Genomic DNA, 116,926 nt, shown 5'->3' on the forward strand with positions numbered 1-116,926 from the left:
ATTTACTAATGATTCCTTTGGGAAAAATAGAGACCTGCATCTGGTACGTGGGAATAGCAGCGACAACAGAATTAACCAAGCAAAGTCTACCAGCCCGATTGAGTAAACTTCCTTTCCAGCTTGCTAGCCTACTCCGAATCTTATCCAGGACACCATTGAAAGCTGAACGAGTCACCCTAGAATGGCTAAGGGTAACTCCAAGATACTTGCCCAAGTCCTGGACAAATCTGATAGAGGATACCCCAGTGAAAACCTCTTTCCTTATTGCAGAGACATTCTTGGAGCAAAGCACTTTAGACTTCTCCACATTAATCTTCATCCCAGATGTTTTGCAAAAAGTCTCTAAAACCAACATCACATTTTGCACTTGTCTCTTTGTAGCTTTACAGAATAGAAGCAAGTCATCCGCAAACATTAAGTGGGATATTCTTGATCCTCCTCTAGAAATAGCAACCGGTTCCCACAAGCCCAAATCAACCTGATGACTAATAAAGCATGTCAATCGCTCCATACACAACACAAAAAGATAGGGTGACATAGGGTCTCCTTGTCTAAGACCTCGGCTAGGAGCAAAGCCATTCAGACGACTCCCATTCCAAAGAATAGATAAGGAAGAAGCAGTGACACAATTCATAATCAAATTAAGTGTAGGAATAGGAAAACCAAAGCTTTTAAGGGTATGAGCTAAAAACCTCCAGTCAACTCTGTCATAAGCTTTCTCCAGATCAATCTTAAATGCCAGTGTGCCTTTCTTTGATTTAGTCTTCTTCATAAAGTGAAGGACTTCTTGGGCAATAATGATGTTGTCAGGAGTTCCTCGTCCCGGAATAAATCCTCCTTGAAGCGGGCCAACAATCTCCGCAAGATGAGGACGAAGCCTATTAACAATGACCTTCGTGATGATCTTGTAAACTACATTGCAGAGACTAATCGGCCTGAAATCTTTCATAGATACCGGTGATTCAACCTTTGGAATGAGAACTAGTAAAGTCTCCAACATTCTCGGATCAAGAGGAACACCGGAGAATGCCTGCTTAACCATCTTCCAAACATCAAGATCAATGATCTCCCAATATTCTTTGAAGAAGAAAGCTTGAAACCCATCAGGACCCGGAGCTTTAAAAGAGTTCATGTGAAAAATCGCTGCTTTGACTTCCTCCATAGTAACTGGTGCCGTAAGGTTATTGCAAGCTTCCTCATTTAGAGAAGGAAGAGGCACATCACCAAGGCAACCCTTCCTCAAGATGGTTTTGGGTTTATTGATCCACTGGTGCTCAAAATAAGAGATATCATGCATTGGAATTGGCGGGTTGACTTTCGTTTGATTATGAGAGATACAAACACGGTGACAGATACTATGGCAAAGATGGTGATGAAGTTACAACTTTCGCATGTGGAGCTTCTTTCACCTTGGGAGGAGTTTAAGAGTAGTCTTAAACGGGACTGTCCCTCTATTTAGGCAGTTCCTTGTTTTGTTTGTTTTGTTTTTCTTTGTTTAATTTATTTCAGTCACAAAAAAAAAAACACTCACTTTCTTCACTACATACATAACTTTTACATATATATATTATATAATATATTAGAGGTGCGGATAGAGTAGGGTAGGGTATACCCTGAATCCGCATCCTACCCTATCCGCATATCATCGCTTTTCTTTTATTTTCTTCATTTCTTTTTTGCATTCTATTCCTTTTCTTTTCGTTTATTTTATGATTTCTTTTATTGCAATTTCTTTTATCGCTTCATTTCTTCATTTAATTTATGTTTATTCTTCTATCTAAATATTAAAAAAAAAGTCTTGTATCTCTCACATCTTTTTTTTTATATTCTTGTCTTTTTTATTTGTATTTTATTATTATCTTGTTGTTATTGTTAATTTTATATTTTAAAAAAAATAAAAAAATATATAGTGCAAAAATAAAAGAATAAAAAACACAATAAAAAAGTATCTTTTTTTGTATTTGTCTTTTTCATATACTATTTTTTTAGCTACAAGATTCGACGACAACATTTTTTGGAAGAGAAAAAAAATGATACATACTTTAAAATTCAAATGTTTGTGATATGAAGAGTTCAAATATTATTTAGATGTTATTAGTTTATATTGTTAGAATGTTCAATTTAATTTGATGTATTTTAATTTTGTTTATTTAGTTACTAGATTGGATTTTGTGTTTGTAGGCTTAGGATTTTCTTTGTTTTAATCTAACAAGAGGTTATAAATATTTGATAAACTATTGCTGTCATGGTATTCAGTTATAAGAGGTGCCAAAGCACTTTTTTTGGTTTCGTGATAAAACTATTGTGTGGACAAATGAAATTGAGTGAGTCCCTCTTTTGTTGCAAGAAAAATTGGGTAGAAGGTTGAGAAGTCTCTTCGATTTAATTTCCAAATTATGATGTAGACAAGTTAGGTTGAGAAATCGCTCTCTTGTTGTATCAAGAAATTGGATAGATAAAGGAATATAAACTTGACCAGAGAGAGCAGAAAGAAGAGAGGAAAATAAAAACTGATATGATTGTTTTGAATGATTATTGAAAATGTATATAATTGTTTCTTTACACTGAGATTCCAAATATATATCCTACACTTGTATACAAGACTTTTCATAACAGATTCTTGATAACTAATTTTTTTACATGTGACACTCTAATATCCCCCCACAAACTCAGGGAGGCTTAGTGGACAACCTGAGTTTGCTTCGAAACTTCTCAAATAAGTAATTGGAGAGAGGTTTAGTGAAGATATCTGCTATTTGCTCACTGGAAGGGATGTGAGTGACTGCTACTTGACCCTTGATGACTCTGTCTCTAACAAAGTAAAGATTGAGTTCAAAGTGCTTAGTGCGATCATGGAGGATTGGATTATACGCCAACAGCACAGCGGACATGTTATCACAGAACACAGTAGGTGATGTACGACACGATTGCTGAATTTCGATTAGGAGATTCTGAATCCAGATCAACTCTGCAAACACAGCTGCTAGTGCGCGGAATTTCGCCTCTGTAGAGCTGCGGCTGACAGTAGGTTGTTTGCTGCACTTCCAAGAGATAAGATTCGAACCATAATAAACACAGTAACCAGAAATAAATTTGCGATCATCCATATCCGTAGCCCAATCAGAATCTTCAAAAGCAGTTAATCTTAAGTCAGTTGAAGGATAAAATTCTAAGCATGTGTGAAGCGTACCTGCCAGGTAACGAAGTACTCGCTTGACTGCATTCCAATGTTCTAGCATGGGATTAGCCATAAACTGGCTGAGCTTGTTTACTGAAAAGGCAATGTCAGGGCGAGTCACAGTGACATATTGTAGACCCCCAGTATAGATCGAAAGAGAGTGGGGTCTTCAAAGGGAGTACCAGTGTTTGCTGTTAATTTAGAATTGCTAATCATAGGGGTGCTCATGGGCTTGGAATCTTGCATCCCTGATTTAGATAGAAGCTCAAGAATATACTTAGATTGGTTTAAGGTGATCATGTTACCAGGAAAATGAAGGGCCTCAATTCCTAGAAAAAAAATTGATATCACCAGATCTTTAAGAAGAAACGTAGAATGTAATTGTTGTAGTACTTTCATTATTTCAGAATTATCATTTCCTGTTACTAACATATCATCTACATAAATTAAAACATAAATAATAGATTTGTTAGAAAATTTAGTGAAGAGAGAGGGATCAGACTTTGTGCACTGAAAACCAAAGTTTCTTAATGCAGCAGTAATGGTCATATACCATGCACGAGGTGCTTGGCGTAGTCCATAGATTGCTTTATTAAGTTTACATACTAAATGAGGATTTGAGTGGGAAAAACCTAGGGATTGACTCATATAAACAGTTTCATATAGCATGCCATTAAGGAATGCATTATGAAAGTCATATTGTTTGAGTGTCCAACCTTTAGAAAGGGCTAAGGTTAGAATCAAACGAATAGTCACAGGTTTAACCACGGGTGAGAATACCTGAGCAAAATCCACTCCAACAGTTTGGTTAAAGCCTCTTGCCACTAATCTGGCTTTATGGCGAATAATATCACCCTTTGAATTTCGTTTGACAGCAAATATCCATTTGCAAGAGATGATTTTCTCATTTGGTGGGGCTTCCACTAATGTCCAAGTTTGATGATGGACCAAAGCTCGATATTCTGTCAACATGGCTTCTTTCCAATGTGGAGATTGAAGAGCTACTTTCACACTCTTTGGAAGTATATGTGATGCAGGCAATGTCTGAGCTTGAAGTGTTTTTGGTTTAAGGTGTCCAGTTTTGGATCTGGTAAGCATATTGTGTGTATTTGTTGGGTTTGGATGAGAAATAGAGGAAGGGGGTAGGGGTGCATGGACATCTGATGCTGTTTCATTTGTAGAATTGTTATTGTTGGAAGGCGAAGGTTGTATGTTAGCTGCTGAAGACAGTGGTTGAGATGAAGGGTGATTAGGAGGTAGAGAAGGGATGAGCTGAGCAGGTGTGAGAGTAGTAGGGGGTAATGTAGAAATTTGTGGCAACGATTCTGAGATTTGTGGAGTGGGAGAGTTTTGTGTTGATTTAGAGAAGAGGGAAGTGTAAGGGAATTGTGTTTCATCAAAGACAACATCCCGAGACACAAAGATGCGGCCATTTTGGTTCATGCATTTGTAACCTTTTTGAGTTGTGCTGTAACCAAGGAAGATGCAGGGCTGTGATCTGGGTTCAAGCTTGTTGTGGTTGTAAGGCCTAAGATAAGGAAAGCAAAGGCACCCAAAAACACGAAAGAAGGCATAGTCAGGTTCTTGATGGTACAAAATTTCATAAGGAGAGTTGTTACCTGTAACCTGGGAAGGCATTCGATTTATTAAGTATACAGATGTAGAAAAGGCTTCATCCCAAAAATGGAGAGGGAGAGAAGCTGTTGCTAGGAGAGCAAGTCCAGTCCCCACAACATGGCAATGCTTTCTTTCAGCAATCCCATTCTGTTGTTGAGTATGTGGGCAGGTAGTTCTATGAACAATCCCTTCATGAGCTAAATATTCTTGAAAGGCTCGTGACATATACTTAGTACCATTGTCAATTTGGAAAGCCTTAATGGTATAACCCAATTGATTTTCCATCCAAGATTTATATTGCTTAAACACTGAAAAAACTTGTGACTTATTTGTGAGAAGAAAAATACTAGTATGGCGAGAAAAGACATCAATAAATGATACATAATACCGAAAACCATGCAAAGAAGTGATGGAAGCTGGTCCCCATACATCCGACACAATTAGAGATAGAGGAGTATAATAAGCATGCATAGATGGAGTATATGGAAGTTTATGCGATTTGGCCATGCAACAAGAGGAGCATACAGAATCTGAAGTAGAAATTTTATTCACTGGTAAATTGTACTTATTTACAATTCTTTGTACAATAGGGATGGTGGGATGTCCAAAACGTTTATGGTAAACATCCAATGAAACACACTTTGCAAACAAGACTGAAGGTGATTTATAAGAGGATTGTACAGCTCTAGGTATGAAAACTTTCTCAAATTTATACATTTCTCTCTCACCCTTGCCTTGATCCAGGTGATCTTCAAGTTCTTGCCCGCAGATTGAAAGGGTTGCAAGATGTCTCCAGGTCAAGAAGTTGGTTTCACTCAATTTCTCTGCTAGTGGAATGTTAAATGGTTTATCCTTGGAATTTGATGAAGTAGAAGCTGCTGGTGTTGATTTAGCAGCATCATCATCATTGGTTTGAATATTTTCAAGTTGAGCCATGGATCTTGTGTGCTCTTGATACCATAAAGGAATATAAACTTGACCAGAGAGAGCAGAAAGAAGAGAGGAAAATGAAAACTGATATGATTGTTTTGAATGATTATTGAAAATGTATATAATTGTTTCTTTACACTGAGATTCCAAATATATATCCTACACTTGTATACAAGACTTTTCATAACAGATTCTTGATAACTAATTTTTTTACATGTGACACTCTAATAATAGAAAATAGAGTGATTTTTTTAATTTAATTTCAAGGGCAATTTACATAAATAAATTGTTTGTCCTTCAAATTTATGCAATTGTATTCTTTCAAACATGAAGATGTAAATACATTGTTTTATATATCTATAGAAACTGCTACTGGCAATAGCGGTTTACGAAAAAACATAATCCGCTATAGCCAGCCGCGGATTACATGCAAATGGGGAAACACAGAAACCGCTAGAGGCTGTCGCAGTTTCTGTTTATTGATACTTGGCCATAAACCGCTATTGGCAGTAGCGATTTATGTGTGTGGGGAAGTGTGCATAAACCGCTGGAGGTAGTAGCGATTTAGTTGAACAAGATATTTGCTATTTCTGTACTATTTCGGTGTCAACTTATATGTGATGATTTTTTCATATCTTGTCTTCGTGTACATGGGCACGCGGAGTAGTCTCAGCAAGATCGAATTTTGATAATAAAACATCATATAAGATTATTATCAAAATTCGATCTTGCTAAGACTACTCCGCATGCCCATGTATATGAAGACAAGATATGAAAAAATCATCACATATAAGTTGACACCGAATTAGTACAGAAACAGTAAATATCTTGTTCAACGTAAACTGCTACTACCTCCAGCGGTTTATGCACACTTTCTCACACACATAAATCGCTGGCCAAGCATCAATAAACAGAAACCGCGACAGCCTTTAGCAGTTTCTGTGTTTCGCCATTTGCATGTAATCTGCGACTGGCTATAGCGGATTATGTGTTTTCGTAAACCGCTACTGCCAGTAGCGGTTTCTATAGATATATGAAATAATGTATTTGCGTCTTCATGTTTGAAAGAATGCAATTGTGTAAATTTGAAGGGCAAACAATTTATTTATGTAAATTGCCCAAATTCCAACCTATCTTTTTTTTTCTATTTACAATTTATCTTTTCTATTCAATTTCAATTCTTGTCTTATTTATCTTTCTTTTTTTTCTTATCACTCTCAGAAAAAAATGGTATGAACTTTTTGTATTGACAGATAATAAAAAAAATACATGGTTAAGAAAAATAAAAATTAAAATGAAAATAATGTTAACCATTAGAAAATCAATTTGAGTTAGAATATTAGTGCAATGGAAGTTGAAATTAAAATTTTAAAGTATAGAGCAATGTTTTTTAATATTTTAGAAGATTAGCGTAATGGAAGTATCGAGTGGTCCGCCAGTACGGGTATACACAGTCCTCCCTTCTGTCAGCACAGGGCATCCCTCTTGACTAGCATTGTTACAGTCTTCAGGGAGTACAGTGCCATGATTGGAGCACGATACTTGAAGAGTGGATTCAGTAGTGGGGGAGCGGTCGCAACAGTCGGTTGCGAGATAGGAATTTGCAATCGATCGCCGACTTTAGCCCGTCTGCCAAATACCGTTGGTACATCGATTCATTCGGGATGTACTTGAGGTTGTCGGAGTTCATTCCTCAGCAGCCACCCCAGCAGCCACCAACCCCAGCAGCCACCCCGACAGCCATATGCAGTGTTTCAGTCATTTCCTTATTATCGCCTGTCACTACCTCAGCCACCACATCCCAACCATCATAGCCAGGACAGCCACCAATGCCACCACAGCCATCACAGTCAGCACAGCCAGCACAGCCATCACAGCCAGCACAGCCACCACAGTCATCCACTAGAGCCACCACAGCCCCATCACAAACATGTCCATCAGAGATTTGAGTTTGCAGACTTTCGCGCACTTACACCATAAGTTGAGCTGTATATGGATGATGCGATCATCCGTAGTTTCCTTGCTGGTGCTGCTCCTATTGAGGATGTCTTCGATGCATCGCCACCGCAGGAATCGCCGCACTCACACCGGGCATCAGTGGACGGATCCGCTCGTCGCAGCTATTGTACTCCCACACCCGATAGTCGAGCAAATGGTTGCATCGATCCGCATCTTGAGATTGATTTGGGTCGTATGGATGTGCCACCACAACCCTCGAGAGCTATTGACTTAAATGTGCCGACACCGCAGGAGGTTGTCGACGAGTATATCCCTGGTCCTTCAGCTCCGCCAGCTGCAAGTGGGTCAGGTCCAGTAGAGGGACATGGAGTTGGTCACCAGTACAACCTACGAACAGATGTCTGTCCACCGAACAGGTTTACTCCGTCAACTGTTGACAAGATTGTGAACAAGACAATGGGATTTTTCAAGAAGAAGCCGTGACTTGATTAGTTGTATTAGTTGTATGCATCTTCAGTTGAGTCAAATTTAGTCTATATAATCTTTGTATTAGTTGTAAGCGTCTTCAATTGAGTCAAACTTAGTCTATCTAATCTTTGTATTTGTTGTATGCGTCTTCAGTTGAGTCGAACTTAATATTATCTACTCAGTATTATCATTCGAAGATTCAATATTTGAAATTTCTATTAGTTGTAATTAACTTAATTGGTACATTAACTTAGAAATACATTGGCTTGGAAATGCGTAAACTTAGAAATACATTAACTTTGAAATACATTCACCTTATGAACCACCACTACCACCAACCCCACTCGGTCCAGCACGTTGAGGACATCTACTATGACTATGACCCTGCCTCCCGCAAAGACGGCATACCTGTGGCCCACGCATTTTCCGTGAATCCATTTCATTCAAATAACGAGTTGATTTGGGATGACCTTTTAATGTTCGTCTCAGGGCAGGATTTGCGATCATCGTTGGTCCCTGGTAATCAGTCCACGTCGCCGTGTCGCCCACGGGGACAAACTCAATTTTATAGATCTTGCAAATTTGCGATATCTTGTACACATTACTGACATACACCTGCCAATCGAGGCGCTGGTTAGCACAACACGCAATCACATGGCGACATGGAAGTCGCTCCACCTGAAAATGCCCACAGTCGCATTTTCGTCGTGCAAGATTAACTACTAACACTCGTCCACTTGACATTTCACGCACCTCAAATACCTCGTTTCTTCGATCAAATCGGTGCACGATTTTGTTTCCTACACGCTGCATATTTGCCTCTATCCGCTAAGTGGCAAACTCAGAATAAGTAAATCCAGCACGCTTGCGCTGGTAAGTCTCGGAACTCTTCTACGTAAACAGCTCGTTTAACCGATAATATGTTGCTCGGACGAGCGCCAAGACAGGCAGATTTCTGGCACCCTTCAACACAGAATTAATGCACTCCACAAGATTTGTCGTCATGTGACCCCATCGATGTCCCTCGTCAAATGCCAACACCCGTTGAGGTAGCTCGATATTGTCGCACCAACAGGCATATGCCTCGCCTCGTTCTTGAAACCTCTTGTAATTGACATTGTACTCCTCCACCGTCTTTGAATACCCAATGTTGACTACAAACTTTTGCAAATATCGGACCTTGAATTCTCTTAAGAAGTTGCTACCAATGTGCCAAATACAAAACATGCACTATGCTCTCAGAGGTTTCCAATCTCCTCCATTACGATTTACTGCTGCCCGGATTGACTCATGATGATCCGAGATTATACCCACACCATCTCTTCTTACAACATGCCTTCGTAAATTACTAAGAAAAAAGTGTCACGCATCAGCGGTCTCACCCTCTACAATGGCAAAGGCAATGGGCACGATGTTTTAATTCTCGTCTTGTGCAACTGCAACCAAAAGGTAACCTTTATATTTTCCATATAGGTGGATCCCGTCAACTTGAACCAGCGGCTTGCAATATTTGAAGTCTCTAGTGCATGGATTAAAACTCCAGAATAGCCGATGAAGTATTCTAACACCCGCCACCTCTTCACTCCCATTATACACGGGTCGTGTTTCTATTTGGACTTGTGAACCAGGCATCTTTTGAACCATTACCGAGAACCACAATGGCAGAGCTTCGTAAGATTCTTCTCATCCACCGAAAACTTTTGCTATCGACTTCTGCTTTGCCAACCAACCCTTTTGGTAACTAATAGTGTAGTTGAATCTTGTCTGGACTTCCAAAATTATAAATTTCACAAAGCCCGTACTGTAGTTTCGCAAATGTTATAGTACACAGAACCACAAACAAATATGTACTCTCACAAGCAAAGCTCACGCCCTCATATATATTACGTAAAATCTCACCGTTGTGGTAAACCACTATATTTGCAGTGCCATCAATGACACAACAGAGAAAAATACCTCGCAGAGGACTCGCCTCCTCTCTTTTAACGCAGTAAAATGGTAATGAGCTCCGACTTTTGTAGGTAGAGGACTCACCTCGCAGGTTCCGTGTTGCAAAGTGATCTAATCCACGTCTGCCACGTGTCAATCATGCAGGGTGCGTGTTGCACCGATCTGCTCCACGTGTCCATCTCGCATGCTGCTTGCTGAGTCAGCACGCTACCTGCGTGTTGTACTGCACTCTCTGTAACACCCACCCATATGTATATACGCTAAAATGCTCCATTTCCAGGCATTATTCAATTATTTTTTTCATATTGAAATTATTTAGCCAAAATATCACATCTTTACATTTATCTTAAAAATTAAAAGTTAAAACTTAAAAGTAAATGGTATTAGTATTTGTTCTTGCGGTGACAACGTGATTATTGATTTATTAAATTTTCTATTTCTTAATAAATGCATGTCAGAATCAAAAGGTCGCAAGACATATAAAAAAAGAATGACAACAATGATGAATATTTGTAAGTGGAACAGTTATTTAATTCTCTCACGATCAGTAGTTATTTAACTCTTTTGTGGGTAAATGGCTTTTTTAATAAAACAAAATTATATTATTACTATTTTGTCCATAAATTTAGTTCATAAAATGAATTATTCGAAGACAAATGATATCTATAAAATTTGGACACCAAACTCTGGCATTCGCTTTAATATTGGTATATAAAAGTTAAAAGTTAAAACTTAAAAGTAAATGGTATTAGTATTTTTGAACAAAATTAAAATAAAAAGATAAAAAAACTACTGAAAAGGATAATATTAAGTTTGAGTTATGCTACGTGTACACTAAAATTAGCCACCAAAGTCAGCCACCAGTATAAAATACATGTTAGAATATAAATACACATTGAAAATAAATTAAACTACACATGTATTTATACACAAATACATTGGTGGTTGATTTTAGTGGCTGATTTTAGTATACAAATAGCATTTTTGATTAAATTTTATGTTCTTTTGTACTAGAATATTACAATTTATTAGATTATTATATCATCTTTGTACTATAGAATAAAAAGTAAAATTCTATATCTTCTTGTTGTTACTTATTTTACTTTATTTTTATTACAGTTTATTATATTATTATATTATTTTTGTACCATATAACAAAAAGTAGAATTTTATATCTTCTTGTTATTACTTATTTTACTTTATTTTGGCTATCTAAATTAGCCTGTATAATATTGTGAAGGTTGAAACGGTTAAAAAACATATAATAGAAAATTTAGATATTTATTGTGTTATCAGGTTATTTAAAAAAACTAATTAATAGATGTTATTATCCTACCACGTCTTTAATGTTATATGTCAATCTAATATTCAGTACAAAAAATAATATTAACCAACATAGAACTGATTAAAATTTTAAAATATAATTAGCAAAATATCCATGAAAATTTTTTCACTTTATTATTGATAGGTACAGATTTTGTTGCATCTTTTATATGCCAATCAAATAATCAATATATACCATATGCCAAATAAATAATATTAAATTAATTATTTTTTTTACAATATAAATTATTTATTTTAATTTAATTATAAACAAATTTGCATGTAGTTAAATGTCAAAAGTCAAAACTCTACCTGTTAATAGTTTAGAAAATAAACATATCAATATTTTAACAAATCATTAGTAGTTGCAAATTTTTTTTGCGTCTTTTTTTATGTCAATCAAATAAGAATTTAATTTTGATATCCTATTAGTATAAAATAATTTTACACATTCATCTAATTACACAACGTCATTAAAATTAAACTCATCAAATAATCAGGGCTATATATCAAACAAATAATATTGTGGAATACAAAATTACTAAATTTTTTGTTGTATAATTTATTTAATTTAATTTAAAAATAAATATTTATGTACTCAAATTTTAATTATAATACTTTACATAATCAATTATTTAAAAAATTAAAAAAATAATATCATTAAATACAAAACAGTTTTAAAAAAAATGAAATTTTAAAAGGTAAATATTAATGTACTCAAATTAAAAAAAAATATTCTACATAATTAATAATTTAAAAAAATTTAAAAATAATTTTATCTTGTACAAAACCATTTAAAAAAATAATTTTATCTTGGCAATGGAATTAGCCTAGAAATTGTATAGCTCTCTTGTCGAATCATCTCCCGATAATTTGCACGCCTTCTAGCTAGGTGATGTTGCATTTGTTCTTACGGTGATAACGTGATTATTGATTTATTAAATTCTCTATTTCTTAACAAATGCATGTCATAATCAAAAAGTAGCAAGACGCATAAAAGAAGAATGACAACGTGGAGCAGTTATTTAATTCTCTCACAGAATCAGTAGTTATTTAACTCTTTTTGGATAAATGACTTTTTTTTAATAAAAAAACAAAATTATATTATTACTATTTTGTTCATAAATTTAGTTCATAAAATGAATTATTCGAGGATAAATGATGTTTATAAAATTTGGACACCAAATTTTAGTATTCGCTTTAGATATTAGTTTAGATACAGTAAAATAACTATTTAAAAATTTTAAAACACACAAGTGAGTAAACAAAAGAGTTAACGTGTCACTTAACATTTTAATTAAGTATGTTGTTAATAGAACTAGATAGAAGGGATAACGTGAATAAACTTTTAAAATTTAAAAGTTCAATATGAGTCAGTTGAAAATCAAAAAGACAATTTAAGACTGATTTTATAATTCAAAAATTATTTTAAATATTAACTCAAAAAAAAAAAAAAGTAAGCAATAACTCAAACGAGGCACTAAGGCAGCTTGAAAACTATAAATTGATTCATATTTAATATTACATGTTAGTACATGTTACTGAATATCACTGTTCCCTTAAGCAACTTCACTAACTAATTAAAAAGCCCAACCATACAAGAAAATTATATGCATCATTATGCAATGACAACTACCAAATTTACGAATAAAAGACACTCAGCTTTCTTTTTCAACTCATAAAAAAAAAAAGACACTAAGCTAGCTACACTAGACCTCCTTGCCATTCAAATTTTGAAGTTACAGCATAGCTGTTTACAATTTTTGTTTAATTTGTTCAAATTCTAATATAATTCCATGTTATGTTGCATGTGTATTTTTCTGTCGTTGTTAAGAGTTCCAGAGGGATAAGCCTCTTCGTACCATATATATATATATATGCCCCCAAGAAAGTTTAATAGGGACTATGAACAATATGCATCAATTCCATTTAGCTACATATCCTCCTGTCTTCACTGAAATTCCACCTGTGAGAATAAAATAAATGAGATTCAACTACTTATTATCTAAATTGCTGAATCCAATAAGAAATTGTTTTCTTGGCCTTTTTAATATAATAGATAAAAAATTTGTGTAATGTATATGCGTACGTATCAATAAAAATGTAAAATAATGTGCTGTAAGAAATTATGTGAACTAAAGATGTTATAAACCAACATCTGTCTCAACTGCTAATAGGGACTTGATTGCAAGGAATCAATGCATTTATGATTTAATAGAAACAATATTTCCTAACAACCAAACAAAAAGACAAATTAAAAACGCCTGTCTCACATATTAAGATTGAAGCAGATTAGTAGAAACAAAAAATATATAATATAATATAAAATAAAATAAAAGAGACAGAACAGTAGAATTAAATTTAATAATAAAATAAAAAAAATTATACATACTTTTTATGTTCTACTCAGGAAACTTTTAAATTTTAGTAGGAGTACTTGTTCCACAAGTATATAAATGCATCCGAGCATAATACGTATCTATTAAAATAAGAGAGAATACACATTACTAATAAAATTTATTATTTTTGGCTAACATTTTATGTTTTAAATATTAAATTCTAAATTCTAAATACTAAATTATTATTTCTAATAATATAAAAATAAAATATTAAATAAAATATTGGCTAATATTAATAAAAAAATATTAAATTTTTAATATTTCTCTTCTTTTAAAATAAAGTAAGGTACAAATGGATTCAAATATATCGTTGTCCAGCGTCTAAGATGTTTGGCTTTCACCCAAGGGACTCTCGGGTTCCACTCCGTCAAAAAGGAAATAGTTTTGCTCCCCAGTAATGATGTATGCATAATTTTTACGTATATTTTTCACCTTAATGGTACAGATATTATTTCTTTGTAAGAGTAAACAATAACAATTGGTCTTGTTTACGATAATGACTAGTTATATACACCATTAACTTTATCACCGTTTCCTTATAGGTTATATAAATCAAACATACAGTGTTAGATTTTAACAACCACCATGAAAACAATTTTTCATACGTAAATAAAATAATCAGCGTACCATGTAGGATGATCTTAATGAATTTTAGTCCTTGAAAATGGCCATTGCAATATACAACAGGGGTTGTAAGCAATCAGGGGTGAACTTCCTCGCGAAGAGGTAAGATTCAGAGAAATTTGATTCCCTCAATCGACTAATCAGTTCAACGGAAACCTCCTGGGGCTTATAAGTATAAGGGTGTCCACCTTTAGTCCCTGTCCAATTGACATGTGTCAACGTATAATTGGTGCAGCCCTCAGGATCCATCATTGACAACAACGTAGGAAAATAGTGTTCCTCTGGATAACACTCGTCCTTCTTGTAGCAAGGACTTCTAAATTTTCTCCACAACGCGCGGTCCCTCACGACCAGAAGCGCGTGGGGGCGCGTGAGCGTGAAGAACTGCGATCCAACTCGGAAGTCTTCGTACTTCACCTCCGGAAGCATCGCGAACCTGCCCCTCGCGATGTATCGGTTCCAGAGTCTCGGCGCATGGGTGAGGATTTCGATGAAGCTCCGGTGAGTCTGAGTTGGTCGGGTCAACCCGGGCGAGTCGAACGTGGTGGAGAAAAAGAGGGAGCGGTAGACGTAAGGGAAGGAGTGGAGAGGGATGCAGTGCTGCGAGAGGAGTGCGAAGTACGCGTTGTCAGGGTCATCGAGGAGCGCGTGGGCGAGGAGACGGCGCGTGGCGGATATTAAGGTTGGCGAGGCGCGTGCAGTTTTCTTGGAAGGGATGAAACGGTTCTTGAAAACTCCCTCGACGGGGCGCGTGAGGTTCACGGAAGGGTCTTTGTGGATGTAGATGTTATATAGGTTGGTGGGTTGGTCATGGAAAAAGAGGTTCCATATAGGGGCAAAGTGGAGGTCGGTGTTGGTGAGGAAGAGGAATGCGATCTTGGGCTTTGGTTTGGTTTGATAGGAGAATTGGAAGATTCTAGAAGGTTTGTGTTGGGGTGGCGCGTGGTGGTGGAACGTGGAAGCGAGCGTGAAGAGGGAGAGGTCGTCAAGTTCGTCTTGTGGGGAGAATGGGAGATGGAGGTGGCTTTGGGTTAAGACTGTGGGCCCAAGAATGACGATCACAGGAAGGGAGAGTAGGATAGAAAATGCAAGAACCAATGCTGTGTGTGGCAACATTTGAATCTCAAAATATGATCATAGAAATAAGTTTGCTGGGTTTGTGTAACAATGGAAAAGATTGGTTTTTTTGGTGGTTTATGATTATGGCATGTTTATGTTTGGATTGGAGGGAGGTACTTGAGACGATGGAGGAAGGGATATAGGGAGGATATGACATTTTGATGTCAATGGAATATTGGTCATAGAAGTTTTGGAGCCAAAATTAGTATGTTTGTGTGTTTTTAGTAACTTGAACCAAATTTAAGTAGGCTTTGGTGTGTGTTTGATAAATTTTTTCCCCCTTTCTTTTTCTTGGCCGTTTGATGTTATACAACTGAAGTTGGTTACTTGTTCCTCTTTTTCTATGGCAAATATAATACCTTTTTGGCTTTTTCCTTGTTAACCATAGAGGAGTTAGAGGTGCATCGGTTGATTTTCCTTAACATTAGTTGGGGATTTTAGTTGAGATACCACTTCGTTAGTTAAAAAAATATTGGTTTCTTAACAAAATTGAATTAATTATTACTCATTGTTGAATTATCTAATTAATGTTCTTATGAAAGCCTTCGTCTATATTATGTGAACGGGAGATTAATTCTCTTGGCCAATTTTATGTGCGGACAATAAGGAAAGGAAGTTATAAAAACACGCATGTAAGCTACTAAGGTTCATACCTAAGAGCCAACCACATGAGCACGTGGCAATTGGCAAATAATGATACAAATTCTCATCATTGAAGAAAAATATGAGATAATTTTGTTTTCTCTTGTATCTTTTGAGTCAAGTGCTATGATACATAGAATATTCATACCGATACGATATACGATATGAATATGCATAAATTTTAAATTTTTATAAGATATATATATATATATATATATATATATATATATATATAGAAAAAGTATAGGTAGATAATGAAAATATTAAATAATATGAATATAGATATATTGATGTTTATTTTATTAGGTGTACAGATGGTTATTTTAATATTAATATTTTAAAGGTTAATTTAGAAGTGTAGTGTATTTTTTATTTAATTAGTGGTTGTTTATGTTGTTCAAAATGGTTATTGTTTACCCAGCACTTCCCATATATATAATATAAAATATTTTTTTATATTACGATAATATTTTAATATTTTATTGATATTAAAATATAAATTAATTTTTAATAATTTTTAATATTTTTTAATTATATAAAATAATTAAAATATTTTTTATTTTAATAAATAATGTACATTATTTTTAAACTCATTTAAAAAATATATATTAAAAATAAAATTCATCACCTAATAATATTTAAGTGTGTCTAAACATATTTAAAAAATATTTTTTTTTATTTTTTATTAAAACATGATTAGATACCGAAAATACTCATGTCCGACGAGTATTGTGTCCAAATAAGTATCCATACTTAATAGGTTAAGCACTAAAAATTCTGTGTTCCTATATGAAATATGACAAATTTTGAAAAATTTCTTTTAATAAGTTATTAGGGCTGGCAATGGATAGAGTAGGGTTTAGACTTTAGACTCTACCCTAATCCTATTCGCGGGTTAAAAACTTTCTTAAAATTCTACCCTATCCTATCAGTAGGTTGAGAATCTCTCAACCCTAATCTTACCCGCGCTCTAAAGTTCTACACCTTACCCTACCCGCAAAAAAAAAAAAAATCAAATAAATATAAAATTTAACCATTTCAAATTTCATACATATTAATAAAATAGAAAATAAAAAACTAAGTTCAAATTAAAATTAAAAAAAATAAAATCTTAAAGAAATCCAACATGAAATTATAAATAATATGATCATCAACCAGTTTAGTGATTATTTCAAGTTTTTATAAGAAGAAGATTGTGAGTACAAGACTCACTTTCTTCACTACATACATAACTTTTACATATATATTATATAATATATTAATGGTACAGGTAGGGTAGAGTAGGGTATACCCTAAACTCGTATCCTACCATACCCGCAGACAAATTTGCACTATACTCTATCCTATCTGCAGCGGGTAGGGTAGACAATCCTATCCGAACGGATTGGTTTAGATTGAGTAGCCACAGATAAAGTACATATTGTTAGTCCTATTTGAGATCTTTCATCTTTATCGCTAATTAGAGATGTCAATTTTTTTTTGGGTCAGTGGATTGGACAACCCCCAATCCTAGGTACCCCAATGGATTGGACAACTCCCAATTCTAGGTACACAACACATCCACATACTTCTCACATATTTATCACATTTTTCCCCTCAAATGCATCCTCTAGAGTTTGAACTCTAGACCTTAATGATAGGGAGGGGGTAAAACGCCACCTGAGCTAAGGCTCTTCGGCTAGAGATGTCAATTTAAACTCTAATTCTAGGGTTGGCCCTAAGCCATTTAATCTACTTAATATACTAAAATTAGGTTTTTCCCCAACTAATGAAGGTGAGGTGTCGATCTCTCGTGACTTCGTTTTCCCTCCAAAATGAACTTTCCTATTCTCTATTCTAAATTATTTTATAAAAATTATCTTTATTATAATTATATTATAATTAATATTTAATAAATAATACATAATTATACTAATTTAGAAACATATCTTTATTATAATTATATCAAATCAATATTTAATGCATTATTAAACTACTTATTAATTATCAATTAAAAAAATTTTAATCATTTTAATAATAATAATAGTAATAATAATAATAATTATCCGTGATATCATTTATTGAAAAAAATATAACATAAAAAATATCATTTATTTAAAATATCATTTATTGTATATAATGCATAAAAAAATATATTTCACTTTTATTATTGATTAGAAGACAACTTATTTATATTTTGATTAATTTCATTTATTATTATTATTATTATTATTATTATTATTATTATTATTATTATTATTATATTTAATTTACAGAAAGATAAATTAATAACCATATTATTATTTATCAATATATTAATATTGATAATCATTACATAAAAATTATTTAATATTTAGTATTTTTATATTATTTATTTTTTATATATTTTGATATATTTATAAATATTTTTTATTATTTTTATATGCTATATGTTTACCTCCACTATTTAAAATTTCTAGATCCATCACTACTTTTGAGCGTGTTTCTTAATTTATTTTTTATAATTCATTGAATACAATTTATTACAGTAAATTAATTATATCAACTAATTGATTTGATTAAATATTTAAATATCACACGATTTATTATAATTCATATCAATCAAATAATTATAATTTATTATATCAATTATTTTAATTTATTAATTTATAAGGTACATAATAACATAGGTGATTTTGTTACTTATGATGATTAAATACAATAAATACATATTAATTTAGTTAAAAAAATCATTGTCTCATATGTTTTTCTATTTATTTTTTTAATTTATTAAATCCAATCAATTATAATAAATTAATTATATCAACTAATTAATTTAATCAATTATTTTTTAATTTATTTTTTGAATTCAATAAATCAAATAAAAGCAATTATACTAATTATTTGTATCAACTAACTGATTTGATTAATTCTTAAAAATATTTTTATTTAATTTATTTTATTTATTTAAATACATGAATTATAACTGATTAGTTATTTAATTTTATTACGATAAATATCAAATTCTATTCCGAATATAAAAATATAAAATTTTATTCCTTCTATTTTTATTTTACCACTATAAAAGACCATATATGTTAGAAGAAAATATCATTCATTTACCAATTACTCTTTCATTAGGTAGCTTTTACAACAATTCTTTTTCTTCTTATGAGGCGTCATCGCAAGAAGTCAACTATCGTGGACACAAACCACCACACACTCTTCAACTCTCGTGCTCATCATTCAGAGCAATATATGATATGTTATCCATGAAGCATTTATAGACCATGGTGTTATCATGTATGCATAAATAAAAAAAATTCCGTAATTAAGCTTAAGTCATTTACCTGTTTGTGTGGTATATTATAGTGTGAAATTACATTCAATTTGTGTTGTGTAATGATATTATGGTTTAATTTAAGCTTTTGTTTTAGAACTGTATTATGATTTTATCTCATCATTTTCTCTTAGATATCAAGTTGATGTATTTTTATTTATTATTATTGAAACGGATGTGATATAAAATTTGTAAAAAAAAATAAAACTCTCACACTTAATTTATTTTATTGTAGTCTTTTATCTCTTCTATTTTTTTTTTATTTTCTTCTTATTCATTTTATTTTTTTAAATATCATATAATTTATTATAATTTATACCAATTAATTAATTATAATTCATTATATCAATTAGTTTAATTCATTAATTTATAATATGCATGATAAAATAGATTATTTATTACTTATACGTTTATTCTTCTAAAATCTAAATCTGAATAACTATATTTTTAGTTTTAGTTATGAACAAAATATTATTAATAATAAATGATAATTAACCACTTATACTTTTAATCAAAGTGTTTGGATGACTTTTATATTTATTAATATTAATTGTTGATTCTTTTTCGTAAATAAATTGTATTATAATTTTATGTTAGTTCATAATTGATTAATGATTAATATTCATGAAGCTATGTTATTCTAAATTTTGTATTTTATAAATATTTTATTTAAATATATTTTAAACATAAAAATATATTATTTTTAATAATATCATACTTTTACTTTTTTTAATTATTCTAAATGAATATTTTATCAAATACTAATTAAAGCCATCATTGCATTTGCTTTTACTAATTTATTATTATTTTTTATACCAAAGATAGGAGACTCGAACCCGTAACCTCTTAATTGAGTATGGGGAGACTATGCCATTTGAACTATTACTCATTGGCTTACTAATTTATTATCTAACTATTATATAAAATTAAAATCGTATTAATGAATTTAATATTAAAGTTAATTTGGCTTTTTATTTAGAGTATTTTTCGATTTTTTTAGTCTAATCAACCAAAATTATTCAATTATAAATAGTCACTTCTATCTTATTTTATATTATTAACTAATTAAAATTACTAAAATTTAATAATACAATTCTATTTTATATTTTTATATTTAGTTCAATCCATCTAAGCTATATAATAATCATTTTAATTTTTATATTTTATAATGTAATACTACATACATTAATAGTAAAATAACATAGTAAATTTTCATGTTTTAATATTAAATATAAAATTAATACGTACAAAAATTTTTAAACTTTTAAATCAATACGAATTATTGTAAATAATACTTATTTATGACATAAACAAAGAAATACAGAATCTTAAGTTTAGCATATAAAAATTTAGGAACATGTTATATGTACAAATATAATTGCATAGTATTATTTTTTTTAGTGGTGTAGACCAAGAACTCTAATTTTATTTCACAGGTCAAATTTAAAAAAGTCGTAATTTTAAAGGTAGTCAGAAAAAAACAACAAAATTAATAAAAAAATAGTTAACTTATATTATTCTATTAATTTATTTAATATATTAAATTATTTTTATTTATATTAAGATTAATTTTAAAATAAAAAGTATAATTAATTATAATTTGCATCTTAAATTATGTTGAGTACATGATATTCTATTGTGCTGCTAAAAGTAAAAATGAGATAACAAATATAATTTTATCTCTTAATTCAATATATTTATTTATATTTTATAATTTTTTTTACGATTAATTTTGTACGATGTTGATATATTAAATAAAAATACCTGTAACCTGTTATAATAACAAAAAATAAAATAAAATTTCAATCAATAATTTTATATTCTTTACTTTTTTTAATTTTATTTTAGATTTTAATTTATTACTAAAAGGTAGTGAAATTCTATTGATACTGAAATAAAATTGCAAAAAGGTCCATATGGTAGAATAAGTAAGATAATGTGATACCCACATTACAACATCCAAATGAAACAACTTAAGATCTAAAATGTTTATCTTTCTCTTTCTCGCTGTCTATTATATTATCGTTTCTATTATATAAAAATCAATTTTTTACATTTAATGATAGAGTCAACGTAGCATGTTTCTGAGAGTGTTTCTTAATTTATTTTGTTTAACTCATTAAATACAATTTATTAGGGTAAAAAACGTGATTAAGCCATGGGAGAAGAAATTTTACGGAAATCAGCCAAACTGAATTCGTAGACGCCATTCAACCAGTAGCAAATTTTTATATAATTCGAATCTATACGATTCGAATTACAATTCCATACAGTTCGAGGTGATTAAATTCGAATTATAGGCATGCAGGATCTACAAGTAGTTCGAAACAACTTGTTTCGAATTAGGAAAGAAGAATTCGAATTAAGTAAATTCGAATTACTAAGAAAGGACAAGCTATACATAATTCGAAACATAATGCTTCGAATTACTAAGGAATGGTAATTCGAATTGAATTGATTCGAATTATACATATATAGTGCGAATGTAGTTGATTCGAATTACTGTGAACTGGAGCTCTATATATATGCTGTGAACTCATGTTGCTCTCATCAAAGAGGTGAGATGGCTAGTGAGGATAGTTTTCTAGTGCTTGTACATCACAGAGGATCGATTAAGAGAAAAACTCGGTCTGGCATGAAGTTTACTGATAAGGATCCTCTATGTATTATTGTGAGGCCAACGACCAACTACGATGCTCTCGTTAGCTCTGTGCTGGAGAAGCTTGGTCTGGAAGGAGTGAAAAGGGTTAAAAAGTTTTACTATCGCATCCCAACCACGGTGCTCCATGATACGGTGAAGTATGATTGTTTCACGATCAGGAGTGATGAGGACTTGCAGGTTATGTATCTTTGTCGTAGGCAGTTTCCCGAGGTGAGGACACCAGAGCTGTTGGCAAAGTTGGTTGATGTGGTATCCAGCTCGGGTGGTTCGAACCGGAATCCCAACACTATAGTCACGGTGGCCGGCTCGAGCTCGAGACCTGCGGTTGCTTCATCCTCCGTTCCTGTGAATGAGCCAGCGATACAGCCTGTCGCCTCCCCATCGTTTGCTGTTGATCTCAACGGCAACGTTGCAGACGAGGTTCGGTATGGGGAACATCATCCGACCGAATTACGGTGTCCTACACCGGCTGGTGTTGGAGAGGGATTGTTTGATGATCCAGATGACGATGATGTCGAGCCGGATATGATCGCTGATGACAGCGGCGATGATCTTGGAGCTAGTGATCCGAGAAGGGCTACAGGTGGATCTAGTTCTGGCACACAGCAGTACCCACCCTATTTTTCATCGTTGGACCTGGATGCCATGAGGCATGACGAAAATCCTGGGCAGCCTGCTGGATTTGGCGCTAGAGATACGAAAGGGTCTTCCGGTATGACAGAGTTCCAGGTTGGGCAACAATTTCAGGATAAAGATGAGGCGTTGTTGAGTGTGAAGACTTACAGCATCCGCCGAGGGGTACAGTACAAGGTAGTTGAGTCTGACTATCGAAGGTATGTGGGAAAGTGTTCCGAGTTTGGGAATGGGTGTACATGGTTGATTCGATTGAGTCTCCGGCAGCGCAAGGGCATCTGGGAAGTCAAGCGGTACAATAGACCGCATACCTGTCTCGCCACCTCCATCTCCAGCGACCATAGGAGTCTGGACTACCATGTGATAGCGACATTCATTATGCCAATGGTTAGGGCTGATGCATCCGTCAACATCAAGGTGCTTCTAAATGCCACGGCCGCACACTTTGGGTTCAGGCCTACATATAGGAGGGTATGGATGGCGAAGCAGAAGGCCGTTGCCATCATCTATGGGGACTGGGATGAGTCATACAACGAGCTTCCTCAGTGGGTGTTAGGAGTTCAGTTGACGATGCCTGGTACTATAGCAGTCCTCAGGACTTGCCCTGTTCGAGTTGGGGGACAGCTGGACGAGTCTCAGGCTTACTTTCATAGGCTGTTCTGGACTTTCCCCCTTGTATCGAGGCATTTCGTCATTGCAAGCCGTTGGTGAGTATTGACGGCACCCATCTATATGGCAAGTATGGGGGAACGTTGCTTGTCGCGATTGCACAGGACGGGAATTCCAACATACTCCCTGTGGCATTTGCACTTGTTGAGGGTGAGAATGCTGAGTCATGGTCTTTCTTTCTCTCCCACCTCCGTCAGCACGTGACACATCAGCCGGGTCTGTTAGTTATCTCAGATAGGCATAACGGCATCAAGGCAGCGCTCGAGGCTCCCGATGGGGGATGGCTACCTCCGGCTGCATATCGGGCATTCTGCATTCGACACGTAGCAGCGAATTTCGCCCTCACCTTCAAGGGCAAAGATGCCCGGAGGCTTCTTGTGAACGCCGCATAAGCGAAGACTGAAGTGGAGTTCGACTACTGGTTTGACATTCTGCGCTCTGAAAATCCGGCAATGTGTGACTGGGCGAACCGGATTGAGTAGGGTCGGAGATTCAAGCACATGACGACCAACATTTCTGAGTGTGTGAATTCAATCCTGAAGGGGGTAAGGAACCTCCCCGTGTGCTCACTGGTCAAGGCCACATATGCAAGGTTGGCGGAGCTATTTGTCCGTAAGGGGAGGGAGGCCGAGGCACAGCTGGGTACCGGTCAACAATTCAGTCAATACCTAGTAAAGTGTATCGAGGCCAACCTGAAGACAGCTAGGTGTTTCACGGTGACTGTTTATGACAGAGATAACTCCGAGTACACCGTGGCAGAAACGATGCCGACAGGTTCGTTCTCACTAGGTAGCTACAGGGTCTCGCTAGCGTCTCAGACTTGTGATTGTGGATACTTCCAAGCACTTCATTTTCCGTGTTCACACGCACTAGCGTGCTGTGCGTATTCACGTCTTACTTGGCAACCTTACGTCCACCAGGTCTATCGCCTAAGTTCCGTTTTCGGTGTCTATCAGATGGGATTCACACCTCCCATTCCGGAGGGTTTCTGGCCACCATATGACGGGCCTATCGTTATACCAGATCCTAACATGAGGCGTGCTAGGGAGGGTCGTCCGAGGTCCACCCGCATACACACCAACATGGATGATGCAGATCCGAACCGGCCAAAGAGATGTGGCCTCTGCAGGCAACCAGGACACACTCGTCGGAGTTGTCCCCAGGCCGGACAACCCACCCACACAGGGGGAAATGAATAGGAACGTTCTGTTGTGTGTTTTTATTCCTATTAGTTTCAGCAGCTGTATTTTATTTTAGTTTGAAAGCAATGTTCTAGGTGGAACTCAGTTGTATTTTATAAGTGATGAAACTTGTACTGCGAACCACATATGTATCTTGAATGTCTTTCTAATTATCAACTTGAGTTACATAAGCAAAGTACGCTTTTTGTCTAAGTGACTGATAAGAACTACAATAACATCAATATGCCGCTCCGGTCTTACTCGGCTCGAATGTTGGTCGTTTTCTCTGGGATTTGGTGGGGTATGAGAATGAGAAAGTGATTCGAATGAACTTGGTTCGAACTCCTTATATAGCTAAAACCCTTATAATTCGAATCAACTTGACTCGAATTATTTATTGTTACCAAAATCACCTAATTCGAATCAATATGATTCGAACTCCATTCGTGTGCCCTTCTCCATTAATTCGAATTGATTTAATTCGAACTTGCCTTTGTTAATTCGAGAAAACTTTATTCGAATTACATGCGATTTGTGCTTGGGAGTAATTCGAATTGAATCAATTCGAACTATGTGTAACCCTAATTCGAACTCTTTTGATTCGAATTATATAATATTGTCTTATGGTGGATTGATGTCTTAGATTTTCATTTGGTGGATTTCGGTAAATATGAGACACCCTTGGCTCATTTGGGTTTTTTACCCAATTTATTATGATGCATTAATTATATCAACTAATTGATTTGATTAGATATTTAAGTATCACACAATTTAAAATTATGTATATTGATTTGATTTTTATGATATATAAATTTAAGAAATAAATTAAAATAATATAACTTATTACTTATTTAATTTGAATACAACAAATATAAAATTAATTTAGTCAAAAGTTTATTATTTTCTAATCTTCTATACATAAAAATGACAAAACAAAATTGTAAAAATAATCTTTTTATCGTTTTTGCTATTTTAATTTTATTTTCTTTGCTTTTTTTATGTGTAATTTTATTTTACATTAACTTTGTGTATTTAATAACAAAATATATTCATATTAATTCTATCATATAATAATATATTTTTCTCCTATGTTAATCAAAGAATTTTAATAGTTATCAACTACATCTAATAGAATGACTGAGAAGTGAGAACTACGACAAGTTAAACCCAGATTCAAAATGCTGAAACGAAGGAAAGAAAACAATGGATATATGATTAGAGAAAAATATATAATAACGAAAAATATACTAAAACTGAATTTTTCCTCCGACTAATAAAAGTGAAGTGTCAATTTCTCATAAATTCATTTTTCCTCTAAAATGAAATCACTATTTTCTCTTTTAAATTTATTTTAGAAAAATATCTTTATTATAATTATATTACAATTAACATTTAACGAATAATGCATGATTATACTAATTTAGAAAAATATCTTTATTATAATTATATAAAATCAATATTTAATACATTATCAATTAATAAAAGTGAAGTGTCAATTCCTCATAAATTCATTTTCCCTCCAAAATGAAAGCACTATTCTCTCTTCTAAATTTATTTTAGAAAAATATCTTTATTATAATTATATTACAATATTACAATTATATTACAAGTTGCATTTAATGAATAATGCATAATAGTAGTAATTTAGAAAAATAAAATAAAGTCCAGTAATTTATCTTTCGACTGCACACGTATGTAGAATAACTTTTAAGGAGTTACGTATAGTAAATACGGTCGATGATTGTAAAACTGTATACTAACATTGATATAATATTATTTCAGGTATATGTTTTGCAGGTATCAAAGAAAAGTGTTGAGTTATTTTTTAGTGGGTTTAAATTATTTATTGTTTATTAGAGAATTTTGTGCATTAGAATTCTCTAATAATTTATTATTTATTTTGAGCTGATTTTGATATGTTCTTACTTGACAGTAAAACAACATATAAAAAATTGTTGGTGGGTCTAAGTATTACTAGGTTATTTATGGTCACATTGAGTATATATGTTTGATTTATTGAAAAAAATAAATTACTAAAACTAATTAATAACTATTTTAGAGTTAATACATTTAATACTAGATTAAGAAAAAATAAACAATACATAATATATTATATTTTTATTAATCAAATTAAATTATTATAATTCAAATTAATTTTAATAAAAGAATTTAAAATTATAATTTCAATCTTATCACGTGCATGGCACGGGCTATTACACTTATTTTTTTATTCAACCCACAATCCTAAAATATATCAAGAAAAACATCTCATAGGTAGCGTTTGTTTGCGAGACAGAGACCAAGAGACAGAGACAGAGAGACAGAGACCAAGAGACAGAGACAGAAATAAGTATAGTATTGTGTTTAGTGTAATGGTGTACAAGACTGAGTTATGTCTCAGTATAGTGTTTGGTTTGAAGTAAAAGATGAAGACTAAATTTATGAACTTACTAAAATGCCCCTTTAATTTCAGCAAAGAACCCTAACCCCCCCCCCAAAAAAAACAATTTCATTTTCGATAGTGGCAAACCCTCACCCCCTTTCTCCTCTCAGCCACCGTTCCTGCTGTCCTCTTCCGGCGACGTAGGCTGGAGCCTGACCCGCGACCGCTTGGACCTCAGGTTTTCAGACTTTTTTGGTCGGATCGACGAAGGCCCCTCGGCAGTGATCCCTGGTTTGAGTTGGTGGACCCGCTAGTGACCCCTGTTTTGTGACGCCACTATGGAATCGATCTTTGTGGGTGTGCGTCGCCACGGTACCGGATCTGTGCCTCTGTTCGTCGCCGTTTGTGAGGTAGCGTTTGTTTGCATTGCTGTCTTTTTTGTTTTGCTCCTTTCTCAAAAACCTTAATTAGTTCATCTTTAATTTCGACTTCTCTGTTCAGACCTCTCAACCGTTTGCCGAACATAGTATTGAATTTAGAATTTAAAATATTGAGTGAAGGAACTTCTCAGGAATTGCTGTCAATACTTGCTCATATTTGTCTTCCAATGGTATTTCGTTTATGTATGTTCTACTGTGAAATTGTAATTCTGCTGGCAAATATTTGCTCTGCTGAAAAGAGAAGTGAGCTTAATTAAGCAGGTATCTGTTCCAGCAACTATCTAAAATTTAACCTTTTATCAATTAAATAACCTGTTCAATTTGAGTTATCCATTTATTTGTCCACTTAACAATCTTTCTGCTTTAATCACTCATAATAAAGTGTTTATATGTACTCAAATTTTGTTATTTGAACTTTGCCAAGTAAGAGGTGACACAGTTAACACTTGATATGCAAGTTATCATAGAATTTTCCTGGTAATTGTTTGCGAGATGTTTGTCACGAAACTATCTGTAAGGCCGTTTTGCTGTAGTTGAAAGATCCTCCTAAGATGTATCCTATAGTTGGTTCTCTAGGTTCATTTTATTGTCTTGATATTTTATGAAATTCATATTAGGAGCTATTTTGTGACCATACTCTACTGCTAAGTGTAGTAGCAACTAATTTAGCTAGCAAATGCACTAAGCACAGTTGTTCCTAGCAAATGCACTAAGCACACTTGATTTTCTCTCTGCATCAACTAATTTGTGGTTTCAATGAATTTGTCCCTTTTGCTTCCTAACAATGGTTTGTAGTGCAGTTGTTAGAAACAGGCTTTTTGTGTCTGCCTGTGTATTAATTTGTTATTGTATATGGTTGAGAAGGTTTATGCAAACTATTATATATACAAAATGTATATACGTTATAATTGCGCAAAGTGAAAATCTTTTGGAGAATAATGATATATCCTCCTACACAGAAATTGTTCATTTCTTCTTATCTGATATTCATCCTAACTAGTTGACCGTTTATAATATTGTTATAATATAACCTCCTGTTTGTGAATGGCGAATGAGTTAACAATTTCTGAATCAGTGTAACCTGCAATACAAGTCTACAGCAGTCTTGATGATATACTATGTCTAGATGCTCAAACTATTCTAAGAAACTTTCCTTTTGTTTTAAAAAAAATGAGAAGAATTGGTACAGAGACATGATTGCAACCAAAATTTTTTTTTTACATTTCTGCATTTGTTTCGGTTGAATCATCATTGGTTGTTTTATATATGAATCCTCTTCTTCTTTTATGTGTTGTGTGTACTACATTAAAATTGTTTGAGTTACTGTTAAATTTGTAGGGTGGTTAACAATGGCTTCCTCAAGTCGAAGATCAACAAGTGGTACGTACGGCAGCGGGAACATAACGGGAGACCGTTTTTTGTGAGTGTGGGTTAAGAGCACCGTTACAAGTTTCGAATAGCATGGCCAACCCGGGTAGAAAGTATTACGCGTGTCCAACAAGGCGATGTGGATGATTTAGATGGGCAGGCCCAAATATCCAGCCTTCTGACTCCGGAGATGATCGATCTTCTCAGCTTAACTTTAATTTTAAGACGAGCAAACGAGTGGAAAAACTTCATGCTGATGTTGTGTATCTGAAGTTTCTAATGTGCGGTCAACTTGTTGTCTCCGTTTTTTGTGTTGTGTTGATCATTGTTATGTTGTGTAAGTTGTAGTATGGCCTTTGAACAAGATGTGAATAACAGTAGCACATATTTGGTATAAAAGATGGAAGGAATTCATATTTTGAACCAATATTGTCTCAAGGCCATTTTTGCCTGTGAGAGAAATTTCACCTTTGTTTGTATAAGTGGATATGTATGTTTACACTCATGATGTAGTTCTGATGAAGTCATTTGGCTGCCAAATGTATCAACATGTTGCCTATGTGTGTGTTACAAAACACTATTTTTGTTAAAAAGAATTGAAACAGAATTATTAGACTTACTAGGAAGAAATCTTTGTAAGTTAAATCCTAATACAAATTAATATAACCGGAAAATGGAGGAACTTGTTAAGCTTGATAATCAACCACCAAAGTATTCATCCAAAAAAGATCAAAACAAAGGAAATTCCATAGTTAAGAAACCAAAACATAGCAACACACAGAAGGTACCAAAGTTTTACCGTGTTAAACATAACAATGTTCTTAAATCCTAAGACCCAACCTCCCAAAAGTTAACACCCTTAACCAAGCTTAATACCAGAACCCAATGTTAATAAATTTAACTAGTCTTGAACTTCATATAATGGAACGCACAAGCGCAATCATTTGTGAATTTGACAAGCCCCAGAAATGTGCATACACATTAGGACTCTGGGCAAACTTCAGAATCGCCCTCACCACATCGTCATCACCGAATCCAAGCTGTGTGAGCTTCTCGCCAACCTTCCACTTCTCGTTCACACCAACAATGGCATCAGCTATCAGCTGGGCATTCTTTCGCTGGTCAGCCGATGATTGCTGAATCTGATCGGCCATTCTCTCGAGTACGTCAACTTGTTTTCTCTTCCTCCCGCATAGCCTTGTGCTTCCCGCGGTCGCACCGGCCTCAGAATGTGATACTTGTCCTTGCATTGCTGCAACTCCCTCTTGGTCTGGAGGTGGAGACATCTCAGACTGATCAAATCCAGCAGCAGTGTCGTCTGTCTCCTCGTTAACCTGTTCCTCCGCATCGAAGCCACTAACGGCCCCGGCTCCCGTGGCTCTATCCCTTCCAAAGATACCTTCCAGCCGGTGAAATAAAGGAAATGGCTTGCCAGGAGTGTAGAACTTGGTCGGATGTGCCTGCAAAACATGTACAATGGAATCAGTAATGTTCAGAAAATAACACAATTCCAGATAATCAAACTCGTCAATCAGCATCTACATGTAAACGGAACAATCAATTTTTACATAGGAAGAATATCGCATCCTATAAGAGTTTTACTAGAACACAAAAGTGAATGGAACTGCATGTGTTTGTATACAAACTTTCAAATAGTAGTACAAGGTGGGAATTAGAGGCATGAAGTTTTATAAAGCTATGGTTAGTGATTAACCAACCACAAATTAAATAGATCAAGCTTTTTCAATATTTATATTAGAAATATCTGAAATGTCTTTGGTTAAATTTGTGCAGAATACAATAGTTAGCAAATAATACAAGTCTGCTTAAACTATTTATAGTTGGCAATGATTAGAATGAATTCACATCATTGACGAAATTGAATTTTCTTATTATTAGCATAAATAATTTCATACTGCCTATATTCTATTCGGAATGTAAGAAATATTGCTATATGCATAGCTTAAGTGTAAAAAGTGAAACCACCTAATTACTCAAACAGATTTATCAAGTAGCACAAAATGGCAACCACCCAATGGAATTCCTCAAACACACGCACCTTCAACCAAGCATCAAGGACGTCTTTGCTGTCAACCTCTACACATTCTTTCTCGTTGTTCCATCCGAATCCGCTACAAGCAAGCATATCAGCGGCGTACTGGTATTTCTCCTTGAGCCGCTTGTGCTTATTCTTGCAATGCTTCGCAGTCAGTGTACAACCGGGGAAAGCCTCCAACATCTTCAAAGCCAGCTTCTCGAATGTTCCCGGTTTAAACTGCCCACAGTCAGCCCTCTGACCGTCAACGACAAACTCCTCCATGAAGCCAACAAAGGTCAGTGTCTCTTCATCACTCCACATTCGCTTGTTCTCCATTTCTTGCTACCAACATTAAGATAATAAAAACCCTACATTAATAATGTAAGTTACAATAACATGAATTAGCCAAGGTAATAAAGTAGGTCATCAAAAATTACGAATGGAGTAGCAAAGAATTACACTACAAACAAAATTACTAAAACTGGTCTTTACCATAAGAGATGAAATAAGGAAAAAATAGTCAAGTAGTTCAATTATTAAAACACTGGTCGTTGCCACGACAAATGGAAATAAAACAGCAAACAATATCACAAATACGCAGTAGCCGAAAATTAAATGATGTGCTGTTACAATGTCTCGACACTCTACTGTTCATACAAATTAACTTGCCGCCATTACAACATCCCTAAACCACACAACACTACTTCGTACGACTTGCACGCCACTCTTCATACATCTCATTTGCTATGTTGTCACGCCAGTGACTCCACTCGTTCGTGTTTTCGACCACCTCGCTCAATCCATGTTGTTCCTCGTCTCCATCGGGCGTAAATTCATCCAATATGCTACCTTCCTCCTCCGGGTCCATCTCCATACTCTTTCTAATGAAATTTTGCAGCAAACAACAGGCGATAATTATCTGAAATTGTGTCTTTACGGGATAAAAGCTAGGGCTCCTTAAGATGGACCACCTCTTCTTCAGCAAACCAAAGCATCGCTTAATGATATTCCTTGCAGAAGAGTGTACCCGGTTAAAATATTCTTGATAGTTGCGCGGTGCACGTGCTCCCTGGGCCCACTCTCTTACATGATATCAAGTCCCTCTATACGGTGCAAGAAACCCCGGACCATTTGTGTAGCCAGCATCAACTAAATAGTAATTACCTATGCACAAATAACGCAAACAACGTAAGACGATGGCTATCATGAACTCAATCTAGTTGTATATACTTAACTCTAGAGATGGCAGAATTACCGTGGGGTATCTTAAGACTATTACGACGAGTTATTGCATCTCAAAGTACCCGTGAATCAGATGCCGAACCCTCCCATCCACTGAGTATGTAGACAAAACCCATCTCCCGGTTACACACTCCTAAGACATTCGTGCAGATTTTACCCTTTCTTATGCGGTACCTTGCCTTCTCAGACTCGGGGACTGTCACCTCTATATAAGTGCCATCTAATGCTCCCAAGCAACCCTACCATCCATAGAAAGCTATGATATTCAGATAGAGAATCCATCAGATAAACATGAATCATAGAGAACATCGAATAAGCTCTACCTTAAACCTTCGCCATGTGGGGTCAACACAGTCCTCGGCAACTGGTGTAGCCTTCGCGAACAACATCCCTTGAATCCGTATTACAGCCTTCAAAACTTTATTAAAATACTTACTAACTGTCTCGCCGGACTTACAAAATCTAACCTGTAGACTACGGTTTTTCTTGTGATGCGTTAAGATAATTAAGAAGGTCGCAACCTGCTCCGGCAGGCTTACATGACCATCTTCTGTAATTCCGCCCTGAACTTGGAGCAACTCACACAAGTTAGCAAAGGCATTTGTGTTCATTCTCAACTCTGAGATACAATTCCTATCACCCTCACCAACAATACGCTCTAAAGCCTCACGTCTAATTCTACTATTCATTCTTCCGCCTAACGATAGTTGGCCACTAGTTCTACCCCTAAAGTAAACAAACAGCGTAAGCACAAAGAACAACATTCTTTCTTCATGGTTGGATCTCATCTCTTCATAAAAAGACACGCATCGCTTAATAATTTCCGACCGCTCCATTTCTTCCTAGCAAAATCGTTTCAAAAAAAAAAAAAAAAAAACATAAACTTTCCAAAGAACTCTTACACAACTTCAGAATTTTCATTACAATTTATTTATTAATAACGTTATTTGATCCAAACAAATGCTTACCATATATTTTTATTAACTTAAAAAATATGAAACACACAAAACTTTAAAGGGAGTATGGAGTTTGGACTTTGGCATTTTTATGAAAACCAAGGTTAACAACAAAGCAGTGTCAGTCTCTAAATTAGGTTAACTCCCTTCTCCCTTTACCTTATTCTTATCCTTATACTTAGCTGTGACAAAAGAAAATTTTAGTTTGATATTTTCAAAAGTAAGGTTATCATTTAACAATGAGTCAAAGAGTAATTAAAGATGTGGTTATTTGATTTCTGGTAGAAAAGTATAACAAGACAAGAATGTTAACAGAAATATGCAAGCGTGCAATCCCTTTGCAGATTCAGAAACAAGGGCATCATCTAAATCTGTATGTATCAATTACAAAACCTAAGCTCAAGCTTAGTAACATTGTCAATTCAACAATTAATTTCATTTCATACCAAACTACAAACATAGTATCAGATTCAGAAAAAATAAACACATTATAAACATAGACACAACTACAAACATTGTATCAGATTCAGTTACATCAACTGTCACAAACTATGAATACCTTAATTACAACATAAAAAATGGATTCTGTTTGTCATATAGAATTGTAACAAATTCACAAAGTAGACTGTCTTTCAGTTGCATTCATGAATTAAATAAATAATCAACAAATGAATAAATTCAAATAGACCATGCAATTTATCGTGTTTAACCTTTTACACATCTTGTTTGAATGTATAATCTTCTATGTTCAATTCTTAATCTGCTTTTTTCAGTACCCCTTAACAGTAACTAAAGCATACATTCCACTTCAACTTTCTTCTCCCACTTCCTAAACCCAGTAAACCAGAAACAGAGCATAATCCACAAAATAAATTACACCCAAACCTCTTCATACAAACTGCATCCCACACCAAATAAAGTCACAAGAACCTAGATCACAGAAAGGGAGCTTTACTAACCTGGATAACGGAAACTGTGCTCGCAACAACTCTCAGATGGCCTCCACACCGACACGGCAGGTTCTCTCCTGTAGCTTCGTCGGACCACAAAATCTGTGGGCAAGCAAGAAGACGTCAGAAATGGAGGCCTCGGAAGAGGAGGTTGGAAGTGCCAATCGCTTACCTTCAACTGGTTAGGCCGGCGAGGTGGACGGACCTTTGGCTATGGACGCCGAGCAGGACCTCCTTCAAGCAAGAAGGAGAAGATGTATCGAGGGGCTGTTATAAACTCAAGCCCTAATTTCAGATTGGGAAAGGGTAATGTTGGAATTAGATAATTACATTAGGGGTATTTTAGTGATAAAATAATTAGTTGAAGTTCTGTCTCTGTCCCAGTCTCTAGTGTCCCCAATTTTTTGAAGCACTGAAATACTCAAATTATTAAGACAGAGACACAATTTTCAGTGCTAGTCTCTACCTCAACAAACACAATACTGAGATCCTGTCCCCCAGTATCAGTTCTAGTCTCTGCAAACAAACACTACCATAAGCCCTGACCCTAAATAGACCCTAAAAATAAGAGTTAGGCCAGGGTCAACCCTAAAGCCCAAAATCAATCAAAAGCCTAAATTACCAAAAACAAAGAACCGTAATTATAAACTCAATCTCTCTTCTCTTAGCACAGCTGTTCTCTCATGGCCTCACTCTTCTCTCCGCCTCCTGCCGTCGCACTCATCCCTCAGCCGCCACCGCCATGACGCCTCAAACGGCTCCAGATGCTGTCGTCGCATCTTCCTTTTCTCTTTGTCCCAGCGTCGCATTTTCATCTTCTCCTCTTCTCCGCCGATACGACTAAAAAAAAATGGAAGTGACTCATGGACTGGTTCTAAATTTTTTGGAATCTTTTATTAATTTGGCCCAATGAGATAGGACCAAAATTTTGTAAGACTAACCTAAGTGATACTTCTATCTCTTGTTTATGTTAAAGTTTGGCATCATTATAGAAATAGTAGAGGTGGATCTAAAAATTATATAAAATAAACTTACATTTAGTAAATTGTATTTCAAAATAAAAAAAGGTTGTAAATAAATGTTATAGCATACTAATGGTTTATCGGCATAATACACATTTCTTATTAAATTCTTTTTTATGATCTAGTTTTTAATATATAAATTAATCATTTTTATTGTCCTCGTATTAAATAAACTTTATTCTTTAATAATAAGTTAACAAATTAACAAATTTATATTGTTATTGTTGTTATGGAAAAAAAAAAAGAGAGTGAGATAGGCTACTACTACACCTTCTATAGCTACTGACACACCATTTTTAGTTTATTTTGTTTTAAAATTACAAAAATATCCTTCGTTCATTAAAAATGAGATACTAGAATAATATCTATTCACGACGTTTAAATAGAGGCACAATTTTATGGATATGGAAGGCTTGTGTGTGATCTGCCCAGATATGGATTTATAGCGTACAAGACAGATATGTGGGACAGCTTTTTGCTGAGTCTCAGGTAGAATAACTCGGACCATGTGAGTTCTTTAATTTTAAAATTTTGCTTCACAAATCGCATGGTCCGATTTGGAGCTGGAGAAATTTGAAATTTGAAACTGGAATTCGGACCCTTCGTTTTGCTTGTTGTTGGTAATTTTTTTTACGTTATGGGGGATCAAATCGGAGGGTACGATTTGATTATTTTATATATTTTTTAATCCAGTTAACCTAATCGAAGGGTCCGATTTTGTTGTATGTGCATATATAAAAGTGTGTAACTGAGGGAAGAGATCTAGTCGCGTATTCTTCTCCTTCTTCAATGTCTTCTTCTCCTTCTTCAACGGCTTCTTTTCCTGGTTTCTTTTTACTGTGTTTTTTCCTTGTTTAGTATGAAACCAACAAATCTATTAGTCAAGTTTATGTTTTTGTTTAAGTGATTGAGAGAAATGAGTGACAGCGTTATATTAAAAGTGAATTATTTTGGTCAGATTTTGTTACAAACATCTAAATGAGTGAAATTTGTTTGTGAAAATCCGTTAGATGTTGTTATTCCTTTCACAATCTCATTTAAAGAGTTCAAAGACGTGATCTGTGAAAAGATTGACTCTGAGAGGGCAAGGAAAATATCTTGTATTTTGTACAGATATCCCATAACGGTGTTTGGTGGATTCGTCCAATTTCAAACCAAATATGTGATGGACGAAGCGAGCATGCAAGAGATGTTTTCGATGTATATTGAAAATCGGGCTCAGATCTCGTTCATCGAGTTGTATGTTGAGTTTGAACAATCTGAGGCCGATCGGAATATTTTACGGGAAGATTACAATAGTGACAGTGAAGAAGAGTTCGAAAGCAACTACGATGTTGTTGGTCCAGACGGAGATGAAGATCAAGGTGACGAAACTATGGCTCCAGATGTGATAGAGGTGGCAAATGCACTCGCAAACGAAGTGTCATTTGAGGAGCCATCATTCATGCAAGTTTTGGATTTGGAAGCCATGCATGTAGCGGAGTTTCCGGAATATATGAGTGTAGGTACGTAATTTGTCGTATTTATAAAAAGGATTAGAATTTTGTGTTAATTTATGTTGACAAATGGACCAAATAGTTAAGTGAAGTGCGAAAATATACTCAATTGGTATTTGTTTTTGTGTATCTGTTTATTTATTTAAGTTTAAGATAGTAATTTTTTTAGTTAGTTATTGATTAAGTTAAGAATAAATTAGTATTTATTAACCATTATTTAATCATGCGTTGATGTCATAGTTGTTAGAACCGAACCGGTGATCAAACCGTTCAGGTCACTGAGTCACGCGAGTCACTGGTTCAACTGCTGGGTTATCGGTTGAACCGGTTGACCCGGTCCTATGTAAATAAAAAATAAAAAATTGTCGGAATTTTAAAATTAAAATTTAAAATACATATGTTTTTATTATTTTAAAAATATCAAGTTATTTTAAACCAATATGGAACATGAACAATAAATATTTTATTATTTTTACTCTATCATGAATGTTTTATTTTATTTTTATATTAAAACAACTGTTATTTTTAAATTTTAATAATTTATTAATTAGTTTATATCTTTTATACTGTTATATACTACAAGTATTTATTAGAAAATAATATTAATAGATATGATATGATTATTAAAAAATAAGTGAGTTTGTAATTACTGTTCGCACTAGTCCGATGCCTTGTACGGTTCAGATATCGGACCGGACCAGTTAGGGTCCGGTTCATTGGGTTTGACGGTCAATCTAGTCGGTCCGGTCCGGTTTTTACAACTGTGGCTGATGTTCTTATTTTGTTTAGAATGATATAATAACATCATGTAAGGTTTGGATTTATATCATAATTGATGCAGTAAATATTGATTTACATTTATTTTCGATGTTTAAATATCTGTGTATTAATTTGTTTTTGTATGGTGGCTATCCCGGCAGAAGTTCCTGTTGTCGCAGATGGTGAATTTGCCATTGGTATGGAATTCAGTTCCAGGGAAGCTGTTATTAAGGCGATAAAAGAGTATAGCATACGAAGAAGCGTAGACTACCGGGTGTATGAGTCTGAGACGTTGACATTTTATGCCAAGTGTACACAGTATGTGTCAGGGTGTGATTAGCTTATCAGGGTTAGCATGATCAGCAGGAAGTACTGTTGGGTTATAAGGAGGTATAATGGTAGTCACACCTGTACTAGAGCCGCCATTTCACAGGATCATTCGAAGCTGGATTCTATCACAATTGCAGAAGCAATAAAGCCGTTGGTTGAGGCTGACCCCTCCTTAAAGGTAAAATCGATTATAGTAGAAGTACAATCGAAGTTCAACTACACCGTTAGTTATCGGAAAGCATGGTTGGCTAAGCAAAGGGCAGTAGAAAAAATATTTGGAGGTTGGAAAGCATCGTACGAAGCGTTGCCTATATGGTTTGAGGCCATGTGTTATAAGGAGCCATCAGCCGTTGTCCATTTTGAGACTATACCTGCATATCAAGGCGATGACTTGGTGGGTGATATTCGGGTACTGCATCGAGTCTTTTGGAGTTATTACCCCTGCATTAGGGGATTCAAAGTTCAGACATTGTAAGCCAGTTGTCCAGGTGGATGAGACTCACTTGTACGGAAAGTATAAGGGTTGTCTACTAGTGGCAGTTTCACAGGATGGCAACAACAATATCGTCCCAATTGCGTTTGCTATTGTGGAGGGAGAGACTTCTGATGCATGGCACTTTTTCCTTAGTAACCTGCGTCAACATGTTGTCACTCGGGATGGTGTGGGACTAATATCCGACCGACACGAATCCATCAATGCAGCTGTGGAATGCAGTAACAGAGCTTGGTCACCTCCTAGAGCTTTCCATATGTTTTGAAGGGTGCACACAATCTCCCCATTACTGCTCTTGTGAAGGCAACATTCTACAGGCTTAACGAGTTGTTCACCCGAAAAAGAGCCGAGGCGGAAGCACGGATTAATGCTGGACATATTTTTTCTGAACGTGTGACCTCGAAGTTGCATGCAAACCAACTTGCATCAGGAAACATTCAGGTTAATTGCTTCGACCGGCAAAATGAGGTCTTTGAAGTGCGCGAGATGCCAAGTGGAATGGAGTTTGCAGTCGACCTTCGTCGCCACCGATGTGACTGTGGTGAGTTCCAGGTGGACCGGATCCCCTGTCGACATGTGTTCGCATGTTGTGCTAATCAACGACTGGATTGGCAAGTGTATGTGTATGATGTGTATAAGATGGACCAAGTTCGGCGGGTGTACCGAGCTAGGTTTAGGTCACTGGGTAATCCTACTATATGACCTGCTTACAATGGGCCTCGATTCATACCGAATCTGTACCTGAGACGCGTTACCAAAGGCCGTCCCAGGATGACGCGCTTCTTGAATGAGATAGACACGCGAATGTTACGGCGTCCCAGGCAATGTAGGCTATGTGGGGCTGAGAGACACCGTCATAGCAGATGCCGTTAGTCAGCTGGTGCAAATGCCGACAGAGAAGCGCAGTAGATTCTTGCCCACTTTACATAAGTTAACTACACAACAACTACTTTCCCATTGCCCACTTTACATCCTTCACAAGATTCTTGCATTTCTTGGCGGCCTCTTTGAACACAGATGGAGTGTACCGAGTAGCGCTACGACGTGGCGGATCAACCCTCAGATTGTAACCTTTGCATGTGTCATCCAAAGTGCGTGCCTGACCTGTATACAATTTAATTAAACAATTACATAAACTATATAATGTAATCAAACCAACAAAGATACCACATATCATGACATGTAAACCAAACAGATATACCATTTATGAATACAAGATAATCAACTTATAATATGACATGTAAAGCAAAATACACAATATAATACCATCATTATGGGATTCTTCATCTTCGTCGGACTCCTCTATTTCATCCTCCTCATCCTCGTCCTCGTCATCCGGGTCATCTACTAGATACCCATCGGTCTCTTGGTCAAGTGTGTTAGCATTTTCTTCAATGAGTCCCATGGAAACACGGTTATAGTTTTGACTATTAAGAACTCCGCGTCCACTGTCACTTCTACTAAAGTCAACAGATACGAACCCCAAGAAGCAACCGACGAGGTCCGGGATAAGTTGGCCGTTCAACCAATAGGGGCTCGACATCCTCGGTCCCTTCCCCTTAGCGGCCAGGCAGATAAAATTTTTAATAGTAGCAATTGATTACTTTTCAAAATGGATAGAGGCACAACCCTTAGCAAAAATCGCCTCACAACAAATGGTTTCCTTTGTATGGAAACATATTATTTGTAGATTCGGCATACCTCGGCACATTATCATTGATAATGGCCGTCAGTTTGCCGATCAAAAATTCATTTCCTTTTTGAATAACTTAAAATTCAAATAACATTTTTCATCAGTAGAACACCCACAAACAAATGGATTAGCAGAAGCCGCGAATAAAGTCATCCTGCATGCCTTAAGGAAGAAACTCCACGAGGCCAAAGGCCTTTAGGCCGAACTCATTCCAGAGATCATAGAAGGATATAATACCACCATCCACTCAACAACAAAGGAAATACCTTTCCGACTAGTGTATGGCTCCGACGCAATGATACCTGTCGAGATCTCTCAGGCCTCACTTCGCACTCAAATGGCTGACTATATTACAACAGATAAAGCTCGGCAATCCGAACTAGAACTCCTTGAAGAATTTCGATCTTCAACAGCAATCACACACCGAGCTATGCAACAACATATAGCTCCGCGATACAATCAGAAACTTCACCCAAGGTCCTTTCAAGTAAACGACCTTGTGCTCAGAAGAACCGAACGGCTAGAAAACCATCAAGCCATGGCAAGCTAGCAGCTAACTGGGAAGGCCCTTTCCGGACCATAGAAGTCCTCGGAAACAGGGCTCACCGACTACAAACCCTAGATGCTAACACTTTGCCTAATACTTGGAATGTATCATCTTTAAAGTTATATTACAGTTAAAAGTCAGGGACATGCAAGTACTCTTTTTCCTACTGCCAAGATTTTTTCCCAAAATGGGTTTTGCTTGGAGAGGTTTTAACGAGGCTTGCCTACCTACACCTTTGTACTCAAAGGTCTATCAAAATACTTTTAATCCATTCTATTTAACTATAAGCATCTTTACTTTCTTTTCGCAACTTTAGCTATTACCTATATTCTGAATCTGATCTATCGGAAATTGCCTATCAAACAAATAACCTAATTCCGAATCCGATTAATCGGAACCCGCCGATCAAAGACATACTCAAACTCTGTTAGACATTTGATATTATCGGATATTACGGATCAATCAAATAGTCCAACTCTATTCCAAATCCAAACACTCGGACTTCACCAACAAACAACTATTACCGATCAATGTAAACAATCGTTGATCAAATCGGAAGTTACCGATTAAACAACAATTAAATCAGACAAACCTATCTGTTTATCTATATCTCTTCAAGATATAGCCAACCAATCTTTTATACCTCTCTATTCTCAACAAATCTGAAAGGCAGAGCAACAATCCGCTATCTTTCCGCATCACACTTTGTGAATCATCAATCCATTCTGACAATTCAAAACTTACAATTCCAAAAGGCATTTCAGCAGCTATGACTACTCAACAACATTACCACCGTCATATCTGGAAAATTAAATTACGCAAATTCAAAATTACCTATTTCTCAAAATAAATAATGCCTTTTCTTTTTTATCAGAAAAGGCACATACAAAAACAGTCAAATACTCACAAAATGAACAAATCAGTTCACCAGCTACTACTAAGAAGTTCAAACAAATTACAAGAAAAACATAAACTTCTGTTCAAACATTTTCATCCTCCTCTTTAGGATTACCATCATCCTCTACCATAACCCATCCCCGGATCTATCTGGGAAAGGTCCACTTCAGGGGCTAAAAACTTAGCCAGCTGAGAAGCTCGCTCAAACCCTTCAACAAAGGAATCAAGGATCTCCGTTCCTTTCTGTTTTTCCATCTCCTTCAACTTTGCCATCACCTCTATCACCTGAGCACTCATGGTAGAAATGTTGGCTTCTTTCTTCTTCAGATCCTCCACCTCTTTCGCATAATTCTCCTTCATCAACTTCAATTCCTTCTCAACATCTGATAACTTAGCTTCCAGTTCGGATATTCTGGTACTTTTCAAAACCAACTCCTCTCTTAAAGTCGGCTCCTCTTTTTGCCCAGCAGTTTCACGATTATGCCTCTTTTCTCGGCTACGCCCTAAGCTCGCCAGCCGAAGACCAACCACCTTTAAAAACAGATACTATACCCGATAAATACCCAAATAAACTAATAAATACAACCCAAATTACACAAACAAACAACACACATACCTGCAGATATTGATCAATAGCAATGTCACCAACCTCGTTCGCCAAAGTCATGTCCGCCAAGGTCTGACAAACTTCGATGGCAACAACCATATAAGGAAAATCTTTTCCCCACAGAGAAGAGCCATCACTTTGGTCAGCAACCTCATGCAATTTCTTCTGGTTTTCAAAAGATTCCCGAATCTCCTTCATGGGAACCCCATCCCTCGTATCTTCGGATCCCTTAGAAAGATCCACCACATCATATTTCCTTTTCTTCATAATCACCTTTACTCTTCTAGGCTTTGGCTAGTTCACTTCACCAGTACCAACAACCTTCTTGGCTTTAGACGTCGACCTTTCCTTATCCAGGTTTTTGCTCTTTACCCGAGCTCTAAGGGTCGCCGCGGAAACACCGGGATATTTTCCACCTAACAATAACAAAATCAAACAGTTACTATAATTTTTCAATTTCATCCTAACTACTATGATCAAACAGCTCAACTAAGTACTCTACCATTGCCTGCCTATTCTCGTCCCACTGTAGTAGATCGAAAAACGGAAATCAACTCCTTCCGATCAACACTCTCAACTAAATATTCGATTATACATTCATCCCTTCCACTTATAGTTTCAGGGCTGAGAATATTTTGAGGCTCCGAGCACCACCAAAGGGGAAACTTCTCTCCCAAATGCTCGTCCACATAAAAAGGAAAATCTCCCTCCGCCGTTCTAACCTTCAAAAACATCTCCTTAAAATTTTTAAAGGACAATTTATACAATTTAAAAACAGCAAACCTCGGTGAACTGTTCAAATTCACCCAACCACCTTTCCAAATGCCTTTAACTTGAAACAGAGAGAAAAACAACTCCACTGTACCCGTCTCTTCCAAGAACTCCATCAAGATTTCAAAATCACGAAGAAATACCCACCCATTATGATGAAGTTGAGAATGTGCACAATTCAACTGATTAAGCACTTGACATTGAAAATCTGTAAAAGGGAGTTTCATCCTCAACTCCTCTAACACACAGCTATACATGTAAAAATACTCGAAACCTTCCTCCCTATGAAATACCCGGTCACTATCAGAACAAGGAAGTAACTCAAGCCGGACCCCATAACCACCCCTCACAATCTTACTCTTATCTATCTCTTTCACAGCATCCTCATCCAGAAACAAAGACGAATGTTTCTTCACATCCTCGTTTACCCAATCATATGACCAGTTAACTTTCTCATTTTTCTCCTTCTCAAACTCCATTAGCAAAGAAAAAACACAACACACAGAAAGACAAAGAAGAAAATGTTACAGAAAGCTATAGAGAAAACAGGACAATACCTCTCTTGCTCATTTTCTCTTTGAATGCCTCTGATAAACTCAAAACCCTTGTGCGAAATACCAAAACCTTATTACAATATTATGACATTTTGTTTCTTTTATCCAAAATGGCAAAATGTGAAAACTAAGTTCGCGTCGAGCTCACTCACCTCAACAATGAGCTTTGAGGTCATTTTGCCTCTTTCTTCTTCTTACTCTCTAGTATTTGGTTCATGCACAATTCGATGTAAATGCTAGTGAATTTCATATTTTAACATTTCAACTTGACAGAATTATTTTTTTATATATATATGTTTTTCTTTTCCTTTGCATCTCTCAAATTAGAGTTTTTTATGCACCAGAAATATAAATTATTACAAGATTATAGTTCATTTTGAAGGAAGAAAAAAAATAGCAAAATGATGAATATCATGATAATTACGAAGTTAGAAATCATGAATAATATTTTTTTTTGGATAATGTATGGAGTATTTTATTCATGAAAATGGTCTCATTTTAAATTTTCAATTTTCAATCTGGTTTGAATAAATTTGTCAATGTTTTAGTAATATTTTATGTTGGTTTTTTAAAATTGAATTTGTATGAAAATGGTCATCTTACTAATTTGTTTGTTGTGTCATTTGTAGAGAAAGATAGAGAGTTAGGGGAGGCTCGCGAAAATCAAGTCCTTGAGGAATTCAGAGCATCTTAGAGAAAAGGCCGTCGAAGAGGTACCTTCTCCTCCTAAATTACTGGAGTATCCATTGTGTTAGTTGATCTCATAGCGTGTTATGGGAGGGGAATCCCGTCCAAAAACAACATTGAATGAAGACATTCCAATCACCAAACGATATGATGTATTGTGGCTAAAAGCTGCACACAGTAAGAGATGGTACCAATAACAAAAATTCTCTTAAGTATAGCAGCGTAAGTACATCGATTCAGAACCTATGTTTGTCCATCCGATTCTGGATGGTATACTGAACTTCGTGCCAACCAGATTCTCTGTCTGTCACAGCATTATTCTCAAAATTTATTAGTGAAGACTTTATTCATGTCGAAAATAATGGATTGAGGAGTTCCATGCACACTCACTACATTTCTAAGGATAGCATCCACTACCTTATGTGCTGTCAAAACCTGCTGGCAAGGCAATGAAGTGGAAAAATTTGAATAAGCGGTCCACTACCGTTAAGATGACTGAGCGACCATGTGATATTGGAAGCCTGGTGATAAAATCCAAGGAGATGTCCTGCCAAATATGGGATGGAATAGGAAGGGGTTTAAGCTATGGAATAGAGAGACAATGGTTATGTCAGATCTCGGTGGCTCGAAACAAGGCCAGTCTCCCGATCAAACTTCCAGGATCTAGGAAGTGCAAGTTCATCATCTCGCCAGCCAAAGAAGAAAGAAACGGCTGAAAAAGTCGCAACAAGGGGACGGGCAAACAGGGTATTGAAGCGGGAGATTGCTGATAAGGATACGGTACGAAGTGATGCAATACCTGTGCTGAAGTCAAATAAAATCAAGCCGCCTTGAACACTCTCATTCCCTTAAGAATAAAAATATTTTTTACTTTTTTTTTTCAATCTTATACAGTGTTTACTCATTGAATTAATATACCATAGGGGTAAAATGATAGACAATAATGTGGCTTGGTATGTTGTTAGTAGTTCCGTAGGTGTAAGGTAGAAATGAAACTCATACACCCTTTTAGCATTGAACAATTTAAGTTTGTAATCGATTGACTTACACTAAATGCAGTTGATAAGTCACCTTCCTGATTCTATCGACTATTGAAAAATGGACAAAATTTCTCATTCTCAACTTCTAACACTTGCGCCATGCTATTGATTGCTGTCGGTATGGATGCAATTTGACGAATACAATGTCACCCACCATGAATTTCACAGCATCATTCGCAAGTTCATCATCTTGCCAGCCAAAGAAAAAAGAGGCAGCTGAAAAAGTTACGACAAAAAGACGGGTAAAGTGGGAATTGATGCCGGAGGCTGCTGATAAGGCTGCAGCTGCAAAGCATTAACGACATTTGATGAAGTTGGGCAGGAAGTGATGCGATACATGTGCTGAAGTCAAATCAAATCAAGCCAGGTCTTGAACATTCCCTTTCCGTTAAGAAAAATATTATTTTTTACTTAATGTTTTTCAATCTTGTACAATATTTACTCACTGAACTGATTTACCATAATCTAGTGGGTATAAATGATAGACAATAATGTGACTTGATATGTTTGTTAGTAGTTCTGTGGGTGTAAGGTGGAGATGAAACTCACTCACCCTCTTAACATTGAATAATTTAGGTTTGTAATCAATTGACTTATACTAAATGTAGTAGATAAGCCACCTTCCCGATTCTAGTGACTATTGAAAAAAAGGCCAAAATATCTCATTCCCAACTTCTGACTCTTGCGCCATGCCACTGATTGCTGCTGGTATGATTGAATTTTGACGAATACGTAGTCACCCACCTTGAATACCATAACATTATTCGCAAGTTCATTATCTTGCCAGGCAAAGAAAAAAGAGGCAGCTGAAAAAGTTACAACAGAGAAATGGACAAAGCGGGCACTGATGCAGTGATGCGCGAGGCTGCTGATAAGGCAGCAGCGGCAAAGCATCAACAGCATCTGGTAAGGTTGGACAGGAAGTGATGCAATACCTGTGCTGAAGTCAAGTCAAATCAAATCAAGTCTGGCTTTGAACACTCCCCATCCTTTAAGAAAAAATATTTTTTAGTTATTTTTTTTCAATCTTGTATAGTGTTTACTCATTGAACTAATGTACCATAATATGATGGGTATAAATGATAGATAATAATGTGGATTGATATGTTGTTAGTAGTTCTGTGGGTGTAAGGTGGATATGAAACTCATACGCCCTCTTAGCATTGAACAATTTAGGTTTGTAATGAAGTGACTTACGCTAAATGCAGTCGATAAGCCACCTTCCTGATTCTATTGACTATTGGATTATGACCAAAATATCTCATTCCCAATTTCTGACTCTTGTGCCATGCCACTAGTTACTGTCAGTATGGCTACAATTTAAAGAATATATAGTCACCCACCTTGAATTCTACAGCGTCATTCGCAAGTTCATCATCTTGCCAGCTGATGCAGGCCAAACGTCGATCTATAATTTTTTAGTAGAATTTCGTCGTAAGTATAATTCCTAACCAACAAATGACCCTATAAGATTTTAGATTGGATCGCAATTCAAACCAATAAAAACCAGAGTTTTAAATCTAGGGTCTACAATGAGGTGTGTGTATTATTGGCTATGAGAAAAAAGGGTTAAAATGCAAAAGACAAGAAATTAAATGAGAAGAAAGTAAAGAGAAAAACGAAGAAATTTAAGTGCTAAAATGCATCTTGATAAAGATTGAGAGTTAAGGTTTCCTATCCAAGTCATTGACCACAAATATAATAATTAAGAAGAGTTAATTCCACTTCGTCATCCCCAAATTTCGGAAAATGTCAAATAGCCATAATTGATCTTAATTTATAAGTCATAACAAACTCACTAATTAGACTTTAAAATAAGTATTTCTATAACTAAAATTTAAATACAAAATGATTTATTTATAAGCTGTTATTAATAAAAATCGTTATATTTTAAACTCATTTTTCAAAAGAGTTTATTTAAAAAATTTACCCAAACTAACCTTAAGCCTTTTTATTCCCTCCGAAATGCCTTTTCTTCTTTTTTGTTATCTTTTGAATTTTTTTTGTTTAAAAGTGATTAATGAATATGTGATTTAAGAAAAAAAATATAAAATGATATTATAAAATAAAATAATTAATTAATTAGGTTATCAAAATTTATATTAAATAAAAAATTAAATTTAACTTACGATAAATCAAGCTATTTTAAAATTGAAAAAATTAGGTAAAATTTCATTGTTACAGGAATTTTTTTTAAAATAAAATAAAAAAATTATTATTTTTCCAAAGTCAATATTTCAATCTTAATTTCAGAAATACAATTTTTTTTGTTAGAGTGAGTTCGTCCAACTTTTTTGTAAATTTCTATAATTTTATAGAGTTCACCGCACTTCAACGAATTTCACTCAAATTTTCAAAAATTCTAATTTTTAAGTCATTATCATCTCTTCAACACTATATAGGAATACATCGTCTCCAGAGTATACAGAAAAAAATCATATTTAACTAAATTTTTTTTAGTTATAAATTAAAAAAAAATCACTATTTTCCAAAAAAATAATACGACTTATTCTTGTGTACTCTTGTGTACTCTTATATACTCTCTGAAGACGAGAATAATGATTACCATTGTTAACCATATAATTTTTTTTTTCTCGCCCTAATATTTATGAAAAGTATATTGAAATTCGCCAAAAATAAAACGTACTCTATAAAAATATAAAAATTTGCTCTTAATGCTAAAAAAATAATATTCTAAAAATTAAAGTTAAAAATCTTATTTAAAAAATTAATTATTTTTTTATTTTATTTTAAAAAAATGTATATATTACAACAAATAATCAAATATATTAATTTTGTTTTTATAATTTGCATACCTCCACAAAGTAAAAAACAGAAGTGAAAAACTATTTTTTTTTTGTGAGGAAGTGAAAAGCTAACTTCGACGTACCTCATGGGCTGGTCAAATTTGGGTTCTGATCTAACGACAAATAATAAAAAAAAAAGATAAAAATATTTAAATAAAAAAAGAAAATGGAACTCGGTAGCTTTTCCTAGAGCTTGCTGAGAAGGATCTAGAACAAATTCTCAACAAAGGTAAACAAATCCAACGGCCCGCGTCAACAAATTCTAGACTCTTCTCTGGGACCCACCAAGTACAATTCCGCACTCCATCCTAACCGTCCATCCATCAAACCCTAAAATCCATAAAAAGAAAAATTAAACTCCCCAAAAGAAATTGAGTACTGAAGTATTTCGCGTGGTCAGTGTTAACCCGTGCATAAATATATACGAGGCCCAAAACCAGGGTTTTCACCTTAGCTTCTTTTAGTTGTTGTGCGCGTGAGATCTAGAACCCTCTGACTACAACGCTTCTTCTTGTTGTTGTTCAGTTGGGCGGAAGTAGTTAGGGTTTCGAAGTTTTGACCTTCTTCGATAAGGGACCAGGATGTTTGGGAGGGCGCCGAAGAAGAGCGATAACACCAGGTACTATGAGATCCTTGGAGTCTCCAAGAACGCTTCACAGGATGATCTCAAGAAGGCTTACAAGAAAGCCGCCATCAAGAATCACCCTGACAAAGGCGGTGATCCCGAGAAGGTAACGGATTTCTTGTTCTTTGATTACTGATTTGTGTCTTTTGTTATCATGATTTGGATGAAGATGTTGTTTGTTGAATTTGTTAAAACATCACTCTTCGGGTTTTGTAATTGATTTGGCGTTAAAATTTTTAAAATTGAAAGTCAAGATATGTTGTTACTGTGTAGACAGGTTTTTTAATTTGTGTTTATTTAAAGAACCGATTCGAGGTTTGATAGGTTAAAAATTGTGCTTTCTTGTGCAATTCATGTTTAGGGATGTGTTTGGACTTCGGATTGAGCTGATTTATGACGTGCATATATATATATATATATAGAACTGAGATTGCAAAAGTAAACGAAACAAAGCATTACTCGTTTGTTAATTTGGATTTTGGATTGGTTTGTTGCAGTTTAAAGAGCTTGCCCAGGCTTATGAGGTTCTGAGTGATCCTGAAAAGCGAGAGATTTATGATCAGTATGGTGAGGATGCTCTCAAAGAAGGAATGGGTGGCGGTGGTGGCGGCCACGACCCATTTGATATCTTCCAGTCTTTCTTTGGTGGGAGTCCCTTTGGCGGCGGTATGTTATAATCAGATGTTTTTTCAGTTTCGGGAAATTTTTATTGGTTGTGTTAATTTTGTATTTTGATTGGGTTTTGAGAGATTTGTTGATGGCTTCTTTGAACAGGTGGTAGTAGCAGAGGGAGGAGGCAGAGAAGGGGAGAAGATGTGGTTCACCCTCTCAAGGTCTCGCTTGAAGACCTATACCTCGGAACATCTAAGAAGCTCTCGCTCTCTCGCAATGTACTTTGCTCAAAGTGCAATGGGTAAGTATAATCATATCAAAATTTCAAGTTATTGGTACTCTATTATGATGTGATTGATTGTATGTACACTGGTTTCTTACGTTTGTGTGGTTGTTTGTGTTATTGAACTTTGCAGCAAAGGGTCCAAGTCTGGGAATTCTACAAAGTGCGCTGGTTGCCAAGGAACTGGTATGAAGGTTTCTATCAGGCACCTTGGTCCCTCTATGATTCAGCAAATGCAGCATCCTTGCAATGAATGTAAGGGTACTGGCGAAACCATCAGTGACAGGGACCGTTGCCCACAGTGCAAAGGAGAGAAGGTTGTGCAGGAGAAGAAGGTTCTTGAGGTCCATGTTGAAAAGGGTATGCAGAACGGACAGAAGATTACATTCCCTGGTGAAGCCGATGAAGCGGTGAGCCGATGAGGAATACCTTAAAGTGTTACTATATTGAGCTTAATAATCAACTGCAGTATTCGGACTGAGTTGGAATTGTTTGTGTTTTGCAGCCAGATACTATCACTGGGGATATTGTATTTGTCCTTCAGCAAAAGGAGCACCCCAAGTTCAAAAGGAAGGCAGAAGACCTTTTTGTAGAACACACTTTGTCCCTCACTGAGTCGCTATGTGGCTTCCAATTTGTGCTCACACACTTGGATGGCAGGCAACTCCTTATTAAATCAAACCCTGGTGAAGTTGTCAAGCCTGGTATGCAATAGCAAATAGTTCATTAGTTCCCCTATCATTCAATTCTGCAGTGTTTGATTATGTTTGTGATTTCTAACATGGGTTGTGTGTTATATAATTGCAGACTCATTCAAAGCGATTAATGATGAGGGAATGCCAATATACCAGAGGCCATTCATGAAGGGCAAGCTTTACATCCACTTCACTGTTGAATTCCCAGAGTCTTTGAACCCTGATCAGGTTAAGGCTCTAGAAGCTGTTCTGCCATCGAGGCCTTCTTCACAGTTAACAGACATGGAGCTTGATGAGTGTGAGGAGACCACACTACATGATGTCAACATGGAGGAAGAGTCAAGGAGGAAGGCACAAGCTCAGCAGGAGGCATATGAAGAAGATGATGACATGCCTGGTGGTGCACAGAGGGTACAGTGCGCCCAGCAGTAGAGAATGTTCTGTTCTGTGGCAAAGAGGGTAGAGTCAGATATGATAATGATGAAGGATTCTATGATGAGTGTTGTTGACCTTAGTGTGTGGAGTAGAAGCATAAAACAGTGTTTGATCAATGATCTGAAGTTTTTAACAGTGTACTTATTGCCTTATATTATTATTAAGGGATAATTTCCTTTTCTTAAGGGATACTTTCTATTCTTGACAACAACGACTTCACTGAATATTCTTTATGGAGTGATTTTTCATTTTTTCCAGACAGTTTTTTTATGACCTTGTTTTGGTGTGTGAATTACTTGATCTGATAAATTCGAGAGATTTGTACACTTAGTAGATAGTAACTGGAGGAAAGAAAAGTTGAATGTCTGAATTTTCCCGAAGTATTTCAAGCGAGTGTAATCAGAGGGATTCCGAGACTTACGTATATCGCGTCATGTGAGTGTAGGCTGGTAGCCGGGGTATGGAATAGGGATGTGCTCTGCTTCTTAAACTTTTCGTTTGTTAAATAAAAAAAATCATATATTTTTGTTTGCAGTTTTTAAAAGATAGAGTATTTTTTAAAGCATTTTGCAGCTTTTAAAAGATTGAAAATTTTTTAAAATAGAATTTTTTAAAGTTAGTTTGTATTTTTTAAAATTTAAAAATTTAATATTATCTCATATGTTAATTAATTTTTAAATTTAATATTTATATTTATATTTATTATAGTATTTTAAAATTTTAAAATTGATGTTATTTGTATTTATTAAAAGTTATTTTTAATTTGATTTACTCATTTACCAAATATAAATGTTACAATTTGTAAAAGTTAATTTTTATAAACTATTTTTGAAAAGTAAAAGTTTTATTAAACTAAATCTAAATCTATGATGCACGGACACTGATATGGACACAGGACACGACACGAGACACACGCCAACACGCGAATTTTAAATGTTACATGACACGGGAATATGCATACATATAAAATATAAAGCATTTTTTAAATAAATTGTAATGATATTTTGATATTTTATTGATATTAAAATTTAAATTAATTTTTTAATTATTTTTAATATTTTATTTTAATTATATCAAGTATTTAAAATATTTTTTGTTTTAATAAATAATAATATATATTATATCTAAATTTATTTTAAGAATATTTGTTAAGAATAAGATTTGACACGCTGACACGTGATAGTATTTAGGTGTATTCAAACGTGTTTGGAAAAGAATTTTTTTATTTTTTATTAAAACACGATTGGATACTGGAGACACATGTGTCAGATGACGATAACTCAGTGAAGTGTTCGTACTTCATAGATCTAAATTGAATGTCTTCGAGTCTCTGTAATAACAGTAAAAGTAAATTGAGTAAGTACTAACGTACTTTGCCCGTAAAAGGGAAAAATGTTCGAGGATGATTGTAACGTACCCTAAAAAGGAAAATGTCAAGGATGATTGTTCAGTTGTACTCATGAAATATGTTGGAAGCGTAATTTCCTAATTTAGTTTATTTAAAAATTTAATAGGATATCTTAGTTTATAATAAATTTTAATTATTAAATTATTATTTAAATTGTTATTATATCAGATTTAATTATCAGATTAGTGTTTAAATTGTTATTATATTAGACAAATTGTCTATAGAGAGATTTTTAAAAAAATTATTATTAAATAATAATAGATATTGATTTATCTATTTTTATTAAAATATAAAAATTAATTTATCTAATAAAATAAAAAATTAAAGACTGATTAGGGCATTTGGCAACCAAAAGTTTTATTTTTGGGACATTAATTTGATAACCAAAAGTTGGTCTTATACTCTTATGTAACTATTTTTTTTTTCTTCTTTCGCTCATCTAATTTCGGTTTAAACTTTACAGATTATGGGAACAGAGTAGTTGGATTGCTTTCGGCCATTGTGAAGACCGAAGACCCACGGAGAGAAAGGAAAAGACGGAAGCCCAAAAGAACCGTGAATATAATGCCATCAACATTCAACAAGATAAAATTGGGCCTAGTTGTCAAAGATTTTGTACTTATTATTATTATTATTATAATAATATATTTTTTTAATTTTTATTTCCATTTTGTCTCTTTATTTGCATTTGGTTTGTCAAAACTTCGAATCCAAATGGTGAGGCGAAGACACCTACCACGTTACGCTGTGTCCCATATATTATTAATGCAGAATGTAGGCCTACACAGTCCACACCCCTAATTCAACATCTTTCTATTATTTCCTTTCCTTTGAGCTTCCTCAGAAACGGAAACCCCATGGATTTTCCAAAGCTCAACATTCTTCTATGCTTGTCCATCTTCCTTCTTTCATCCTTTCGCGCTCATGCCAAAGTCGAATTTGACTACTGCGGTATGCGTTTCTTCTACTGCTGCTCCCTCACCTTTCTCTTTTCACTATCCTCTTCTTTTTCTTTTTCCTAAGGCTCAATCAGTTTCGAGGTAACTGTTTAGTTTACTATTTCCTCTGCTTATTTCTATCTAGTTATGTAATTGAATAGTCTTGCAGTTCTGGAAGTTACAGTTGACTTGATCCTATCGAATGGATTTCTGAAGTTGGATATTTTTTCTTTATAATCGTACTGTTTCTTATGGGATTAAGTTTTTGTTGTAAACTGCTGCATTCATTTTGATGTAAATGGATTTTCGTGATTTTTGTGTTTGAGGTCATGTGCGAGTGTGATCCTTCACTGTTGTTGACCTTTGGTCAATGCTTGATTCGGATTTGGTTTTGGATTGTGCTCTTTTTGCCTATTTATTTATTTGTTTATTTTCACACTCAAAATCTGTGCAGATAAGAAGGCAAACTATGATGTGAAGGTTTCTGCAGTTGAAATATCTCCAGAGCCTGTTGTTAGTGGGAAACCTGCTACCTTTAAAATTAAAGCTTCTTCTGGTAATCCCTCTTCTTCACACTTTTCTCTTGTTTAATTCTCGCTTTTCCAATTCGCATAACATATGCTTTAAAAGCATGTTAGAAGTTCTAATGTAGTTAATAGGTACTGGATTAATTATTAATTGCAAATTACAGTGCATTCCAGGGGTTGACCCAGAATGGTCACATATAGGGATGGAAATGAACTGAGTTGAGCCTATGCTTGGAAGCTCAAGCTTTGGTTGATAATATTAGGCTTTACTCATGATTTGGCTCATTTGTTACCGAGCCAAGCCATGAGCCTCAAGCACAACTAAATAGAAGGTTATTGAGATTAAGCTTGCTCAAGTATAGATTAAGCTTTTGCCTATAAGTAGGTAACTTGTTCTCAGTATAATTATGCACCTCACATATGGTACAAGCTACTGAGTTGAACATAGCAAAGCTCAAGCTCGACTCATTTAGCAAATAAGTCCAACGCTCAAATATGAAACTCAATGCTTAAAGTCAGCCAATGAAGCTCATGACCTTAGTTTATCAAGCAAGAAATAGCTCGTGACTCATGAGTTGGATTAACTCACTTCTAGCCCTAGTCCCTTACACGTTAAACCCATTTTATTATTGTTTTCAGGAACACGATATGCCTTAAATACTAGATCTGTAGATTTAATACAATTTGCCATTTATGTTCTGGATTCTGAGTACATTACAAGTTCCACCCATTTTATTATTGTTTTCAGGAACACAATATGCCTTAAATACTAGATCTGAAGACTTAATACAATTTACCATTTATGTTCTGGATTCTGAGTACATTATTTGTTTCTTAATATTTGTATTGGTGCTGCTTCATCAAGTTAATGTATCATGCATTAGTTTGCTGAATTATGAGTGTACTTTTTTCTATCTTTCATGCAGGTCAAGCTATTTCTGGAGGGAAGTTGGTAATTGCAGTTTCGTATCTTGGGATACCTGTCCGTACTGAAAATCATGATTTTTGTGAAGAAGTATCCTCCTGCCCTGTCGCTTCTGGAGACTTCGTGATTTCCCACACCCAGACATTGCCTTCATTTACTCCACCGGTTAGTTTTGATTTGTCTCACTCACACTCACATGTCTTACCAATGCTACGAGATTCTAAAAGTATGATCTATCATAATGTCATGAATAAAGCTTACTTCAACCTTTGATGCAATTTAATTGATACCATGATGGAAAATTCATTGAAAAATCATTGTAATCTACCACTCATTTGCTGCTTGAGCATTGAAACTTAGATTCTTTTTACCATTATTTCATTTGACTTTGATTTGAATATAAGCTTTTCATTATTCGACATTCGCAAATTTGTTCTTGGCATGCTACTCACTCTTCCCTTTTGAATTGTGATTTTCCACACCCAGACATTGCCTTCATTTACTCCACCGGTTAGTTTTGATTTGTCTCATGCACACTCATATGTCTTACCAATGCTAAAAGATTCTAAAAGTATGATCCTATCATAGTATCATGAAATAAAGCTTACTTCAACCTTTGATGCAAGTTAATTGATACTATGATAGGAAATTCATTGAAAATCATTGTGATTTCCCACTCATTTTGTGCTTGAGCCTTGAAACTTAGATTTAAGTTAGCATTATTAACTTACTTCATATGACTTTGATTTGGGTGATAAGCTTTTCATTATTCGACTGCAAATTTGTCCTTGGCATGCTACTCAATCTTCCCTTTTGACTTGGTAAATGCAAAATTGGTTTTCTATGTAACGTAATCAAGATTAAAGTGTAATTAAATTTTTCTCTCTTTAGAATATCAACAATAGTGTGGTATACAATATACATTATAAGAGACCAACTACATAACAAACCAACTAAGCCAACTCCCTTTTATTTTTTATTTTGACATTCGAAAAACTAGCGTAGTGAGGATTTGTTTTTATTTCTTTTTTTAACGAACCTGTTTTTCAACTAGTTGGTTGGAGTTGGCTTCACTCCTAGTTGGTTCCCTAGCAGAACCGAACTTTTATTTGGTCAATCTTACGAAGTCTTTGGGATAGTCAGATATGATTCTAGCTTGGTGACAAAATGAAATTTGTTAAACAACCATTTTTTGTCTGTTGTGATTGGTATTTTTTGCTTTAATGCTAGTGTCAGGAACCTAGTCAACAATAAACCAGGGACTTATTTCTAAACTAATCGCTTGGGTGTTTTGAAACTAACTTGCTTAACTAGCAAGTGAGTGAGAGGAATCAGTATTCTGGTATTAACAAGAAGAGGGAACTACATAAGGGAATGAGAGGGATATCATGGGGTATGCCTCAGAATTATGAGGATGAGGATTGGCCTTTGAAGTGCCATACACATTGTATTGTTCTTGCAATTTCAGTGTTAATTCCAGAGGAATTTCTGTGTTTAGTGCAATCTTCCTGCATGAATCCCAGGTTCCTTACGGTTAGTTAATTAGTTTTACAAATTTCTTTTCAGCTTTTTTTTATTGTTGTAATTGGGTGAACAGCCCATTTTCCAGTATCCATTTATATGTGTAGTTATACTTGCATGGAGTTATTAAGTTATTGGAATACGGTAATTTCTCTAATGAAGTGGAGAAAAAAAATGCTTTTTGATGAAATAGTATGGCTGAGCAATGAGATTGTAACTCATGTGGAGTGTTATTCGAATTAACATATGCATAAGCACTAATGGTTTAAATTTGAAGTGTGAAACCTTTCATACATGATACATCAACCCAAAACATCCACCTACCCAAACACAGAAGCATTATATGCCCTTGTTTATAGAGAGACGACTTGAGTATTATACGGGAAATGGAGTTTCAGCTTCCAACCACTCATTTTTTGTTTTATATATGTAACTTTAAATATTATATATGAAATGAATGGCTATAGATGTTCCTAAAGCATACATGAATTGTGTTATAAAAGCATGCAAATATTTCTCAGAGATTGGGCATAGAACTACTAGCATTCACGTTTTAGTTGATCCTGTATTTGATGACAATATTCCCGGTGGAGGTGAACATTTAAGTCCAATAATTGCTGGGTTCATTTCCTAGTTTTCACTGCAATTTTTGTTTCTCTGCAGGGATCCTACACTCTGAAGATGACACTGAAGGATAACAAAAATGAGCTCTTAACTTGCATTAAGTTTAGCTTCAAAATTCAATTTGGATCCATGGTGTCGGATGCCTAAATTCTCTTTTGCACTCTCATCTGGTTGTTACTGCATGGTTGTCATGTTTGTGTTGTAATATGTACCACGATAGCTTTGAAGATTCATATCTTAGCAATAAAGGTGGGAAAAATTGAAAGATGTAGTGGGGGCAGTGTTGTTTAATGTTCTTCTGAGAGAACAATCATGTCCAACTCCAAACATGTGTATGTTGTGCATACTTGAATCAATGTCAATGACAAAACTTGTTTGCTTTCTGTGATCTTTAGATCAGAAAGTATGATTTCCCTTTCCACAACATAGTTCAGACAGGAAAATCAATAGAGTAATGCTCATATTGGTTCATAACAAATTGCTTTAGATAAATTAGTTTCAAACAACTATAATTGACAAATTAGTTCTTGATATTTTAGAATATTGATAAAATTAATCTTTAATAAAATAAAAAAGATAAACTTATCTTTTATTCTTTAAAATTTTAGACAATTTTAAATTTTCAATCATATAAATTCTTAGAATAATAAAAGATTAATTTGACATTTCCTAAAAAATATTAGAAACTAATTTGTCTAATAATTTAAAACATGAGACCAAGTTATCCAAAAAAAAAAAAAAAAAAAACAAACAAACTATAAAAACTAATGTGTTGGAATGGGATATAAAGAATACGACACTTCGGACGTAGTGTTTCACATATCAAACTTTGTAGTGTTTGATTTATATATAAAAAATATTAATTAAATATTAGACAGTTGTATTAACAGAACTTAGAACTTCTTGTAATTCATTTTTTTCCTTTCTTATTATGTTGTCTATGAGTGATAAAAAAAAGATGTTATATCAATTTTGAACAATTTTAATTTTAATTAATGTTTGATATTATATCAAATAATAATAATAATAACGTTTGATGTAGCACTAACAACTATTATAATAATAATTATACCTAACAACTATTATAACAAATTGAGAAATGTTATTTATTCTTTAAAATATTATTTTTTAAACAATTTTTAAATCTAATCACTTAATTATAATAATTTTTTAATCGAATTTTTCGATTTTTTAAAAAATTGTATCCATTGAGATTTAATTTAATTTTTATATCTTTAATTCTCTCTCATTTTCGATTTAAAAAAAAATATTATTTATAAATACTATTTATTCTTTAAAATATATTTTTTATATAAATGGAACACGACACTCTGATTTATTATATATGAAGATTGTAGAACGTGACATTTTTACTGTGCATTCAATAAGGAAATGTCACAAATTTCAAAATATTACATTTTTGTAACATGTTTTAAAGTTTCCTATTGTTGACACACATGCTTATTTCTATTATATCAGAAAATTTTTCAGTGATCCTAGTTGTATAGGATTTTTTATTTAAATAAATATTTTATTTATTAAAATAAATAATTTTAAAAATTATTATAAAAATACGTAAAATTATTTATTTCGTTTACAGTTTAAACAAGATAAGACAGTGTGCGTGACACGTGTATATCTCGTTTACAACATATCTCGTTTATACTATAAATGAAATACATGGTAAATTACAACGTTTATAGTATAAACGAGATACAGTAAGACAAATTTCAACAGCTATAAAAGGATGTGCAACTCTTGACATTCTCCACATACATTTCATATCTTATTCTCCTCCCTTTTTCTTCTAAAAAATAGACAAAAATGTCTATTAGTAGCGGATATGTGGTTGTATGTGTATCACAATTGTCGTATGAGGAACAATGACAATGGACTGATATTTGAGTGTGATAATCCATTACTGTTGCGCACTCGGCATGTAAGTTCGTTGTCCAAGTTGAAGAGTCTGATATTGAGCAACCTTGGTGGTTTATGGAGAAAAGAGATCGGAAGGGTGGGATATAGGTTGTTAGCACCGTTGGGTAACGGAGTTTTTCGGTTTTGTCTGTTTCGACTCTAGGGCGACGAACATGTGCGACTCATGTTTGACATCAATGGGAGAATAATGGCTGAACAAGTGATGGAGCTTTCCGCCGAGGTTGGTGATGTTGGTGGCCGTGGATCCGTCCACTCAACCTTTATACAGGATGACCCACCTCTCACACCACCGATTCATGTTGCTAGTCCAGTAAAAGACATAGATGTGGGTGATGAAGACTCCAACGAAGAGTACGTTGTGGATAGCAACGATAGTGATTCCTCTGAAGATGATGAGGAGGAAGAGTCTGCTCCAGAGATGCCGGCCGAGGTAGCAGTACGCTATGTTTTGCCTCCCCCCACCCGATTCTGGCGCTATTAGATGTACCAAGTCACTATCATGCATTGGATTTAGACACGATGCATGAAAAATCTCTATTTTCTAACACACGAAAAGACGATACAACCTAGACTGTACTATGGGGATGGAGTTTCGGGTCGACCACAAATTCAAAAGCAGAGATGCAGTAATGCAAGGTGTGAAGAACTACAGCATTTCCATAAGTGCTGAGTATCAAGTGTTCGAATCGGACCGATTAAAGTAACATGTGCATTGCCGCCAAGTTGCAACTGAATGTCCCTGGAGTCCCGTGCGTGCGTAGCCTGAGGTGGTACACAACGTCCTGCAGGGTGATAGTAGCCTCACCCCATGGCAGATGAAACGTGTGGGTTTTTGGACGTCAGTGCTTTACGAATACCGTGATCAGATAGTTATCAAAGACGAAGTCCCTGAGAGGCATCGCGTTGTCGAAGCCAGCCTCCCTCAAATATGGGACGATGGCGTCCGGTGGTGGAAGCGTGTGACTCACTCGTCGAGGCAGAAGTAAGCGAAGCCTCTCACAAAAAATAAATGATCACAATTAAAAAAGAAAAAGTCTAGGGGACCAGCAGATTTTGTGGTTTTTAGCCATCAATAATATTTTTAATGGTGTGAGATTGCATCTAATGATGTAGAATCATTCAATTTTCTTTTAATGGTTAAGTACTGGCCAAAATTTAACAAAAGTGCTGGCCCCTAGCACTCATTAAAAAAAATTTGTATACGTACATTGACATAAACACTAAGCTAACTATTATATACATTTATTAACAGAAATTTACACGTATGTACTAACTGAATTTATGTCAATAAAACTTTTACATCAATATTTACTTAATTAATTAATAAATATTTTTTCAATACATTACTTAAAATAAAAATATTGACTAAAATAATTAATAATTTAATTAACAAATTTTTGCTTAATAATTTAATTTAGGTAAATATAAAATTACACAATTGTTCACTTAACTTAAAAAATAACTTTTATTTGGATAGTTAATAACTAAATTAATAAATTAAGAAACATATAACTAAGAAAGGTGGTGGCGGATGAAAGGTGAAGAACAAAGAAGCTTTCTAAGACGGGTAGGAGAAGAGGCAAAGTGGGATGGAAATGGAAGCACGGAAGAGATGTGGAGGGAGATGACAGAAGTTATTAGAAGAACAGCAAAAGAAAGTTTTGGTGAATCTAAAGGAATAGGACCAAGAGACAAGGAGTCCTGGTGGTGGAATGCGAGTATACAAGAAAAGATAAAGATAAAAAGGGAATGCTTCAAAGAGTGGTCTTTATGCCGCAATGCAGATAACTGGGAAAAATATAAGGCGGCTAAGAAAGAGACAAAAGTGGCTGTAAGTGAAGCAAGAACAAGAGCATATGAGGGTCTCTACCAGTCTTTGGGCACGAAAGAAGGAGAAAAAGGTATATATATAATCGCAAAGAGTCGGGAAAGAAGAACGAGAGATTTGGATCAGGTTAAGTGCATAAAGGATAAGGATGGAGAGGTGTTGGCTCAAGAGGAGAAGATTAATGAAAGGTGGAAGAGCTACTTCTACGAGTTATTTAATGAGGGACAGAAGACTCTTCCGAGCCTTGGTCGATTATGCACAAGGGAAGAAGATTAAAACTTTGACTACTATCGAAGGATTCGAGACTTCGAGGTAAAAGAGGCTCTAAAACAGATGAAAAATGGCAGGACAGTAGGACCTGATAATATCCCGATTGAGGTTTGGAAGGGTCTTGGAGAAAAAGGCATCAACTGGTTAACCATGCTTTTTAATGAGATTTTAAGGTCAAAGAAGATACCTGATGAGTGGAGAAAGAGTACCTTGGTACCTATCTACAAGAATAAGGGGATATACAAAGTTGTGAAAACTATTGAGGGATTAAGCTTATGAGTCATACTATGAAGTTGTGGGAAAAGGTGATAGAACGGAGGTTGAGAAAAGAGACACAAGTAACAGAGAACCAATTTGGATTTATGCCAGGTAGATCTACCACTGAAGCGATATACCTATTAAGAAGGATGATGGAGAGGTATCGTAGTAATAAAAGGGATCTACATATGGTGTTTATTGATTTGGAAAAAGCGTATGATTGGATACCAAGGGATGTCTTATGGAAGGTTTTAGAAAAGAGGAGAGTAAGGATCGCATATATTTGGGCAATTAAAGACATGTATGATGGGGCCACAACTAGTGTGAAGACTCAAGGTGGTGTGACAGAGGAATTCCCTATTGGTATAGGATTACACTAGGGATCATCCTTAAGTCCATACCTTTTCACATTAGTCTTGGAAGTACTCACAGAGCACATCCAAGAGCCTGTGCTATGGTGCATACTTTTTGCCGATGATATCATCCTTATGGGAGAGTCAAGGGAAGACCTAAATAAGAAGTTGGAGTTATGGAGAGAAGCTTTAGAAGTGTATGGTCTGCGCATAAGCCGTAGCAAGACGAAATATATGGAATGTAAGTTCAGTCTGAGAAGGAAAAACCCCGATATAGAGGTGAAGATTGGAGAAAAAACCCTACGAAAAATTAAAAGTTTTAAGTATCTTGGGTGCATCATACAGGACAATGGAGAGATTGAACAGGATGTAAATCATAGGATCCAAGCAGGTTGGTCAAAATGGCGGAGTGCATCTGGTTTTATATGCGACAAAAAAGTGCCTTTAAAACTTAAAGGTAAATTCTATCGCACCGCTATAAGACCGGCTATACTGTATGGTACGGAGTGTTGGGCGGCTAAAGGGGAGCACGAACATAAGCTGAGTGTGGCAGAGATGAAGATGTTGAGATGGATGAGTGGTCATACGCGATTGGATAAAATAAGGAATGAAGATATAAGGGAGAAAGTTGGAGTAGCACCCATTGTGGAAAAGATGGTTGAATCGCGTCTCAGGTGGTTTGGACATGTGAGAAGAAGACCGGTAGAACATCTAGTCAGGAGGGTGGAAGAGATTGAAGATGGACAAAGGGCGAAAGGTAGAGGAAGACCTAAGAAGACCATCCATGAGGTGTTCAAACGAGACCTACATGTAAACGGTCTCTCTGTAGACATGATACATGATAGAGCACAATGGCGTCGTTTGATTCATGTAGCCAACCCCACTTAGTGGGACAAGGCTTTGTTGTTGTTTGTATATAACTAATAAATTAATTTCAATGGTTGAAAAATATCTAGCCCAGCATTCAATATCTAAATTAATAATTATGTAATTAAAAACTTAATTACAAAAAAATGAGAACCACTTTTCTAGAATTATACCCTATCGGTGACCTGTTGCTAATGATATATTTAGCCACTTAAACCATAAATTGTATTCTAGTTCTTGGCAATGCAAGTCTCTCTCTCTCTCTCTCTCTCTCTCTCTCTCTCTCTCTCTCTCTCTCTCTCTCTCTCTCTCTCTCTCTCTCTCTCTCTCTCTCTCTCTCTCTCTCTCTCTCTCTCTCTCTCTCTCAACATAAACATCAAAATAACAAAATTAACCGTGAAGTCGGCTGCCCCATTATAGTGCCATGTCGCGTTCAGTCGATTGATCAGAAAAGAATAAAAGAGAAGAAAAAGTGGTGGAAAAATTGGAAATAGGACTCATAATCTCGCTGTAAACGATATATATATATATATATATATATATATATATATATAAGTTTTATCCATACTTATCTCGTTTATGTTGTAAACGAACGTATTATGCGTACTGTCTTATCTTATTGATAATGTAAAAACAAGATTCGTAATCTTACATATTTTTCTAATAATTTTTAAAATTATTTATTTCAATAAATAAAACAATTCTTTAATTTATTTAAATAAAAAATCCTAGTTGTATACTATGAATGTTTTGATCAGTAAAATGCATTCATCTTATGTAAGGCTTAAAAGACTGAAACTTTTGTCAAAAACTAAACATTATTAAGGAAATTAATGGTAGGCCAAAATACAAATCTATTATATCTATTATATATCTCTAATTTTAAGGCTAAAATGTGCCACATGTCACTCTCTAATTGTAATTGAAATCAAATATTTTCCTCCAAAATCAAAGAACTCACCTCTCTTCTCTCTTCCTTTCTTTATTTCTCTCATTTCTTTATTCACTCTATCTCTCTTATATATCATTATCAATGACTAATTACGAATTTGACAATCAAAATATACAACATAACATTCTCTAATTGTATTTAAATTAAATTAAAATTAAAATATAGCTATATTATATATTATATTTATATATCTATTATCTATTATATATTACTAATTTTAAGGCCAAAATGTGCCACATGTCACTCCCTCATTGCAATTGAAATCAAATCTTTCCCTTCAAAATTAAAAAAACTCTCTCCTCTTCTCTCTTCCTTTCTCTATCTCTCTCATTCATTCACTCACTCTATCTCTCTTATATATCATTATCATTATTAATGACTAATTACGAATTTGACAATCAAAATATACAATATAACATTCTCTAATTGTATTTAAATTAAATTAAAATACTAAAATTGAAATATAGCTATATTTTATATTATATTTATATATTACTAACTAATTTAATAACTAAAATGTGTCATACGACACTCTCTTATTAAAATTTAGAGAAAATATTTTCCTTTAAAATTAGTAAACATCCTTCTTATATTTTCTTATCTACCTCTCTTTTTTTCTATTTCTCTCTATCCTTCCTACTCTATATATAATTTATAATTCATATTTTATATTAGTAATCTGACAAATCAAAATTTGTCACTAGATATTTTTATTATAATTAAAATAAAAAAATTTCTTAACTTCCAAAATTAACAAACTCCCTCTCTCATTCTTCTTCTTTATCTTTTTCTCTCTTTTCTCTCATTCTCTATTTTTTTCTACCTTTATATTCTACAAAAAATAAAATTAACAACATAATATAATTTAAATAAAAAATATTATTATATACATATATTTTATTTAAATTTAAATTTTTACTACTTATCTTTTTAATATATATTTTTACTTTTCTTCTTTTAAATATTTATTACATATAATTTTAAAAAAAATACTAATATTGTGATTAAAAGTTAGAATCAAGATTCAATTGTTTTAAAAAAAATGATTTAATTTTATAACTATAAATATAATTTTTTTATATTAATATCTAATTATATTTTTATATATAGAAAAAATATTATTTTTAAATAGTAAGTATAAAAATTAATTATTTCTATTTGTGCAACAAACTTAATACCTAATCAAATATAAAAATATACACATTAAATTCTTTTAAATTTTAGATAACGAATGTTAAAATTAAGTAAAAAAATTAAACTCTTTCATTTAAAAATAATAACTAAAAAATTTATTATTTAATTTTGTTTAAGATTCTGGTCTTCTTAGCCGACGGGGACTTTTGTCCCTTAATACCATTTTATAAAAGTAGTTTAATACTATAAATTTTTCGTGTCATAATCTATAATACTAGGACTTACGTAATTTTAAAAGACTTATATTCCTGTAATAATATTACGGGTAAAAATACTAGTTATACAACTAAATATTGAAATGCATATACAGGAGAGTAAAATTATATCCGAACACAACAGAAAAAAAAAAAATGAAACACACGGGAGTCAACGGATTTATATTAACACAAGTGAATCTAAAATTCTAAACAAATATTTTTTATATACAAATCATTTTGACATATAAGTCTATACAAGTTCTTGTAATCTAATTTATCTTACGTGCTTCTTTTTTTTCTTCTTCGTCACTTTGATATTTTATTATTGCCGTCACCAACAACATCATCTCCTCCTCCTCCTCTTCCTTCTCTTCCTCCTTCTTTTCTCGTTGAAATTTTTTCTCCTCCTTCCTTTTTTTCTTTCTCCTCCATCATCTTCATCCTCTTTCCTTTTCCTCTTTTTCCTCCATCATCTTCATCATCATGATCATCATCGTTATAGTTATCGTCGTCTTCTTCTTATACGTATCGTCGTTATCATTGTTATCGTTATTGTTATTGTTATCGTAGAATTTTTGCCATATTGATGAGTTATCGTGATTGTTATTGTTATCGTAAAATTGATTTGGATGTGTTTTTGTTGATAATTCAGTCATTTTTTTGTGTTGTTTTTAAACTGAGTTTGTGTGCCACAATCAATAAAGAAATTCGGTGTTGGAGTTATGAATCTGAATTATTATTGTGATGAATCTGTTCTAGCCATTTTCGTTTTGGTGTATTTTAGAAAACTTTCGTCGTATTTTGGAAATCTTTCGGTGTATTGTGAAAATTTTTTGATGTATTTTTATTTTAATAAGTTTTGCATAATTCAAAACTCTTCTTCTTCTTCCTCCTCATCATCATCTTCTGTTGTTACTTCTTCTTCTTTTTCACCATCATCATCATCTTTTTTTTCTTATTCATCTTTTCTTTTTTGTTTTACATTCTCAAGTTTCTTCTTGTTTTACTCTCTTAACAAGAATAAAAAAAAATCAAACAAAGAAGAAAAAAAAACACATAATGCTGCAAAATTACTTGAAAGAGGATGAACCTACATTCATTCAACTAAAAGAAAGAAAGAAATAAGAAAAAAAAGAAGAAGAAAAAAATACATTAAAGAAAATATTTTATGTATTTGTAGCAAAGTTTCGGTGTAGGAATTCTGAATCTAAATTATTATTGTGATAAATTTATTTTATTTTCGTTTTGGTGTATTTTGTAAATATTTCGGTGTATTTTGAAAATCTTTCGGTGTATTGTAGAAATATTTCGATATATTTTTATTCTGATAAATTTTGTATAATTCAAAATTCTTCCTCTTTCTCCTCCTCCTCATCTTCTGCTGCTATTTCTTCTTCTTTTTCATCATCATCATCATCATCATCTTCTTTTACATTCTCAAGTTTCATCTTATTTTACTCTCTTAACAAGAATGGAAGCAAAAAAATTAAACAAAGAAGAATATGAAACATATAAGAGTCCTGCTAGAGAGGCAATGGACTATTTGTACAATATGTACAATTGGCTATTGAGTTACAAAATGAACATCCACCATACTATCGAGAATAACCATCCGAGTACTAGGGATATGGATAATAAACATCTTCCCAAAAATTTAAACTGATTTTAGAGTTCACAAAGGATCGAACTCTTGACCTTTTGGATCTAGAGCTCTAATACCATGTCATTATACCACTCATCCCAAAAGTTTCAACTAACGGCAAAAGATAACACTAATAGTTATATCTCTAATACTCCATAATCCTCCATTGTACACATTGTACAAATATTCCATTGGCTCCTCATACTTTTCCAACATATAATACTGCAAAATTATTTGAAGATGATGAACCTACATTCATTCAACTAAAAGAAAAAAAGAAATAAGAAAAAAAGAAGAAGAAAAAAATGCATTAAAAGAAACATTTTTATGCATTTGTAGCAAAATTTTGGTGTAGAAGTTCTGAATCTGAATTATTATTATGATGAATTTGTTTCATTCTCATTTTGGTGTATTTTGAAAATATTTCGGTGTATTTTGAAAATCTTTTGGTGTACTGTGAAAATTTTTCAGTGTATTTTTATTCTGATAAGTTCTGTATAATTCAAAATCCTTCCTCTTTTTTCTCTTCATATTCTGCTGCTGCTTCTTCTTCTTTTTCACTATCATCATCATCATCTTCTTCTTCATTTTTTCCTATTTAACTTATCCTTCTTGTTTTACCTTCTCAAGTTTCTTCTTATTTTATTCTCTTAACATGAATAAAAACAAAAAAAATCAAACAAAAAAGAAGAAACACAATGTTGCAAAATTACTTGAAAGATGATGAACTTACATTCATTCAACTAAAAGAAAGAAAGAAATAAAAAAAAAAAGAAAAAAATGCAGCATTAGAGAAAATATTTTTGTGTATATGCAGTGAATTTCGGTGTAAAATGAAGATATTTATGTGTATTGTTTAAGAATTTTCGGTGTTTTTATACTGATAAGTTCTGTATAATTCAAAATTCTTCCTCTTCATCCTCCTCATCTTCTGCTACTGCTACTTCTTCTTCTTCATCTTATTTCATTTTCTCATAATTTTTTTGGGAGAAAAATCAAACAATGAAGAAAAAATACATAATGTTGCAAAATCAATAAAAAGACGAGGAGAAAAAAAATGCAACAATAACAACAATAAAAAGAACCATGATGAGGATGAAACCCGCGAAAAAGAAGAAGAAGGAACGTGAAAAAAAAAAAGAGGAGGAATACAAAGAAGAAGGAGAAGAAGAAGGAGGAGGATGAGGAAGAACATGGAATACAAACGTTGAAAAAGAACCGTTTCTCATTTTGCGCTATTCAAAGTTGAGGAAATACATGTTTACACGTTCTCTAAATTGATGGTTATTTTTGTTGGATTTGGACTAATTTATATAGACTTATATGCCAAAAAGATTTGTATGTATAATAAATTTAAATTCTAAATAGAAAATTAGAATTTTGCTAACATGCAGTGTCAACCTCCACAAAGAGGTCAAAAGCATCAGGAAAGGGAGCTGAGTTTAATTTAAGGATTTGGCAATGGTGGTAAAAGTATAAAATACTTTTTAAAGGACACTTTAAAATGTTTTCAAATATGTGGCTGTTGTTCAATTGTACAAGTGAGTTTGTATATTTATATTCTAGTCCAAAGTTTATAATAATTATAAAGAAACCTCAATCATTAATGAAAGAATTTTTATTTGGATGCAACTAGAGAAGGATTAAGTTTTTGGGCTTTATGGGACAAATGTATAAAGAACTAATATTTTCAGCTCTATATATAAAACTAATTGGACACTAGTTAAAAAAAATTGTAACGTTACTACTTAATAATTTTTGAAAAAAAACTTATAAAGCAAATTGTAAACAAGAAAAAAAAAACTCACAAGCAAAGTGTCTATTATAATAATAATAATAATAATAATAATAATAATAATAATAATAATAATAATAATCCTTTATTATATACATTATTTTATCAAAGCATTAATTTCAGCCAAAATATATAACAATTATTTAAGGGGTATGCTTTAAGATTCATTATGTTTATTTGTATTATAGACAAATTTAAATGTAATTTTAAAAAAATTAATATATATTTTAATTTTAAAATGACTAAAATTAGATTGTGAATAATATATGTGTAGTTCAATTGTCTTTGATTATTATATTAATCTAACAGTGATATTATATAATAAAGGTATTTCAGTAATTAAGTTTAATTAAATTGGTCTAATAGCTTAGTTGTATTTAATTTTGAAAATAGGATAAGACAAGACACAAAAAATAAAGGCACAAAAATTAATGTTGTATTTTATTCGATGATAAACTAACACAATTTATAAAGTCTAAATTATTCTCATTTTTCATTTAAAAAATTTGGAAAAAAATATAATAATAAAAAATATAATTATGAAAAATTAACAAGAATAATAAAAGAAAAAGTAAAAAATAAGTTGTATCTCTTGTTAGTGTCTCTGTGTCCTCCTGTTAGAATGGGCATAAAATACACTAATTCAATGTATCTGGACACAGTATTTCTATTCATATCTCATCTGCCAAATACGATTTTTTGTCTTTGTATCCCTATTTTAATGTCATGTGCCTGTAGACAAACGCAACCTTAAAAATTGATAAAAAAAATTAGTTGAAGAAGAAAAAAGAAAAAAACAAGAGGCATAAGAAGAAAAAGAAACTTGATTAGACTTGATAACAAAAATAATTTGTTCACCTGATAGTTTAGAGTTTAAGATTTACGATTTAGGTTTTAGGATTTTTAGAATTTAAGATTTAGAATTTAGGTTTTAGGATTTCGTGTTTAGGTTTTAAGTTATAGGATTTAGGATTTAGGGTTTAGAGAGATTTCTTTTTATATTTTTGTAACACCGAGTTAATGCAAGAATAATAAATAATCAATATATATTATTTATACGAAATACTAAAATCTATTATTTAAAAATAATTATGCTACTAAAAAATTGTGTACGAGGATTAAAAAGTAATTTTGAATTAAAAAAAATACATAATGATCAAAATAGATAATTTAACATATTGGATAAGCCATGAAGCGATTTTTGTTAGAAAAGATTATGCAGCAACACTTTGTGATGGAGAAGTCCATCCATTATATTCAAAAAGTGATTATGACAGTTGGTAGTAATATGAGTTCATTGCAATTGAAATTAAATATCTGTCTCCAAAATTATAATTTGTTGAAAATACTAATGTTATCATTAAAAGTTAGAATCAAAATTAAATTATTTTAAAAAATATTAATTTTGAGTTAATTATATAACTATCAATATAATTTTTTTATACTAATATGTAATTATGTTTTTATATACAAGTTAAGAAAAAAATATTATTTTTAAATAGCAATAATAAAAATCAATTATTTCTATTTGTACAGTAGACATAACACCTAATACGAGATAAGATTCGAACCCAGGAACACGATTAAGGTTCAGGCTCCAATACCTCAACAATAGTAACCTACCCGAGAACCCGAGAGGCGAAGCGAATTAAATGGAAAACCCCGAAGTATACCACAATAGCAGGGCAATTATACAAACGAGGGATATCTCAGCCGCTCGCATAGATCCCGGTGACGCATACTTCGTACTTCGGGAACTCCATAAAGAACCATCCCCTCTTTACACACACAACAAAAAGAAAAAGAATTCACATATAAACAAAATATTTTTATCCAAAATGAACAATCAGAGGAAGCCAAAATGAAACAATTTTTATCCAACGAAATTACTGAGGATGGGTATGCTGAAATGGGAATGGATCCTCTCAATTTTTTTAACAATTGAAAGAGTAAAGTGTAATCTCTCACTATTAATTTTGTAAGTGGGACCAAGAATAGATATGAGAGAGAGAATAATATAAGGTTAGAGATCACACTTTACACCCTCAATTTTTTTAACAATTGAGAGGATCAATTTCCATGCTGAAATACAGAAGTAAAAACCAGTGTGAAACATGTTAGGTCTTCAAATCAACATCAACCCAGTGTTGACAAATATATAATCTTGTTATAGTAACTCATGTCAGTGATGTCACAATGAGGCCATGTGTCCCAATTCAATGTGTTTACAAGAAACCTTAAATGTATTTTTCTATTTATTTTACGAGGTTCACTTAGTGCAGCTCAAACAGCTTCTTTGATGTGCAATTGAACCTCAATCAAGTCCAAGTGAATTGTTCAAGTCAGTTCTTTGATCCGTTATCTGGAAAAAAAAATATTGCATGAATAAATATGGTAATGCCAATAAAAAACAATGTTAACATCCACAATGAGTGTATAACTAAAAATATATGTTCTTTATGAACCATTTTTATGTTTAATAAAACTTAAGGAACTATGTATTCTAATCAAGTAAGTGACAATCTTAACATAAGCAATATGAAAGAAATAAAAGCAAATCAATGCAGATTACACATATAAGCCTAATATATGAAGGGAGTAATTACTTTAAAGACATATATGTATTTCTTGTTATTGGAGAATTCGCATACTTCCTTAAAAATTTACAACCTGTAAAGACGAATCTTTCAATAAAATGACATATGCAAAGCGGTCACAATTATCTTAATTGATTTCAAAAGAAAATATGAAAAAGCAAAAAAATGAAAGATGACTACAAAATTCTGACTATGCTTAACCTGTTGCTAGTAGTGTAATCAGAAATACATAAGCAAAAACATGAAGAAATTCAAGGCACAGAATATGTGTAATCTGCATTCATAAATTGTGCAACTTTAGAAAATCATGATTTTGTCGAATGCCAACAGCATACTCAAAAGCTTTACCTAAAATAGGGTAATAACAAAAAGCCAATGCAAATTTCAAGCATTTGAAAGAGAATTTAAGAAAGTGAGACTTAAATTTCATTTCTCATCATAATCTATCATAACTCTTCTAACTACTATTTAAATTATTTCTACTTATAGTTAATTACTCTACTAATGATGCTACGATCAAATTATACATGTTTCATACCTAAACTTCAATAATAAAACTCAAACTTGTAAAATTTTATTTGTAGAATCATAAATTTGATCGATTTTGAACCTAAACTTGTATTGTTGAGAGTTTTTATAACTTCTGTATGAGATTACCTCAATTGAAAAAAATTTTATGGGCGCCAATGGAGGCAAGAAGTTTGTGCCATGAAGACTTCTTATGAACCAAATGGGTTGCCTCAATACTTTGTCCCCAGAGTCTAAGTGTAATGGGTATAGTGCATTGCATGTCTCCCACTTGAACCCCCATGTCTCCTTCACTATCTGAACACACTAACAAAGAAACAAAATTACAAACAGTTGGTGAGCAAAATGCAAAAAGAAAAAAGCTGCCAGCTTTGAGGGTATCCAACATCATAAAAAGAAGAATTGAAACTGAATTTATAAAAATTAGAGAGAAATAAAAGATAGGTATTAATAAAATATGAGTGTACCAATTGCTTGAGTTGGAGAGCAGCATGAACAATGGCCTTATCTCATCATCATTATGAACGTGAAACATTCTTGAAATTATTATTTTCAAAACTTTGGCAAACAAAAATACAAAATTAAGTTAGGACAAATTTTCTCAAAGGATATTTAACCAATTCTCTTTATGCAAATATTTCATATACGCCTGGAGGAATTTTCACTTATAACAGAAAGCACAATCCCTTTCTTCTTCCCCCTTTCATCATTAACTTACTTGCAATTTTTTCTTGTCATGTCTCAATTTCTATTCTCCCATTTCGTAAAATAAACCAAAAGATTCGTAACAAAAAAGTCCCCTCTCAACAATGAAAGTGAATTTGTACTCATGATTGTGAATTTGTGATAATGGAATGCAACACAAAGCAGTATGAGAAGTAGTATTCATCTCAACAAAACTACTTAGAAATTGAACTTTAAGTTTAAAATATTCTTAGCAAAATTTAATTAGAGTTTATCAAATTCACACAACTGGATAGATAAGAAAAATAGTGAGAACATACAAAAAAAATGCATATAAACTAATAAAAGAATCACAAAAATAAAAAAGCAGCGAATTAACACCGTGTGTTTCAAATTCCATAGGAGCTAGTTATTTGAAATGATTTTGCCCGATTTCATTGTTTGAATTTGAACAACACCATTTCATTCAAGTTCAATCATTTCATTTATTTCCTTATCCGTTAAAGCAAACAAATCCTAGCCTAATATTACATTCTGAACAATTGAATTCATCTTATAAAACCTGCAAATAATAATAAGTACATAAATAAATAAACAAATAATGTTTTTTTTTTCTCAAGCCAATATTTTGCATAGAACCTTCTCTATTTTTTCCCCTTAATTTTTCTTACAGAAGCAGAAGAGTGTAACAAAGTTCTGAGTTACCACTTACCAAATATTGAAAAGTATGCTCAAAATATCTCAGCTTGCACTGCTTCGGAAGGGTAAGCCTCCTCTGAACCAAAGAAATGCACAACACCACAACACAGTTTCACATTTCAACACAAAATTCACTTTACAACCCACTAAAACCGTAGAAAACAACCCCAGACACGTCTGTTTGCTCCAACGAAAGAAAGAAAATTAGCATGGTGACATACAGAGCACTCATTAAAGATTAGGGGTTGTCGTTATAAGCTTCCCCGATTCCTAACTCAAACATTCATACAGCCAAAAATTGCACTAACCTCGTGGATCTGAATCACTGGATCTGGTGGATGGAAGGCGCAGTAGAGAGATGTTGATATGAGTGTGCTGAGATTCGACCCTAGTCCGTCAGAGCAAGTGACCGAAGATACTCCTTTCTTGTAGCTCAGTCGAAATAATTTCTCCCTGCAACTGCTCTTTTTCTTGTTCGATCGAATAGGGCTCCTCACACGACGTTGTTTTGCCCGTTTTTCAGTGTTTAGAATGGTAATCTAAATCTTCAGCAAATCTATCTCTAAACACTTTTTTAAAAGAATAAAACCTCTCCCTGATCCCTAACCATTCACGAAATTGACCTGGCGCCCCCTCACCACTAGAAATTAACAACGCGGCCCTCATCGATTCTTTCCATGTGACCAAAAGGACCCTCTTGTCGGTTTACAGGTAAAAAGTAACCGGAAGATCCTACCTGTACCGGTAACTGTTATACGTGGACTAAGTATTGTTGATAGGATAGAATCCATGTACACAGTCATAAAAAATGCTGCAGTTTTGATCCCATTTCTTAATAAGAGCAATCCCCAATGTTAATGTGAACCATATATATCAAATCTCACCTTGCCTTCAGTGATGAACACGGAAGAACATTCATCAGGTTCAATCTATCGTTCATGGAAAGAGAAGTCGATGGGAGCTTCAAGCAACAACTCTGGCAATGTTGGCATGGCAAGAAAGAAGTTCACACATCCAAGCTGTTATTGTGGAGCTCATGCGATTTTCTTTGAATCCTCCACATCAAATAACCAAAATAGGTTGTTCTTTGGTTGCAGTTATTTCAAGGTACATTAGGGTTTATTCCATCTTACAATCTTCTCTGTAATTAGGTTGATTAAAAAATAATTGTTCATAATTGTAGACTCCTTCAACGCATTGAAAATATTTTAAGTGGCTGGATGAGCTGATAACTGAGTCTGGCTATACGGTGGTAGAAGTCCAGAAGATGGAAGTTCATGGGAGATTGAAGGAGTTGGAGGACAAAATTAAAGAGATGGAGATTTAGCTATATGATAGAGTTCATGGAAGAAGATATACAAGACAAAATAGATGTATTATCATGGCATTTGTCATTGCTGTTGTTGGTGGAATTTTTATTACTACACTTCAGCCTAATAGGATGTAAAAAAATTGTAACTTATTTTGGATGTTGATGTTATGAACTAGATACACATTAAGGATGGTGACTGTGATGTTAAATTGTTGAATTTCAATGATGGAAAGATTGTTGTGATTTAAATTGTAAGTAACCTTGTGATATATGGTTTTCTAGTATTTTTCATTGTTTTGAGTTGAAGTGACAATTTCTGAGTGTTTTGTTATTTGAAGTATGTTTTCATACAATCTCATTGAATCAAGAATAAACCAAATCTAGTATGCAATCAAAATCTTTAGCCTGAAACACAAAATATCATAATATATAAAAAGTTGCAGAACACCTACATGCCATTATATGTTATGCCTTGGTAAGTATACAAAATAGATAATCTAAAGTGTTCAAGTACTAGAAGTTCCAAAATACTAGACCAATGTTAGGCATAGTTTCAGATATAAGTTACAAAATACTATCCAAAATATTAGCCATAACTATCTAGTCTTCATTTTTTCCATGGAGCTTTAAAAGGGGGTGCAATGGAGCCAAATTCTTTAAAGCTTAGTGGTGCTCCGAAGCTTGGTGCCTTAATTCCTTGTTTGAGACCTGGTGTTGGAATGAATTGGAACAACCTAGCTGCTGTGCCATCACTAGTTGCTACCTGTGTCTCGAGAGAAATGCCAATGGATGTAGTTGATCTTGTAGCCATCCTTGGTTGGGTTAATGGGGCTTGGTTTGTGGGCACAGTGGGTGGAAGTAACAGCCCATGAACCTGAGATGTCAATGGCTTACAAATTGGCTGTTTCTTCCGGAAGCGTGCAGGAATCTGTGGACCATTCATCATATTTTGCAAGACATGGTTGGTTGCAGTTGTGGTTGGGCCTGGGGCAGTTGGACTAGGTACAGCTGAGTTTGGTGCAAGTGATCCATCACCATTTTCACCAGTTTGTCCATTGATGTTTTGAGCCTGCTTTTTTGACCAACGATAATGTAAATTAGATTCTGTTCAATACGCTAAAATTTCAGCCACAATGTTATATTTGTCACTACTATTACCTCATTCGTAGGAGCAGATTGTGACACTGAAATTTCTTCTCCTGTTGGTGGAAGTGTCACTGGAGTAACATTTATTGGTAACTTCTTCTTATGCTTCCTTGCTTTAGCCTATAATTTGTGCACAAGTTAAGGGTTATCCTATTTTATGCCACACCATAATTTGATAACACAAATTAGTCATCAACTTACCATGCGATCTATAACCGCAGAGGGAGCAGCACCAGATTTAGGTGTAACAATAGCTTGGTTATCACCTTGTAATCAATTATAAGACATTTATGACACATAAACCCCTCATTAAACCATTTTCTATACACATAAACCCCTTCGATACTCACGTTAAGAGACATTTAAATTCTTGTAACTCCTAATACTAGCCTAAGTATTGTACCTTTGGATGTATTGCCTTCTTCTTCTTTGGCTACCAATTGGGATCCCTTGGAGCTCCCTTACATGTCTTGTAATAGTGACCTTTTTTCCCGCACTTGCTACACGTCACCTCGAAGGCCTTCTTTACCTTGTTCCCTGTTAGTTGGTCAGACACAGGATCAGTAGTTCTTCTCTTCCTAGGACGACCAGGGGGTCTCTTGATGGCAGGTGTCACTGGCCTAAGAGCATCTGATGTCTCCCGAAATTCTTCACTGTTGACAGGTTGAATTGTTATACCATAAGTGGCATGCATGGCATCCTTGGTAAGCCACTCATGCACAAAATCTTCAGACTTCAAGTTAAGCTTCCGTAGCCTTGAGATTGCAGCAACTGCATGTTTACATGGCATGCCTGCAACAAAAAACCATATATTACATGTGTACTCAATAGAAACAACAAATTGGACTTTACTAGAGAATTACCAGTAAGCTGCCATAGATTACAAGTACAGGTCTTTTCCCTTAGATTAACCCCAAGCTTGCTTTGGCATCTTTGAACCTCAAAGATAACTCGTTCATCGTCTCCAGTCCACTCAGCTGTCCACTTACAACTTTCAGGCTTAATGAATTTGTCCAACCTTTGCTGTTGAACAGGAGCCAATTTTCTATGATCATTACTTAACCTCTTCTTATGTCCAGCCATTTTTCTCATTATTTAACACCTCAAATTCTCACACATTGTCAATATCGGCTTGCTCCTATACTCCACAATCTTCGCATTCCAAACCTCACACATATTGTTGGTGATGTTATCAACCTTCAGATAGTGTGAGAATTGATTTTTAGTCCATGCAGATTCACGAAATCTGGAGAGATACTCCCAAGCAGGCTGGTTCATTGATTTCAACTTGTCCATATTCGCATAAAATTCTGGAGTTGTTGCACTCCTAGCACATTGCCATACCAAACCCTTCGATTGTTTGTCTTTCCATTGCTTAACAAAGTTTTTCCAAATGTGGAGGACGCAGTTCCTGTGGTGCGCCCGTGGCATAACTTCTTGAAGAGCAACCTCCAGTCCCTTCCACACAATAGGCACACAATCATTTGATTACTAATTCAGATGGGCATCAATTCAATAATCAACAGAAAATCAAGTACCAGCACAAAAGTAATTATCAATACAACATCAATTAACACATTAATAATTAACATACCTTCTACTGATCCGAAATAAAATTCCATCCATATTCAGTGCAAGAGCCTAGGTCCTCCTGGAGGAGAGTTAGGAACCACCTCCATGTGTCAGTACATTCACTATCAACCACAGTGTAAGCAATGACGAAGAAGTGGTTGTTAGCATCTTGAGCAACGGCTGAAAGGAGGTGCCCACCAAAATAACCCTTTAGGTGACAGCCATCTAGCCCGATTAAAGGACGACATCCTGCCTTGAACCCACGCTTGCATGCATCCAATGATATGTATAGCTTGTCAAACACAGGTGGTGATTTAGGTTGGGGGATCACATCTACTATAGCTGTTGACCCTGGATTACTCCTATGAAGCTCAGACAAGTAATCTCTAACCTTCCCAAATTGCTCCTTTTCATTTTCTATAACCTCCTCTCTGGCTGCCTTCAAAGCTCTCAATATCATTTTATAGTGGATATGCATATTATAATCCTCTTTCATGTGCTCTAAAGCCTCCTTAGGTGATAGCTGCGGCTGTGTGAGCAACCTCTTCACTAGCTTGCTTGTAACCCATGATCTACTTGCCATGTTGCTTGTCATATTTCTACCAGAAGTGTGCTCCTTAACATATGTTTTGATTTGAAAACAAAGTTCCTGGCTGTTCCAGAAAGTTAGGATTTGTGATGCGTGAGTATCTTTCCTATCTTTTTCTAATGAATTTGCATTTAAATTATTGAGTTTAATCAAGAATTAATTATCTTTTAGCCACTATGGATGCTACTTTGAGTCTTGTGCAATTCTGTTTATTTTAGGTAGTATTTAGCTGAATTTGATGGAGTTTCTGCAGAAGAAGAGATGAAGGCGAATGATGCTGTCAACCCTGACCTCTCTACACTCAAACCTGAATAACTCGAGCTATAGAGGTCCAATGGACGTGATTTCAGTGGCGTTGGAAAGCTAACTTTCAGAGCTTTCCAACGATATACAATAGTCCATACTTCTTCTCCGAACTCGCTGCCAAGGCTGCACCTAACTTGAGATTTCCCAAGTTAGGCGCAAGACACAACAATAATACGCGAGATTGGTCTTGCCCACTTCAAGTTAGGCGCACTAAAGCCCAAGTTAGGTGTGGATCCTAGTGAAGTCAAGTGGTCCCCATCCATCGATTGAAGATTTGCTGATTGCTATAATTAATTCTAATTTAAATTCAAATTTTAAAAATAGGAAAAAATATTATTTTTTAGTTTTAGAAGATAGATTTTAAATTTATTAGGATTAGATATAAAAGGATCCCAATTAGTTAACATGGGGATTCCATTCCAGACCACCACAACATTATTCCAATTTACAATTTACAATCCTTATTTTCTCTTTACCATGAGCAACTGAACCTCCACTGTTAAGGTTAGGAGCTCTGTCTATTTGTATGGATTGATTTTATTACTTTTTCTATTTTAATTTATGCATGGATTTATAATTTAAGAATTGTTTTCGCTCTTCATCTTATGAATTTGGGTGGAATGGAAGTATGACCCTCTTTCTATTTGAGTTCTTGTATAACTTGGAAAAGCTCTTTACTTGAACAATAGCTTGAAAACATATTCTCCTAAATTTTAATTATCTGGATTTAACTGGATACATCCTTTTATTTTTGGGTAATTAGAATTTTTGTGGCATATAAACTGAAATTTGATCATGTAGCTTCTAATTGGAATTAATTGACCAAGGAATTGACAGTTAATGAATTTTAGAGGAGACTAGAAAGGTCTAAGAAATTAGGGTCTAGTCACATATAGTTTGCCATAAATTAAATCCTACATAATTAAAATAGTTAGTAAGAAAAGTTAATCCAGAAAAATAGATAACTCCCTTAACTATCTTCTCCATATTTTATTCCCAAATTAATCATTTTTCTATCTACTTTTTAATGCTCTTTGAATATTCAAACACTATTTTCTGTTTGTCTAACTAAGCCTATCAAATACTATTGTTGCTTAATCCATCAATCCTCGTGGGATCGACCCTTACTCACGTAAGGTATTACTTGGTACGACCCGGTGCACTTGCCGATTAGTTTGTGGTTAGAAATTCCGCACCAATTAGCCAAGGACAGTCCTCTTCGGCACACTTTGCTCTCACTCTATGCTTTTTATTTTTTACATACTCTAACTCTTTTCCTTCGAAAACAAACATGTCCTTCAATGCTTGCTTGAATTGTGCCATGGTGTCAAACATTTCTCTGATTTCAAAATCCACCTCACCATAACCAGTGTCATCATCAAATCATGAAATTTAGGCTTTCTACCCTCATCATCAGAAGAAATTGGAGAGTTGAATGCTTCCGACTCATACTGATATGGCTTGTTAATGTCAGAATCTAGCTCTTCCCAAATGGGCTCATCATTGTCACCTGCTCCACGCACTACATTTGGGCTTTCATCTTCTCCAGCCTGTTGCCCTTGCCTTGGCCCATTAACACCCTCATTCCTATCCAATATATGCCTTCTTGTCCTCCCCACATATCTCTTATTTTTTTCTTCTTCGTTTTAGGAGATAGGCCATCATCATCATTAACTTTTTCCTTCACAGGTGTCAAAGTTTTCTTCTTAGGTATTGCTCTCTTCTTCTTAGGTGTCATTGTCTTTTTTTTTGGTGTGTCCTTCTTACTCTTATTCCTTGGCATGTTCCTTGACCTTAACTCCTCACTACTACTGCTGCTTAGTGTCTCATAACCAGGTGGGGGAGGCTTATAAGCCTTATCTTTAGCGCTCTCATAGCCATCATCAGTGGAGGAATCACTCAAGTCTACAGGTGCAGCCCCTGCTTTATCCACAACTGGCTGGCTCACAGAATGCTCAAAATACACATGCAACTCATCAGTTTCTAAATTTGCCATCTTGTTATCACACATCTGGTTAATTTCTTTGTCACCTTTTAAAATGTGGAGGCCAGCCTCTAGGTAAGGGTCTTGCCAATACATAGCCTTGTACTCTGTATAACCTAACCCTTTGAATATCTCCTCTAAATCCTTAAAATTAACAAAGTCAATGTCCAACTTGGGGAATCTCTCCACCTTACCATCAAGGTAGCTGAGCATTCCATTATCGTCTCTCTGAAACCACCCCCTATGGTGAAATACTGGTATAATCTCAATAGCCATCTGCAATCTATAAAATTTACTCAGTAACCCATAAATAAATTATTATTAACAGACATTAATATACTCAAAACAGACAGAAAAACTTTACTCGAAGTAATGATCCAACCCTAGTGAAAGTGACTGTTCTTCACAAATGTAAAAAAGTACACATATCATATTTTATGGTGGTCCATAGTAAGAATACTTCCTTCAGATAAACAAATGAAGGACCACAGTGATGTCGTTTACAAACGGGCATACAAACTCACCTCTAAAAATGGAAGTGTAGCTCTGTCAGTAGCACGTCACCACCTCCATCAGCAAACGCCACGTTATTGCACAGTTACTTGTCCTCGCTGGCTCTCCTTTGTCATCGTTTCTGACGGGAAGCCTGACAGTCTCTAGCGTTTACGGTAATTCTTTGTGTGGATGAGGGCAAAGAGTGAGAGAGTGTGTGATACTTCAGGGAGAGAATGAGGAATGTATGTTAGAATATGATTCCCTTGTGCATCAAAACGGCAACGTTTTTGCTGATTGTGCAAGGACTTAATTGTCTCATCAAATCGTTTGAATCCACGTCAGATAGTTATCGTTACACGTAGGATTTTTCGGTTATATTTTACGGAAGAACTGTTACAGGGTCCTTTTGGTCACACGAAGAGAATCGATGAGAACCGCGTTGTTAATTTCTAATGGTGAGGGAACGCCAGGTCAATTTTGTGAATAGTTAGGGACCGGGGAGGGGTTTTATTTAAAACACAGCTTTTGAACTAAATTAATATTTATAAATCAACTCCTACAACTTTTTTATTTTATAAAACCTCCTTGGTCCTCCTTAGAGGACCACATTATTCTTTCCCCATAGTATAACCAGCCTTAATTCAAAAGCTTCAGGAAAGTTGTCATAAGAGTCATTCATTTCAGGATTTTCTTTTTTTTTGAAAAGGTCATTCATTTGATAATTGCATTCAAGTGATCATAATGAAATATACATTGACCTTGAAGATCTTCTTCAGTTATCAAACCAATACTAATATTCCCATCGAAAAGTGATATATGTAGTGATGGTTGATTCCCAAGAATCAAGATGTGAACCATCCATTTAAGAATCAGATGAAAATAAAACTATTTGGATTATAGTCATGCTGCTTCTGCAATGGTGACACCAAAATGTGACAATCCAAAATCCCTTGAGTGACTGCACAAGTAGGGCTAAAAGTGAAAAGTCCGCAATTTGCTATATTTGGAAACAATGTGTCTCTGTTAGTCTGTTATCAACTTCCATCCAAAAATGCATGTCTATTTTCATTATTTTGAATGTGCTACTTCTGAAAAACTTCATAAACTCACCAGTAATCACCACATGAACACCTTCCATCTCTAAAATGGTGAAACCTAGTGATATCTCGCATAATAATCTCGCGACCTGTGAGCTTAGAAATCATCTTCATCACTGTGTGGCAATCACCGCACACACGAAGATTCTTGGTTATTCTGATTGTGACTCCCGGGTTAGTGTTAATAAGAGCAAAAGCAAGAGCCAACCGCTCACTATGATCCCAGAGCATCCTCTCCTTTACTTCTTCCTCCACATCATAGAGAACAAAACCAGTTTCAGGCTTGTATCCAATTTTTTTAAGCTGCTCATTCAGTTCTTTCAATTTGGCGAAAATTTCATCTGATTTTTGGTGCAATTTATCTCCAACAAAAAATTGATGAACCATATTATTTAACTCAACAAAACTGTAACTAGGTGGCTTGCTCAATCTCCTTTTCTTCACCAATTTCCTCACCTTTTCAACATCCTCCCACCGTCTCTCGGCAGCATATATGTTAGCAAGACAAACATAGCCGCTTACTTCATTTGGATTCAATTCAAATAGTTTCTCAGCTGCAATCTCAGCTAACTTGAGGTTTCGGTGTAATCTACAAGCTGAAAGGAGAGAAGTCCATATATCCTCGTTGGGTTTCAATCTCATGTCGTTTATAACTATATATGCTTCATCTAAGTTCCCTGCTCTGCCAAGTAGATCAATCAAACAGGAATATTGAGTGTGCCCAGGCTCCATATTGTAGTTTCTCATCACTTTATAGAATATTTCTTTACCCTCATCGACTAAGCCAGAATGACTGCAGGCCGATAAAACTGAAGTAAACATGCCTTCATCTGGAATAATATGTTGACCTAACATGTCATAAAAGAGGGAGATAGCCTCTCTTCCCCTCCCATGAGTTCCAAATGCGGTAACCATAACTGTCCATGAAGCCAAATTTTTTTCTGGCATCTCGTCGAATGCTTGACGTGCATGAAGTAAACTTCCACAGTTAGCATACATGCTAACAAGGGCAGTTCCCACAGCAGTATTTACACCAAAACCCTTTTTGACAATATATGAGTGAACCGATGAACCCAATTGCAAGGCGGAGGTTTGATTACAAGCCCCAAGTATACAAATAATAGTCACCTCATCAGGAATCAAACCTCCTATAAACATCTGACTGAAAAGCTCCAAAACTTCAAAAGCATCTCCATGTCGCTCATAACCGGAAATCAAAGAATTCCAAGACACGGTATCCTTCACTGTCAATCCTTCGAATACTTTCCTAGCAGCAGACACTGAATCACAGTTGCAGTACATGTCAATAAGAGAATTCATCAAAAACTCATTGCACAGTGTACCACCATTCCTCACAATGTAACCATGAACCGCTCTCCCCATACTCAAATCCGTAAGATCACCACAAGCACAAAGGAGTGAAAGCAAAGTAGTCCCATCTCCATCAACACCAGCCTTTCTCATGCAACTATAAACCCCCAAAGCAACCCTTGCCTCACCGTTCTTCACATACCCTGACATCAAAGTATTCCACGAACTCAAATCCCTATGAGGCATTTCATCAAACACGAAACTCGCGATCCCAATTTCCCCAAGCTTAAAATACATTGACATCAGCGAATTCGCAACATAAATATCAGACCCCAACCCACTAACCATAACCAAAGCATGAACCTTTCTACCCATCTCACCAAGCAAAAGATCACCACACGCCTTGAGAACAAAAGGGTACGTGAAATTATCAGCCTCGACACCGAAACTGAACATCTCACGGTACATTAAAAGGGACCTCCACGGAAAACCGTTACAAGCGTAACCCCTTATCATTGAGTTCCACAAAAAGGAGTTCTTGAGCGAAATTTCGTCGAACAGGTGGTGTGCTTCTCTCATTTGGGCACATGAAGCGTAGCAAGCTGCGAGCTTTGTTCCGAGGTAGGTGTTGTTGAGGAGGGTGCCGCAACTGATGACGTGGCAGTGAAGCTGTTTGGCCTGTGAGAGGGACTTGGAGTTGGCGAGGAACTGAAGCAAGGTTCCGCATTCGAGAGAAGGGAGAGGGAAAGTGTGGGTTGCGAGAGGAGGAGGAGGGTGTTGTGGGGAATGGGTGAAAGTAGTGAATGTGGTTGTGTTGCGTGGTGGTGATGGTGGTGGCTTGAGTTTGCGTGTGAGTTTGATTGAATTCATGAATCATGGAGGTGGAGGAAGAAGAAGAGCAAGAAGACGTCACCAAGAAAAATAAAAAAGTTGTTAGCTTGGAAGAAGATTCATATATTCGCAATAAAGGTGGGAAAAATCCGAAGATGTTCTTGTGACTTTGTGAGTAAGAGAACAGTAATGTCAAATTAGTTTCATACAGACAAAATAGAAAAAAAGAATTTATTGCGTTCGCTTCATCCGAAGGTACTCCAAATCCATTATGTAATTTCCATTCATTTTTAAGTTAATTAAAATGACTCGTTGTCCTGTATAATTCAAAATTTTTTCTCTTTTTTCTCTTCATTTTTTACTGCTGCTTCTTCTTTTTCATCTTTTTCTTCTTCATCCTCATATTCTTATTTTATTGTCTCAAAATTCTTTTTTATTTACTCTCTTGAGACGAATAAAACCAAGAAAAAGAAAAAAATATCAAACAAAAAAAAGAAACATATTAATGACATTGTCTGATTTAAAATTAATTTTGGATGTGTTTTTATTCATGATTCAGTCTTATTTATGTATTTGTTTTCGAACTGAGTTTATGTGTCGTAATCATTATGATAAATTCGGTTCATTTCTGAGTTAATTGTGTCGCAATCCATTATGTAATTTCGGTTCATTTCTGAGTGGATTAAGGTGTATTTGGACTCGTTGTCCTACACAATTCAAACTCTTTCTCCTTTTCCTCCTCAACTTCTATTGCATCTTATTTTTCCTCTTTTTCTTCTTCATTTTCTCCTTATTTTATTTTCTCAAAATTCTTCTTGATTTACTCAAATTTAACACAATTTCTGAGTTATGCAAATTCTTTACCATTGTTCTCTGCTTCTCTTTCTTTCTGAGTTAATTGTATCGCAATCAATTATGTGATTTCAGTTCATTTTTGAGTTAGTTGTGTTGCAATTGTTATGTAATTTCGGTTCATTTCTGAGTTAATTATGTCGCAATCAATTATGTAATTCAGTTCATTTCTGAGTTAATTGTGTCGCAATCATTATATAATTTTGGTTAATTTCTGAGTGAATTAAGGTGCATTTGGACTCGCTATCCTGCACAATTCAAAACTCTTTCTCATCTTCCTCCTCATCTTCTACTGCTTCTTCTTCATCTTCTCCTTCTTATTTTATTTTCTCAAAATTCTTCTTGATTTACTCAAATTTAACATAATTTCTGAAGTCTACAGATTATTTACCATTGTTCTCTGCTTCTCTTTCTTTCTGAGTTAATTGTGTCGCAATCAATTATGTGATTTCGGTTCATTTCTGAGTTAATTAAACCGCATTTGTTCTCGTTGTCCTACTCAATTCAAAACTCTTTCTCCTCATCTTCTACTGCAATAACAACAATAACAGCAGCAACAAAAGAATGACGATGAGAAGAAAACACGCGAAGAAGAAGGAGGAGAAGGAAAAGGAGGAACGCAAAGAAGAAGAAGACGAAGACGACGATAACATAAAGTCCCGTGAATCTAAATGACTTGATTGGAAGAATGATATGTGTGCATGTAATCACACTATTTTTATTGAGAGTGTCTTTTGTTAGTGTTAAATCTACTTGGTTGAATTTAGATGACAATATTACTTGAATGTGTAGGATGCAAATCTGTATACAGATATCTTTATTAATAACTTTTATAAATAGTAAGCTATTTAAACTACTAAGATGGTATTTAAAAGTTCTGACAAAAATAACATTAAAAAATATTAATGACAAATAAAATTTTAAAAAATTTAAAAATATGATAAAAAAATAGATATTAAACATATATTTTAAAAAAATTTAGAGATTATATTTAATATATTTTTTAATTATCATTATAAAAATAATTTTTTTTATGAATGACTAAATTTTTTAAAAAAATAAAGAAAATTTAAAGATTAAATTTTGTTTCGAATTTTTTTTGTACACATTCTAAATATTTATTCAAATGTTGCCATAAAAATTCAAATTAAATGGATAAATCGTTTGCTAAATACAAAAATTTTTTTAATCACTTATAAAAATATAATATTTATTAATTAATTTTATTGTATTTTTAAATTAATCAGTTGTTTTATCAATAATATCTTTTAGAGAATTTTTTTTATCACTTTTTAGGTACAAATTGGTAGGTAATTCTAACTATTATAATAAATGTTAAGCTACTAACTATTAATTGTGGGTTTAGCTAATAATCTAATCTAATATGTACTATAAGGCTACGTTTAAAAAAAAAAACTAAGATTAAAAGATAAAAATTAAAAAATGAAGACTAAATTAAATTTTATTATCTTGCTTGATTTAAGATAAATAAAAAAACTGAAACATTAAAATTACTAAACTATCTCTTTTCTCTTTTTCCCTTTTCTCTTCAACTTTCTTCCATAGTGCCTCAGGCTGCAACACCACCACTATTGCCCACCAACAAAATTCCTTTCTCTCCTCCTCTTTAATGTGCAGATTTATTGTCATTCTCTATTCTCCAACAGCACTTCCTCCAAAAGTTTTTTTTGTGCTCATGGCTTACCCATGTCGTTGCAGAATTCACTATTGCATTAAAGCACAAATTAAAATTACTGGTAATAAAAAAATTTAAATAATTTATTTTAATAAATACACAATAAATATATTAAAAATTTAAAATTTGTATCTTTTTTATAAAATTTTGAATAAACTACTATTTCTATCCACGAAAGTTGAAAATGCTGACATATCTACCCATAGAAAAAGAAAATTACTATTTGTACCCATGAAATATGGATTTCGTATAACAAAATTATCCAAACACTAAAAAATTACCTAATATCCTTAAATTACCCTTATCTTCACCACCACACCACCTCCTTCACCCAGTCACCTTTTTAACCTTAACCCTCCTTACCCAGCCACCACCCCCTTTTCCTTTCTAATCTCAAATCCTATCACCACTCCCTTCACCTAACCACCTTTCTAACCCTAACCCTTTTCACCCAGCCATCACCCTCCTTTCCCTTTCTAATCTCAAATCCCACTACCACTCCCTTCACCCAACTACCTTTCTAACCCTAACCCTCTTCACCCAGCCACCACCTCCTTTTCCTCCAAAACTCACACACGGAGACATTACACACACACCCCCACTCGAGGAAGAAGAAGAGAAGAGGAGGGGGAGGGAGACTGCATTGGCAACGTGGGGACTCGCTGTCGCTATCGCATCATCGCTGCCGTTGTTGAAGGAGCCCGAAGAGGAGATGCGAGCCAGAACCAAGGAAGAGGGAGCTGTCGCTGCCGTCGCGCCCTACTGCTACCGGCTCCGTCGCGTCTGTCGCCACCATTGATTGAGTCCGTCGCTGGTCTGGAAGGAAGAGAGCGCGCAAGAGATCAGAGAAGGAGGAGAGGGCGATGGCGCCGGTGGGTGTCATTGCCTCCATCGTCGTCGACGCTGTTCAGTGAGGGAGGAAGAACCGTTTTTTCTCTTTGCTTTTTCTATTGTTGTTGTTGTTGCTTTATGTGAAGAAGATGATGATGGAGGTATAGTGGTGGTGGTGGTGGTGATGGTTGTAATAAAGGAAATAAGATGGTGGTGCCTTTGAACTCAGAGTTTGGTTTAGGCGAGGGCGAGACAGGGAATGAGAGAAGGAGGGGTGGATGATACGGATGATGATAAGGGTAATTTGGAGATTTTATGTGAGTTTTTAGTGTTTGGATAATTTTGTTATATGGAACTCATATTTCATGGGTACAAATGGTAATTTCCTTTTTCTATGGGTAGATATGTCAGCGTTTTCAACTTTCGTTGGTAGAAATGGTAGTTTACTCTAAAATTTTTTTAGCTGATAACTTTATTATTCCTTAAAAAAACATGTTAACTAAATCGATGAATTATATACATAAATAATAAGTTATTATCTACCAACTACATCTTGATTTTAACACTTCTCCTTAAACTTCAGTACATAAAAAATATGCATCAAACTTAGAAAAATAAGTTTAGAAAATATTTTTTTGATATGGTGAGATATCAAACTATCAAAGAAGAATCTCTTTATATCTTAAAACTCTTTCTCAAGTTAAAACTTAATAAACTTTAAATTTTTATATTATTATAAAAAACGAATTGAACTTAATAATTTGATTGAAAAATCTGATGATTTGATCAGTTTAGATTAATACAGAGATTATTTTTGCATTTTAATCGGTCAACAACAGTTAAAATCCTTAAAAATTGACTAGTTCGGTTTAGCTCGACACAAATTGCATGCAAAAAATAAGGAAATTTGTATCAAAATTTAATCTCTAAAGTCATTTTTAGAATATATATTTAATAATTAATATCTAGTTCTTTTTGTTGCAATTTTAAATCTTTCGTGGACTTATTTGTTAGGGTTAAGTATAATTTTGGTCCCTAACGTAGAGGCCGAAAATTTATTTCGTCCCCGACCTTTTTTTCGCTACAAAATGATCCCCAAGGTTTCAGTTTGTTTTAAAACCGTCCTTTGGACCAAAATGCCCCTATCCTTTCTTCCCCAAAATCATGCAAAGCACCAGCATAAGCACCAGCAGAAACACAAGCAGAAGCACCAACAAAAGCAACAACAGTTGTTAATTAAACATAGCAGCAGCAGGACAACAACAACAACAACAACAACAACAACAACAACAACGAATCACCAATGAAACAACAATGAAATCAAGTAGAAACAGAAGAAGTAGGAGCAGAAACAGAACAACAACAATAATAATGAAACAATATAATCAATCAAGCAACTAGAAACAACAATAATAAAAAATTAACAATATAATCAAAGCAAAAGCAGAATGGAAGAAGAAGCGACGGGCGGACAGTGGCGGGATCACAGGCGGCGGTGCGGTGGTGCAGTGGTGCGGCGGTGCAGTGGTGCGGCGGTATGGCGGTCCCCTTCTCTCCCGGCCGTTTCTCGCCCCCCCTTTCTTTCTCTCCCCACCCACCCGCTTCTCTGTATCCCTTTCTTTTCTCTTTTTCTTTATTTATTTTATATTTATTTTATTTTATAATTTTTTAATGATGGGTAATTTGGTAATAAAAAAATTGGTAAAAATGGTGATTTTAAAACAAACTGAAATCTTTGGGACCATTTTATAGCGAAAAAAAGGCCGGAGACGAAATAAATTTTCAGCCTCTACGTTGGGGACCAAAATCATACTTAACCCTATTTGTTATTAACATTTTTAGAGTTATTTTTGTTAGCGATGTGAACTTTCGAGTACTATTTTAGTAGTTTACTCTTTAAAAAAACGAAAAATCACAAACCTTTATAAGGCTACTATCTTTCATCTTCTTTTAGGCTAACATATTTCTTATGATTATTTGTGGTAATTATTTTATGAAAAAGTATAGAAAACCAGCTAGTAGTGCAACTAACTAGAAAAAAATATTTAAATTTAAAACAACACCTAAAAGAATTACCCTAATTTCACTTTTCTTCCCATTCACAATTAAAAAAACAACCACATGAACCCTAATCCTCCCATCCACCATCAGTATACGCCGCCCTAGTCGTCTTCCACCCTCATAGTCGCGCCGCCTGAAGTTGTCGTCGACTGTCGCATGACCACCGTCTGTGATGCCATCCAAAACGACGAACCACCTAACGTGAGGATGCCTGCCGGCCAGCAACATCGCCGCGTGATAGAATGGTGTCGTCCGTCGTGTCGCGCTGTGACGAAAATAGTTCAAGCGCAACGCCTCACATAGGCAACGGGAAGACAACGACACTCGCGCGACGAACACACGAAAGAGAGTTGTTGCTCGTTCGCCGTCAACCACCCCTTGAGCCGCACACTACACCGGCGAGAGAGAGTATAACGCTGTGCGCCACCAACCTAATTCTCTAAAACGTTGAAGTCCTTGTTTTTTTCTTTGCCATGTAAACAAACTCCTCAAACGTTCTTCTTCTTGATTTTGGATATTTTTTCTCTTATATTTCAGATGTTTTTTTTTTATATTTTGGATGTTTTTTATTTTAGATTTTTTTTATAGTTTTAGATGTTTCTTTCTTAATTTTCGGATGTTCTTTTTCTAATTTTTTTGGATATTTTATTTTGTTAGTTTTTGAAATTTTTAAAATTTTTGAATATCTTGTTTTTATTAAGTTTTGGATATTTCTTTATATTACCTTTTGGATGTTTGTTAGTTGTTACCATTTGGTTTTAGATAATTTTTTTAAAATTTTGAATTTTTTATTAGATTTTAAATATTTCTGATGTTAATTTGAATTTAAGTTTTTTCTAAAAAAAATTTTAAAAATTTTTTGGATACCTCATTTTTTGCTAAGTTTTGGATGTTTTATTTCGTTATGTTTTAGATGTTTTTTTATTAGAAAAAGTTTTTAAAAATTTAAAATAATTTTAAAATTTTTAAGATGAATTTTAAAAATAATTTTATAATTATTTTAAATGTTTGTTATTATTTACTTTTAGTCTTTTAGATTTTTTATTATGAAATTTTTTTATTAGGATTTAGATATTTTTCATTACAATTTAAATTGATATTTTTTTTAAAAATAAATTAAAAAAAATAATAATTGACTGCAATTAACTATACTCTTTGTTAATTACATGATGAGATTAATATTTTCGATTAACTTTTTTTATCTAATTTTTTAATTTTATATTTATTCTTTTTTAAATTAATCATATTATTATATTATACACTATTTTTAAAATCATTATTAAAGGCAAAAATATTTTTATTAATTATAATATTTTTTTATAATTATTTAATATTTTAAAAAATATTTAAAATATATAATAGAGGTAAATTAATTAATAAATTATTAAAATTTTAAAATAATAATTAATTTAAAATAAAAATTCACATGTAATTGTCTTCATATAAAATTGTTAGTTGAGAACCGTTAAATAATTTAATATATTTGAATAAATTGTTATCTAACATCTGTCAACTATCAATTTTACATAAAAACAACTGTACATACATATTTATTTTAATTTAATTCAAAAAAATTTAAAAATACTTAATATAAAAAAATTAAATTAAATTTTATATAATTATTTAATTATAACAGAATCTATTAATTCAACTAGTTATTGAAAAATTGGATATACTACTACTCCCACTTATTAGTGCATCTTATTATAATTTTTATTTTTTAGAAACTAAAATAAAATCTCATTAGCAACGATAAAAACGGCTTCGTGCATTCTTCCTCGGTTCCTTCCTCCATCGTGATTAGGGTTTTTTTTAGGGTTTCAGTTGGCTCTCATTTCTTCACCAACGCTTCACTTGTTTTCCAGGTCACTCTTTTGATTCGGTACGCTAATCTTGATGATATATATATACTGCGGGTGCTCTAGTCCTGTGTTCTCCATTCAACCATTGATTCTTTGTATTTTTTAATGATTTTTTAAATTCAACTTTATCGCGTCCCATCAAAATTGCAGCTTGCAGAACTTTTGTTATAATAGTGAGCTGTTATTTAGCATGGTTTAGCACTTCCTTGAATTTCTATTGCTTGATACTGTAACAGAAATCAAATCCTTATTTCGTTTAATGGACACTATGGTGTCAATCTGATCCATCTAACCGTAGTGTAACAAATGCTTACACCATTTTTTTTTGTCATTCTTTTAAAACTAAATAATTGCATAGCTTTATTCATATGATTGCACTTTGCAGGGTTGGATATGAGGTTATTTAAGTGATTGATTTTTGTGGCTTTGGTGTGTTGTAGGTTGTGTACATAGGTGTTGGTTAATGATGAGGCGGCAAGGGGGGCGATATGGTGATCCGTCTGCCAATACTTATGTTGCTTCTCAGATGCATCATCATGTGGGTGGTGGTCAAAGGATGGAAACCAAGCCTGATGATTTTGAGGGACGGCTAGAGGCCTTTACGCCCGAGCGAGAGAATCCTTATGCAAATTCTAAGCCTGAGGGTCAGTGGAGATGGGAAGTGGATGAATCAAAGATGTCAAATTCAATGGCTTCTCGAATGTATAATGAAGGCAAGATCTATTTACCACCATTTTAGTTTCTTTATTCACATGCATATTCTCTCCTTTGTTAACGCAGTTAAGTGTTGCATTTGGATTGAAAAGAATTCTATATTGCAAACTTAGGAAGTTCTTCTTGTGGACACAAATATGTAATATTTTAACTGCTTCATGGTTACAAAGTATTGATAGCTAAAGCTTTTAGTGAACCCATTAGTAAACTATCAAAGTATGGCTAGTTATTGAGATCCCTATCTTTTTCCTTTGCCAAGGTTAATATATACGATATTTTTGTCATGAATCATGAATTGTTTAGAATAGTCAAATATTCGTCATCTCAAAGTAAGAAGTTTGCTTCATAGGGGTGGTTTGACTGGTTTCACTAGAAAAAGTAAGACCTACAACACAACCATAAAAGGAGCCAAGTTTGTATGATATAGATGTTGCTTTTTCATGTAATGCACATGATAACAACTAGGAGAAAATATAACATATTATGACACTATTTTTTGGTACATAACTACTTATCACAAAATGCGTTGATTTTTATTTATTTATTTATTTTTTGGCGCTTTTTTTGTTTTTTTTGGGGGGGGGGGGTGTGGTTGGGGGAATGGGAGAAATCATATTAGTATTAGATGATGATGACAACGATGATATTAATAATATATATATAATGATTCAAAGATAATAATATATTGTGACATTGTGTAGTTATCTGGAACAATTTGGTTATGCTATTTTAATATATTACTACATGCTTTACAAATATATATAAACAAAAAGTAAAAATTGATATAACTTTTTCTAAATAATTTTTGGAAAAGAAAGTAAAGATGAGAGAGAACTCTTCTCTTCTCTCTGTTCGTAATAGAGATAGATAAACTCAGTAATTGGATTACAAATTTCTGAAGTATAGGTTGGGTTCAAGTTGACGTGTTACTTCTAACTAGAAAAATTGCCTCTGTTTTGGTAAACATATTAGAAGAGCCGTTACTGGTTAATACAGTTTTAGTAAAACCACTGGTATAGCTTATAAGTTTGTTACAATGGTAGTCTTGTTGAGCAAAAATTGTCACATTTTGTAAACACACATGGCAATGGCTTTCGATTTATATAATGGTTATGGTTTTCAAACTGCTGATTTTAGGGGAACCGTTACATCCTTCTAGTGTAGGTCAAGGGGGTGATGCTTCAAGGTCCTATTTTCAAGGGCAGAGACCTGATCCTAAGTTGGCTTTGCAGAACCAGAGCAACAATGATTCCCGATCCCAGGCTCATGAAAAGGATATGGATGTTGGATATGAAGGAAATCATTTATCTCGGAGTTTTGAAGGTCTTGAACAGAGTTTTCATGATGACATTATTAAACTAGCCAAAGAACTGAATGATGCTGAAGATGCAGAACATGCTCGCCACAGAGAGGTCAGTGTAACCTTTCTCTTGTTTTCTTCCATTTTCTTACCATATTACTTCTTCATCATGGTGCACTCTCGATAGATTGAATCCAGAATCCACTAGGACTTTTGGCACTGTGAAAAGGGGTGAAACATAGTTTGCCGTTTGGAGTCTAAAGTGCTTAGTGAGTATTTATAGTAGTATAAAGTTTATAAACTAATGATAATAAATTCATGAATAATATTATTGACATTATGTTCAACTTACATACTATATTACTATCAAATTATTATGTTCAAGTCTTCAAAACATACTATATTACTATCAAATTGTATTCTTGTGTATGAAACTTATTCTTTGAAACTATGGGGTTTTTAGATAGGGAAGAAGGAAGGAGAGAATGAAAGACTGTGGAATATTGTGACAAGAACTCTGATGATTATGTTGTGATGTGTTACAAGAGAGAAGCACTAATATCAAAATGTATGAAAATAATCATAAAATAATAGTAGATATCAAAACCGATCCTAAGAGACAGAGATATTCTTTGATGTATTAGATATGAGAAAGGTTTGATGGGATATTCTCTTGTTTCCAACATATTCCTAATGTTCATTTTAAAAACCTGCCTTGCTTTAACTTGACAATCTAACTGACAAAATGCATGTTTACCTGTCTGAGATTTGAATACTCTAGCTTTGTTAGAGGTCATATTAAACATGTTTTTGTGCAACTGTGTTGTTTATTAAATCGATAAAAGTTTAGTGTCCTTCACTGAAGTCATAATGTAATTATGAGGAAGGGGAAAAAAAGCTTCCAGCAGTGTGGTTGAGACTGAAGGAGGTGCGAGTTGGGGCTGTGATTAGAAAGAGAGAGGGCTCGAGTGGGGAATTCTCAATTCCATTGAATGAGGGAACCACCACCTCAGAACTCGAAGGTGCCGCCCAAGCCTTCTTTTCCCCAAAAGGGGGTTTAGGCTTTGGCATCTCTTGTTCTGTTGTTGTCTTCTTCCTCTTCCTCCTCCTCCACTAAATCCTTTACCAATCCTCTTTCTATTGTGAATTGAGCTTTTCCCCACTATGACAGATCCATTATAATTACACTTGATATGAGCCCCTTTCCCTCCATCTTTCTCTATGCTTTTCTATTGTTTTTATTTTATTTTATTTATTAGTTCAAGGTTTGGGAAGCAGTCACTGATGATTAATTATTAGATTAGGTTGTCTATATTACTCCCTTTGGGTGCGGCCCTTTTCCGGATCCTGCGTTAACGTGGGATGCTTGTGCATCGGGCTTCCCTTAGTTCAAGGTTTGGGGTTTCTGCATTGATTTTATTTTGCACGGGAAAAGCATGTTACTTGTTGGAGTCTCGGTGTTCACAGAGAAAGCTTACCTGCTTATTTTATTTTCCGATGAACATGGCACCCTTTTCTGTGCTTCTACATAAAATGAGGAACTGCTTTTAAGGGGAATATGGCGGGTTTGATTTGATTGGGAAGCGACCAGATAACCATATGGATGCTATCTGTAGGCAACGAGCTTTTCCCATCTCACTGGTCTACTGATTGCATCCCACATTTCTTTGTTCTCAATTATACAAAAATATTTAAAAATTAATAATAACAAATTGAAATTCCAGAATAAAAACTTTTTGTTTTGGCTAGTTCTGCACAGCCTTTGGCAGTCTGTTTATTTAATACCCTGAACTTAGAGTGATTCTGCAAAAACTGGATTTATATAAACTTATACACTTGATACAGTATTAACTAACCTTTTGGGTACTGTTGGATCTTGATATTGTATCTTCACTCTGTGATTGTTATCCATTTTGATATCATTGGACTGTGCAATGTTTGTTTATGAACAGCATCATTATTATCATTTTCTTAAAATCTGAGTTACGTTCATCTGTCAACTATTTCCGGCACCAAGTCTATTGCTTCCGCCTGAACCTCCTATGCTTTGAATTGCTAATGGAATAAATGCGATCATGTTGAGACTGGATATTGAAAGCACGCAGTGGCAACATGACTGAAATGATTTTATTTGTTGAATAAGTAATTTAAGAAATACTTATTATGTGAAACTTGAATCGGTATTTCTTGCAAATTGTTTAGCATGGCTGAATTAATGCCATGTTTCTCTAAATTCTGTTGAGCTTTAACAAAGTTCCCCGCATTCTTAATTTTCAGAAAATAAATGCAATCAATACACAGTACGAGGAAAAACTGGCCGCACTCCGGGCCCTTCATGCTAGTCGGAGAGCCGAATTTCTTCAAAGGGAATCCCATGCGAGACAACAAAAGTACCAACAGAACATAAGGGATCCATACCCCAGCAGCGCCATGGCTGCTAGAGACCCTCAGGGTGGTTACAATACTGTTAATGCTTCAGCTGCTGGCGGAGAAGCGCAGCGAGGATATTCTGCCGAACACTTTATTCCTTACAGAGAGAGGGCTCGGTTTCTTGGTGGCTCCAGAGATCAAGGATTTGAGACTAGAAGCCAATTTCCAGGAGGGCGAGTCTATGACACCGGTTCACGCTACTACAATTGAGTTTTGACCCCAAATATTCAACTTGGATTTTCAAATGTTGAATTTTCTTGACATGAAAGCTACCTCATTGTACCTTTTTTATTACACTTGTTTGTGGAAATTAACGTTTCTTGGTAGCTAAGAATCAAAATTTGGAGAGGCACACGTTTTTATTGTCATATGGATGCACTGTCAAAGATGAATATTGTCTCTAATGCACCTTTGTGTTTGTATGATTCATAATGTACCTTGTAATCAAATGATTAAAGATTCAATAACGTATCATTGCAATTATTCACTTTGATGCACCATAACACCACCTATCACCCCCTAAGCTCCTTATATCTGTTATAACTTCGAAGTAAATGTATATAATCATAATTTATAAACCGAAAAGATAATGATATATTTAATTGGTACGTTTGATATTGACAGGATAAGGCCTTATTGTATAAGATTTAGTAAATTTTTTAGTTTAATTTTGATGTATCAGTAAATTTATTATTCATGTTAATAATAGCATCGGTGTAGTGAAAAGTACGGACATTGTATTAAGAGTATTATCATCGGCGTCGTCATAAAGTAGTGTAATACTAAAACCCTATATACAGGATACAGCTTGTCACAACCTACACATTACGGCACCTTCGAGGTTTGCAATTTATATTAAAATAAAATGATGTATTTGGAAGATACGTGATAAACTAAAATGTAATAATTGCATGAATTTTTTTTAAATAAATAAAATAAATATTTTATTTATTGAAATAGACAATTTGTAGTATTTTTATTAAAATGCATTCTATGTCATATTTTGTTTATAGGTAAACGAATTAAAGTATAAAACGATGTGAACATATCACGTTTATACACGTAATATGTAATGTTCTTATTTTATTTATAATGTAAAGGAAATACGTATGGTATTATTTGGTGGTATGTAACGCTCTTATCAATTGATTGAATTTTTGGGTGAGAATTCTCCAAAAATATCCAAACTATGTGTCATAGGTGGCTGTGAATCTTTAAAAGATGTTTTGTTAAAATATCAATGAAATTTTGCTTTCCATAATTAAAATAATATTTTTTATAAAACATCAATAACATTTTTTTATAATTAAAAAATATTTTTATAACAAAACGTCAATGATGTTTTGTATTATTACTATAACAGTATAAAAATTTAAACTGATTAAATGTTCTCATATTTCACACTAAAATTATTTATATATAAAAAATTTAACCACAAAAGTATCATAAGTTAAAAAAAATAATACTAAGGAGTTAATATTTTTTATCAATATTAACAAACTTTTTTAAAATTATTTTATTTTCTTAAATACTATATCTTAATTTATAAATTCTTAATCTTAAGTCTTAAATTATAAACTTTAAATCCTCCAAAAAATAAAAAATTTTAGAATTAAAAAGAATTATCTAATATTCACTAGAGTAAATGTCATTTCCAATTCATGATTATTTACTCAAAACATAAAGTGTTCCTCTACAACTCAAAGATTTTTAATTAGTCTCTAACCATCTAAGTAATTGGTTGCTACTAAACTAAGTGGTCCTTTTACTGGACTAAATGATTCCTAATACATCAGTAGTTCACTGTTTACAGAAGTTACTTAAACTAATTATTTGAATTGTTAGGGATCGAATAGAGATTTTTAAATTATAAAAGAGTGATTTGTTCTTCAAGCAATTGTCAAAAATTGGAGAAGATATTTATTCTATTGGGTAATTAAAAGTTAGATTCTTATACTTTTCTATAAAAAAAAATGACAATTGAGAGTATTAATTTATTTTTTATTATTTTTAATATTTAAAAAGTGAAAATTAGATGACATAAATTTATTATTACATAAGACATGTAATATCACATGAACCATGGATTTTTCAATAGTAATTTATTTTAGTTCTCAGATTATCTAAGATTCATAAACCATATGTCAACGGGCACCAAAAAAAAAATCACAAATGAAATGTTCATACACAATTAAAAGAATAGAAAATATAAATGTATGATATGTATTCATGACCTGTACATTCTTTTAATGGTGTGTTGTGAAAATAAAAGAACAACTAATGTTTTATTACAAGGTGAAATTACGCTTAGAAATGCTAGGAATTAAAATTACAAAAAAATTTATTAATTATCTGTAAAAGTAAGTCTTACAGGATTTTTGAGGTAGACTTATTTTTTAGAAAAATTAGGTGACAATTTTTTTTTTTTTTTGAGGTAGTCCTTCCATGAATTTGCCTTCGTGGCTCCATGTGGCTAAAGGCTCACGGAAAAAAAACAAGCTGATAAAAAAATTAGATGCTGTAAAATAAATAAATAAGTAAGATAAAATAAATATAAAATAAAAAATATAAATAAAAAATTTTAATATTAATATTTACTAATATTATTTTAATATACTTAGTTGATTCATATATATTTATTAATATGTTGCAGCGTATATTTATATAGAGAGAGGTGTTTTATATTGATTTTGTGTGTGTATTGTCTGAGAACTTAATTTCCTATTTATATACGTATTAACTTTACATTTTTAAGTTTTATTAATTTAATCTATTTTGAGGATTTTTTTTTTGGATTGAAAAGTAACAAAAGAACAAATAAAAAAGAGAAAATAAAAAAAAAAGAACTGCTTAAAAAATAGCCAATCCCGCTAAATGCTACTCTCAAACTTCTTCCAAAGCAACGGAAGTTTCATTTGGTGAGTGAATTCTCATTGTCGTCTTTGCCATGATGTCCGCCACTTTATTTGCATCTCTCAAGATCAACCTGAGATCAACACGCAATTTCCAAAACATGATGTCCCTGAATTTCAACACCAAAGGATCAACAAAACCAGAGTTATCCTGAAAATTATTGACAAGAATAAATGCATCAACATATTTTGTCTTACAAATAACATCTATTTGCCTCAAGTCCCAGACTAAAAAATATCCTCTTCAAATAGCAAACAACTTTCCTTGCAGAATATTATGGTTCTCAATCGTTCCCAAACAGTTTTATTACCAATTTTCATTCCAAACTCTGCTAACACAAACAAAATTAACACGATCACCAGTACCAGAATAACTTGCATCATAATTAATCTTAAAAGTACCCACCGAAGAGAAAATTCATGAGCAATTAATGGTAGAGGGAATAAACACTCGTTGCAACTCAAAAGCATTCCGAAGCTCTTTTTCTAAAGACAAAACCATACTAGTCACCTTATTTAGGGGTCAAGACTCGTGTGGATGAAAGATCTCATTATTTTTAGAATGCCAAATCCATCGTAGACCATAATAGAATCTAAAAGGACACTTTTTGCTATGAAGCAAGAACCAGTTCGTCAAATCTAGAGGTTGACTAGAAATCTCAAAAGCTTGCCAAACTAGCTGAGTTTTCGGACAATCCCAAATACAATGAACAACCAATTTTTGACCAAAAAAATATCGTAAACAGCTGTCCATCGGTGAGATGCTCATCTTGGAATAAAAAGCAGTAGTGGATAGAGCATCCCTAAGACAAAGTCAAGCCAAAAATTTATATTTTTCTGGAACAAAGTGACTCTAAAGCCAAAGTCAATTCCCCTACTCCTCCCAACCAAACTTCTTACTAAACCACAAGTAACCACTACGAGAGTCATAAATCTTTGACGTTGCATCAGACCAAGGTGGCAGGCAAGGATGTCCTCCCCGAATAGAAATCTAACTCTGCATGCCTGCTGCCACCATGTGAGGTACTCCTGTGTCGGACGAGGATCAGGGTGGCCATTGATGGTCACCAAGTGGTGTAGCTGGTAACGTCCCCTAAACAAGTCCTACCAGTCACAATGCACATCGTGCCACCAGGCATAATCTCCCCTCGTCGTCTTGAACAGAAACTCGTTGACGTTCACCGGATCTGCTGACCTGTGCTGCTACTCCCCGAAATGCCTCTTGACTCTGTCAATATGATGAAACTCTACAAAGAGAAAGCAGACGAGGGGGACAACAGCCCTCCATATATAAATTTCTCCATCACTAGTAAGCCAGTCAGGCACAATCTGATGTAACTGAAAATTCTCATATGGTGTCCATCAAAGTTAGGCAAATCGCATTATACAATAATTAGAAACGTCTCACCAATGCACAAAATAAAGTAGAAAACAAAACATGTTGTACCTGATCAAAGGTGAGGCTATCGATGCAACGACGTAAAGTCTGAATCTTGCCATTGTGGTGATCCCGAATTTGTTGTCCTAGTTCTGCCAACTTACACACAATAAAAAAAGGGTAAAGTATATTTTTTGTCCCTGAAGTTTGATAAAAGTTTCAAAAATATTCTTAAATTTTATTTTGTTTCAATTTTGTCCCAAAAGTTTTCGATTTGCATCAAATATACCCCTGACAACTAATTTTTCAAAAAATTTAAGACCAATTCAACAACAATTTCATAAGAATAACCCTCAACACAAGCAAATCAAGCATAATTTTCATGTATTATTGTTAGACTGGTCTTTAATTTTTTTAAAATTTAGCCGTCGAGAGTATATTTGATACAAATCGAAAACTTTTGGGATAAAATTAAAACAAAATAAAACTTAGGAGTATTTTTAAAACTTTTGCCAAATTTCAGGGACAAAAAATATACTTTATCCTAAAAAAAATTAACAACAAAAATTAGTTAATTAAAATAACTAAATCGTGTCCATTGTGTATAAGTTGTTAAATTAAAAAGTAATAACAATAAGTACATACCTAGCTGCAAGTGGGAACCTACTGACGTTATATCCCACCGGATAAAATGATGGCAACCTATGGTAGATCCAGGAGACAACAAGCGGCATGCAATCCACAATGTCAGTCACATCACGCCCAGCAGTAGTTAGGGGTGGCAGTGGGGCGGGTAGGGGCGGGTTTTTGCCCTACCCGACCCCGCCCCGCCGTCCTTTTACTCAGGTACTACCCGTCCCATCACTATCCGCGGGTACCCGCCCCACTCCTATTCGCCCCTATAAAAATTAAATATTATTTTAATTTTTACATATTCATATATAAATTAAGACAAAAACTTAAAATTCATAGATAAATTAAAATATAAACATAAAATTCATATAATGTCATTAGCTAAAATAACTTGAATTAAAAAAAAGCTAGTGTTAAATCACTACAAATTTAATAACATAATAAAGAAATTACAATATTAGATATAAAATAGCCTTCAATCCTTATTCTTGATTCCTTTCCATATCTTCATCATTATCAAAAGTTTACAAATCAAAATTTAAACCTAAAAATCAAAAGAGATAACAATTAACAAATTAATTAGTACTATGTAAAAAATTAACATAAATAAAGATTAAATAAATACTTACTATAAACCCCATAATGAGTTGAAACAAATAATAAAATAGCACACCACTATATAGTACTATAAATTACAAGCATTTGATCATTCAAGCACATGGGGGATAAATGTAAAGCAGAGGGAGAAAAAATAATTAGGTGCTATTATAATATAAGACTTTAAATTATTAGAATAAATAATTGTCAAGACTCAGTTACCAATAATAATTCATAAGCACATGAATCATATAAACAGAATAATAATAATTCATAAACACATGATTTGTCAATAATAAGAAGGACTTTTTCTTTCTGTGATGCATATCATTCTTGAATGAAAATATGATTGTTATTGTCATTTATATGAGACTAATGTTATTGAAGTAAGAGTGGCAATTATTAAAAGGAGAAACTATAATATCATTGACGAAGAAGAAAAAAAGAAGGAAAAAGGTAATGAATTTTTGCCAAGAGATAAAAAGCACAAGATAACAAAACAGAGGTCCTTGTGCAAACTGGATGTCTCAATGTACATCATAAACTTTGCTTTAAATAATTGATAGATGAAAATTAAATTGAAGCCAAAAGAAAAAAAGAAAAAAATAGAGTGATGAACAATAATAAATTAAAAGTAAAATAAGCTTATTATATAAAGAAAACAATAATAGTATTTCATTCCTATCCATAAGCTATTTATTTAGAATAATGTATATTGTTAATTAATAATTAATAGGTATAGAAATGATGAGCTAATAGTTATTAATAAAGAAAAAAGGAAAAAGGTTCTTTGTTCGTGTGGGTGTGGGTAGAGACATTTTTCTCCCTCTGTTCTGCAGCCATTGTATATATGACTAAGAAATTTTAATGTAAAATCAGGAAATTCAGGATAAACATTATATATCCAGCCATAGGTTAGAAACAATATAAGTATGAATGTTGTAAATTCCTCCTAACATGACTCAGATAAACACAACAATCTGACCCATCAATATCAAAATAGTGAAAAATTAACTCACAGTTATAGAGTTCTAGTTATAGATCTAGTGTCTAGTTCCAGAGTTTAGTTGCAGATTCACAATAGGAGAGAAAGAGAAAGAGAAACTTACAGATCCAGTGATTCGCAGGACGCAGAGACAGCGACAGACTCACAACAACAGCAACGGCAACCGACTCATGGCGACGGTGACGGGCTTACGGCGAAGGACAGAGGAGGACGGCTTTTGCTCTACTCTCAGATGGAGGACGGCTGCGAAGCTCTTCCCTCAGACAAAACGGCGGGCGAAGCTCTGCTTTCGGACAGAGGCGAAGCCCTTCTCTCAAACTGAAAACGACAGCAGCCGGTAGGTTTGGAGAAGAAAAAGTTCGATTGGAGAAGAATATTAGGGTTTAATTTTGAATATGAAGAGTGAAGAGTGAAACTGTGAAAATGAAACCCTAGCCACAACTAAAAGTCATTTATATATTTTTTATATTTAATAATTTTTATATATTTATATTATATATTTTATTTTATATTATAATATATAATATATACCCGCTAGTGCACCCGCCCCGCATCCGGGGCGGGTCGGGTACCCACGGGTTCGGGTACTCCTGCCACCCCTAGCAGTAGTACAGAGTGAGTGGTACATATGTGTCAGCAATAATGCAGACCCTCAAGACAACTGACTGCAAGTGCGAAAATCCACCAGCAAAGACAACCATCACAAAGAAACAAGTGTAGCAGACTTATCCGTGAAAAAAAACCCAATAAGCATCATCAAGTAGCACCTGACGTACTTACGGAGTGTATGTGGATGTGCCCCAGTTAGAATGTGTGAAATCCTGTTCCTTAGCCAGGTCATCCTCAGACTGAAGACCTCATTCCCTCCCTCTAGTTGTAGTGACGGCCTGGCGCCAAGTAAATCCGAACCTAATCCCACATGGGGTGTCTATGGTATTGTTGGAAGTCTCTGATACAACCCCAATCGGCTCGCCCTCAGTGTACAGACCAAGGTGGTAGGCAACATCTTGAAGCGTAATGCTGATTTCACTCCATGGAAGGTGGAAGCTATGGATCTCAGGCCTCCACTGCTCAACAAATACAAATATCAAGAAATTGTCAAATATAAAATCCTTTAACTCTATTGCATGTCCAAATTCTGCCTCCCTGATATAAGGCAATAGGCTGTCCGGCGGGGGAGACCCAAGGTTACACGACGTGGCAACAGTAACCGAGACCTCTATAATAGTCGCAACATTTACTCTCGCATACTAATCTCGTCTGAACAATTAATTATATTTAATAATTATTAAATATTGTAAATCGAGTAGATAAATATCATTAATAAAATATTATATTCCATACAAATATCATTTTTATTGCTAATATTCACAGTATTAAATAAAGAAAGGACAATTAAGCAAGATTTAAAAAATAAATTATTCATGTTGCACAATTTTAACCGGACTGGTAATATTTTAGATGACTTCAATCTAACAATAAATTTTAGCAAAAAAATCTAATTGAACAAATATTTTATTTAAATAATATATTTATTTAATTTAAATAATATATTAATTTATGTTTAACTATTTTATTTATTTAACTTAAGTTAAAATTAATTATAAAAATTATTAAAACATATTATAACTAAGTTAATATAGAAGTTTTAACTTGTCGTACGCAAAATACCTAGCGCATTAACTAAATTAATAAATCCTAAACATCTAAACTAATCATTTATTAAAAATAAAAGAGGGAAAAAAAAACTAACCTCAAAATCCAAAACTCCAGTTATGTACCAAGTCGCATTTAGTCTGTTGATGTCTCCGTCAGGAACATATTGTGGGGGCATATGTGCTTTAGGAATTCGAACTTAACCTATTATAAAGTCACAAAATTCTCAAAAACTATTCAAATGAACGAAAATCTCAGTTGTTGTGACCTTTATATATGTCTCGGAACATATCTACTCCAATTACGCGTTTTATACGTATTTCGGATATTGAGACCATGTTCTAAATTTACGCGTATCTCTGATGTTCAATATCTGTTCTCTCACTTAACATGTATTCCGAGTACACCTTAGATACATCATGGCGTTGTATAGTCATATAACGAGATTTCAGTACTTAAAATATGTCTATTTTCTATTTCATCTTTCAATATCCGAAATGTAATATATTATACATTTAAATAATTATTTCATATTTTATGAATTTTGGTAATTTATGTATTTATTTAATTTCAATAAAAAAATCCCTTTTCTTACGATGAAAACTAGGTTCATATAATAAAAAAGTTTAAAAAGCCGTAATTACAAGAGTCCCGACATTATTAATTTATTATCAATTTTATTATCTATCTTAGTCCTTTAAACACACAAATATATTTTTACCATCTTAAAAAACTCCTATACATATATGTCCTTGATTATTATTGAAAAAGAGATACAAGTCCACAAAATTTTCAATAACGAACCATTAAATCCTTGAAAATATTAATCTTATCGAAAGAACAGTTAAGTTCTTGGTCTAGGATGACATTGACAATAAGATTATGTAAGGGATACTGTGCTAGAACAATTCTTTCTGCCCCCTGCATTAAAGAAAATGCCTATTGTCTCCTCCCCGTCTTAGTTGGGGGAGGGGGGCCTCCATTTCTCTGTCTTTGCGGATATTTATAGAAAACATTTTTTTTAAAAATTCTAAAAATCTGACACAACATAATAAATATAAGACAAAATAATATAATATAATCCAACTTAAAAAGATAAAAATATACAATTCATTAATTTTAAAAAAGTTTAATTTTAACGTTATAATAGTATAATAATTTTATATAATTATCTAACCAGAATCAAATTTATATATTTAAATAATTTTTTTATTGAAAAACTCTTATTAGTGAATGTATAAAAAATTCTTTTACTATAATAATGTATAAAAATTAATTTTTTTACCAAAAACAACATAAAAAATCTATTTATGTTATATTATCAAATCAACAAAAATGTCATTCTAATATTAGCGTCTCTTCTTTTATATATTTTTAGCGTTAAAATAATTAGTACGATATATAAATCCTTAAGAATTTATATTTATCTTAGTTTTTTTAGAGACTTATAAATTCACCAAAAATCTAAAAGACCTATACATCTTTTTATTTATTTATTTATTTATTTATGTTAGAGTAAATATTTAAATTGTTTTTTACCAAATTTTAGATTGTATGTTTTGTTCTTAAATAATTTTATTATAAGACAATTATGTTTTAATCTATTTGACGGAAATAAATTTAAAAAATTTTCAAGGTGTGTTTAGATGAGATATTTTAAAATTTTAGTGCATTTCAATTTTCAAATATAAGAAAATTTCAATATTGTAATTACATTTCCTTCAATTTTTTTTTGAATGAGGTAATTATATTATTTTTATTTTTAAAAGAATTTGTTTCAAAAGATAGTTAAATTATCTTCATTAATAAGATATGTATTTGATTTTATCATTTGTTAGTTATAAATGTTAGTTAATACATATACATGCATTTTGAAGTGAGGTAGAGCGAGAAGGAAATTTAAATTCCTTCTCTTATCATTAAATTAATTTATTTTTTTAATAGAATAAAATATTATTTTAATTTTTAATATTTATGATAAATTTTATTTTTATTTTTAACGTTTGAAACGTTATATTTCTATTTTAAATATTTTATTTCATTCTATTTTAATTCTTTTATCAAAATAAAACTTTTTTTTTTCAAAAATACTCTTTCTTTAATTATGATTTTTTTTTTAGATAATAGCAAAAATTATAATTATAGTAATCATTATGGCTGTTGCATTGCAATATTTTGAGAGCCAAGTGATAAAATAATAAAAAAAAATGTATTTTTTTAAAAGAAAATATTTTAATTTTGAACAAAAAATTAAAATAAGACAAAATAAAATATTTGAGATAAAAATAAGACATTTTAAATGTTAAAAACAAAATCAAGACTTAACATAAATATTATAGACTAAAACAATACTTTGTTTTTTTTAATAACTAAAATTTCTCGTTAAAATTTTTAATTTTAAAATTTCTTCTAAAAAAAATCCAAATATATTATTTTGCTATTAAAAATTGGGTTAAGTTAATATCTTAATGTTATTATTAGTAAAAGAATTTAAATTTTTATTTTAATAAATGAACAATAAATATATTAAAAATAAAAAATTTATATATTTGTCTATACAAACTTTTATAATTGATAACATTAATTTGTGTTCTTTAGACACATTTTAACTAAATTTCTTGAAAATCTTAAATATTTTTTGTAATTGTTTTCTCTCTTTTAATTATCCTATTCAAAGACGTGCCTAAAGAATAAAATTTTCTTAGAGAAAAGTATCCAATTTAAAATTGTTTAAAGACCAACATAAATATAGATCTTAACCATGATTAACATGTGTTTTAAAGACATAATTTAAAAAAATCATGTTAGGTAAATAACAAAAAATTAACCACAAGCATAGAATATAAGTTAAAATATAAAATATTATACATTAAAAATAAATTAAAATTATTATTATTATTATACTGTTAAAACGTGTGAGAACACAAAATAGCTATATACTTTAAATATTTACTCTTTATGTTGTTAATTATCATTAATGCGTCAAAGTATAAAAACAAAGAAATATAAATGAGAAAAAAAAATAATAAATGAGAAATAAAAGTTTAGATATAGAGATACAAGAATAAATAATTATTAATTTTCCCTCCGTTTGCTTCTCCGTTGATGTAAGAGGAAGCTCCACCTGTTTCTCTGCAAATCCCTCCGTCATTTTCTCTCTCTCTCTTTCTCTCTCTAAAACATAATGATCTGCATTTTCTCTTCCACTTCTTAAATCCCTTTCTCTCTTCGTTTTCTTTCTTTCTTTCTTCTTTTATATTCAATGGAAAGTGTTCCTGCGGAAGATTCACATTCAGAAAACAACGATGACGAGCGAGTCTATTTCGTTCCTCTCAGGTCACATTCACGTTCCACTCTTCCTCTCACATTTTCTCCAATTCCAATTCTCCGAACCTCAAATAATTTCATTGACCATTTCCACGTGCATTGATATCATAATCAATCCTACTAATGATTTGAAAAAAAAAAAAAAACACAACATTTCTCTTTTGCTTCAATTTGATAGCTGCCTTTCCCCTTTTTTGTTTCTTCCATATGCATTGGTCTATGGAGTCTTGTGAATACTTGAATTGTTGGATTGAAAGTTGTTGTGAATGGTGTATTGATGTTATGTGTGTTTTCAGGTGGTGGAAGGAGGCTAAGGGTTCAATGCCGGAGGGTTCGGAAGGGAAGGAGGGTGTTTTATATTCAGGTGTTGCTGGTTCTTCATATGCAGGTCCTATGAAGATCATCAACAACATATTCAATTCGGATCTCATGTTTGGTCTCAAGAGGGAGGAGGAGTCATCCATGCAGAATCGCGAGAATGGCGAGGTTGGTGTGTCTGGCAGGGACTTTGCATTGGTTTCTGGGGAAATGTGGTTGCAGGCACTCAAGTGGTGAGTGGTTTTAGAGAATTCTATCTAACTTGTATAAGCAAATATTGTATAAATGATTGAATTGTGCGAGGTTCTAGTCAAAATATGCTTTTATGCTAGGTTTTTTTTTTTTTTTTTCTCAACTGCACGTTGTATTGTGGTAAGTTTGTACAATTTGATTTTGAACAATTTGCTAAATTGGCTTGACAATTGTTTCTGGTTCTGCTGTGTGAAACTCTACTGTGATTTCATATTCATGGTACAACTTTATGCTGTGTCTTTCATGGTCATGTATGAAACTTTAAACAGTCATCTTAGTTTAATTTCAACTTTGGGGTGAAATAAAATCGTTTTTGCATTACAATCTAATTTGAATGAAAAGTAAGCTGATATAGATGCTACAACCACTTGTTTTACATGGTTTTTTGTAATTATTTCTAAAGAAAAGCAATTGCAAGTGAATTAGATTTCAGCTTTTGGGGAAACTATTTTATCTTTTCTATAATTAGAAATTTTAGTATAGATTCTATTCAATGATTAGATTACACTTTGATTATATAAAGTATTCGATATAATCAATTACCTTTTGCCACTGATTCAATTATAATTTACACTTTGGGTGCTATGTGGTATTTTTTTGTATAAAAAAAACATTAATTGAAGTGCATTTGTTAAGGTGTTCGAATTTAAAAACTATTTGGAAATTATTTAATTGTCTCACTCATTGATAATTACTTTTCTTAGTTTGAGTGGATACATAAGATGTTAAGAGCAAACACACTATAATTATAGCAAGTTAGCAACAAATTTTCCTTTAACTGCCTATTCCATTCACATGTATGTTACTGGAGGGAAGTGATGGAATGTGGTGGCTATCCCTTTCCAAGGCTTAGCATGCTACAAACCTAACTTGCGATAGATCATCTTTGAGGGGAATGTTCTAATTGAACCTAATCCTAACATGAAATTTTTTTGTTCTTATGTTATGTCAAGCAAACTCGAAATCCCTGTTTGCAACAACCTGATAAATTTGATTACTAGCACCAGGAATATAGTTTTTCCTTAAATTTTTTTTATACCTATCATTATAAATGAATGTAATCACATAATGATTTTGCCTATTCAGCATACAATAGAAAATCTCACCTTAGGTGGTTTGATTATGTATGGACAAGATTCATAAAAGTTCTAGTAATGAGATTAGATCAGATAGTAATACTTCAATAGTTGGAGATAGAGGGATACAAAGACAAACTATCGGTGAAGCCGTGAAGAAATATTTAGATTTAAATTGGATGTCTATGCATCTTATTTTGTAATAGGATACCTTGGTGTTTTAAAGCAACCAACCCACTTAGTGAAACATGAATGGTTATTGTCCATGGTTGATCAACATTCATAATACTTGTTAATTGTGTTTCCTGTATCACACGTTTTGGTTTCTTTAGGCATAGTGATTCAAAAAATGCAATAAAGGATGAGAAAGGGTGTTCATCTACTGAGGACGATATGGCAGACATATATCCTTTACAACTTAAGCTAAATGTTCAGAAAGAAACAAAATCATTGGGAGTAAGAATAAGCAAAAAGGTAACTAGTTTTTACTCCTTTTATTATTGCTGTTGTTCAAGGGTATCTAATGACTAATGGCTAAGGCATTTGGATTAATATTCCACAATTATTTTGTCAATTTTTTAGTTATCAATGTTGATGAAATGTTGGTGGAACCATGGTGTTTTGATGCTTTAAGATAATGATAAACCATAATAGAAACATACTGAAAAGAGAAAATATGAAAGAAAAATCGATTCCACAATGATTGAAAATTAATTTTCTGCATGTAAGTAAATAACTCGCTTGAGCAGTTATTATTGCCAAAAGGCTTTATATATGAGTAGCAATATTGTCTGGTTAGGTTCAATATGGCTTTCCTTTTTTGTTCATAAGTTTTCAGGCAATCATGGTACTCATTTCAATTATCTCTTTCTTCAAATCCTAATCCAGTTTCCCATTTTTTCCCTTCTTCATAGGACAACGCACCTGAGCTCTTTAAAAGATCCTGTAAAATATTTGGTGTAGATACAGAGATGGTAAGATAACATTCTGTTTGCAGTTTTACCTATCAAATTAGAACAGAAAAATAGATACATTTTCAGCAATCTTATTGAAACTGCAAGAAATTGAGGATTTCTGACCTGTTATTGCACAGTTACGCATTTGGGACTTTTCAGGTCGGACAACCTTATTTTTTCTGAATGACAAAAGCAAGATTTCATCCGAAGGTCAAAAGCAGTCCGAGGAGGTAAATTAGATTATATTTTGCTTAACAAATTTCTATACTTTTCTTCTTATTTTTATCATTATAAGTTCCTTATTGTTTATTGTGGATACCTTTTTTTCTTTTTGTTTCCTGCATTTCTTCAATTGTTTAATTGAATTGACACTCTACATGAGGTTTGTAGATACAACGGCATTGGTCCATGATTTTAGTTTTGATCACATGTTGAATGTGTTTGGCAGAGAAAAACGCATCATCTTGGAAGTATATTAGCTTATTGTCCTTTTTGCCTCAAATGACATGTCATTTTTTTGCCTGGAATCTTTATTTTTAGCATTTTTGTAGAACAGTAACTTGTCTTCTCTCTTGATGGCTGCTAGTTGATAATTGTGACAACTTTGCCGTATGAATTATTGACTATGATTCAATAGTGCTTTATGTGCAATATTAATATGACTCTTAAAGATATACAGATTTTTCTAGAGTTGCAAGTTTATGGGTTGTCAGACCCATCGAGATGTAAAGAAGGGAAGAAAGACGAGACTAATAGTTCGTTTAAGATGAATGGTAGCGCTTTTTCCCCTGGCGAAGCTGGTTCATTGGGATTAACCGGATTGCAAAACCTGGGAAATACTTGTTTCATGAACAGTGCTCTCCAGTGCCTAGCACACACACCAAAGCTTGTTGACTATTTTCTTGAAGATTATGCCAAAGAAATAAATCATGATAACCCATTGGGAATGGATGTATGTTACCATTATTTAGCTGCTTGTACTTTATTAGCTTGATATATCTGGAAATTCTCTTGTAGGTAAATTCTATTCTTAGGAAGTCCTTCACTTTATATTCTTTGAATTTGCTTCTCTCCAGGGTGAGATAGCTTTGGCATTTGGAGATTTACTTAGGAAGCTATGGGCTCCTGGAGCGGGTCCGGTAGCACCAAGAGCTTTCAAAGCAAAGCTTGCTAGATTTGCACCTCAATTTAGTGGATTTAATCAGCATGATTCCCAAGTTAGTGAATCTTGGTCCTTCATTCTATGCTTATATTTTTATTATTATTTTATTTTGGCCTTTTGAATATTATTTCTCATGTATCCTTCCATTGTCTACAATATTTTTTCCCCACAGGAGCTTCTTGCTTTCTTATTGGATGGACTTCATGAAGATTTGAATCGTGTTAAACGTAAGCCATATATTGAAGCCAAGGATGCTGATGATCGACCAGATACAGAGGTTGCCGACGAATATTGGCATAACCATTTGGCTCGCAATGATTCTATAATTGTTGATGTGTGCCAAGTATGTATCCTCTTGTTTTGTGCAAATGCAATCACAGTGTTAATTGATTAGTTGTTCTGATTCCGAGATTATGTTGGAAAGTGTTAATAGATTTTCCTTTTCCATATTTATCATTCACTCAAACATTTATAACTTTAGTATACTATAAACAGTTACTTAGATAGAGTTCAAACTTAAGCAAGCAGGGTGGCAAAGTGACACATCTTTATGTCAGTCAATTATGTCAAATTAATATGTTGAAAAATTTAGAGCATGCAATGTCTACAGTATGATGAATTCAGACATAATATTATATAGGGCAAACACTTGTTCAAAAAAATAAAATTTAAAAATTCATTTGGATTTTTAATTCTACTGGATCTTCCATAAATAATAAAGATCATTCATAAATAGACAGGATTAAAAATCATGACCTTTAAAATGTCAATGTTGTATATGACCCTTAGGTGATCTTAGTATCTTGATCAATTATGAAGTATAGCAGTAGCAGTTGATGCAAAAAAAAAATGGAGTAACAAGAAAGTTGGATCATAAATTCAAGTTAAGAATGATCTGTGATTCTCTCCTGCTTCTAGAATACTGCAATCTACACACTTTTTCAACTGTTGCTGGGTTTTCCTTCTGTCCATGTGAATTAAATTCGGTACCTTTTCTTCCTAACATTATTCTGTTTGCTTTATGAACCACCATTATTATCTTATGCAGGGTCAATATAAATCAACATTAGTTTGTCCAATTTGTAGAAAGGTCTCTGTGACATTTGATCCATTCATGTACTTATCATTACCTCTGCCGTCGACAACAATGAGAACAATGACTTTGACTGTTGTGAATAATGGCATTAATGGAATTACTCAGTTATCACCATACACTATTTCCGTCCCAAAAAATGGAAAACTTCAAGATCTGACTAGAGCTTTAGGCATTGCATGTTCTTTGGGGCTTGATGAAACTTTATTGGTGGCTGAGGTATATCTGTTCAGTTTAAAAATCTAATTTGAAGCCAGTTCTTTTCTTCTTTGAGTTTCATTATGGATACCTAAACATATTGTAGAAAATTATATGTCTAAAGCATGGGCTGTGGTACAGGCATACAACAACATGATTATACGTTTTCTTGAAGATCCATCTGATTCATTATCCTTAATCAGAGATGCTGACAGACTTGTTGCTTACCGATTTATGAAAGATAATAGTGATGGACCTTTTCTTGTCTTTACAAATCAGCAGATGGAGAAGTAAGATTTTTGTCTGAAGAGGACTATCTGTTAAATCAATTCCTTTCTTGTGATAATACAAAGTAATAGTGTTTGCGATTTCACGAGCAAGACTCGTCAAAATCTCTCAAATCAGTCTAAGATGTATTAGCTACCATTATAAGCAATCAGGAAATTATTCCAGCCTAAGATTCCTCTGTAGAAACTAGAAACATGGATGACTTCAGTTTTAAAAGAACGAGGTTATGTTATTTGATCAAGACAGTTTTGCTAGGGAATCGTTGGTATCCATGATATATTGTTTCCAATTTATATTTTTTTATGTCTTCTTTCTATAAATATGTTGCCAAATTTTGACCGTAAACTCACGGGATATAGAAAGCCATAACAGAACTGAACTATGAAGCTTGTTGGTAGAATAAAAGGAAATGTCATCATATAATATCTCAAATACCTTGTTTAAGTTTAGCATTATTATTTGACATCTCCCATAATTAGATGGTTTTAATTTACCTTTGCAATTGACAGTTTGAACTACTCTATCAGTTGAATGCTCACTGCCAGACTATAAACAAAAATTGGGTTCATATACGCACTTATAATCTGCATGCCATGCATAGGCTTTTATTGTTTACTTGTGTTTCTCCTTACCATCGTTAACTTTGGATTTTTACAAATCTTGTCAGGCAGCAAACTCATGGGAAATCAACTCCAAATTGGAAGGCTTTTGGAGTTCCTATTGTGTCTAAGCATTGCAATGTTACAAAAGGATCTGATCTCCGTGATCTCTATCTAAAGTTGCTAAATTCATTTCAAATTTCAACTGAAGAGTCCTTAGAAAATTTAGATTTGAGTAACAAAACGGAAAGAATGGCAGAAACGGAGGGGATGGAGTCACCTCATTTAAGTTCAAGTATGAATGGGGAAGATTCTTCTTCAGATGGAGGACTGGAGTTTTACATAACAGATGAAAAAGGGATTGTCAAGGATTCCAAGATATCAATGAATGAGCCACTGGAAATAAATCAAGAGTTGAGGCTGCTGCATGTGCTTGTATATTGGTCAGATAAACAGATTCAACAATTTGATTCCCAGCTTTTCAGTCCATTGCCTGAGGTTTACAAGTCTGGCTTTTTGGCAAAGAAACCTCAGGAGTCAGCTTCACTATACAAGTGCCTTGATACATTCTTGCAAGAAGAACCTCTTGGACCCGAAGACATGTGGTTAGTTACTATACAACTGCAACATTAAGGAAAAGAACTATAAATCTTTGATTGGCAATTTGATTTGCATTTTCTTTTGCTTACAATTGAATGGGATACTGTGTATCTAAATACTCTAAATACTATATTTTTCTTAAAATGATTTTCATTAAGTTTATATCGTCTTGCATGAAGTATTTCGTGAGCAGTGATACTTTTTTCTAAGGTGGATTTGTGTAATTCTAGGTACTGCCCTAGCTGTAAAAAACATCGTCAAGCCAGTAAGAAGCTAGATCTTTGGAGACTTCCTGAGATTTTGGTCATTCATCTTAAGAGGTTTCAATATAGTCGTTACATGAAGAACAAGCTGGAAACATATGTTGACTTTCCCGTGGATAATCTTGATTTGTCAGCTTATATTTCTCACAGGAATGGCAAATCTTACCAATACATGCTATATGCTATCAGTAACCATTATGGAAGTATGGGAGGTGGTCATTACACAGCTTTTGTCCATGTAAGTGCTCATTTTTAAGCATATAATTTTGGGTACGATGAGATTTTTTACCTATAAAACAAACCTAAGTTTGTGGATTATTGGAAATAGTTTCAATCCTTTGTAAAATTCTGAACTTCACAATGAAAGGTTGTCTTGTTTTGTTTAGAGGGTAAGCTTGGCACAATAGTAATGTTTCTCCATTGGTTTACTTATTATGCAAATTGCAATGATTGTGAAAAGTTGATCCTATTGGATAACATTGTTACTATCATTATATAATATATATGGTATGTTCACCCTCATTGATTTGTGCTACCATGTTTCATGTAGCATGGTGGTGATCAATGGTACGACTTCGACGATAGCAATGTTCATCCCATTAGCAAGGAGAAGATAAAGTCATCAGCTGCCTATGTTCTTTTCTACAGAAAAGTTGTCGAAGGATAAACATAACAGTAGAGTTGCACATAGTTCAAATAGCATTGAAGCTAGGAATCATTGATTCATACATTATTATAGTCTTACAGGTATACCTAACAAAAGGTAGAATATTTTTTTGTTCACATGTTTTACATTTTTTGGCTAGTTGTGTTTTAGAGTGGGATTAGAAAGGAAGGGGATATTGTAAAGATTAGTGGGGTATTAAGAATTAGAACTTTAACAGTTGAAAGCGCATGGTGTAGAAATGTTGACAATCATTTATTGGACAGAAATGTTGTACTAGCTCGTAAGAGTTGGTAATTTATTGGATTATATTTTGTCCCTATTTCGCATCTTTTTTTTTTTTTTCTTCAAAACCAAGAACATCTTATAATTCATTAATTTTCTATTTCCTTTCAAGCGTGCTGTCATAACTTCAATTATTCAAGAGTTGCAAAAGAAGTTTGAGAGAAAAAAAAAACTTGTTTGAAAGGGCTTCATTGAAGATTATGTTCTTTTTCCTTCATTTGCCAATTACAAATAATGATTGAGCAAAGATGTTACCTTGATTCAAATGTTCAGATACATTTTGTGTTACTAATAGATGCTTAGCTAAAATAATATACATGACAGTAGTTCATGAAGTTCTGTCTTTGCAGGGGGAAGAAAATAAAGCAATTACTAGCAACCATAGTTTCTTTTTCTTTTCTATTTTTAATGTGTATTTTGCTGAGGAATTAGGGAGAATGAAGTGGAAAAAAACAAACACTGCATAGTTTGCATTCTTAAAGAAGAAGTGGATCTGAGTAGTACTGTAATGTATGGCATTTGTCAGTTCTCAGAAGTATGGACCATGTTTCCAATTTGGGGTTAAGGTGTGCCAGAACTCCTCTTTGATTTTTGTACTAATAGTAGTTAATGCAGCCTTAATCTAACACAGGACCACTTTTCAAATTCTGCTCAACACTGGTTCTCACTTGTAACCTTTCTAATTTTGAAATGTATTGTTTGTATTCTCTTCTGTCTCGTACAAGGAATTGGGATGGTGGAGGAGTATGCAGGATTTGGTGTACACCACAAAATGAGTATAGAAAATGTGACGGAAACTTTTTTTTTTATGGTAATTAATTAGCTTTTAATAAAGAATGTACTAGATTATCGAGAAACATAAGGTAAAAAAAAAAATCGATATTTTACTTAAAATAGAAAGAGTAAATTAAATATGTAAAATTGTCAAACTTAGTAAAAATTTTATAAAAACGATTAATTTATTTAAAATTATAATATCAAAAAATTTTAATAAAGTTAAATCGAGATCCTAACTTAGAACTACGCATAAACAGTTCGCACTGTTGAGATAATAAAGTGTGGAATATTAAAATGAAATAATATTTTGTTCCAATAGTATATAAGAGATTTTGTTTATTTTGACACCACTCGGGGCAACATTCACAAGTCGATAGGATTGACGTATTGCCATTAATGTAAAGTCGAAAAAGATGATGATCAAACTAGACATTGAAGATTAACTCAGGATCTAGAGGGGTCCTGAAGAGGCCTCCCCCAAGATTTTTATAATATATTAATATATATAAATATTAATGAATAATATTTTGTCATATGTTTGAGTGGTTGAACTATGTTTATAAATCGATGGTCTATAATTCAAACCAAACTTGTTATTTACGTGCATGTTTTAAAATATGTATGACATTAAAAGCCCATTGAATAATGTGGCTTAAATTTGCCCCTTCCCCATCAGAATTTCTTGATCCGCCACCAGACACCTGTAGTTATACTCCCATCCACATGCACTACCTTAAAATTAGGTTTTAATTTGGCGTCAATCTATTCTCACCTAAGTTATTGTTATCCTTAAAATGCTAACTAGGATGATTCAGATTACAATTGCAGTTGTTATTGTCCGGCAAATACGGTCACAATTATCATTCTAGTATATAAAAAGTGTTATTAAAATTAAAATAATATTTTAAAAAAAAAGTATTGTTAAGAAAAAATATTACCAAAATATATAAAAAAAATATAACATTAATTTTAACATAGACATACTAAAATCCGCTGTATCTATAATTAAAACAGCTTCGTTTATTAACAAAAATAATAATAATAATAATAATAGAAAAAGTCTAGAAGGCTAACAACTTTGTTAAATTCTGGCCAGCATGTAACCAACAAAAAAAAGTGAGCTATTGGATGAAATCTCAAACCAATCTCACACCATTAAAACCATCATTGATGATTATTTGATGGCTACAAATTACAAAAGTTGCTGGCCCCTAGCATTCCTCGTAATAATAAGCTTTATAAAGTCACCGGGAACTTGCACTAGAGCAACAACAAAGCCAAAGACAAAGAGATACAGCAGAAACTCCCAAATCCATCCAACGTTTGAAGAATTTATTAGAACCACGCTACTAATAACACTTGGATTTTTATCACACAACATGATTATCTATTTGCTAACCAAATTAAACCTGAGATGGGTGATATATATTGTTAGATTAAGTTAGATTATTGCACCTACTCATGTTCATTACTTATATGTTGCCTCTATTCTATATATAAATTCTCTGTCTTGCTAAATGCTAATTATTAGTAACTCATTTCAACTTTCCTTTCGGGTATTATTTGCTTGACCAGTAGCTTAATTTATAGTGATAATGGATAATAACTTAATTAAACTTCATGTTTAGTACATCAAATCTAGACCATGTTATTTGGGTTTGAAGTCTTAACATAAATAATTAACATACATTGGCCAAAATAATTAATATGCAACTAACTTTCCTTATTTCAAATATTCAGTTGAACTGTTATCAAATTTTTAACAAATTGATTATTTATAATTTTGCAATTTTTAAAAATCTTCAATGGAAGGTATCATCATAATTTGTAACTAAAAAGTGTCCATTGTTGTTGATATGTGCAAGGTCCAAAAAAATAATAATGAGAATCTGAAAAATATATAATTGGGTATGGGAAGGCTGTTAGTGACATGACAGTCCGAATAGGTTTCAGAGACATTTTCATTAATTGATTGGATTGATTTGTTTGTTCAAAGGGAAATAAAAGAGAAAGAGAAAGATAAAGTGATCCATCTTTAATTTGTTTGTTTGAGACAGCACCCACTTCCTTCTGAGAACCACACAAATATGTAATAACCCCACCACCTACCTCTTTGATTTGACCTTTCAGATTCTCTCATTATAACCTCTTCCCACCAGACAAACTCATCTTATCACTTAACCATTTTTCTACCATGCACCCATTAATTACACTATCTTACTTTTCATTTTTGGGAAACTTGTTCTATCTATATCAATCTCTCTAATTTATTCATAACTTACAACTTAGAACATGCATGCATTTTGATTCTTACATTATTTATACTTAAAATGGTATAATTAAATTATTTTTCCTAAATTTTTAATGTAC

The 116,926-nt window shown here is 33.5% G+C and overlaps 11 protein-coding genes and 1 pseudogene across 15 annotated transcripts; 6 read left to right on the top strand and 6 right to left on the bottom strand.

Annotated features, from left to right (window-relative positions):
* Window positions 1-8,467: 8,467 nt before the first annotated feature.
* On the bottom strand, window positions 8,468-8,965 carry LOC107632732 (uncharacterized). Its single transcript, XM_016336394.1, has one exon. It carries the CDS (start codon window positions 8,963-8,965, stop codon window positions 8,468-8,470), a length of 498 nt encoding a protein of 165 aa, XP_016191880.1.
* A 5,500-nt stretch (window positions 8,966-14,465) lies between these two features.
* Window positions 14,466-15,929, bottom strand: LOC107634291 (glycosyltransferase BC10-like). The gene has a single exon (XM_016337832.3). The coding sequence runs from the start codon at window positions 15,562-15,564 to the stop codon at window positions 14,476-14,478; it is 1,089 nt and encodes a 362-aa protein (XP_016193318.1). The 5' UTR covers window positions 15,565-15,929; the 3' UTR covers window positions 14,466-14,475.
* A 6,141-nt stretch (window positions 15,930-22,070) lies between these two features.
* LOC107632731 (uncharacterized) lies at window positions 22,071-23,863 on the top strand. The gene is made up of 4 exons (XM_088506729.1): window positions 22,071-22,306; window positions 22,367-22,898; window positions 23,016-23,477; window positions 23,576-23,863. Exons 1-4 carry the CDS (start codon window positions 22,071-22,073, stop codon window positions 23,861-23,863), a joined length of 1,518 nt encoding a protein of 505 aa, XP_088362855.1.
* Window positions 23,864-23,971: 108 nt separating this feature from the next.
* On the top strand, window positions 23,972-24,670 carry LOC148569920 (uncharacterized). The gene has a single exon (XM_088506731.1). The coding sequence runs from the start codon at window positions 23,972-23,974 to the stop codon at window positions 24,668-24,670; it is 699 nt and encodes a 232-aa protein (XP_088362857.1).
* Window positions 24,671-29,757: 5,087 nt separating this feature from the next.
* Window positions 29,758-31,205, bottom strand: LOC110269392 (uncharacterized). Its single transcript, XM_088507913.1, has 2 exons — window positions 30,897-31,205; window positions 29,758-30,303 (listed from the first exon to the last, which is right to left on the bottom strand). Exons 1-2 carry the CDS (start codon window positions 31,200-31,202, stop codon window positions 29,758-29,760), a joined length of 852 nt encoding a protein of 283 aa, XP_088364039.1. The 5' UTR covers window positions 31,203-31,205.
* Window positions 31,206-31,581: 376 nt separating this feature from the next.
* On the bottom strand, window positions 31,582-32,959 carry LOC110269393 (uncharacterized). Its single transcript, XM_021117187.1, has 4 exons — window positions 32,447-32,959; window positions 32,186-32,362; window positions 31,969-32,030; window positions 31,582-31,762 (listed from the first exon to the last, which is right to left on the bottom strand). Exons 1-4 carry the CDS (start codon window positions 32,957-32,959, stop codon window positions 31,582-31,584), a joined length of 933 nt encoding a protein of 310 aa, XP_020972846.1.
* Window positions 32,960-48,169: 15,210 nt separating this feature from the next.
* On the top strand, window positions 48,170-50,590 carry LOC107630005 (dnaJ protein homolog). The gene is made up of 6 exons (XM_016332997.3): window positions 48,170-48,463; window positions 48,855-49,023; window positions 49,132-49,270; window positions 49,386-49,662; window positions 49,758-49,956; window positions 50,060-50,590. The coding sequence occupies exons 1-6, from the start codon at window positions 48,314-48,316 to the stop codon at window positions 50,377-50,379; spliced, it is 1,254 nt and encodes a 417-aa protein (XP_016188483.1). The 5' UTR covers window positions 48,170-48,313; the 3' UTR covers window positions 50,380-50,590.
* A 1,913-nt stretch (window positions 50,591-52,503) lies between these two features.
* LOC107630004 (uncharacterized) lies at window positions 52,504-56,749 on the top strand. The gene is made up of 4 exons (XM_016332995.3): window positions 52,504-52,741; window positions 53,183-53,284; window positions 54,182-54,345; window positions 56,365-56,749. Exons 1-4 carry the CDS (start codon window positions 52,648-52,650, stop codon window positions 56,470-56,472), a joined length of 468 nt encoding a protein of 155 aa, XP_016188481.2. The 5' UTR covers window positions 52,504-52,647; the 3' UTR covers window positions 56,473-56,749.
* Window positions 56,750-75,680: 18,931 nt separating this feature from the next.
* On the bottom strand, window positions 75,681-76,752 carry LOC148569921 (uncharacterized). Its single transcript, XM_088506732.1, has 2 exons — window positions 76,288-76,752; window positions 75,681-76,043 (listed from the first exon to the last, which is right to left on the bottom strand). The coding sequence occupies exons 1-2, from the start codon at window positions 76,750-76,752 to the stop codon at window positions 75,681-75,683; spliced, it is 828 nt and encodes a 275-aa protein (XP_088362858.1).
* A 3,465-nt stretch (window positions 76,753-80,217) lies between these two features.
* LOC148569922 (putative pentatricopeptide repeat-containing protein At3g11460, mitochondrial pseudogene) lies at window positions 80,218-82,948 on the bottom strand (annotated as a pseudogene). The gene has a single exon (XR_015907537.1). The product of XR_015907537.1 is annotated as a putative pentatricopeptide repeat-containing protein At3g11460, mitochondrial pseudogene (transcript).
* A 6,984-nt stretch (window positions 82,949-89,932) lies between these two features.
* LOC107630001 (ubiquitin carboxyl-terminal hydrolase) lies at window positions 89,933-95,003 on the top strand. Of its 4 annotated transcripts, none has more exons than XM_016332992.3 (4): window positions 89,933-90,092; window positions 90,513-90,785; window positions 91,951-92,198; window positions 94,364-95,003. In XM_016332992.3, the coding sequence occupies exons 2-4, from the start codon at window positions 90,536-90,538 to the stop codon at window positions 94,724-94,726; spliced, it is 861 nt and encodes a 286-aa protein (XP_016188478.1). In that variant the 5' UTR covers window positions 89,933-90,092; window positions 90,513-90,535; the 3' UTR covers window positions 94,727-95,003. The 4 variants fall into 4 exon arrangements, with proteins under 4 accessions (XP_016188478.1, XP_020973943.1, XP_016188477.1 ...); XM_021118284.2 differs by having other exon boundaries at window positions 89,938-90,075; window positions 91,924-92,198; XM_016332991.3 differs by having other exon boundaries at window positions 89,953-90,092; window positions 91,924-92,198.
* A 10,788-nt stretch (window positions 95,004-105,791) lies between these two features.
* On the top strand, window positions 105,792-113,814 carry UBP8 (ubiquitin-specific protease 8). The gene is made up of 13 exons (XM_016332990.3): window positions 105,792-106,034; window positions 106,322-106,576; window positions 108,004-108,145; window positions 108,586-108,645; window positions 108,765-108,857; window positions 109,307-109,579; window positions 109,704-109,844; window positions 109,962-110,132; window positions 110,838-111,101; window positions 111,222-111,370; window positions 112,036-112,572; window positions 112,798-113,068; window positions 113,381-113,814. Exons 1-13 carry the CDS (start codon window positions 105,961-105,963, stop codon window positions 113,495-113,497), a joined length of 2,547 nt encoding a protein of 848 aa, XP_016188476.1. The 5' UTR covers window positions 105,792-105,960; the 3' UTR covers window positions 113,498-113,814.
* Window positions 113,815-116,926: the final 3,112 nt, after the last annotated feature.

This window comes from Arachis ipaensis, chromosome B3 (assembly GCF_059453495.1).
Source record: "Arachis ipaensis isolate K30076 ecotype BB chromosome B3, ASM5945349v1, whole genome shotgun sequence".
NCBI lineage: Eukaryota > Viridiplantae > Streptophyta > Magnoliopsida > Fabales > Fabaceae > Arachis > Arachis ipaensis.

Excerpts from the sequence above, each read along its gene's own strand:
- LOC107630001 (XM_021118284.2), top strand. The coding sequence starts at position 90,536 with ATGATGAGGCGGCAAGGGGGGCGATATGGTGATCCGTCTGCCAATACT. Across the intron at positions 90,786-91,923 it reads TTCTCGAATGTATAATGAAG|GGGAACCGTTACATCCTTCT; the intron begins GCAAGATCTATT and ends TGCTGATTTTAG. Across the intron at positions 92,199-94,363 it reads AACATGCTCGCCACAGAGAG|AAAATAAATGCAATCAATAC; the intron begins GTCAGTGTAACC and ends CTTAATTTTCAG.
- LOC148569920 (XM_088506731.1), top strand. The coding sequence starts at position 23,972 with ATGACGACCAACATTTCTGAGTGTGTGAATTCAATCCTGAAGGGGGTA.
- LOC107630005 (XM_016332997.3), top strand. The coding sequence starts at position 48,314 with ATGTTTGGGAGGGCGCCGAAGAAGAGCGATAACACCAGGTACTATGAG. Across the intron at positions 49,024-49,131 it reads TGGGAGTCCCTTTGGCGGCG|GTGGTAGTAGCAGAGGGAGG; the intron begins GTATGTTATAAT and ends TTCTTTGAACAG. Across the intron at positions 49,663-49,757 it reads CTGGTGAAGCCGATGAAGCG|CCAGATACTATCACTGGGGA; the intron begins GTGAGCCGATGA and ends TGTGTTTTGCAG.
- LOC107632732 (XM_016336394.1), bottom strand. The coding sequence starts at position 8,965 with ATGCAGCGTGTAGGAAACAAAATCGTGCACCGATTTGATCGAAGAAAC.
- LOC107632731 (XM_088506729.1), top strand. The coding sequence starts at position 22,071 with ATGGCTAGTGAGGATAGTTTTCTAGTGCTTGTACATCACAGAGGATCG. Across the intron at positions 22,899-23,015 it reads CCGGTATGACAGAGTTCCAG|TGTTCCGAGTTTGGGAATGG; the intron begins GTTGGGCAACAA and ends TATGTGGGAAAG. Across the intron at positions 23,478-23,575 it reads TGTTCTGGACTTTCCCCCTT|GACGGGAATTCCAACATACT; the intron begins GTATCGAGGCAT and ends GCGATTGCACAG.
- UBP8 (XM_016332990.3), top strand. The coding sequence starts at position 105,961 with ATGGAAAGTGTTCCTGCGGAAGATTCACATTCAGAAAACAACGATGAC. Across the intron at positions 111,102-111,221 it reads AAACTTTATTGGTGGCTGAG|GCATACAACAACATGATTAT; the intron begins GTATATCTGTTC and ends GCTGTGGTACAG. Across the intron at positions 112,573-112,797 it reads CTTGGACCCGAAGACATGTG|GTACTGCCCTAGCTGTAAAA; the intron begins GTTAGTTACTAT and ends GTGTAATTCTAG.
- LOC107634291 (XM_016337832.3), bottom strand. The coding sequence starts at position 15,564 with ATGTTGCCACACACAGCATTGGTTCTTGCATTTTCTATCCTACTCTCC.
- LOC148569921 (XM_088506732.1), bottom strand. The coding sequence starts at position 76,752 with ATGACAAGCAACATGGCAAGTAGATCATGGGTTACAAGCAAGCTAGTG. Across the intron at positions 76,044-76,287 it reads TCGTCATTGCTTACACTGTG|GGACTGGAGGTTGCTCTTCA; the intron begins GTTGATAGTGAA and ends ATTGTGTGGAAG.
- LOC110269392 (XM_088507913.1), bottom strand. The coding sequence starts at position 31,202 with ATGTGGAGTGATGAAGAGACACTGACCTTTGTTGGCTTCATGGAGGAG. Across the intron at positions 30,304-30,896 it reads ATGCTTGGTTGAAGGTGCGT|GCACATCCGACCAAGTTCTA; the intron begins GTGTTTGAGGAA and ends CATGTTTTGCAG.
- LOC110269393 (XM_021117187.1), bottom strand. The coding sequence starts at position 32,959 with ATGGAGCGGTCGGAAATTATTAAGCGATGCGTGTCTTTTTATGAAGAG. Across the intron at positions 32,363-32,446 it reads CCACATGGCGAAGGTTTAAG|GGTTGCTTGGGAGCATTAGA; the intron begins GTAGAGCTTATT and ends TATGGATGGTAG. Across the intron at positions 32,031-32,185 it reads GTTCGGCATCTGATTCACGG|TTGATGCTGGCTACACAAAT; the intron begins GTACTTTGAGAT and ends ATTACTATTTAG.
- LOC107630004 (XM_016332995.3), top strand. The coding sequence starts at position 52,648 with ATGGATTTTCCAAAGCTCAACATTCTTCTATGCTTGTCCATCTTCCTT. Across the intron at positions 53,285-54,181 it reads TAAAATTAAAGCTTCTTCTG|GTCAAGCTATTTCTGGAGGG; the intron begins GTAATCCCTCTT and ends TCTTTCATGCAG. Across the intron at positions 54,346-56,364 it reads TGCCTTCATTTACTCCACCG|GGATCCTACACTCTGAAGAT; the intron begins GTTAGTTTTGAT and ends GTTTCTCTGCAG.